Raw genomic sequence first — 144,179 nt, forward strand, 5'->3', positions numbered from 1 at the left:
AGTTCTGTTGTACAGTTGGTCAAGAAAAAAAATACCAACAGCTTTCTTAATGGCAAAACTACACTACAGACAGGCAGATATTTTACCTATTATTTCCTACATCATTTCACTCTTAATGAACAGGTCTCATTTCTTTTTAATACACACTGCAGGACAAATCTGTTTTCAAATAGTTTTTATCAGCATACTCCATTAATACCAAAGCAGTCTATGGAACAGATACTCCCTAACGCATATGGATATAATAGATGGTGTAACAACTCCGTAATAAGGAAAACAGTTTAAATCAAGAGCTATGCATTTCCTCTCTATCACTTTTCAATAAACATCTTGAAAGCAGGTAGCATATAGGCTTCTTGCTCCTCAGAAGCAGATTTAATATTTTTCAATTCAGTTGGCCTTTTTGCATTGTTCATTCCCTTCTTGGCCCCAGCTGAAAAAGCATATTGATTTTCACCTGATCTTATGGCTCTTGCTGTAGCATCAATGTGGCATGACAGAAGCAGCGCAGGCTGAACATCCAAGTGTTGCTATGGCTGGATAACACTACCTAATTGGTACTAACTACTGCTGTCCCTAGCACCTTTTCCTATTTTATGTAATTCTAGCGGTGTGAATTATATGTATCAACATATTGAAGCAAAACAGTATTCTGCACAAGACGATGCAGAGGAAAGTCTTTCAGTTTCAGGGCTGGGGAAGTGCTGTCACTAATCTTTCAACTAGGGGAGAAAAAAAAAACCAAATAATTCACATTGCTGCATACAAAACTGTCTCAAGCAGCCTTTTCTGTGTATCAATTCTGAATTGCTTTTTTATTTGGCAAGACTGGCCTGATTTTGTGATCTCTTTTCACAATTCAGTGATAAGAGGCAGAAACCAGCAATGCTGAATTGTTCCTGGACTAACAAACTTTCACTATATTTACTTAACTGGTAGATACACAATCTGATTGCCATGGTGGACATAGTGCATTTGTTCATACATTGTCAATATGCACTTTCCTGCATACGGTAGAGAAAGTACTTTGCCTTGGGTTTGTTCTTATTTAGAGATGACGTCAAGTTGTTGCCTTTTATTTTAGCAAAAATTAGTCAAAGCAACTAATCTAGTAAGATTCCATATGTGATTTCAGCAGCCTGTTTTCAAAGCAGATTAATATATAACATTCATCAGCACTGTTTTTGAGCTGGTTAAGCTGATCACTATCAAATAGCTTATGAGCCAGAAGATCAAGACAGTAACTGTACTTAAAACTGATGGTTATGTCAGGGTAAAATGAGTTTGGGCTTGTCAGGACAGAAAGTTGTAACAGCAAGAGCTGTTGACAAGTCACACCAACAGAAAAACATTTTCATTCAATTTTACATGCCATTTTGATGAAGGATGAAGTTAAGGCCTAAGGAAAATAGTGCTTATCTCAGTTCATTTCATTTGTACCCACAAATAAATAGAGAAATAAAAGTGAAAAACAAGAACATGTAGGCTAACAGAGGCCATGACAGATCAATCTGATGACTCCATAAAAATGGAGTTTCATTTATGTTTAGTGAAGTGTCCTCATGTAAGAATTAAGACACAGACCATGCACAAAGGTTAAAAAAAAAAACATAAGGCAATTAAAACAGTAAGATTAAAAAAGTCACAATACTTATGCTGGATTGCAGTCAATTTATATTTAATATGCTCATTAACAACAGATTTAAGTTGTTCAAAGTTATCAACTTTTCACAGAATCACAGAATGGTAGGGGTTGGAAGGGACCTCTGGGGGTCATCTAGTCCAACTCCCCTGCCGAAGCATGGTCACCTACAGCAGGCTGCACAGGACCTTGTCCAGGCGGGTCTTGAATATCTCCAGAGAAGGAGACTCCACAACCTCCCTGGGCAGCCTGTTCCAGTGCTCCGTCACCCTCAGAGGGAAGAAGTTCTTCCTCATGCTCAGATGGAACTTCCTGTGCTTCAGTTTGTGCCCATTGCCCCTTGTCCTGTCTCTGGGCACCACTGAAAAGAGTTTGGCCCCATCCACTTGACACCCACCCTTAAGATATTTATAGGCATTTATAAGGTCCCCTCTCAGCCTTCTCTTCTTCAGGCTAAACAAGTACAGCTCCCTCAGCCTTTCCTCGTAGGAGAGATGCTCCAGTCCCCTCATCATCCTCGTAGTCCTCCACTAGACTCCCTCTAGCAGTTCCTCAGTTCCTTTTCTGCCATAAAAAATTGAGATCATCAAAACAGAGAAGCAGCAGACTGACTCTCACACAAAAATAGACCAAGATGTAGTACATGATGCAAAGTCATATACTTCAATAGAAATGATAAGTTTTATTACAAAGTAGCATGTATAAACTATGACAGAAGGATCCAAATGTGGTTAAAAGCAGTAACCATGAGACATCCAATATAGTAACAGCTAATAAAAAGGTAAGACTGAAGAAAACAAAACCAAGATCACGAACCTGACAGACACAACCACTGTAGCTGTTACGTCTTGCCACCTTAAGTGGGCAGAAGGCACTACCTGGCATATGTGAGCATCTGGCCTTTATGTCTCTGGCTCCATCAGTTGTGAAAGGGCACAGGCACTGCCACCTCAGGAGCAGCCATTTAAAAAATACATTCTTCCACCAGTAGACATAGACATGCAGTTGCAAACTTCATGATTTTAATCACAGCATCGCCAATGATTATTTCTGTGGTCTTGAACAAGTTAGCTCTTTGCTACAGTTTTTTGCCGGTGTAAAGGGTGAAGATAATACCTGCCAACCCTACAAAAGTGTTGCTAGATTTACATTTCAGTGGCAGTTTGAAAATGAATACTGCTGTATAAACCTTGCATTTGACTGCAGGGCTGAATGCAAACTAGGGACTAGCATTCCAGTTGCCATCTTCTACACCTACTTTTTTTTTTTAAACACATGCAAACAAATTCCCTCAAAGTTAATAGGAACAACACATGCTTGCTGAAGGGAGAACAAACTTGTACCTCTTTCTCCAACCTAGAAATGTCCATTCAGTAACATTCAGCTTAGTCTATAGCCATGGTATTAGTACCAGAAGATTCTTTTTATGTTTTCATTATATCAATATATTGTGATATTTTTAGTGACATAGAAATTATGCTACTGTAAGGAGAAAAACTTGGTTTTCAACATTCCTCAAAAAGGCAAACACATTGAGAGAGTCCTGCTACTCGAAGCCTCCGTACCAAACTCAGTGTCAGCCCCCTTGAACTAACCTGAAGCCATAGGTAATTATACCAAGTCTTGGTGGAAAACCAAGATGTTCCTAGCAGCAGTCCCGACAAATAGCATCTGTATCAGCAACAGGAATTTGAGAGAAAGCCTTCCCATGTCTACTGGTACAGGATCTTTGTGCTCTTGACTTTCCAAAGGGGAAGCTCCTCAGTTAAAGAGTTTTGCTCTTAAGTTTGTGCTGAAGAGGAAGGAGCCTGGTGTTAGGGTTCCCTCCAATGAAGAAAAGTTTATGATTAGGCCGTACCAGAAACAAACAGCAGTGTAAAACTAAAGAACAACGTTCTACTGCTGTAAGGCAGAAGGAAAATTGCAGTGAATTTATCCTCTGCTTTGCAGACTTCCTAAACTGGGGGAGAGATCAAGCTCAGCAGCACTAAAGCAGTCTATATTAAAGCCTGCCAAAAATGTTGATGCTCTGGCCCCTCACACTGAGACAGCAAGCTTCAGGAAGTCTTCAGCACCCAGAGCCCACTTGTTGTGGTGCCTTCAGAGGCTATGAGGATTTCTTAGGCAGATCCTTAACAGAGACAGCTGAAGCTAAAACTGAGCCTGCTTACACTGGAACATCAGCTGGGAAGGAAGGCCTCACTGCGTATTTTGCACAGAAATGGAGTGAGACTTGTATTGCCAGCATAGCTTCTTCAAGCACACAACAGACTAGAAAGATCAATGAATCACACGCAACGTCTAGTTTTATGCCTGTGGAAATGAAAATTTTACCAGTCAGATTAAAACAATACCAGGGAAAGGATCACTTTTGATTAGTTACCCTGAAAGGGACTGAAGTATACTTCAACCTCTACTTTGTCATTTGTCCTCACACATGTGTCACCCAAGCAGGCAGAAGTCCCCACTCCAATCACCTGATGTTCACAGTCACCCAAAGTACAGACAAACATGAAGAAAACAGCCACATACAAAGCCCTGTGAGACATCCAATACCCAGGTTTCTTGGACAGTGCTTAGACTACCTAATTTTCATGTAGTAGATAAATAATCCTGAGAAGACTACTGTTTAATCAGCATTTTCATTAGAATAAGTAAACAACCTAATTCAGATTGCACGTCCAGGAGACTCACAAGAAGTGCTAACTTCTTCTAAGAAACTTAAACCATTCATTAAGTCAGTCGGGATCTGACCTACATTATATTTAACACACTCTGGTAAATAAGTCCCAGTTGCTGAAGCCAGCAACACTTTTCATTTCAGAAGCTGTTTCCTAATCTTTAATTTCTAAGGGTGATAAATGTAGTTTCTATTTTAAATCTGTAATGTTGTCATTCTAAAGGTATTTTTTCGGGCGGGGAAAGAAGAAGAAAGGATAAAGAAATTATCTGAAAGTACTGTAGAATAAACACTTCACGATGCTCACTAGTTCTATTAGTTCAGTCAATCATATTCTCCCACCAACATACTCCTTATCAGAATAATAACAGTACTTACAATTTAGAAGAAACCAGAAGGCAGCCTCTGATGATAGTGTTAGAAAATAAATTTATTTTAAAATACCATACACCAGTGCTGCTTTGCTACTCGTCTTTCATTCCCTGGCTTTGCTTGACACATCAGACTGACATTTGAAATTAAAAGTACCTCAATGGCAGGAGACTCTACCATCCCTGTCACTAAGTAACATTAGTATTTTCACATCATGACCGTTACTTGTCCTGTTCCTGCTCAAAATCTTTAGAATTGCTTCAGTGCGAGATCTGTGTTTACAAATAAACTTAATTGGTATTGATCACACCCACAAAGCTTATTTATGCATTGAGCATAAACGTAGTCAGAGTGTAAATTTGGTTTCTATGTGTGCAGAAAAAAAGGAAGAAGCAATAAAATATACATGAACACAGATGATGAGGGTCCCTGCAGACAATTTAGAGAGTGGTACATTTGGACATACATTTGGACTTACAAATTATTTTGATTTGTGTACACTCTGAAAAGCTTGAAAAAACTATGGGAAAGACAGAAAAAGACGATTACTTTCAAGAAGAGCTACATAATCTTAGGGGGGGGAAAAAAAAGACAGTATCAAACCTTAGGGGCTAGAGTGATAGTGACAGAGGTGACAGAGAAGGCCCCTTAGATTTTGGCTATATCCCACACCACTCTTGTTTTTCTCTCCCAGAACTTACACTGATCCTCAAGTTTTATCATTCATTTTGTGTCCTCACACTTTTCAATCAAGAAATCAAGAATCAAGACAACTTATGCAAGAGCTAGGCAGATTTCTGCTCATCTGAACCAGAGTTCTGACATGGACAGCTGCAGACATTACAGCATTAAGGAGTTCCACGGGGTCCGCTGGCTTTTGAGACAGGCTTCAGTGGCAGCTGATCAGGTGTCCTGAAAATGTAAATTTCATGTTTAAGCAGTTCCTAAAAAAAAAAAAAAAGGCAATTAGACCCTCACACCAGATCTATCACAGACTAACTAAAAAGCTAGAATTACTAGAACACAATGGCAACGTGCAAAACCACATGGCTGCTCTCATATACTGAAATACGAAGTTAAGGGCTTACCAGAAGAGATACCAAGGCTCACACATCTGTGTACTGCAGAGGTTCAAGGCTCAACAGTTCATGCAAGCAACAACAGAAAACAGCAATCCCTCACTTTGATGACCTTATTTCCATTTAGCTAATGTCTTACATAAACTCCTATTTTTAGTTTAGGGATTCTCAAATGTTTATTTCAGACATATTAACATTTTCCAGCGGAATGATACAACCACAGTGAGCAAATATAGACCTACTGCTAGTAGGTCTAGTTTTTAAATTACTTTTTGTGGATTCCTCAGAAGGTACCCACAAACCTCAGGTTGAAAGCCATTAATTTACTGCTTCTGACCTTGCAAAGACCTCTGCTCACCTCAAAACTTTATGCCACAAGTTTTATATGGGTCTTCAAAAACCTACTTTATTTTTAAAAGCCACTACATATAGAGTAAGCTGAAAAATATCCCTGCACATTTACTGGTAAGCAGGTTTTACTTAATTTTTACCAATGCTAGCAGTTCACTGGATTGTATTACAGTGATTCTTCCAGGACTACACAGCAATTCGCAGGAAAAACATCAGTCTGACATTTCAACCGAAGCCTCCAACAGAAACCACAACATCATACAAAGAAAATCAGTAGAAGTCCCACCTGAACAAATAACCCAAATCCAAAGAACTACTGAATGGATAAAAGGCCTGTATTCATTTGCCAAGTGATGAAACGTAATAAAAATGTGAAATTAAGTACTTAAAACTACTAAATAGTCAGAACTGTTGTAGACCGAGGCTATTTTTCAGTCTAAATACCATACGGGTGGATGTGTTTTTCTTTCATTTACTGGAAACAAAAGTCATGCTATGTCAACATACAGACTGCTAAATAAATCAAGAAGGTTAGTTAAATACATGTTAAAATGTTAGAGAGAAAAAGGACATTCCTTAACATATTTAGTCTTCCTGCAAAGTTGCTGAAAAAAGGGCAGGATTTTTTCAGTTTACAGAAAAAAAAAATAAAGGAAATGAGAAGATCTGATGCCTTTCTGAAGTCAAGCAGTCAAATTGTAAAAAGACAACATGAAAAATATAAGCAAACACTGAAATAAGAGGGAGAATTCAGAAAAAGAATTAAGGAAAAAAATGGTAACTATCCATGTATAATTCTCCCTCACTAAAGCATACAAGGATGAACAGAAAGACTATTATACAAAGGAAAATACTGAAAATATTAGTTCTGCAGCTATCTCAGGGGTGATTTTTAAGTTAAACACAGATGCCGCACTGTCTTATCAAGAACTCAAGAAGCTTTCTAGAAGAAACATATGTTATTTCTGAAAAACAACTTGGGACTACATTGTAAAACTAGAGAAGTGCAAACTTGGCAAATATAAAAGTAACTCAAACTGGAATGTACTGGCTTTAAATCTGATGTTTAATTCAGCATGAATTTGAAGGATTCATGTCCTTTCTTGAATAAATGCTTTAGTATTTGTGAACGATCATGAAAAGTGAAACTACAGAAGTATGAGGTGATCTATCAATAATTAGTGTTCACTCAAATGTAATGGTATCAGACACAAACCCATTTCTGAGTGAATGCTCATCACAGCCCATTCTTAGCATGGATGCTCCTATCCAATGAGAAATACGCGTCACTGATGTGCAAGTTTGTCAAATGGCTTTTGAAATAGTTCATGCTGCCACACTTGGGCTGTAAGACTCCCTTCCTTTCCTCTCATAGTTCAAAATATAAAAGATAAACAAAATGCTACCTCTACTTACTTCCCCTGTGGATCTTAGAACAGTATTACAGTTGTAATATTTTTTAAAGAACACACACATGAGAAAAGCAAAGCTCAAGTCCTTCTTCAAAAATTTATGCAGAATTCAGGAGACCTCTGTTACCTCCCGAGCTGTGTGCGTCATTGACGGTGAAAGACTTTCCCAAAGTCTGAACTTCAGAACTTATTTTCCACAGACCATACTCATTCAACTGGCTTCTGAAATGCAGTACTTTATTTTAAACTTGATTCTGTACCTTGCTACCTGGCTACAACTCAAGAGTCAGACATAAACAGCAGCTCAGAGACAGAGGATTAACTTCCCTGTGGCAATATTAGATTAAGTGGCAGCATATAATCACACTCCAGAGGGTAAGAACTCCAATACACCAAATAACACCAAAATGCCTAAAGCTCACAAAATATGTGCACATTTCACAGTCAAATCCAGACAAGCTTAGCTAACATGCTGTGTAGCTGTAGTGACTGTGCAGTACATGGAGTAACCTGCGTATCAGATGGCTCTCTTGTAACCATAGCCCTCTCCTCCCTAAAAAGCCAATTTTTGCAAAATAGAAAACTACAGAATTAGAATTGTAGCACTTGGATGTTGCATTGGTACAACTGATCTTGCATCACAGAGCCTGTGGACACATGATGTGTCTCAATGCAAAAAAAAAAAAAAAGAAAGAAAAAATCTGAAAGCCTGACTCCTGGAGAACTCCAACCTGTATTATTTTCAAACACAGCAAATTCTACAATATATCAGGAAAGCATTACTCATTCAGCAATGTAGCCACTTTTTTTCTAAGATCTGGCAGGGCAAGGAAGGAATAAAACAAGTAAATCCCAAAAGGCAAGTGATTCTACTAGAAGATGTAAACATAGATAAACTATAGGTATTTCTGTATATCTGAATTACTTTGGTATTGAACAGCATGCGTGGCTTGAAGGTTTCCTTCTTTTGGCTTCAGATCTACACTATAATTTGATTAAGCCAGTTCTCTAAGGCTTTCCTGGTTTTCAGAAGAAAGAAATCTGTACTCTGAAGTAGTATTATCAATGAAATCACAATCCATTACCCCAGCAATTGGAAGTGTATCAACATAATCATCCACACAGTGATAACTGACATCACCATTACGTATTTAATCTCGTAAACTAGCACATGAACATAGCAAGTGATAGAAAAATTGAAGACAAGATGAGAAGAAAACGCTTTCCCAGCCCCCTGTGTAAAATAGAGAAATTTGCTTTCCATTTCACACTTCAGCTATGGAAACAGGAAATACAGCACATTTCCTTACGTAATATGGAATTCCAAACCTTCAGACCACTGTCTCAGTGCACACCCCCAAAAATAAATGGCCAGAGCAAGAAACAGCCCTCTGCTTTACTTTAAAAGCATTCATAAATCTCTTCTTGCCTTGAGGACAGCACTCCATGCTCCTAAAGCTCAGGGCATCACATCATTAATTCTCTCTCACCCTCCTCAATGAATATTTCTGGAGCGACTGGTCGTAACTAAGAAGTACAGGCCCTAAAGCCTTTAGCACAGGCAGAATTGAGAAATTCAGTTTTACCTTTTAACCAGCAAATGATAATGCAATAGACAAATATATAGCCAAACACAGCAGAAAAAGTAAACGTCCGCTTCATTCCCTGCAAACCAACTTTAGTGAAAGTAGGCAGTAGCAACTTGAGTCAAAGCCCTGCACTGCAGATGAGTCGCAATTCACTTGATCAAAATCTTTTGTCTCCTCCTTTATAATCGTTCCGCGAAGGACTTGGCTCAGTTAGCTAATTTCCCCTTTGTATGGTCTTTTTCCAATAGAAATAATTTCAGATTTCCTTTGTCTGAGGTTCCAGTTCTATAGCCTTGGGATCTTAAATTAAATTCAGCCATTTTAGATAAGCCACTGTAGCCCTGTCCTGCCACTGTGTAATAATAATAACACTTATATCATGGTATAAAGAGTTCAGTGTAGTTTTACAAGATGCACTGTGTAACACTGCAGTGAAAGGCTGTAGAAGACTGCTTACCAGAAATCAGTGTTCTTCAATACAGTCTCCACGTTTACAGCTGTGCCTTGCCACGCAAGGCTGAAACCACCTCTCCTCTGCAGACTCCAGAGCGGATACATTTGCCCCTTTCTTCTCCTGCTTTGTATACGTTATCAGGATATCATTCTGCTCCTCTATTTCAAACCCTCAGTGTAGATTTCTATTTTAAATTCTCCTTCCTCCTCCCCTTCCACCAAAAATAAAAAGCACAGGTGTAACTGTTGACTCCACTTCCTAAACAACATCTAACTGCTCTTCCAGTCAGATACTATACTCCAGAAAAAGTGCTTTCCCAATGCCCAGTAAAATCTCACAGGCTTTGTATTTACCCGAAATTGCAGGGTCTCAGCACTTCTCTCGGCCTGAGCTAATTTTAGTTGTGTCTCTAGACTGCCTAGAAGTCAGGTGACAATTCCTGCCTGTTTCAGCTTTGTTCTATGGGTATCATATATGCAAAGGTCTGACAAACTTACATAGTCACTTCTTAACAAACAATCTGTATGTTAACTGGGGCCAGGAGAGCCTAACCATGCACTTTGACTAATTGTTTATGGTTGAAAACAGTAAAACTTCACCTGGGAACCAAAAGAAAGACCAAGTAAGCAGACTGTTACAAAATGGAAAAGTGCTGTAACCACATCAGAAAACGAAAATGTCACAGCAGTGACAATACCCCACTGCAAACCCATACCAGCAAAAAGAAAGGGAGAACGTGCTTCCCTTCCAAGGATAACCCATGCAGCGACGCCATGAGTTTCTGAGATCTCATCAGATGGCATAGAAAAGTAGACGGGAAAAGAAGCCTGACTGAAAACCTCCCTTCCCATCTCACTGTAAGTTAAATGAGGTCTAATCAGATTCCAGACCAACTAGCTCTGGATCACAGATCACATAACAAGCTAAATAAAAACACATGAACATAATGAAGGGATGCACTTGTGTTAATGAATAAGCAACTTGTTATATTTGCTCGTTGTGTCATAGTCAACTTTTAAAAGTACACATTCAAGGCTGAGGTGTAAAACACTGGTATCATCACCATACTCAATCTGCATCAGTTTGATGAATGCAGCATTATGTCTAGTTGGCACACATAATGAAGACATTTGGGAACCATGACTCATTTGAGGAGCCACTTGCACACCACTTCCAACACCAATAACAAATGCTATGGGCTCAGAAAGAATGCACATATTAAGTTCAACAATTTTAGCATTTTAACTTATACATATATTCGCCTTAACAGTAGCGAACTGTGTCTTATCACATTTTCCATATTAAAGTTTTCCGCTTTTCTAAATCTTTCTCATAATTTTTACTAGCTAAATTAAGCCATTTAACTACACCTTTCACTAACCTTTGTGTGCTTTCAGATAACCAGTGCACTTGAGTTATTTTAGTGAAAATATATCTCCATATCCTGGGGCTCTATTCACATTAATCTTATCTTTAGCAGGTGAGGTCAAAGCCAAAAATTTCAGTACAAAAACAAATAAGATGTTTAGGATTCTGTCTCTGGTGTACTTTCCAAGCTTTTTGTTCCACGTCCTCTAGAATGTTTCAAATCATAGGCCCACACAGTGTCTATTCCCTCTCCAGCAGTATGATCTGGGATCCAGCAGGGGAAAGGAAAACGACAGGCAATGATTCTGGCATTACATTCAAGTTCTTCTTCCAGCTTCTTCTCCAACTGTGGCATCTGTTGAGCAACAATAAAAAGCATTCAGAAGCAGCAAAAACCAGAAGCGTTCTCTTTAGAACCTAATTCAAGTGTTCAAGATAAGTCCAAGGTTTGAGTAATTTTTGGAAAACAAAATTAGGAAAGTGTTCGTGACATATGGTTTGGCTATGATGCATTGGTCAAAGAGTATCTAAAACTAGAAAATTGTTACTGTGCCTTGATTGGTGAGATCAAGAAAACTGTAACTCTAAGTTCTAAAAATTAATTCAAAAACCATAGATAATCCCTTAGATAAAAAACTTCATCAACTAAGAAGAGACTTCACATGTTCCAATTCATGATTCTCTTCAGTGAGATTCTTCTCTGTAGAGACTGAAAGTTCAGCCCCCTGAATTTACGCTAGTTATGACACTCGAAGTCACATGAACAATTATGTGATATTCAAAAGCCAACACCTTTCATAAATTCCAGTCTAACGCCAAGACACATCCTGGGACACTCAAAACATCATACAGGCAACAACCCAAAGCAAACATTCTGCTGTCACTGTATGGTAAAGTATTGGTATGTTAAGTACTATTGAAATTGAGGTTTGTTGGCTCCAGCCTTTTAACATATGCATGTCAGTCCCTGCAGCAGTACGGTATGAAACAGTACATAGAATCATAGAACAGTTTGGGTTGCAAGGGACCTTTCAAGGTCATCTAGTCCAACCCCCCTGCAATAAGCAGGGACATCTTCTCCTAGATCAGGCTGCTCAGAGCCCCATCCAGCCTAACCTTGAATGTTTCCAGGGATGGGGCATCCACCACCTCTCTGGGCAACCTGTGCCAGTGTTTCACTACCCTCACTGTAAAAAGCCTCTTGCTTATATCCAGGCTAAATCTACTCTCTTTTAGTTTAAAGCCATTACTCCTTGTCCTGTCACAGCAGGCCTTGCTAAAAAGATTGTCCCTGTCTTTCCTATAGGCCCCCTTAATGTACTGAAATGCTGCAATAAGGTCTTCTCAGAGCTTTCTCTTCTCCAAGCTGAACAGCCCCAACTCTCTCAGCCTTTCTTCAAATGAGAGGTGTTGCAGCCCTCTTGATCATTTTTGTGCCCCTCCTCTGGACCCGCTCCAACAGGTCCATGTCTTTCCTGTGCTAAGCGCTCCAGAACTGGATGCAGGACTCCTGGTGGGGTCTCACCAGAGTGGAGCAGAGGGGAAGAATCCCCTCCCTTGACCTGCTCGCCACGCTGCTTTTGATGCAGCCCAGGATATGGTTGGCTTTCTGGACTGCGAGCACACATTGTCAATTCATGTCCAGCTTTTCATCCACCAGTACCCCCAAGTCCTTCTTGGCAGGGCTGCTCTCAATCCCTTCATCCCCCAGCCTGTGTTGATACTGGGGGTTGCCCCACCCCAGATGCAGGACCCTGCACTTGGCCTTGTTGAACCTCATGAAGTTCACACAGGCCCAATCCTCAAACTTGTCCAGGTCTCTCTCAGCATCTCACCCCGCAGGCGTGTCAACCGCATCACTCAGCTTGCTGTCATCTGGAAATTTGCTGAGGGTGCACTTAATCCCACTATGCCACTGATGAAGATATTAAACAGTACTGGTCACAACATGGACTCCTGAGGGACAGCGCTTGTCACCGATCTCCATCTGGACATTGAGCCATTGACCACTACTCTCTGGATACAACCATCTAGCCAGTTCCTCACCCACTGAACAGTCCGCCCATCAAATCCACATGTCTCCAGTTTAGAGAGAAAGGTGTTGTGGGGGACCATGTCAAATATCACTATGCAACTCTCCTTGGTGAAGGCCTACAGTCTAGCTTTCCTCCATTTGCAAAAAATTGAGCAGATATGAAAGTCAAGAGAAATATCGCTACTCTTCCAGAACAGAGCAACACCTTGCCCAGTCAGATACTCAATCTCCAATAAGTACTTCGTAAATTCTGCTGTGGATTAAGTGAGAAATTAATTAAGGCATCTAGACTTCAAAGAAATTTCTTTCCTATGCCAGGTAGTGATTATATTCTGAAAAAAATGAAACTGGATAGATTTAGCCATTTTTGTCCTTTGGAAAAGTTTGATGTTATGCTTAAGCAGATCAGTGCACATCCATTTGGAATTCCTTTTATTCTTACATACTGTATCTATCTCAGGGAGTAACTGTTAACAGCAAGCTCCAGAGGTTACTTCTATTGCATGTAAAAATCTATTTACTTTGATATCATGACGTAACATTTAGATATTAAAAGGTTAAAAGGACAGGAATTGTTTACAAATACAGCTCAATTTCAGTCACAAAGGACATAAAATATATAAAAAATTCACAGAAAAAAGAAAAAAAACAACAGATTATCAGAAAACAAGACTGACTGAAGAAAATTTATTTCCAAAGGCTGCAGATACTTCCGCTATCACACACACGCAGGGTGTGCCTTCAATGTAACATCCTATTATAGCCACATTTAAGCTTACAACAGACTATTTTAGGAAAATTATAGTCATAGATCTAATACATCAAAGAGTTACCTCTGAATTTTTTTAAGCATGCTGTGCTTTGATTTCATCCACACAGCAAATGCTTTTAAATATCTTTTGCTACCGCTCCTTAAATAAAGTAGAAAAATAAGCCCACTTTGATACCTGAAACTGAACCGAGATACCAGAAAAGGAAGGACTAAGTTGTTACAGAAATTACATATCTAGAGATAGCCTTATTTTCAATGAGTAATGACGAAAATTAGTGACATCTCATGTATATATTAGCTCAAATTCAAAAACTTCATTGTTTCGCAAAAAAGAATTGTATCCTTGAACCAAACAGTTAAACTAGTTTTTAAGCTAAATCTCTCAGTAACATTAGGTGTCATAATCATATTATATTTTATATCAAGGCAGGGTTAGGGGTTTTTTTGTATGTCTACATAGTTACGCAATTCAGTAAACCTTTTGTACAGTATATAATCAGTTAAAATACACAGAAGCTGTGAACATGAACACCTGCAAAGAATGCTGTCATCCCACCCTGAGCAAATAAAAGTCTCTCTGCAGTGACTCATAGATAAACACACCTTCCCCCAGATGCCTGCAAGAACAGTGGCGCTTGTAGTCTTCCCTGAAGATCAATAAATCCAAGTTCTGTAACCTAACCTTGGATGTGAAATACAAGCACTGTGTGACAGCATCAGATCAGACCAGTATTATTAAAAAAGCTAAGGAGATCTATTGACCTCAGTAAAAAAGAGAAAATGCACAAAAATTTCCAGAAAATCAATTTAGTCATTCAGGAGGCTAAGCATTCACAACTTCCAAAGTAAATTTAAAGAGGATCGTGAGCAAAAGAATGCTCAGGAAACACAGTAGTTCATATGTTTAGGTGCTACATTTATGACAGTATATTTTTGGAAGAACTTAGCCTAGTATTTCCTGAATTTACTGAAGTTATTCTGAGCCCTATAGCTACTCTTTATCATAGCTGTCACTGATTTATCCCATTTTATGCTATTAAAGTTAAGCCAGTATTTATGCTAGATTTACTCACATTTTCCTAGGGCATTTGTTTATTCTTAGTTTAATGAGGTATCTTTCTTCACCTGCACTTTTCCCCTCAGTGCAATTGCGGAATTACTGACTGCGAATTCTAATATTTATGCTGCCCTCTCCCGGAACTCAAGCTAGAGAGCACCTAACATCCAAACCTGGCAACATCTGTAGCACAAGTAACATCATGTTTCTCAGTAATATGACACCCACAAAAGTGTGTGGGCTGGGGGGAAATGCATTTTTACTTCAGTTTCCAACATGAGTTACAATCTGACTCCAACGTAGGTATTTAATTCCCATGCTGTTAAAGAAAAAGCAGAGAATAGGGAAGCTTTATTACGCTTCTTGTTGCATCTTCCTATTACTACTACAGAAATACTATCAGTGTATGTTGCATGGTATAGCATCACATAAACATCTTCACTCATTTCATCCCACACCTGCCTTAGCAGAAGAAGCAGCAGTATAGAAGCATTTATTGGATATTTCTGTTTCACTCCTCCATACGCATTCAATCTATATAGCAGATTCTAATAATAAATCAAAATACCAAGAATATTTAAATATTTAAGATATTTTTTCTCTTTTCTAGTAAAAAGAGAAAAAGTAAAGTAGATCAAGCCAGAAGTCAAAGTGGATGTAAAGTCTGATTGAATTTATCTAATATATCCCTAAAGCAGCCACTATGCAACTCAATTTCCACACCTATTTTGAAGAACGCGTTTTCCCCAGTGACACGATGAAGACAGGCTATAAAGCCTTCCTAAAAGGTAAAGAATTTGTGGGCCTGTAGTCTAGCAATTATACTTGAAGTATGTGTCTCCCTTCCTAAACCCTCACAGTCTAACACGGGCAAGGGATTATTTCAATATACCTGCTGCCAGCCTATTTGAGGTGATTCGATATTTTAAGAACATAAGCAAAGTTCAATACTCGCCTCTAACAAGGTTCTCAATAACCTTGGCTGTACCCAATTTCCTACTCCATTAACTCCCTGCAAACTCCTCATTTTTTCAGTATGAAAACTTGAAATTTTCAAGCACCGATCCCTAAGCAACTCGACCACAGCAGTTTTCATTTTGGTTCTGAACTAATGAACAGAAAATACTTCTCAAAAAAAATCTCAAAAAAAAAAAGTGTATTTTCACAGCTCCAGTCTGCATGTGGTCACAAGTTTTACCAGGTTTTATCGTGGACATTAAGAAGCAACAATGAAATATCAAAATATTAGTACTAACTACTTTTGACATTCTGCAGGTTGGTTCATTTTGTAGGTGAATGTACTAACACTGAATGTCTTGGTACTAAAATAATTAAACAACGCAAACAACAGTAAACTTACCATTTGAGGTACCCCAAAAACAACAACATTCGTATAACGAGAAAAAGAAACCTAAAATAAAAATTTGAGAACAAGTCTTAATGAAAATGGCATTTCTATCCGGAGAAGTTCTCACCATTCCTTTCCTGTAATCCCTCTAGCTGCACTCCTCTCAACAGGGATTTAGATCAAAAATAATAAAGGAGATCCCACACCAGCTCTTGGTCACACAAATTTCCACATGAAGACAACTTCATATGCTGAACAGCAAAAAACTTCTACTGCCTGGTCAAGAATATGGCACCAATTCTAGCAGCACAGGAAAAATTAATTTAGAAAACATCTACATGATTCTACTCATGGCTAAGTTTCGCCACAACTCCTATATATATTAAAATGACGTTTCAAGTTTGCCCCCACTTTTGTTAAATGTTAGCTAGCTATAAAAACCTGCAGGCATTCCAGTGCTTGTCTTCTTCCAGTCAGTGCCATGAAGTTTTCCTAAGCTCCTCTCCGAACAAAGACAACAACAGCACATTCAGGCTCTTCCCATTACAAAATGCCATTCTTAAAAAAGAAACAAAACAACCAACAAAAAAATAAAAAAACAAAAACTAACAAAAACCCCACAATTGACAGGAATATCAGAGAAGAGACCCACATAAATATGACCCAATAAAGCATGCCTCATTAAACAAGCTATTGACCCAAATGCCTGAAAATTGTGAAAAAAATCTCAGTCACATATAAATTACCTTAAAGCAACACTCAAAACCAGGAAACACATTGCACAGCTAGAAAAGAACATGCCTAATGACACGTCAGATAAGCCTGTGATCTCGCACATTAGGTGAATAAGAGTCTTGTTACTGACTCCACAGAATCAGCTCTCAGCAAAGCCTGACTTTACAGCACCCTGCATCGTTCATCGGGCACAAGCATGACATAGTACACTCGAGGAGCCTGCACTGAAAAAGGACAGCACTTCATCGAAGCACAAAACCAGCAGAGCAGCGTTTTGTGCTGTGAGTCTAGTTTCTGTGGACTCAAGTACTTTTCTCAAAGCCCAGTACAGCACCTTGTGGCCAGTCAGCATTCTGGTTCTTTCAAGAAAGTACTTCCAAATTACAGAAATCTCTCAGACATCCCAGATTTCATTCTCACATACTTCATCATCTACCTTCCATAAGTCTGAAATATAGAATTTGGTGTTCTGATGTACGCCATCTCTCCAGGCACGGTATCTGGAGTACCAGACTAGCCAGGGATTTAATTCATAACCAACAGCTTCGAATCCCCTTTTTGCAGCTGCTATCACCTACAAGAAAGAAAATAAATCTTCACTTAGAAACGGAGAAAGCATACTTATCTAAACAAGAGCACATAATTTTATTTGCAATATAAATCAAAGGAATGCACTTTTGTAAATCGCTCAGGTTTTAATCCTCAAAAGAACAGCAGTATAATGAATAAAAACTCAAACTACATTTTATAACTAGTCCCACTGAAATTAATAGGTCCATTCAGACGAACAAAATGAACCACTTCAACATTCACAGGGTTGTAGTGTGTCTATGATTTACATAAAAGTTTAATTTGACATATTCATGACACTACCTTGGCGTCAGAGAGTATGAAAATTGACCATGGAGAGAACAGTGAAATGCACGAGCAGAAATGCTCAAAATTAGAGCACCTAACTTATCTGACAAGCAGTGATGGGTAGGCATTTGAGAAAGCCCTGAATCAGGGCCAAAATGACCTATCAACAGAAAAAGTATGAAAGTAATCTGTTGACCTACATTTAAAAAAAACAAAAATTTTAGGTCAAAAATTTAAACGTAGCTTAAAAAAAATGAATATCCCCCCCACCCCAAATCTCACAGTATAGCTTTCATCCAGTGCTGTTTCATATATCATTTAAAAAGGGAAAAGGTAATTCAGATAACAAACAGATTTTCAAAGACATTCCTCTAAATTAGACCCTAAGATTTAGAATTGTTAACCTGTATTGCAAGTGTCTCGAAACAACATCAAAGCCTAACGATTTATTAGACAAAAAATTAAGGTAAACACAAAAAGGCACCAGTTTCTAGAATTAAGGTTTAAGTCATAATTTAAAAGGTTACTGCCAAGTTTTAATCAGGAAAAGCCTGATGAACCATGACACATTTCTTAATAAAACTTCTCAAACAGCATTACCTGGACAGTGTGTTTCACATTATTAAAATAATGCAACTTGCATCATGCACATGGCATTTGCATACTAGAAGAATCTGACACTTTTACCATGCTTGGAAACTAAAATATGGTCATGTTTATCCACCGATTACACCTCAGAATGCTAAATATTTAAAAGCATCTCAACAGAAGCTCAACTTTTTTCAGGACAGACGCATTAAGGCAACACCAAGCATTCACTTTCAGGCACCTGGCTCCATTTAGGCACATACATATACACAAATTGAGAATTCAACACACAGCACCTAGTCAAGTTAAATGCCTCAGATGAGGGTCAACAGCCACAGTGCTGAGCAGAGAGGGCATCGGAAACTGCAGTTCTCTCATCCCCACATGCTTTTCTCCATTTCCTGCTTGGGTGGAATTGCTTCTAAGTCACCTTCACAGATTTGGATTTCCAAATTCAATTTTTTATTGTGGACTCATTCACATGAAGCACGGACAAAGGTAGCATTCTAGACTTCACTTGCCATCCTGTTGCTAAAACTAACTTGAAGCAGATGGTTATGAAATGGTACATAAAACATCACAACAACAGAAAAACCCACGCCATTCTCCACTACACCCTCACCACCACGTTTCACAAACTGGGGTTCAGACAATGTCCTGAAAGCACAGTCTCTCTCTGGCTTTGGTGATTCTCACCATTTCTCTTGGTAATTATTCTAGTTTCACCACATTGATTTTGAAGCAGGGCAGCCAGCACTGCACAAAGGTGTGAAGACTACAGTTCTAACAATACAGGGATTTTTATTTTTGTAATCCATTGCTCATTTCTCATTCTGTTCCGTTCTTCTGTCACCTCTATACAATGAACACAGAGCTGCAGCTCCAAAAGCACAGCGCTGTTCAATCTCACAGACTCACGCGCTGCAGCTATACACCAACATGGATCACAGCTCTTCAGCAATCACAACACCAATAATTTGACCGCATCTTTTCACGTGAATGCAGTGCCCTTCCCTCCAGACAACAGGATGAGGTTATCATTTCGTACACTACCTTGGTCAAGCTGCAGGTAAGGCTGGAGCAAAAAACCGTTAATTACTCACCTAAATTGAACACAAACCTTTCTCAGCATCGAGCCTTCTCATAAGACTCAAAGAAAAACACTGGATGTCAAAGACAAGGCATTTGTAGCTACGAGCAAACAACAGCAGCCACGGCTAGGGCATTTGGCACTTTTTTGAGAGATGTTATAAAAGGAAGGCGACGTCCACCACTTACAATGCGGCCATCCCCGCTACCAATGTCAACCAGGGAGCCGCTTCTGTTCTCTAACATTTTGAGCACATTCTGGATCTGAGCAGGGGTAGCAGGAACGAAGGGCAGGCACACTCTCCTCAGAGCCGGGGTGATGAAGGGGGTGGCCACAGAGTAGAGGGCCACCACGGCCCCGCCGACGCCCACCGTGACCCACAGCCCCCAGCTCGTCCTCCTGCAGCCGCCCTTGCTGTCCTTCTGTGGGCCCACCGTGCAGCTCTCGCTGGCTAGCGCTTTGGACATCACACCTACAGACAGATGTTAAAGAGCGTTTTCTCAAATAGCTTTATTATGTGCTCACTTAAAGCAGTATGTTCTACCAAAGAGATAGGACATCAGGAAAAAAAATAAACTCACAACTTATAGTCCTTTATCACAGAACGTTAGGGGTCCAACCCCCCTGACAAAGCAGGGTCACCTACAGCAGGCTGCACAGGACCTTGTCCAGGCGGGTCTTGAATATCTCTAGAGAAGGAGACTCCACAACCTCCCTGGGCAGCCTGTTCCAGTGCTCCATCACCCTCAGAGGGAAGAAGTTCTTCCTCATGTTCAGATGGAACTTCCTATGCTTCAGTTTGTGCCCATTGCCCCTTGTCTTGTCACTGGGCTCCACTGAAAAGGGTCTGGCCCTGTTCTCTTGGCACCCACCCTTAAGATACTCATAGGCATTTATAAGGTCCCCTCTCAGCCTGCTCTTCTTCAGGCTGAACAAGCCCAGCTCCCTCAGCCTCTCCTCATAGGAGACATGTTCCAGTCCCCTCATCATCAACCGTGTCCTGGGCTGCATGAGGAGAAGTGTGGCCAGCAGGTCGAGAGAGGTGATTCTGCCCCTCTACTCTGCTCTGGTGAGACCTCACCTGGAGTACTGTGTTCAGCTCTGGAGCCCTCAGCACAAGAAGGACATGGAACTGTTGGAGCAGGTCCAAAGGAGGACTACAAAAATGATCCGAGGGCTGGAGCACCTCTCCTATGAGGACAGGCTGAGAGAGTTGGGGCTATTCAGCCTGGAGAAGAGAAGGCTGCGGGGAGACCTGATAGCAGCATTTCAGTACTTAAAGGGAGCCTATAGGAAAGATGGGGACAATCTTTTTAGTAGAGACAGCAGTGACAGGACGAGGGGTAATGGTTTTAAACTAAAACAGGGTAGGTTTGGGCTAGATATAAGAAAGAAATTCTTTACAATGGGGGTGGTGAAACACTGGAACAGGTTGCCCACAGAGGTAGTGGAGGCCCCATCCCTGGAAACATTCAAGACCAGGTTGGACAGGGCTCTGAGCAATCTGATCTAGTTAGCGGTGTCCCTGCTCGCTGCAGGGGGGTTGGACTAGATGACCTCTAGGGGTCCCTTCCGACCCAGAACTTTCTATGATTCTATGATCATCCTCGTAGCCCTCCGCTGGACTCTCTTCAACCTTTAGCTGATTCATAGACCCTAAGGAAGCGTTACTAGCACTGCTTCCGAGGAGCTGAAGCGCTAGGTTAGTTTTCCAGGGCAGAAGAGCAGCCTCCACTGGAGGCCGCAGCTCCTCCCCACGCAGCCGGGTAGCGGCGCGCCCTGAAACAGCTCCCGGGCGGCGCAGGCAGAGCCCTCCCGGCCGCGGAACGTCCCCGAGCCGTCACCGCCCTTCCCTTCGGGAGGAGCTGCTCTCCAGAGCGCCCGGCCCAGCTGCAAGGCTGCTGCTCGCCCTCCCAACCACCAACTCCGCCAGGGAGCTCCCCCCGAACCCACGGGCCAGACACCTCAGCTGGCAGTATTTATAAGGGAGGGCAATACCACTTCGCTATGGGGGAGGGGGGCGGGCACACCGAAACCTTTCTGAAAGCGCTTCGTGGGGGAGCGGCGCACTCCTTCCCGCTATACGTGTCCGTCCCTACTCCTCCGCCTTCACGTCCCCCGGTGCAGGCCGCTACTGCCACGCCTACCTCCCGTATTCTACCCAATGCTGTATCCTTCCGCCTCCCACCCCCCCGCAACTGGGGGACGGGCCCGGGAGCGCCGCGCGGCTCTCACCGCGCCGGATACTTCCAGAAAAGTCCTCTGGGGGCGCCAGATAGGTCACGCCCGTGAAATGTGTCGCGCGGCTGCCGTCCGCGCAGGCGCGGAGCTGCGCGCGGGCGGTGTGCAGCGTCACGGCGCGGCGGGCGCGGTTGCATCCGGCTCGTGCGCGCCCGGGCTAGGGGAGTGGCGGCAGCAGCAGCCATGTCGGCCGTGGGGACTCTGGCGTTTGACGAGTATGGGCGCCCCTTCCTCATCCTCAAGGACCAGGAGCGCAAGACGCGCCTCATGGGGCTCGAGGCACTCAAGGTGAGCGGGCAGCCGCCGAACCGGCCGGGGGCCCTCGCGGGCCGGGCCAGGCCGCGCCATGCTGCCGGTCGGGGCGGGGAGGGGGCGCCGTTAGGCCTCGGCGGGAGGACAGAGCCTGAGGTGACGAGGTGGCCCCGCGCTCGGCTGCTGTCCCGTGTCAGGCGCAGGGCGCCTGAAGGCTGTTCTAGGCTCGGAGGGGGGGGAGGAGGCATCGCCCCCGGGGCTGGGAATCCTCCCGCGGCACAGGGTCTGCGGGGTCCCCGTAGCGTGGGTCCGGTCCCGAGTGTGCGTGGCTGCGGGGCCGTCTCCACTGTGGGGGCGGCTCCCCGCAGCCCCCTCCCCGCCGCCTAAAGCTCGGTCGTTGTTCCCGAGGAAGGCCGCAGGTGAGCGAGTAGGCAGTCTTGCGTGAGTCCCTGTGGTTTACAGACTGGTGGAAGAGCAGAGCAAAATTATGCTGGCTTCTCCTTTTAGGCTTGCTTGCTTCCGTTGCTTCCTTGCTTTAAGCCTCGGGGCTGTCATATTAGCTGCTCTGCTTTTGCATGCTTTAGCAGTGCAAGTGCAAGCTGTGCAAGAAAAGGCACGGGAAATATTTTTGGCATTAAAACTATATGCATTTATAGATTTTTTTTTTCTAGTCATAACTGGCTGTTGCCAGTTAAATTATGCCATTTATGTTAGCGTTTTCCCCCCATGTTCTGCTTAATGTTACGATTTTGGGATGCATGATAACGATTTAACTTATTTCTCCTTTGTTTTATAGTCTCACATAATGGCAGCAAAAGCTGTAGCAAGTACTCTGAGAACATCCCTGGGGCCCAATGGTAATAATGAAATTATTTTACCGGTTCTTTCTCAGTAATTGCTTTTTGGGGACTTTCTAGATTTTCCTTCATGCTTTGAATGTGTTTTTTTAGGCTTGGATAAAATGATGGTGGACAAAGATGGTGAGGTGACTGTGACAAATGATGGTGCTACCATCTTGAATATGATGGATGTGGATCACCAGATAGCCAAACTTATGGTGGAGCTGTCTAAATCTCAAGATGATGAGATTGGGGATGGAACTACTGGAGTCGTTGGTAAAAAAACATTTTAAATTTGTCTTGGCTTTTCCAGCTTTAAAATGCAGCTGCTTCAGCTATTTTAAGATTTATTTTTTTTTTAATGAAGTAACAGTAGCTTTCCTGTAGCACATTTTTAGAATATTTACTGGTTCAGTGTTTTTGTCAGTTCTTGTATTAGAAGTCTTTTATCAGAAAGAAGCTTTAGTGTCTTTTCGAAGTATGGTTACATTTTAAGTTAGTGTTGAGAGTCCTCTTTGTACTTTCAGAATTTTTATGCATAATTTTCTTCCATATTCTGCTACCTGTTTCGCCTTGGCATCCATGCTTCTTTTTGGTGTAATGTAATGCAGTTTTCTTTTTAAGCATAGCAAGTAGGGCGTTGTGTAGGCTTACTTTGTCATTTAAGAAACCTTGAACTGTTAAAATATTACAGAAAAAAAACAGAGGGCATACTTTTTAGTCTTTGATAATGTATTAGAAATTATGCATCAATCTGTAGAAGAGTAAACATTATTTTTAAATTTTGTTTTATAGTTTTGGCTGGAGCGTTATTGGAACAGGCTGAGCAATTGCTAGATCGTGGTATTCACCCTATCAGAATAGCAGACGGTTATGAGCAAGCAGCCCGCATTGCTGTTGAGCATCTAGACAAAATCAGTGACAGCTTTCCAGTTGATCCACAGAACATTGAACCTCTGATCCAGACAGCAAAGACAACGCTAGGCTCTAAAGTGTAAGTCACAAAAAATTCAGAAGAATATTGAAGTTACCCTGAAAACACTTTGAGCTAAAAGGAGAAATCCTGGTGTTTTGATGGATTATTAAATTGTGTTATTGGAGTGGCTGCTGAAGGCTCTTTTGTGTTTGATTTTTGGCTGATTTCTCAATGGACTCAAGTCTCAGGACAAGAAATTGTGACTTCTTTAAAGGGTCAGTTCCATGAGGTTACACAGCTGCAAAATCAATTTCATTCTAACCTGTTAGTTCCAGATTTCTGCATCATAGCAAATTGCAAGAGTAATGCAAACCTTTTGAAAATAGTTATGTGTTATATTTCAAAGGTTGGTTTTGGGGTTGATTTTTTCCCCCCAAAAAATATTTGTAAGTTAGTTCCATAAGTGCATTTTTCATTATAGGTTCTATGTGTAGTATATAAGTAAAGACATAGTAAGGGCTTCCTTTGCAGAGCTGACATAACAGTGGTTTCTGTGACCTGAATGTTTCTTAGTAGTTAATTCTCCTCACTTGCTTCAAATCTGTATCTTGATGATGATGTCCAGGAAGACTACTCAGACAAACAACATTGCATGTTCTGTTTTCTGCCATATTTAGCATCTCTTATTTCTGTGAACAAACAAGCAGGACCCCTTCTTTTAATGTAGTGTACAAAAGTTGTTAGCTATAGTGATACTTATTTCTGTTCAAGATTGATAGAATCACTTTTTTCTTCCAAATTGTGGAAATGTAATGCAACTTCATTGTGTTTTTTTTAAACCTAGAGTTAACCGTTGCCACAGACAAATGGCAGAAATTGCTGTGAACGCTGTACTGACAGTAGCAGATATGGAGCGTAAAGATGTGGATTTTGAGCTGATCAAAGTACAAGGCAAAGAGGGAGGTAGATTGGAAGATACACAGTTGGTTAAAGGAGTGATTGTGGATAAAGATTTCAGTCATCCACAGATGCCTAAAGTAAGTGATGTCCCTGTGTGTGTGTGTCTTGTCTGTAACTACTTGAATAAGGTTGTCTAGCCCACTTCAGATGCTGTCCTAGCATTTCTTAAGTATTTTAACAGTGTTGTGGTTTTGCTTGGTTTGTCACCCATGTATCAACAGAGAAACAGGAGAAGAGCACTAGATTTTTCCTGTTGGAAGAGACCAGGTTAGAATTTACAACAGTCTTGAGAAATGATTGGAGGAGGGGGAATTACTGTACAGCTAAGTGAGAGGACAGGTGCAAGGTTCTATGTTGAAGCAGAAATAATCAGCCATATTGTGTAATATGATTAAGATGCTCAATGCAACTCAGTATCAAGAAATGCTTCTTAAGCTTTATGAGTTGCCATGTTGTCTGTTTGGAACAACCCAGAAGCTTTCCCTTTATTACATTTGGTGTAGGTAAGGTCTCCAAGTCTTTGTGCAGCATACTTCAAGAAAGATGGAAGCAATTTAAAATTTCTGTTGTTCTAAAATATTTTTCTAGTAGGTGACACCGTTTATCCTATAAAAAGGAAGACTGATGGAAAGTACCGGTCATGTAGTACATAAAAGGTGGCTGTATGAGATGAGTATGTTGTATTCTCAATGGCCAAGATGGATAGGGCAAATAATGGTTTCACTGAAGGTTTTTTCTGTTTTTTTAAACATTAAACTGTAAAAAGAAATCACTGATACAGATTGTTAAGGGCTTAAACAGCGTTTTGAAGCTGTGGAATTTGTTCTAAGTGGGTTAGACTACTGATGGACTTATTTGAGTATAGTTAGTTTATTTATTATTTATTTATTATTTGGAATAATAAATAAATAGGTTTATTGTTATTTATTTATTACTTATTTGAGTATAGTTTCACTTTAGAACAAGTCAGGTGTTTCTTCCTGTCTGTGTTTTTAGGGATATGTCTGTATGTTTTGCAGATATAAGGAAAAGATACTACTGAAGTCAAAACTTCACTTTTTTTTTTTTTTTAATCATACAGGTGCTGAAAGATGCTAAAATTGCAATCCTTACTTGTCCGTTTGAGCCACCTAAGCCTAAAACCAAGCATAAGCTTGATGTCACATCTGTGGAAGATTACAAGGCACTGCAGAAATATGAAAAGGAGAAATTTGAAGAGATGGTGAAACAGGTAGTCTTTAAGACGATTTCTCCATTTTCTGCGTTTTTCATGGACTTTACACAAAATAGCGTAGTGCATTGATTTATTTCTGGAAATGAAGTAATAATCCTGATAGGAGGCAACATACAAGTAATTGTAAGGCTATGAATGAAAGTAAAGTTTATATAAGAAAGGTATCAGTCTGGTTTGAAGTTTGCTTTGATCTCTATATGTATGCCAGATGGTTCTTTTTCAAACTTGCATGCAGAGAAAATTAGGAGAATTAAAACTGAAGAAATTGTTTTTCATTCCTGTGTTAGTTCTGATGAGAAGGCTGATGTTGTGTGTTGCTTTCAGATAAAAGACACTGGTGCAAACCTTGCTATTTGCCAGTGGGGTTTTGATGATGAGGCAAACCACTTGCTGCTCCAGAATGAGCTGCCTGCTGTTCGTTGGGTTGGTGGACCTGAAATAGAAGTAAGTAAAAAGTAAAATCTTGTAAAATTGGACTTTGTACCATTTCTCAAATACTTGTTAAGAAACATGCTGTACCAGTTAAAAGTTCAGGCTTGCTAGGTAGAACTGCATAATCATGTGTATGGATCGGTACTGGAGAAGAATCATTGGGGATCTGTGGGAAGAACCTACAGTGAATGGGACTATGGTTTATAACTGGAGTGTGTGCGTATTACTTGTTAAATGTTTTATGTGGCTAGGATTGTTTCTGCTTTAGTCTTGCTGTTTGCAGAATGAAGGCATCGCCTGAAATACTTTGAAGTGAGAGGAAGATACCCTTTGGGAGTAGGCATTTGACAGATTCTCTTCCACTAGTTTTAAAAACATAATGGAAAAGTCTTCTCAAAATAACAGATGGTTGTTTAACTTCAGTTAATCGCCATTGCAACTGGAGGACGCATTGTTCCTCGCTTCTGTGAACTCACGGCAGAGAAGCTGGGTTTTGCGGGGATTGTCCGAGAAGTCTCCTTTGGAACAACGAAGGACAGAATGCTTGTCATTGAACAGTGTCAGAATTCCAGAGCTGTGACCATTTTCATCAGAGGAGGAAATAAAATGGTGAGATGCTTAATTTGTTGCAGATGTTTGATATGTAAGTTGCAGAATGTGGTATTTCTTTCAAAAGCACATTAACTCTTCTGGTTTTGTCTGAATTCTCCTTGCAGTGTGCAAAAATAATCGGGGGGGGGGGGGGGGGGGTGTGCACTTGTGACCACATGTTAGAAGTCACTTGTTAGATTCACAGCCTGTAGTTTTGAATGAAAACTGTTTTCTCACTGTTCGACTACATAGTTCATAAATATAGAAATAATTTTACCTGTGGAAGTTCTAATTTGTTCTTTTCTCAGGGGAGGGTCACTTTCATGAGTAAAGACATACTACTATTTTCAAAAGATTTGGTTTTATTATGGACCCTAGGTATGTCACTTCTGATTTAGTCCAGTGGAAAAAAAAAGAGTCAAAACAAATACACACTCCCAAAATTGAGACCGTTTTAAATGCTCATGTACTTCACCTGGTTCTTGGCTGTACCGTTCGTGAGTGTTAAATTATATTTAGTATAGGTCAAGTCCGACTTTGAGTGAAAAACTTTAGGAATAAAAGAACATAACTCCTATTCTGAGGAGTTCTATAAGAAAACGAAAATACTGCTTTAAAGGTTAGCATAACTTGTTAAATCCTTCTACGTCTGAAGTTGGGAGTTGGCACAGACTGAAGTCTGCAAATAATTTTGGCATTTAAATGGAAGTGTTTTGTGTCTTGGAAATATGCAAGATTGAAAACATTATGTAAGTTTTTTGTGGTTTCAATGTATAGATTTAACAAATAACGTTGAAAAGGCATGTATTTTTTTATTCCTTCTCTGCCACTGGATGTCTTAATAATTTGTGTTTTGAAATAGTGTAACTTAGTAGCAGTAGAGCTGCTTTAGAGCCATGAAAAGATCCTACAGTTTATTTGCAGTTTCCATTTCTGTATTAGGAAATATGTCTTCATAGCCTTCAGTTGTGTTTGTTGTAAAATACATGCTATTTTATAATTCCAGATTATTGAAGAAGCAAAGCGTTCTCTCCATGATGCATTGTGTGTAATCCGGAATCTTGTTCGTGATAATCGTATTGTATATGGTGGTGGTGCAGCTGAAATTTCTTGTGCCTTGGCAGTCAGTGAAGCAGCAGATAAGGTAAGAGATGAACAGTTACAACTTTCATTAATTTATAAAGGGAGAATAAAGATTAAGTCCATCTTACAAGATTCTGAAAAAGCTTCAGAGAGCTTCCAGAAAGTCCGTATTATGGAACTTCCTGACATTCACTGATAACCAGTGTTAAAATTCCTGCTCCTCTCTGTAAAAAGTTGTTACCAGTACCATTTTTCTCCTCTGATAAGAGCATTTTAAAAAAAATTTTTTTTTATTTGCAAGTAGTTATCATCCAGAGGTATTAATTTGGTTATTGAGATGCATATTCCCAAGAAAGTCTGCGTATCATTTATATATTTTATATGTGAAAATCTGCTTTTGCTGACATTGGGGTTAATAGCTGTATGAATCTAAATTTCTTGTCCCCTAGTGCCCATCTTTGGAGCAGTATGCAATGAGAGCTTTTGCAGATGCCCTGGAGGTAATTCCCATGGCACTTTCGGAGAACAGTGGTATGAATCCAATACAGACGATGACCGAAGTGCGGGCTAGGCAAGTGAAAGAAAATAATCCTGCCCTCGGCATTGATTGTCTGCAGAAAGGAACAAATGGTAAGAACTGCAGGCTGGAGAAGGAGGAGCATAACAGGGTTTTCTTTCTCAGAAGATCAAAACTCTATTTTGTCTGCCTTTTTTTTTTTTTTTTTGACTTGTGCATTACTTCTGTTGCAGACTCTTGCCCCATGTTGTAATAAATGGGAATGCAGGTGGAGAGGTAACATGCATGTCTGCCAGGCAGAAAATGTGTCATTGTTTGAAAGCCTTCATTTGGTGGCAACGTTAAAGGTGTTGGTTGACCTTGTGGTGCAGGAATAAAAGCCATCCAGTGTGAGGCAAGAGCAGGCTTTGTTTTAAATACTGCAGTTTTAGTGATCTGGTTTACAGTGCAGCCTTACAAAGAGTTGTTGTGATAAACAGCATGTGAAGAAGTAAACAAAATGTTGGAACTGTCTCTAGGTAGTGTTGTTCACACCAGTACGTATGCATATATAGACCTGTAACAAACATGTGAAGGCTAAGAAACCAATGTATTGAAACTTATTTTTATCTGGACATACACTTTTCCCACTCCTGTTGCTTTTTTCAGAAAAGAAGGTGGCAAATGGGACACAATGTAAGACATTGTGTATGGGTAAATCCATAACCCATCTTCAATTAGGTGCTTCTGCTTTACAGCATTTGAACTTTCATTTCTGTGGTGGTTGCTCAGCCCTTAGGATGCCTCTAATGTTTGTATATGGAAACTGTAATCTTCAAAAACAGTAATGCAGGAAGGTTTAAAGCTGCAATTGGGGAAGACTTAGTTGGGAAAAGAGTTTGGATCGTAATGTTCCAAGATCTTTTGGTAAGAACCCAGGCATAAAACTCTAGTTTGTACAAATTGTTCGTCAACTGTGGTGACCAAAAGTAATCATTTTAAAATTTTCTTTAAAATTACATGGAAATTACTATCGGGTTAAATGTTAAATCTGTGTTTGAGGAGGATATCTAATTCTTCTGCTTCTTTTTGGCAGATATGAAGCAGCAGCACGTTATAGAAACCTTGATTGGTAAAAAACAGCAGATTTCTCTGGCAACTCAGGTTGTTAGAATGATTCTGAAGATTGATGATATCCGTAGGCCTGGAGAATCTGAAGAGTAAAGGTTGAAAACCAAGAAACATGAAGGGGGCCACAGCAGTAGCGAAGACGGTAGTATTCTGATGCTTCATCTTCGGCTGTTTTTTTTGGACGCTTTTTGTTTCGGGTATTGTAATGGCTAATTATTGGAAATAAAACCCAATTTAGCACTGGTGGTTTCAAAACCTGTTTCAGAAGTGTTGCATTTTTTCTTTCTTAGGTGTGAATATTCATAGAAGACACTTCTTGAATATATAGGGAAAAACATCAGTCCTAGATACCACAGTAATAAAATTCCGTGGGTCGGTTTCCATGGCCTGGGCTGTCACCTGGCTGAGTTCAGGTCACCCACTGGGCTGTGCCGTCTCCCAACCACCTGCACGCGGGGGGACGGGGACCGAGCGAGAAGCAGGGGTAGCCTTGATGCTGTGCGAGCACTGTTCACCAACAGCCAGAACATCAGGCTGTTTCCATTGTTGTTCTGGTCACAAATCCAAAGCGCAGCACTGAACCAGCTACTATGAGAAAATTAACTCGATCCCCGCTGGAGCCGGTACACCTGTCCTGTCCACACCGGTCAATCGCATTACCAAGTTGCTGCGAAGCTTTGCCTACCAACTCTGCTTCGCTTGCATTTTCTTCTGGCATGGATTAGAAGCCGTGACTCGTTTCAAACATGAGATGTGGAGAGGGAATGGGCAGGACTGCACACTGCTTCTACTGGTCTGCTCTTGGGTGCCCTGGTCAGGAGACGCAGAGGAGGCAGGGGAGGGAGGGCTCTGTGCGGGCGGCACTGCGACTGGAGGGAAGCAGAGCTGTGGTTGTGCTCGGCAGGTTGCGCGTGGGGCTGGTGCACAGCAGCGTGGAACTCAGTCAGTAACGTCGGACAGATCTGTAGCGTGACGTGCTGGTAGTTCCCAAGGGGATGTGAGCTGAGACCCCATCAAGTTAGGGGGCAGTGTGTTGCTTTGGGGTTTTTTATTTTTCCAAGGGCAGGTTTTGACTGTAAACTGCTACCTAATGCAGAAATCACTAGGGACAATTTATTTTAAAAATTGCAAAATGGTGGTTTGGCTAATCTGGCTTACGGAAATAAAGGTTTTGTGCTCTGTATATAAATATTTTTTAATGTTCAGCCAGACCGTAGTATGGAAAGTCTGAAGCTTGGTAATGCAACTTGGATAGACTTGTAAGAAAAGGAAGACTTTTTATTAGAGGCTCTTCAACAGAACAAACGTATATCGTTAGCATTGTCAATAATGGTTTCATAGAGGCAGCTGGAGGACAAACAACGTTCATCACAGCATGCATCACCCAACTGACAGTATTAAACCAAATTAATGAAACCAGTGCAGCTCAAACTGGCGCACTTTCACAGCAGGAGTAATGGCATTTGTGCTTTGACAGAACAGTGGGGATACCAGCGCTGTGATTTTGTGCTGTGCTCTGCCTCTGGGCAAATAAAACAGAGCAAACACATCAATACTGAGAAGGTTGTGGGAGACAAAAACAATTAACTCAAGTTAATTGTGGTGTGCTTGTAACCATCAGGAAATGAAAGCCTTGCCTGGTGGTATATTTGGGGCTGAGGTCCCACGTCCCCTGCAAGTACTACTTGGTTACTCGAGGGGGAACGTGCGGTTCGCCGCTGGAGGGCAAGGCAGGCGTGCAGCAGCCGGCGTCGGTGGCATCCCGCTTGTTGGAAAGCGAGATGGCACAGCCTGGCATTGCTGACACGGCACGCCTACGTCGTCAGCAAGACCCGAATCCTCCCTGCTTCCTCTCAAGGGCTCAGTTACTTGAGCTGGTTCCATGACTGGCCCCACGGGCTCTCTTAAATCCAAGTTTTCGCATCCTGCTAGGACCCTAACCCCGGCCCTACCTCTCTGTCCCGCCAGTTCTCGCTCCACTGCTACCAGTGATACCTGTAAATGTAAAATTTCCACTTACCAGAGTGACTGTAATTAAACTAAACTAGATCCTTGCTGTTTTGAGAAGACAGGAAAGCTTTAAGATAAAGAGTCTCCTCAATAACACTACTTAGACAAACTTGACTTGCTGTTTGAGAAGACAGGAAAGCTCTAAGATAGAGACGCTCCTAAATAATTCTACCCCAGACAGCTCAGCCTTGGGAGGGCAGATGTACCAAGCTACAGAGATAAAGAGGCATCAAGAGGGCAACAAGACCGGAGCAAAACAACCTGGAAGGACACGGTATACGTAATCTTAGAACTGAGTCTGCGCAGAAACAAAGGTCAACCAGCGGACACTGTGATGAGGAGTATAAGCCTTCATCTTGAGATCCCCAAAGACCACCCGAGGACACTAACAGACATGCGTGAAAGATATTAACATATGCTAATTAGTTCTTGGAAAAGTCATGAATATGATAAGCATTTCTTGGAGATATAATGAATATGTATATTGCAATTGTATTTAACCTGAAATGACAGGGTATTTGGCACACACATTTGGAGGAGCGATCCCCCGTGTGCCCGGTGCCGTAATAAAGAATACCTGCTTAATAGCCCTCTGACTATTGAGTCTTCAGCTCCGGCTTTTCACGGCATCACCAGCCAGCTTTGCCCTGGCCTCCTTTCTCCGTCTCCCCTGCTGTGTTCCTGGGGCCTGGGCTCCTTCCTTCTCCACCCTCTCGCATCTCCACGCTGATGCAACGCTCGTCTCCACAGGAGCACAAGGCAGGGCTGCCAGGGGCACGGCACGCAAGTTCCCCTCCGTCCCTCCCACTCGCGCCCAGCCCGGAGCAGCTGCGGGGTGCCGCACACCCAGGGCTGCCGTGCACCCGGCGCTGGGCTTCTGGCTTCAGGTGTGCCGCAGAGATTCAGAGAAATGAGGTCAGGATTTTTTCAGGAGCAGGGTTAAGCAGAGCTTCGAAGGAACATTCTTGTTTCCCTACAAACTGACTCTTTTTAATACAAACATATTTTTCCTTTGCTTAGCAAAAAACCCTGTAGTTTGATCATTTCTGTCTCTGTTCTGGATGGGGAAAGATGCTTCATAATGTCAGCAGTTCCTGTCCAAATGATCTGATCTGACAAGCTTACAGGCAACCACAGATAGGGTTTTCAGTGAAGCACGTCAAGCAGTCTTGCTAACATGTGGGGTCTGCTAGCTCCCTCTGTGGTACTGAGACACCTGGACATGAGGGTACCTAGACCCAGACCTACCTAAACTGCGCAGAGTGGCTCCAGAACCTGCCCTGGCTGTACGTCTTTATGCTAAGGCTGTACAGAAAGGAGGGCACCGTGGCAGAATGGCATGACCATCCCTTGCACTGTTAAAAATTACTGTTATATTGACTGTGGGGATGGTTATTACACCCCCGGGCTCTTACCATCGTCCAGGGAGGGTGATTCAGTGGTGAGGTTTGGGTCTGGGAGACGAGCCTTGCTTGTCCTTCCTGCATAGAAGTACCTCTCCATTTCACGTCTTGGAGGGTTTCCCAGGAACTCTCTCCCAGGGAACATTTCTCCATGTTAAAGAGCCAATTAAGTGGACTGACAGTGTTTGCTTTGTAAACAACTCATCTCTGCGATATAAGAAAGACAGTTTGCTAAACTCGGATGACCGAGGGGTAAAGCTTTAGTATGTTCTCTGTAAGACGTGGACCCTGCGATACCTGCCTGGTGTACCCACATCCTCGTGAGATTCTCCCCTTCCCCCCAAGCTATTTGGGACCAGCGATTGTCTTCTGGTGAGGCTCCTGCTCCTACTGAACGGCAGCAGCGCGGGCACCAAGAGAACCAGGTCTCTGCCAGCTGTCTGGTGCCTGGGTACTCACTGAAGATGGGACGTTGCTGTCAGGGCCCTGAGTGTGCTCTGCCCCAGCAGTATGGCTGCCTGGGCTCAAGGCCAGCTCTGGCATGGCACACCTGCATCGCCTTGAATCGGACTGCAGGGGAAAATGCTGGGGATGAGGAAGGGTTGGGAGAAGCCCTTGCACTGCTGCTCCAAAGCTGCGTTTAAGCTTCAGGCCCATGCCCCTGCTCCTTGCCTGAGCTAGGTTTCAGCTACGCCTTGCTGATGATGATGCTGGTTTGACTTCCTGGCTTGTCCTCAGCCTTGCCTTGTCAAGTTGGACTTGCCTGGTGATCTTGACTCTTCACTGGCCCTGGTCACCATGGCTGGACCTGGTCTGCTTTGCTTGCTTAGGTACAGTGATGTCAAGGAGTTCTAGAGGAGAACAGCGGCCAGAAGTTGTCCGGAATGAGCACCTCAGAAGGCCGTTGAAGGAGCCCTCACTCTTCAGGATGGGCAGTAGGAAGACAGCACCCATATATAGGGAAGACAGTGTACAACCAAGAAGGGCTGTGCAAGCAAAGGTGGAGTGAGCAAAGGAAAGCTGGGGAATCCCAAGGAAATCCGCACAATCTGATCACTTGCTTACAGTGAATGGTGGGCACTTAGGACTTTAGTCCAGGAAAGAAGAATGAAACATTAGAATTAGGAAAATGGATGTTAGTGTGAGTAATTTTATCAAGGACTGCTGAAGGCATCAAGCTCTGTGGGATGGGGTACTATCGTAAGCCCTCTCTCCCTGTCAGAAAAGTCAAGCAACTGAGTAACACAGGATAATAAATGCTTGGTGTGGATTTTAACTTATTTGCTGTTTGCAGTAGGGCCTGTAATGGGACACAGTGCTTTCTGCCAACAGGAAAAGATCACGACTGCATCAGCTTCATCTTCAAAGTATCCCAATGCAGTGGCTAAAGAGAGAGCAGCAACTAGGAACTTCAAAACACTACGAGTGAATTGAGATGCTGGACTTGGTTACTCGTCTGTACTGTGGTCATATCTCAGGGATTCCCTGTCTACCTGGCTGGAGCTTCTCTTCTTCTCTGCCTCTGTCAAAATCATGGGAGCTTGCTTTCTTCCTTCTCTGCACCAACTGGCTGTGCTACCAAGGGCTATATGGTCCCTTCCCTGACCTCCAATGTGTAGTTTGGTTCTCACATCCACGAGGAAGAAAAACTATCAAGGACCATTAAATTTAAAGTTTCCATCTATCTGCAGGATCCTCTTAAGTCAAAATCTTCTGAAAGTTGGAACACATCTTTGAGGAATTTTCACCATATACTTGCCCTGTTCTTTTTATAAGAGGCAGGATATTGGATTATATTAGACCTTTGGTCTGATGTGGTACAGGCGTGCTTATTATCTAAGTACAACTATGTTTAGGCAAGCTTTTCTATCTTTGTGTTATAGATAAAACTAGCTGATTTAAAGAATGGGGAATAACTGGCTAACACAGGTGAACTGGAAAATTGTTTCTGATTCTCCTAAGGCAATTGTCAAAATTATGTAGCTGCCGAAGACTTTTAAAGAGGCCTTTAAATGTACCTCTTTTCCTGGAACATAGTCCAAAGTTACAGGAAGAGTACATTCTTTCCATACCCTAATTTCTGGCAGAAAACAATTAAAATTGTTTTGTGTTTGGGTCAATATTGTACCACTTCAATAAGAAAAATGCTTTAACTCCTTAAAATTTACAGAGATGCCACTGAAGCAGCATTGCTTTCCCTCTTTAAATCTTTTTAGTTGGATATTAAATGAACAGTCTGAAAAGATTTTCTTGCATTCACATTTAATTTGAAATGGTTTGTTTTTAAAAGAAAAATAAATAGAACCCAAATATTTAAAAGGCTGATTTGAATGTAAAGATTTTGTGATTTCTGATACAGTATGCTGCCTTTTTACACCGAGCAAAGAAAACCATCTGTTTCTCTAAGACTCATAAGCAACAAAGTTGATTCCTCAACGATGTCATTTATTTTTTCACTCCAGATCAGGAGGGGGTGGTTTCCCTGCTGGCACAAACAGAGCCCACGTACACAGGGGACTATCTAGTGTCACCTCAGCTACTCTTGATCTCAGGGCATCAGGGCCTCAGACTATCTCAGTTTTAAGAAGCTGCTGTGATTTATGTGCTTAACACACCTAGTTCTCAGAGCATCATAAAAAACATTATCCAACATTAACATTGCTGAGTTCCCACTCTCTAACTGGACTGTCTCGTGGTGAACTTCTCTGCTAGCTGCTTATACTCATCACTCGCTGGCCGTTCCCATCACCCAGCTCGCAAGTGAAAAGCCCTCTGCAACCTCCTGACCTTTCGCCCATGCGTACACCACTGACTCCTCTGCTGCCTGCTGCCAGGTATGTGTTCCCATAACCCACAGGCAGGAGCTGATGGCCCTCATGCTCAGGGTTTTCCAATGAACATAATGCTCCTCCAAGGATCCTCAGTCCACCTCTTGATCTGCTCACCCCAGGTGGTCATCGATTCTCCCTGCTCTCTGCTGCTGTTTGCGTTTGAGTCTTGGTCTGAGCTGACATTAGCTGGTTTCCTGTTTTTCATGTCCAGCTACTGTGCTGGCTGGCATTTTGCAAGTGCCTTGACTAGACACTTAGATATGAAATCTTCTCATTAACACGTCTCTTGTAATTGGAGGAAGGCCAAAGGCTAGGAAAGGCAAGTTTCCAGCACTGCATTTGATTTAAGGGCAGCACTAATAGTTGAGGTTAACTGAGTGCAAGTGTTAGTGACTGGGAATGAGCTCAGAGGGACAGAAGGTGATGTGTGGTGAGTTCTGGAGAAGCAGGAGTGACTAAAATGACTGAAAACCCACTTAGGAAAGATCCTTTGCTGAGTAACATCGGCACAAGGTTGCAATGTCACGTGCTCTTCATACTTGTCGCACTGCTGTGCTTTCCAGCTATGTTGACGCACTCCCTAAGAAAAACTACTGCTACAAATCCCATGGGACCTCCGTTTCTACTCCTCAGGATCTGAATCAGGCTCTCTCTCTTGCTCCTTTGTGCTGGGACCATGTGAGTGCCCAGGAGGTGGACAGATCAGCACAGCCTTGTCTTCTTTTCCTTGACAAAGAAAGTTTGCAGCAATTTCTTCTCTTTTCTTTTACAAAAAGCATGTACCCTCCAGCTCCTGCTGGTTTAGGAAGAGCAGAGAACATAAGCAGAGATGTGCCTTTTTCAAAACTGAGCACTGAGTATTATTGCTTTTGAGCAGAAGTGCAGAAGCTAACAGGGCCAACAAAATTCAGTGGATGATTAGCAGTGATTTCGTTTCTTGGCTGAAACTAAGCATGGGAGAAGATGAAACTCAGTTCTGGAAGGAGCAGTTCAGAGCTGGTGGAAAACAGGTCATGTTACTAAGTCCCAGGCAAATCTGGGTTCCTGAGGCAGGGGCTAGCAGGTACGGGTGCTTGAATCCTTGGCGCGCTCCCAGCACTGGAAGCTTCAGCTATGGCAAGGCAGCAGTGCGAGCATCCGAGGGACTGAGACGTGGTAATGAGAATCCCTGTAGTGAAACAGTCCTGTTAAGGTATTGCAGAAACCAGATCTCACTTCGCTCCAAGGAACTGCTCTGTGGATGAAGCAGAATGGGGACAGGACCTTTGCACACCAGGGGTAGTGCAGTGTGGGATTATAATTCTCACCTCCAAGCCTGAGCTGTAGGCTCTGCTCCAGATCATTAAAGGAAGAGGAGCTAGCTACTGTGAGGGATTAAGCAGTGCCACAGATGAGACAGCAGAGGTCTTGTCGAGCACACAGAGAAGGTAATTCAGTGGCTGTGGTGTCCTGATTGACCAAATCAGACACCTGGTCCTTTTGGCTTCTGGTCTATGTGCCGGGATTCCTGCGGAATACAGGACCTGAGTGAGCAGCAGCAGTGCACGCCCAAGCTGCACTCTGTCGTGGAGCAGGGACACAGAAAGAGTGTGAAGGAAATCGTTTACACGTATCCCAGTCTGCGTGCTGTTGAAGTTTACCAGCCCCTAATCCAGGCATGTTGAATTTATCTTGTGTTCAGTTTATTCACTGACTGAATATGTGTACATTTAACCTTTCTGCATGCTAACATAACTGAATCTCATGGCGAAGTTGAAAGCCTGGAAAAGTGGGTTTGAGAAGGCTGAAAAGCCCTTTCTCGGGAACTATTAAGAGTTATTCCCTAATCATTAGCCTACTCAACAGCACTATCAGGAAAGCAAATGTGGGGACATGAAGACAATCCAATTGATTTCTCAGCTCTGAGGCTGAGAAACCTGTCTCAAGACATGTATTCGCTCTTTTTCTGTCCTTAAATGCTTCTTTTCAGACCCAGGACACAGGCAAGAGTTTATCTTTGGTGAGTGCCCAGACATCGCTGGTGTGTTAGTGCTTGCCTGACAAGCTATACCAAAGGGTGAGTTTTAGTTGCTTAATCTAAGCAATGTGCATCTGCCTAAGCACTTCCCTTGCCTGCAGACGGACAGGTAGCAGCCTCTGGTTCCTAATGATCTATCAGAAGATCCTAACAAAATGATCTGGCAATGAAACAGTGAGCAGATTTATCACTGAAGTAAATATATGTTTGAATCACAAAGACAATAAAGTTAAGGCTAATGAGAGAGACTTGTGAAGCAACGGCTTTGTGAGTGAGCATGGAGATTTCCCATGAGACCCTGGAACAAAGGGAAGGGCCAGAAAAGGGAGCTGAACACTACCCATCCTACAGTGAGCCTGCCTTGCAAATGGTCTGGTTTTGCTTTTGGTAAGGAAAGGTTCTGCACCTCTAGCAAAGAGTTTCCCATTTCTCTAATGTCTTTGAATGAGACCAACTTAAACTTTCATGTCATTCTTTCTGTCGTGATTTGGTCTGTGGCAAGACATATGGAAATTAAGTCACAATTCTGAAACTCAGGTTTGTGCTAGAGTTATAACTGTGGGGTAGGTGGGTGGCAGGGCTCTGTCTGTATCAACATCCAGCATACTTAAACCATTAATTCCCCTGGTGGTCCAGGAACTCCCTGGCTATTCAGCTGCATAGATGAGGCAATGGACTGATCTGAGACAGTGGACCACCTTGAGACCAAGCAATCAACTGAACCCCTAGTTATCTTCACAATTAAGTGTTTGAATTACTGCTGAGGAGACTCAAGATGGGAATTTTGGACTTCCCTGGAGATCTTGCCAGGTAGCTCCTGCTGTGCCCAGACCAACTGATGAAGTTTCAGTGTCTAGATTAACATCCTGGGTGGCAAATATGGCCATCCCAGAGACTTGCAGGGGTCTTCTGATATAGCATTGATCAAACTGTATAGAAGTCCTACTTATGGGCTAAAGATATTGTCTTGCAGAGCTGTAAGACTCATTACAGCCCTCTATGGGAAAAGACTAATGCAAGGTCTCTTGTGGTAGAGCTCTGAAGAGGGCTGCAGTCTGCTGTTGGACTGAGGCAGCGAAACACAAAAAGCACTACTGAAGTTCCTCATATGCTGGCTGAAATCATATAGCAGTGAGAACAACAAGAAATACTGGTTCTGGCCTCTGGAGGCAGTGGAGTGTTGGGACACACAACAGGAAAGTGATGACGACCACAATGCAGGCAGAGCAAGGAGTCCAGTGAATTAAGGCAGAAGAAAGCCAAGGCTTTTTCCTTCAAAGAATACAATCCCAAGCTGAAGTCCAAGGGGCGGGAACTAATGGTAAGAAGTGAAGGGGTGGAAAGGAAAATGAGAACTCAAGGTCAGGACTTTTGATTCCTTGCCTAAACTCTAGGAGAGCAGTGATATGTCTGCTGGTTAAGGAGACCTGAAGTCAGAATTACTGAATACTGTTCCCAGGTCCTGCCTGCTGGGTGACCTGAGTTACAGCTCAGAACTTTTCTCTGTGTCCAAATTTCTCATCAGCAAGGTTTCCACTCATTGAAGCAAAATGATCCTTGGTGGTGGGAAGCCAGTTATCTTCCCTTCTTGAGGTCCCATCATTCCTTCGGCCACTGCTACCTGGCAGCCCTCATGTACCACATGCCATAAACTCATCTCTCTCCCACACTGACAGAAGGAAAGGAAAGGACAGGGCATCCTGTTACAGCCAGGTCTCTGACAACCCTATCCAATTCCTGACACGCCCTTGTGTATCTGGGAACCAGTGGGCAGAATCGCTGCCTATCACGGCTCCCACTTAATCCCCAGATTTTCATTATGGAGCAGTACAGAAGAGACCAACCAGTTCAGCAGTTCCTGGAGTAACCCAGCAACAGTAAACTCAAACAGAGTTTGGCAATGGCTACCTTCAAAGACGTGCAGAGAATCACCAGGAGGTCCAGCTTCCCTTTGCCCTAACACCCTCCAGTGCTGGCAATAGAAGCTACCCAATCTGCCCACTGAAGTCCGCTCCTACGCTGCTACCAGCAGTACCCAGCCAGCAGTTGCTCTTCATTTAAGTGTTTTCTTATGTTTCTAGCTGAATGATAAATAGTCCAGGTGGCATAAAGGTGCTGCAGCCTTCTCTGAAGTACCATGAGCAGTATGGGTATGAGGGAGGGGAACCTGAGGACAGAAGTGCATGCCTCTTCTTGCTACAGCTCCCCAGATCAGTGGTGCAAGGAAATCAACTCATTCAAATGAGTCATGAGTGAAAGGGAGTAGCACCTCTCCCAGCCGGGTGAAAGCAGTCATGGAGTCGTACACTGAGCACCCTGTATTGCTTCTTGACAGCGTAAAGTCTTCCAGGGTTTTGTATCAAGGGATCTTACTTTTGCAGCAGGATGACCCCCATGAATGTGAAATAGTGGATGGGCAAGTGATACAGAAACGGGGCTGGAGGAGCGAGAAAGATGGAGCAAAGAGCAAGAATGGGAGAGAAAAGGAACAGTACCACGCAAGGAAGATCCCTGAAAGCTCCTCAGGAGCTGAAGGAAGAAAGAAGTCTCTGGTAAGTGCCTTTCTTCAGCGTGAGGGATGTTAGTCCATAGCAGTATGAGCACTGTAATATTACAAAAGCCTCATATACATGGAGCAGGTCTCACTACCCGGCTGGGGTAATCTATATCCTTGAGAACAGCAGAGCTATGACTGCCATGCCTGCATGATACACATGTGGCTGTATGCAATAACACTACGAGTCCTGGGCTAGGACAGTCTTGTGTCTGTCTGAGGTCAGATCCCTCATATAAATCTGATGTCGAGCGGGATTCCTGTGCTCAGTCTGTATTGACCAGTCCAAAGGTATGGAGGTTTACCATCTGCTCATCTTCCTCAGTTTCAGGGATTTGGGCATGTAGACACACCCATACCCATGAGCCTGGAGGAGCTGACCTGTAGATGACACAGGGCTTAGCACATCATAAAGGTACAAGCAATTAAATGTGTTTTGGTTCCTACCAAGAGGGCTGAGCAGCCAGGAGTTATCCAGCAGCTTGGGAGAGGGTTGCAAGGTGAAGCAGAGACAGGCTCTGCAGAGGAATTGTCAGGAGTTAAGTCTGCCCATGATGCCCCTGGGGAAGACAATTATGAGTTATCTCTGCATTTGGCAATTTCTGCAAGATTTACTGCCCTGAAGAGGAAGATTAAATTATTTCTCAAGGCAGAGTGTTAGCTGCAACAACTGTTAATGGCAGAACAAGGGGATGTGAAATCTGCTGCTTTTTCCCTGCCTGGCTTTGCAGAGACCGGCTTCGGCAGCTGTCAGCCAACATCTGCACATTGTTGTGCTTGCTCTGCTTCCATCTCCTACTCAGCCAGTGGAAGGGAACATAACCAGCTGAGGCAGGCTCAGGGTGGCACTGGGGACAAGGGCAGGCGACTCAGAGCTGCCTGCTCTCTTTGCAGACTTCTCAGCAGCCTCTAATCATCGTAAAGGGTCTGCTTTGCCTGAAGCCAGCTCAATATATCTAGATACCAGATACAAACTAAAAACCAGACTGTTTTATCACTTAAGACAAATTTTCTCTTAAGCACCTCTCTTACTTAAATAAATCTGTTCAGTCACAGATTGTCTTTCTCACCAGCACTGTCGTAGTTTAACCCTGCAGCTGGCAGCCAGGACCAGACAGCCGCTCGCTCAGCCCCCCTCTTCCCTGCCAGCGGGGCGGGGAGAAGACATGGACAAAAGGGGAAACTCGTGGGCTGAGATAAAGACAGTTTAATAAGACAATAAAGGTAATACTAATAACAATGATAATAATAATGGCAGTAATTAATATGCAAAACAAACTGTATACAATACAATTTTTCTCACCATGCAACAACTGATTCACAGGCAGTCCCCGAGCAGCAATTGCAGAACACCAAACTCGTGAATTTTCGCAAAACTCCTGGACAAGCAAGGATTCAAACTCACGGAAACGAGAAGAGCAGAGAGCTTCCTCACCAAGCCCCCACCATGGCTGCAGAAGACCCAGGGCAGAGCCCGTTGGCACAACAGCTTCTTACACCAGTGTCCCAGCCACTTCTGCAAGCATCCATGATTTGGGAGAGGTTCAACAACCACATGATCTCCGATTTTATGTGTTGTTACCTGAACAAATGCTGAATTCAGGAAGATTTTTAATCCACCCACAGTTAAAATCTGGGCTTGTCAAACAATTCCCCTGGGCAGGACCAGCTCCTTTCTCAACTAGCCAGCTCAGCATTTGTCCGACAGTGCCCAGAAGCACAGCTCCCTTCGAGCAGAAAGCAGCGACCCCAGCTAACGTTGCCGAGATGCTTAGGACTAGTTAGGATTACAGTGTCAGGAATTTGTCCCTCCTTACCTGCCACAAGAGCTACTGGACAAACCTGATGGCAAATCTCCATTGCTTTCCACCTCAAGGGCACTGGGAGAAAAGGGGGATTTTTAAGGGCAAAATCGTTCTCGTTTGTATGAAAGTCAGCACGCCCTCAGACCCGCAAGGCCGATCTTGTTGTCCAGATGGAAGCACTGCTTTTTTATAATCCCTGCAAGGCGCCATGATCCCGTGAAAAGAGGAAAGCCCGTCCCTTGCCACCAAGTCGAACAGAAAAGCGAATCAGTGTGGAGGCGGCCGCCAATGTCTCCAGCTGCCTTTCTCACCCCGGGAGCGCTCCAGCAGGGAGGAAATCAATTGCGATGTTAAAAACCACCACGATGGCGTGTTTTCTTCCCGCGTGTATCCACCACTAGAGGTCATCGCGCATCTCTGACGCTCTCACAGACACGAGGAACGATGCGCGCATCTCCCACAGCTTTCTTAATTTCTGTGAAATCTCCTCCTCTGGAGGAAGTTGCCCTCGGTTAAACCCCGGTGGCTGAACACAACAAAAATTTACATATTATTAAATCAAGCTCTCTGCTTGAGGAGTTCCAGCCTGAATGACTGACAAGCGATGGCTGGCAGAAACTTTAAGCTGTCAATTTTTGCTTTCCTAGCATCCAGCTCTCAGCCTGAGGGCTTTAGGTTTGATACACAGACAGGATTCCTTCACCAATCTCGCTTAGGTTTCTTGTCCAATTTACATCTTCTGGCACCATTTCAAAACAAAGCCAGGCTTTTTTTTTTTCTTTACATCAATCCATTGCGTTCAAGTGATGTCAGAGGATTCTGGTTTGCCTGTGTGCTTACACAGGTACACCCAACCTCCAAAGCACACACACAGTCTTCTGCCTGCCATGCAGGTAAAGCAACATGTTTTCCCAGATGTTTTTGGTTAGTTTTACACGGAGTTTTGAAGTCCCGATTTTGATCCTGATGCAGCTGGCTGTGAAGTTCATCTGAATGCTTTCCATGTGCATGGTTCATAGCATGAGGAAAGGCTGTGAATGGGAGTTTGTACATAATATAATTATTCTCTTTCCCCCTCCACCTCGAATGCAGCTTTGCTGGATTTTTTGGGATCACTGAAGCCAGTTTGTCATTTTGATATCCCCAGACATATTAGGGGTGAAGGGAAGGGTAGAAGGCAAGAGCTTGTTGAGCACAACTCCACTCCCCAGCCCTTATCCTAGCAAAAGGAAAGGGTAAGACAGAACATCTCTGGAAACATAAAGCACCTGAGTCCTTCTCCAGTTGCAAGGAAGATACTGCAAACATTGGGTTTGAGATCACCAACATCTGAGACTTCTGAACCATCACCTAATAAGTTTGGGGTGTGTGCTGCTGCTCTGCTATGCTCTAAGCCCAATTACTTGTGGCTTTGTCACACTATGATTTTAGGAAAGATTGCATCTTAATTCGGCTACTCCAAACGACAGAGAATTCACCATATTGCCCAGACAAGTTGTTCCAAGAGCTAAATACATTCCTGGTTACGAACTGTGTCTGGTTTCTAGTCTGGACATGCAGCGTGGGTGTGCAACTGCGTGGTTTTTGCATAATGCTTCATGAGAAATGGTCTTTTCCACTCGTAACTAGCCATTATTAAGCCTGTTGGGTGGTGCATGCCCAGGGTTTGGCATCTGTGGGCTAAATTTCTCCAGACTATGTCACTGGAACAAATCAAAGTGTAAAATCCTCCCTGTGCAGTGACTTATGGTCTTCAAGTGTGACCAGTAAGGACTCCACTGATGCTGAGTATACAATCATCCAGCCTACAGCACCCAAAGTTTCGCACTGCTCCAGAACTAAAGCTCCGACTTGGTGTGCTCAGATGTTTCAAAGCCACCCCCCTGATTGAAGCAGCAAAGGAGCTATGCTCTGGCCATCAAAGCTGGCCGGGCCCAGCAGCAGCTGTGCTGCCCTCACACTGCATCCTCTACAGCCACCCCACACACAGCCACAAGCCCAAAAGCTTGCAGGAACATCTCCCATGCTTCCTGTGGGGGACAAATCAGGGTAAAAGCGGGGTTCATCAAACCCATATGGGCTTTATTAGTTATGAAGAGCTGTGGTACGTGCCAGGGAAGGAAAAGTTCAGCCTGCATGCATGCTGCTTGGGTGTAAGAGCCATGGGTGTCCCCATGCTGCAGAGTAGAAAAGCCATTCACCTTGTGGAAGTGCACTGCTCTTTGGAGAGGGCTCGCCAACACCAACAGCTCTGCTTTGTACATGCCCTTCACCATCTGAGAGTTATCTGCACACCTCCAGGAGCTTTCCGACTTTACCTCTGTCCAATTTCGTACTCCCCAGTGTTCAAAGAGTGTAGCAAACCTACCATAGCAAAGACAGATTCACCTTCAGAGGGGGGAAGCATTACACCACCACCTCCCCTTGAGGCTGCCTGACCCACAAGCAGCCCCAACTCACCGCTCCCATCTCCACCCGAGTGCACCGTCGGTTCCCCTAGGTCACACACGCATCACCCTCGTGTGTCCAGACAAGGCTCCGGACTCCAACAGAGGGGATTATCATCTCCAATTCCCTGGTAATAGCCTTTAGAATATTACAGATGGATAAACAGACACCACCTTTTAAGACCGTTGCACATTTGTTGTCTTTCTAACAAGAGATCATTAACCTTGTTTTAAAAATACACAGGTTGGAGGGCAGTAGCTTGAGCATTGTATTCGTGTTTGGCTACACGCACTGCCCTTGGTGCCAGTAGTTTACATCCTGTCAAGGATCTCAGCTCTGCTGGGATTATGGCAAGGTTTTCGTGATGGCTGAAAGCAAGGGTCACTCCGAGTAATTACTGTGGCTGCCCCCAAGGACACAAGCAGCAGAAATGATTTATCACCATTGGCACCATGGCTCCCTGAGGTGCCAGGGAACAAGAAAGACTGAAGTGATGATAATAGGATACTTGCAGTATTTCTCGGCGTCCTGCTCTCAGCAGTTAAAGCCCTCATAGCAGGGCTCCCTGCGAAGCATCAGGCTGGGAGGAAGGCACAGAGAAAGGGGAAGTGAAAAAAAGTGATTTTGCAATACTCTGTTTCCATCACTGCTCTTGCAAGCCACGTTTTGGAGGTGGAGGGGAGAAGCTTGCTAGGTGACAACAGGATGAAGATGTATTAGATCTTGCTGAGGGTATTTAGAGGCACAGGAGAAAGGCTTCCATACCTGTAAAATATCTGTACTGAGACGGCCAGGCCACAGCAGCAGCACACACAAAGAAGCTCCAGTAAAGTTTCCAAAAATGTTTCCAAGGTAAAAATATTCTCTTCATCGTGTTATTTCAGAAGCAGTAAATGGACTCCCAAGTTTTAAGCCAAACCCACAGGAGCTTCTCCCGTTGGTTTCTGTAGAAAATACTCATATTTTCACCTGGAAGTCTGAGAAGAGTCCAGTTTTAAAAGTGAAGATGAACTGCAATCCTATTAACTTCCAAGGGCTGGGAAGGCCGAGAAATCTCCAATTCCCATAACCTATCTCAAACAGACAACCAATGCCCCATTTGTCTGCCTCGTTAGGTCTTCCCTAAACCCATCCACAGGGAAAAATAAAATCTTACGGGTCATGGTCCATCATTTTTAGGTGAGCCTGAAGCACCTGAAAGTTCAAAAATAAAAGGTCTTTCTCCCTTTTTATTGAGATCACTCTAGTTTCCTCTGCAAAGTTTTTACCGGGGGCTTCTCGCCGTGCCCATGCAGACATTACGAGGGCAGAGAGGACACCAGCACTCACAGGAGAAGCAAACCTGCTCCGACCTGGAACAGCAACGTGACGGAGGGAAAAAGGCAGCTCTAATTCTGTCTCTACTTTGGGAAATAACCTTATTCAACGACAAATATGCTTCATGATGAATTACCCACCGAAATAGGTCTCGGGGCGCCGGAGCTTCCCGCGGTTGTTTTGCAGGCAGTACAAAAAACAGAAAGCCCACGATATTTGGGGATTATTTCCCTGCTGTTTAGCTTCTCAAGTTCAGCGGCTCGCCTTACAGCCCGACTCGACAAGCCGGCGTTTGCAGACATTTTTTAGCTACCCCTGAACGTCAGTAGATGGCAGCAAGAACCTGCGCTGGGGCCGCCTCCCCCCGGGGGTCCTCGGCATCCCCCCGGCCGGCCCGGCCCCGGGGGCTGGGAGCCAGCTTCGCCCGGGGGGTCCATCCCTTTCATTGGGGACACCTGCCCCCTGGGGTACAGCTTGCTGCCCGCCCTGGTCCGGCAGCCTCAGGTACCCGACAGTGTCCTTCATCCACACCAAGATCAAAACAGATTGAGCCCAGAACCTCACGAGTTTCACAACGCAGGCAAGTGGTGCCCCTCCACCCAGATGGAGGGCTGTTTCCATTTTCAAACTACTCTTTCTGCCCTTTTTATCTCCCCCCACCTCACATCACTTCTTGCTTTCCCAATGGTGAGTGTTGGAAGAAGGTAGTGAAGAGGGATCTGCTGGAAGAGCCTTCAGCCACCTGCACCTCCAGCCCATTCCAAATCAGGACCTCCAGCAGGTGATATCTCTTCGGAACATCTTTCCACTGTCAGCCCCTGGTTATAGTAGATGCTTTCTCAAGCTGTGTGTAGGAACAGCAGGGGTCATACACACCCAACGTAAGACAGCAGAGTGCTCTGCGGTGCGCTTTCTGCAAATCTTCCGCAGTTACCGGCTGTCTCTGCCTGGCATTGCCTCCCCAACCTTTCCAATTCCTTTCCAAGCCCCTTCAGCCTCCCCTCAGCCCAGCCATGACCCACTTGCTCCATCTCTTCCCCTCCAACGGGGCTGTTTTCTCCCAGTGATAGTTCTGGGCAGCCTTTCAGGGGTGTTCCAACAGACACTTACTTCTCCTTCAGCCCAAAGGCCTCTCTTTCACCTGCCTCTCTTTTACCTTATTTTCTATTAGAGATGCCTCTTTCCCTTTATATACCTATACTGATTTGCATGACAGAATTGCCTCCTGCTCCCCTGGCTCATCCCTCTGTCCCGACATACCTACATGGACACCCTCCTCACCTACCTGGTGGGGTGGAAGGCCAGAGGAGAGAGCGTAACTGGGGTAACCCATTGGTTTTGTTTCACTCCATTTTCTATATTCACTTACAGGCCACGGACACCTTTTGTCACCTGCCCAGCCATGCATTATGCAGCATTTCCCCACAGCTCTCAAGGGGCGGGAGCGTCACCGCAGCACAGCAAGCCTTCCCATACACCCCACCTTTGCCAACGTGTTGGGTGCCTCCTACCCAGGGGTGGAAATAGCAACAAGCAGCAGTTTAAAAACGATGACAGTTGGCTCAAACTCTCCTGCGGCACAAGAACTAGGAACAACGAGGCTGCTCAGAGGTTTGTTTTCCCCAGCTTTATTTCCCACATACAGGCACTCAGCTGTGTAGCCTCTCAAACTATGCACGCTTCACAAGCCTCTTGGAGCAATGACAACTGCTGGCTACCTTGAGACATTATTTTAAAGGCCTTCAAGCGCTGCCTGAGAGAAGCTGAGGAGGTTTTAATGGGGTACGGCATCATCTGTTGCGCTCCGTTTTTAAGCTCGTCTTTTAGGTAAAGAGGACAGACAGGACTGAGGTGACTCCTTGGTCTACAGCAGCACAGTGCATATGTTCGTGCCATACAACTAAAACTCATCTCCTGTATTCACTTCTGCAAGCTGCCTGCCTCGTCCCGAGGGGCCCCAAACCTGCTAGGACCAACCTTGAACCCCCACTGCCCTCAGCCACAGAAAGTAAACAGAAACGCACAAATCAGTTATTGCCCCAGTCTCATATCCATCATACCAACCCTCAAATCTCTTACTGGCAGTAGGCGGGATGACGAACATCTCTCACCCAAGGAGGAAGGGCATCTGATGGACAGCCGAAGCTCAAGTTACAACTCCTCTCTGACATCAGATGTCTTTAGCATCATGTGCACCCAGTCCTCCTTTTCTGTCCTCTCCTCTCTCCGACGCTCCAACTCCTGACACTTCTGCCAGAGCAGCCCATGTCTGAGGAAACCCCACATCTCATCTCCCCTCCGCAGCCTGCTCTGCTGCAGGAACCAGAATCCGCACCAGAAGCCTTCTGCAACCAGGACACTCCTGGGCAGGGATGGGGTGTCAGTGGGGAAGTTCAGCGTCTCTGAGCTAGAGTCCTGATCCCGCGGCAGGGAGTCAGCGTGTGAGAGCTGTCGGTGCTCCCAACAGGCTGAAATATTCAGAGGTCGTTTTACCAGAACTGTACTTTGTACCTTAAAGCTGCACAGACTTGGCCCGCTAACCTGGCTCCCCTCTGCCTTCTCTGCTAATGCTGCCTCCATCCCTTTCTTCACTGCACTGGGTCTTTACAGACTGGGCCAGGGGCAATATACTGAAGTGAAAACAGGGAGTACTTTCATACTGTCTTTGTGTGCTTCTCCCTCCTTGCTCAGGTTGCTTTCCCCCTTCTCTGGTAAAGCTGCTCCTTCAAAACACACACCAAGGCCTTTGCTGTCTCACCCAGCCCCAGCTGGACTGCTGCTGTACCCCCCACTGATATCTTCAGATGCTGCTGTTCAGGCAGAGCCCCGTTTCCCTCAGGGGCTGTGACTTCACCTGTCTGATCTCTTCCTAACATTTAATCCAACCTGCTGCAGCACAAGCCCATTGATATCTGCACTGTATTTGTGGGCAGCAGCCAACCTTCAGCCACACAAAGCTTTTGTACCTGATGCAACAGCAGCCCCAGGGAGCCCTCACGGACAGCAGAAGGGAGTCACTAGCATTTCCAGACCCATCAGAGCCCATGCCATGAAGAAAATTAAGCTTTTGGCAGGGAAAGGGTAAGTCCATTTTCTGGTGCCCACCCAGAGATAAATACATATTAGTTTTCTAAAAGGCAAAGTACTGACCACCTTCATCAGCTCCATTTCGCAGCTGCTGGGGAGGTCAGTCTCCAGCCCTCGCCACGGTGGCTGCTTCTGCAGTTACAGAGCACTGGTCTAAATTTGGCTGTAAAATGGTGCTTGGCTGAAACCTCTGGGTTAGTCCTCTGCTTCATCCCACCGGGAGGGCAGCTGCCTGCCAGAGGGGCAAGAACGGCAGTGATCCCCCATAACCCCACCCCACCGCCTTGGGTCGCGCCTGCAGAACAAGGAACGCAGAGCAAAGAAAAGTCCCCAGAGAGCCCTCCAGTACACAACGGAAAGCCAGGTTATTTCCAAACTTGTAAAGGCTCTGTTCCTGCAAGTAGTAGTGAAAGTTCCCATACAAAGAAGTGTCTGAAGTATTTCAGAGACATCCTTTAACTTCTGTGAAAAGCAATGAACCCAGCTTTGCTCCCACAGAGCCTCACACACCACAGCTGAAGTGCACAGCAGCCCATGTTAAAACCCCTATCTCAGTTAACGGGAAGTTGCATCACCCCAGCAACTTCAAGCATGTTTGGACATGTCAGATGTTACAGCATTTGGAGAATGTAACCTAATTCCACCAGCTGAATTGACTCCTGAAGAATTTGCCAGAGAATTGCCCACTGCAGCACCCATGGACGGGAATGGAGGTTGCACTTGGCCGTGCTGTAAATCAGCATTTAACCATCCCATCACTGCAAAGGGGAGATTGCTGTGACTGAATCCATGCACGGCCAAACCTCACTAGTTTATCCCATTTCTATTCTCACCCTTGCTAAAGGTCAGGGAACAGAGAGCTGGACACCATCCGGCAGCTTGCATGGCCCCATCCCCTCCTGCCCCTCTTGCCAGATGTGGGGAGCTGGCGCTTGGTGAGCCAGAGGCCATGGGGTGCCCCATTAGCCAGGTAGCAAGCCCACGCTATGCTTCAAATCCCTTTGCAGCTCATAGAAGACCCTTGTGCTTGCTGTGGACAGTCTCCAGACATGGCCCAAGTATGGCTAAGTGCATGACCACAGTGGGACTGGGCTTCCAAGAAAGGATGTCCTACCTTCTGGAGCAGGGATGTGGCTCTGTCTGCTGTCTCAGCTTCACCCTTCCTTGATGCAACGCATGAGTGGTTCTGGGAAGCGGGGGAGGAGAACACGGAGGGACAAGGACATTAACACAGCTTCCCATGATCCTTCAAGGATTCACAACAAGGATGCTTAAGCCAGAAGCCTACAAATCTCATGTGGCAGAAGGTGCTCAGTGGCCAGGACCCCACTCTGCAGGATCAGGTCAAGGAAGTTGCACCCACCTGTTGCCTCAATACATGCCTTAAAAATTCCCCAGAAGAGGTTGGAGAAGTGGAAAAAGGTTAGACACCGAAGTCCAATATGTCAGCACAGGGCTCTGTCCCACCTCTGTGCTGAATCCACAAGGCAAAAGGGAAAGGCCCACCCAGCCTGACCTAGGGAGACATCCTGTGTCAGCAGGGCAGAAGGGTCCCCAAATGCCACCCCTCTGGGGGTGGCTATACCCATCTTGTTCCCTGTGGAGCCTGCATGAACACCCATCTCAGCAACACGTGCAGCTCTCCATGGGGTAGGTAACGCGTGCCATGGTGTCCATCATGTGCCAGTCCCTGAGCTACCATTTCGAGAGACCCATCTCTCAGACACTCAATACCCACCCCCAACATCCACAACCACCTCCAACTCCTCCAGGAGCAGAAAGTCTGTCAGTGTGCCCACACCAACTATTTCCCAGCAGAGACTGGGCAACATTCAAGGAAAAAGAGCTAAATCACTTTGTGAAACCAGCTTGCCTCAAGCCTGCACTGGGTTTTTTGGCCTTTGAGTCAGACAATTATTATAGCCTCCTTTTTATTTCCTGGGCCGTATTTCTTCAGTCCACCCACGTAATCCCTCCTTCACAAGCTGATTCCGTGCCCTGATGTAAGAAGGAGTTTCCAGAGCAAGGAGCACAGCCAGCAATCAATACCTCTCACTCCACAGCATTTCTGGCAGCTCTGTCACTTCCCCAGAGCATGACCTGTGATAACACCACGAGGGTGGGTATGATGGAGTAGGAGATGCTTTAGAAGTACAAGACAAATCTCTTTGAGACTCATCACCGTTTCTTTCTTGCTCCCCTTCTCCCTTCCCGTACTTTCTCCTCTGCATGAAGTCACAGGTGAGCAGCCACTGATCCTGCCCTGCTGCTGCTGCTCCTCTCTCACACATCAGACACCCCATGCTCTTCAGAAGCAGAAGTCAGGCAGTGTGTTGTGTTTCACCTCAGGGCTATCTGCATCTGACGCTCAGTATTACTGGCTGATGCCAGAGATGCATCAAATGGTGCCCTTGGCTCTGCTGTGGGCACCACAACACTAAGTGGCAGAATCCTATACCTGATGCACTACTTGGCTTTTCTTTTTCCTCTTTCTTTCCCAGCTTGGGCTTGCACAGCTTTCCCCCACTGCTTTCCCAAAGCACGTGATGCAAGTGAAACACAAAGAATACAGCATGAAACATGGCAAATTGTTTCGAGTTAAACCCTGTTTAAAAATAAATGGTATCTTTCCTTTTAGTACATTAGCACCTATTTTTATAAAACTAATCTCAAGGAGGAAGCTACCATATATACGCTGCTTGATGCCGTCTCCAGGATATAAAGGAGTCTCTCCTCCCTGTCTTGCCAGGCCATGGGAACGCGGCAGCCTAGCAGCAGCCTCACATTGGTGCCAGCTTTACAGGAATCTTTGGAATTGCAAACTCCAGTAACAAGAGGCAGAGGGCACAACTTCAAAGATGGTAGTTTCAAAGAATGAGTCAGGGGGTGGGAAACATGATTTTGCAAAAAGCAAAATAACATCATCTTCCCCCAGCAGAGCAACATCCGTCATAGCCCCAGCACCTCACTGTTCCCAGGCTTCTCCAGGCCTTGGACAATTGCTGTATATTTCAGCCTCGCATATGCTGACAGTGCAATCGTTTCTGGAAAGAAACCAGTCACCTCAGGTGTTCTGAGATCATCATGCGCATATAAATAAATAGCTAGATAATGACAATTATATAAAATGATACTCTGCTTGATTGTATAATGATAACTTGTGACTAATGGTGTTTATAATAACTCCTCCATTACCGAGCCGTAAGCAGTCCTGGCTGCCCCTGGTGCTAATCCTTCCCGTGTGACACACAGCAGCTACAGACACAGCCTGACCCCAAACCCCGGGTCTGACAGGGACTCGCCTTCCCACAGGAGTAGAAGCAGGAGGGGTGTCACAGAATATTTTGCTGCTAGCATGTAAATCAGCACGGGGTGCAGAGGCGAGCGACGGCCACACCTCCCTTCCAGGGGACGTGCCCCGGTGTCTGTTCTGGGGGCAGGGACACATACCTTATGGGCCACCACCACAGCCTGTGCTGGCGAAACCCCTGGGGACACTTGCTGCTGTACCACTCCCAGCCTGCACAGCCTCCACAGTCTGCTGGAGTTACTCAGGAGTGAAGCAAAACAGTCCTTAGTTATTTATTTTTTTATTTAGCCTTTCCTTGATGTTTAACAGGAGGGGTGGGTCTGGTCATGCATCAGTAGCATCCAAAACACATAAGTGCAGGACCAGGAGGAGACACGAGGTCCTTGGGAAGGGAGGGGGGCATCACCACCACCCCCTCAGGTGGCATCAGCAGCAGACGAGGCTGCTGGAGGGAGACAGGCAGGCAACCCGGCAGCCTCCCTGCCACCGCCGTGCAGGTCTCTTCTCCTGCAGAGCTGCCTTCCCACAAAAGCTTACACACTGGCACAAACTTGGCCCAGACCAGGCTGGCTGCAGTGGGACACACACGAACATAGAACACTGAGCACAACCACAGACCCAGGCCTGGGGCCATCCAAAGCCAAGCCGCAGTGGGGAAGAATGACCAACATGCTCAGAGTGATTATGAGCCACCAGAAGTTTAGAATTAGGATTTTGCTTTTCATTAACACATGCTCAGTTCTTGTTAAGTTACCCCCTGTTGTTTAAATGCATGCTCTCTTCTTTGAATTATTTTTATTGATCGCATATGCTTCAGCTCTGGCAGCTGAACTGAGTCATCTTATCAAAATTAACAGAAAAATAACGTAGTCTCACACATTGCTCCTGTGAATTTTTTTTCTTACACATGCATTTGCCTTTCCCTACTTTGAATTTGTTTTTCTTTCTTCCCTTCTCTACAGTTATTTCTGCAGCATTCGTCTCTCTAGGGGTCTCAGGGCTCAGAGAACGGGCCTTGCCCACCAGGAGCTGCTGGGAAGCAGTTCTGAACAGAGCCATGGAAGGCTGGAGAGACACTGGGGCAGCAGTAGCCAGGCTTCCCTCTTGGCCCCTGGACCTCCCTCCTCTTCCAGCCCCCACAAGGACCCGCTCCTTGTGAAGTACCTTCCATATGCCTTATTCAGGTCCCCAGCTGAAGCCCAGGACACTGAGAAAAGCTGCTACAACCACGCTCACACCGCTTACGTTCAAGCGTCTTCCCAAGCACCTTCGCAGCCTCAGACCCTTGCCCTCCACCTCTGCCTTCAGCAGCATCACCTCTCCCAGCCGTCCCCAGCCCAGTGCGCCCGGGGAAACGTGCCCAGGAGCGGTGCAGCTGGCATCAACACCAGGCAAGCCAGCAGCAAGGAGCTGGCTGTCCAGTAATCGCTCCTTGCAGATGCCATGGCACCTCGGAGGTTGGGCACAGCACCCTGCCAAAGCATCAGTGCACGAGCATCAGCACGTACATCCAACACGAGCGTCGGGCTGGGTCACCTGCGAAGCCTCCATCCCGGCGGGTAGGGAGCCGGTCCTCAGTTTCTCTCTAAACTGGTCTCATTTTAAGCACACCAATACTTCTAATGACTCACCTGGATGGGGTTAGGTCTTTGTTGAAAGAAATTGCTCTTACATGGAAGGCAAAAGTGAAAGGAACAAATTCACAGTGGCATGTTCACCGCCTCTTGCGGTGCTCAGGCTGAGTGGTCCTCTGCCCCCAACCGGCCTCCCCACCATGCTGGAGGACGCAGCCACACATGCGCAGCTCAGGGACAGCTTAGGTGACGGCCAGAGGGGCTCGCTTCTCTATCTCCACAGGACTAAGGTGCTGGACTGCAACATTAAACTTCATCTCTGTGGCTGGCACAAGCGTTCCCGATCTGCAAACTGAGCAGGTTGTTCCTGGCAGGCACAAACCAGAGCACCCCAGCCACTCCTGCCAGGGCTGCACAACAGAAAACCTGCTCCTCAAAAGCAGAGATGAGCGTTAAAGCCGACATGGGAGCACAGGAAAAACAGACAAGTTGGAATCGTAGGAGAAAAGCCTGGATAAGAGTAAGCGTCGGTGTCACTAGAGGTTGGATGCCGGCTAGACACCTCGATGCCCAGAGCATCACTATCACCACTGCTACACCACCACCCCCGAGGAGCCACAGGGTTGGTCACCTCCACGGTTGTCCCAAAACTTGTGGGAGACACAGGCTGGAGGCCCCAAGGCCTCTCATATTTTAATTGTTCGTATTTGTAGCCTGAGCAAAGCTAGATGTTTCCTTTCCTTTCTGATTACGCTTTCAAAAAGGCACTCTGCCACCCCAGTGCCACTGGCACTGTAACGCTACATACTTCGGTAGCAAACACACTGCAAGTCTTCTCCAGCTGAAAGACCATCAGGAACATCCCTTCCAGGCAACAGCTAAGCAAGCAAAGTATTAGGGCAGCAAAACTGAACACAACACACCAGAAAACAGATTAATTCCCCTCTCCCTGCAGTGTTGAGAGCAGAGTGAGAGAGTTCAGTCAAACCTCAGCCCCACCAAGGAAGCAGATACCGGTGCAAGCATTCCCTTGAACTTTCCCATTGTATATCTCACTGCCCCCTTTGTCTGGGGCTCCCAGTGGGAAAAAAACTCTCCAAATGGGAACAGGTACAGCTAGATGCCCATCTCAGACCCGACCGAGCAATGGTGCTCAGACACACTCACATGGGGAGATCTAGCAGCTCCCAAGGCAGCCTCCCCTCTAGCTGTGGTGTCCAGGGTGAGCAGCTGCTGGAGGCAGCAGAAGCCACTGGTCTCTCACCACAGGCAGAAGCACAGACTGCCACAGGCCTGGGCACTCACCTGGGCTTCAACTCAACTCGTTAGCCAAGACCCAGGGAAACTCAATTACTCACTAATTAGCCAGACCTGGAGGCTTTCTCAAAGTCTGACTTTTTGGGACTGGCACAGATCTCAAGAAGGCAAGAGTGCCAAATTACCAGCTGTGCCTGCTAACTTTGTGTTAGATTGTGCTAGTAAGAGAGCAGCATGAGGAAGGGTTTTTCATTTCTTTACTACATGTAACTACCAAAGAAAAAGACCAGGGGGTCTCTTGCTCGGAGACCTCACTAACCCTTCTGGGGAAACTGTCTGCAGCCTGTTTGAGAAGTCACAGACCCTGCAGTTTTCCCTTTTTGGATAAAACATGGGCACATCTTCGGGCACGTGTGGACGCCGGGCTGTTGCTCACAAGCTTTGCCACCGAGCAGCTATTCCACCATCCCCACTGAACTTTAAAGTGCGCCTATCACTAGGTGCACCACTTGCCAGCCCTGCTCAAGCTCAGGTTAGGGAAAGAAATGACAAAAATATTTTTTTGTTGTTGAATATCGCAGTACAGATTTGCAGCCTTGACTTCGCCTGTCAGGCACCTGTGAGGCTCAGCGTGGCAGTGGCTGGAGACATTGCTCACAGCATGGGTGTTAACAAGCCCCAGGTTCTGGGCTGAGAAGGTCAGCCTGAGCAGTTCCATGCAAGAAGTAACTCATGGTACCAAACGGAAAGCGTTTGCTCTGAAAACTATTATTTTGTGTGTGGTTTGGGGATTTTTTTTGGTTTGTTTTTTTTGTTTTTTTTTTAATCCTTGGTTATTCCTAAAAAGCTCTGTAGAAACACAAGGCTTTTTGCTATCATTTTCAGTGACTTTTGGTTCCCAAAAAATAAAGTGTTTTCAGACTGGAAGGGCTGTTGAGCTTGAAAGAGAAAGGAGCAGCGCCACAGGAACCAGGCTCCAAGGCCACTGGAAAATGTACTTGCAAGGGCAATCCTTCTCAGAAGACATCAACACTGACAGAGGATGAAACATCCCCAGGAGAAGTCACGGGCCCCGCAGAGAAGCGTGAGAGCATGATCACAGGGTGGGCACCATCACCCACAGGGTCACCCTGGAGCAAAAATGTCGACCCGCTCGCTGGGAGACCAGAGGAGATTTTTGACGAGGGTGACGTGGGTGGTGTTTGTCAAACTGGAAGGGTGGGTCAGGCTGAGGGTAGTGTTTGAGGGTAGTGCTGTCTTTCAGGCACCCCCTTTAATGCAGGAGGGGGTGTGGGTGTGGGTGGGCAGATGGCTATCATACATACACAGGTGAAGGAGGTAAACGATGTCTTTTGTAACCCCAAAAAGCATGAGGAGTTTAAAATCCAGGGATTTGGTTGCAAATAACCCTGAAATAAAAGGCTACTGAAGAAAGCTAGCCTTCATCACAAATACGGGACATGCAGGAAAAATTGCAGGTTGAAGCTGGGATCCAATAAAATCTAAGATGTTGACTTCCCTCCCTCCCCCCGAACTGGTCAGAAGATGTTTGGGTTGGCAGGAGCAGTGGTGAGTGCCAGTTCTCCACGTACGTTAAGAGAGTGAACTGAATGCGGTAATCGGTTCCTGTTTCCGCCGAAGAACAAGTGTGTGTGGAAGAAGATGTGACCATACAGGGGCCTCTGGACTTTCCGCTCTGCTGAAAACTGCTCAGACTCATCTGCCCTGGAATTTTAAAAACCGGAGAGAAATTCAGAAACGTCAAATTTTTCTTGGAAAGGATTTGTTGGGGATTTTTTTCACAGTTGCCAGGTGAGGAGCCAGCAGTCAACTCATGTCCCAGGTGGGGAGCCGGGCGGTTTGCCCACCTCCGGCAGCTGGTGGGCTGGCAGGGCACCAGGCACGTTGGCTGCCAGCTGCTGGTGTCCATCACGAGTGACAGAATTGAGACCTTCTGACGGCAAAGCTGCTTCCTTGGAAATCGGCAAGACCTCTGAAGGAAAAGTGCCGTGCTGGAAATGTTTGGTCCGCTGCAGCACGTCACCTGTGTGACTGTGTGGACAGGTATGTTGCCACTGCTTGGCTGCACATTCACTGAACGAGACCAGAGCCTTGGCCGCAATAAAGGTAAATCAATAAAATGACTGTGCTGAAGTGGAATAACACCAGCCCTGAATTTACTCTGAGCAAACTGGTGGGGAAAAGAAAATGTACAGGTGTGACCAAAATTTTGAGCTGTAGGTGACAACGGTGACGTTGCTGTGAAGGTAACGCTGAGGTGAAAACAGCCTTCTAGCCGTTCTCCTCAACCCTCGAAATATGTTCTCAGTGGCAAAACTCTCAAGACCTTTCAGATAACCTATTGAGGTCAAAAGCTCCACAGACAGCACGCTGGGTTTTCAAGGATGTGTCACCCAGGTGGGAAATCCTACCCTCGAATGGCGAGTGCTTGTAGCTAAGCTGGAAATATTCAATAGTAAACATTACCGTAACATGTGATGCTCAAAAACACAGCTGTGATCGTCTCTTGTAAACACTGCAAGGTGTGGGTGTGCGTGAAAACTAAGGAACACGTATATCTGAGATGACACTGCAGGGTGTAGCATTCTATCACCTCCCGCAGAAGCAGAGAGCAGGAGGCCTAATTCTGCTGCAAGCACAGGCAGGGTTGAGGGAGCAAGGGAAGGGACAAGGGGCCCTGAGGCAGTGGGCTTTTTGTCACGCACCCTCCCGCGCATCCCCCACCCGCAGCCTGGGGTGGCTCTGGCTCCTCTGGGTTGCCCCTGGTACCCCCCCATGTCGTGGTCTCCACCAGACTTTGCAAGAGGGCAGATTTAGGGTAACCCTGCACCCCACATACCGAGAGCAAACACCAGCACTGGTGTGGTGTCTGCACGCCACTGCAGCGGCGTGCAGGAGATAATCCAGAGCCTGCCCCACTCTCTTTGAAAGGATTTTAATGTCATTTATTTTTGAGAAAGTAAATAAAAGTCAAAATTCTGATCCCATTTTTTCTATCCTCTGTTATCCTCAAAATCCTCATTAAGTACCCCAGATGTGTTTGAATTCTTCCCATAAATTTTCTATGTTCATCTTTTTAAAGGCAGTTAGGAATTACAATATGAGACAATGTCTTTACACTAATTTTTTAATGTTGCACATACTGCATTTTACACCATTAGAAGAAAAAACAACCCAAAGTAAACCTTAAAGACAGAAAATAAATATCTTTTTTATGAATATATGCAGAAAGAGTGCAAAAAATTGCATCTGTAAAACATTTAAATGCCGAATCATACAACAAAAAATTTACAAAAGCACTTATTTCTTTATACATGTCAGCTTTCCTCTTATAAACACAAAAATATTTTAACAAATCTTACAAAGATCAAACCCTTTTGCCCTTCACCAGGAGAAAAGTGGTGAAGAAAGTGTATTACCTGGAGGAAAAGGGGGGAAAAAAAGCCAAGAACAGATAAACAAAACGTCAGCCTAAACACGTACCAGGGAAAGAAATCTGGACGCTGAGGAGGAATTCACCCCTGTGCGCCGGAGTGCAGGAGACAAGGCCCCCGAGGAAGAACGGCTGTCCCTGTGGAGAGCAATGCGATTCCTCCTGCCGAGACCAAAGTGCTCCTTGCCGTGCCACCCACCCCGCACAGCAATCAAGTGCCCTCTCTCCTGCTCCCCTCTAGCCAAGGCTTTATTTCCAACAAATGCATCCGAAAGCAGCATCAGTCCAGCCGGGAGACCTTAAACCGAGCAGCGGTGGGAGCGCTGCAAATGGCCTGGCTAAACCCTGTGCCTCTGTCTGCAACGTGAAGAGCCGAGTACCCACCTCAGACCGGGCACGACAGGGGTCCGTGACCGCTGCTGGTCCACATCAGCGCTCAGAAATACACCTCACTGTCAGGCACGGACACTTTGAACCACACTTGTATTTAAAATACACACTTTCTTTTCACACTTAAGCAATGCTGGTGCAGTGAGACAGTTCTCAGAAGGTGACCCTCGGCGCCTGTGATGCTAAGGTCCGTGTGGTGTGCAACGTGGCACTTGTGAAGCCGCCCAGATGCACGCCAGCTGGCACCTTCCTGAAGTTTGAGCAACCCGCTGCACACGCGCTGCAGCATCGCACATTCAACCCGCCCGGGATCTCCTGGCACGTGGCCACCAGACGCTGTGGCTTCTGTTCAGACATTCAGAAGGCACAAGCAAATGACTGAAGTCCTTAATTTTCAGCCAAGAAAAGAGAAAGGCTCTTGGGTAGAATGGGAAAGAATGAGGTCATGTCCTCTGAAAAGCTGGTGGACCTTGTCAACCAATGTCATCTCGCACAGCCCAAACTGTGACGGTCAACAAAACTCATTCCTAGGAAACTACCTTTCCCAACATTAGAAGATTGCTTGATTCAAAGAACTATCTTGAGGGATCATAACAAAACTTGTGACATAACTAAAAAAAAGCAGTAAACATTTACTGTGTGCTGCACCAAATCATAGGAATTTGCCTTGCCAGGAACACCATGACCTTCTCCACAGGAAGGAGAAGAGGAAAGGCTGCCAGTACGAATGCAACTAAAATAAATCTATCACATGATAGAAGGCAATGATACTTCAAATTTAATATTTTATAATTACTAATTATAAATTATATATTCATTGTATAAATTATTACAAAAACACATTGGTTCTGAGTAACTTGAGTGCAGTAACACAAAACAGACCTTTGGGCTTCCTGTTCAGCAAAACCATTCAGCTCTCACTTCATTACTACCTAGAGGACAAACGAAAATTAGACCGAAGTTTTCCAGAATGTTAGCAGTAAGTTCACCTTCCAGCAGATCACAAAAGAATCAACTCTCGCTGCTGCAGGAGAGGTAAATTTTCACATCTTTATTGCCAGCCACATAAATTTGGGTCTGATACAACACACTGATATGTGAGAGATGTCTTACAACCATTTTATAACTAGCACACTCTGTTCAACTGTTTTAGCGTATTTTTAAAAATATCTTACTGTACAAGTATACCCTAGAAAGCATCCAGGGTGTTTGAATCCCTAAAATATGAAGACATACAAGAGAAGCTTTTTTGATTTACGTAATAAAAATATGTATATAAGATGCAGATTTCTTTTCCCCAGCACATTTCCAAAAAAAGTCTGCTCGTACATTAGAAGCATCTCTCCTGTGAAGCTCAAAAGCTGTAGGGCTCCTTTACCCCTGAGTTCTAATAAAGTGGTCCTTCTTTAGGTCTTCCAAGACAACTTCTGAAGTCTGAAGGAGTTTTTCTGAACAAGCCAAGTTTGGAATTTCCACCTTTGGTCATTTATCTCAGCATCAAATTTCTCATTAAAACCTGGGAGAAAATCGTTGGAAGGTTTTTATCCTCATACAAAGAAATTTACTAATTTCGCTCCAAGAATCTTTGGCCTGAGACAGAGGATGAAATATATGATCTTAAAAGGAATTAGTCTGAGAAAGATGAGTGTGACTGGGAAAGGAGCTTACAGTGCGAAACAGATTTCCAATTTTTAAAGCGACAAGCACTACAGCACCATCACCTGCTGTGGTACCAGGGAACAGAGCAGCCAAAAGTTGCTTTCCTTGTCCTGTTGTGGAAATGCAGTTGATTTCTGTCCACCTGTATATCTTCAAGCAAATATGAAGGTAATATCCAGTTTCTCTTAGTTCATTCAAGTAAAAATTATGTAAATTTTAAACTTATATTTGGACTTTATGCTATGTTACTGGACAGACAACAGTACATAGCACTTGCCATCATTAAAGCACTGTAGAAACATTAATTACTGTTACCCCTCATGCCCTTCTTTGGGGTAAGTAACCCCAAGCACCATTAATAAATCATCAATTACTGAACAGCAGCATTGACCATCTCCCATAGTTCTAGAATGAATACTGCAGGGAACTATTTATGCTACAGCATGACAATATTTTCTTCTTATTAACAGCTGGTTTGGGGAGGAGGCATCATCCTCATTTTAACACAAGGACATGAGATGCTGAGCAGGTTCCTCAGCTGTATTTGACACAGCTCCAGTGACTGACAACAACATACACGATCATGGAGATTTGTTGACAGTTGCAGTAAAAATCCAGATTTGTAGCACTGGTCTCTAATTTTAGGATCTGACCTTTAAACATCTAGAGCCCAGTCTTCAGCAGGACTGAATACCCCTGGTTGAGAGGCAACAGAGTAGTTGTGACTTTGTTCTCCAAAGGAGATGTCTGTGGACACTATCAACGTAACGTCACCAGCCTAAAAACCCGAAGGTCTGCCTCAGTGGTGAAAGGCCCCAGGGCAAAGTGGTGACGGAGCCAGGGCGGGCGGTGTGCCGAAGACCCCAGCTCCTGCCACAGCCTGGAGCTCTCCCCTGGGTGCTACCCACACACCAGCCACCCGCCACAGGCGCAAGAGAGACGGTAAGAGGGGGGAAGCCTGGTACTAACATGCACCACATCACACTGATGGAGTCCAAGAGGGTGGATTTACAGCTCCATTGATTTAGAAGAGTCGCAAGTAGCCAGAGTCCCATTTTTGTTCCTTTCTCCATTATTTCTGTTAGTATGATTTGTCATGCTTGCAATGAATTTCTTATAAAGTGACTTTCATTTATCATATAAAGTAAAAAAAGAGAAAACAAAACCAAACCAAAAAGCAACACTGTAAAAAGGTTCTTGCTCAGATGGTTCTCTGGAAATTCTGCGAGCAGTGACCAGCTGGTGCAAAACAGCAACCTTCTGGAAAACACGGCAACACAGCCCGACTGCTCCCAGCACTTTGCACTGGTACAGCGCTGCTCGGCAGAGTGAGTCCTCGTGAGCTGGCTGGGTCAGGGTCTGCTTAACGCACCTGCCCAAGTATCGCCACACAACGAAAAGCCAGGGTACATGGTGCACTGGACGCAGCCTTTTAAAGAAAAGAATCTTGTTTAAGACTTCTGTTTTAAGCTCTGAAGTATTTCTAGAGCTTCTTTCTTGGTCAGTTTGTTGCATCTGCATGGCCAAAGGAAAGTGTGCCTGTAGCTCCTGCTCTCCTTGTCCAGCTTTTCTGTAAAGGTCCCCAGCCAAAGCCTGGGCCACTGCTACCGATCAACATACAGGCTATTTGTTGCAGGGACTGGCATTCTGATTGTCAGGTTGTGCTAACACCTGCACACTGAAATTCTACTGCTTTTGGTACCCCCACCAGGCACCTAAACTGGCACTGGCAATAAAATGTGCACACGGAAAAGGCTCACCTTCCTTCTGCTCCACAGGCATTAGCCTCTGAGGGAAGTTACCCTGCACTCTAACTGAGGAGTCGCAAATAAACTCAGTAGTGTTGTTTTCCCAGACTTTACGTCTATGCACATGTGCAATGCTTTTATAAAATATTATCCTTTAAGCCATTTAAACAAATTCTCACTCTATGGAGAGATGTGCATTAACTTTAGACAACATTGAAATAACCGAAAAAGGTCAAATTTCAATTACAACACAAATGGTGACCTTGTGTCCATTTAGTGCATTCTGGGCAAGACAACTGCCTTCAGTTGCATTTATTTAACAGATGGAAGAACTTGGCAGTTTCATTAACACAGCAGTATTAATGAAAAAAACATGAGACGCCTTCATTCCATTAGGCATGTCAGCAAAAACAGGCCAAGGGAGAGAGGGAGAGGACAAGGAAAGAAACCAGACTAGCAGAGGGTGCATTGGACATACGTAAGACCACATAACATGAAAAACCCCTGAATTTTAACATGCAAAGGATATTGGTACATTGCAATGCCAGTTATGGCTAAAGACACTGTACAGCTCCTATATCTCTGTCCTTGAGGCTTCGTTAAAGTAAGACTCTCCACTGCAAGTTCATAAATAAAATGGAAATGACTGTAGTGTCATAAACATACAGATAGAAAAATAGTGCAAAGCCAAGGGCTGGACACTTCAATCTGTCACAAGTACCCCTAGGCACTACCATTACTGCTCTCAATGAAAACACATACAGAACACATTCTTTATTTATTATAAATGGCAGTTGCCTGCATTGCACTCCATCTTTGAATGTACTGACTGCCTTTCTGCTTCCCTTCAGAGCTCTGGATGGAGAACAAATACAGCCTTTCACACTGTGGTGAGCGCTGCCTGCCCTCCAGTCACGACTGGGAGCAAAGTCAGACAGTATTTATAAAAGAAATCAATTAAAAAGTAAAACAGATGCTATCATTTAAGGCCTTTGTCCCTGCTAGTCTGCTCAACAGACTACACTTTCTTAAAATAAGAACATCTACCACTTCTGTTACAGTAACCAGAGAGCGAAGTTAAACAAAATCAAGGTCACATTTACGGCTGCCAAGAAGGCAAAGTTCCTGAGGCTCGGCCAAACGCAACAGCAAAGCTGCTCTTCGCAGCACCCCTCGAGTGGCCGGCACTGCGGGCACAGATGAGGGCAGACCGGCGGCAGGCGAGACCAACGCGGCGCTCAGGCCGGGCACCTGACTCGAACCCCGCAGCCCTTATCAGAACAGGTTTGGAATTACAACAGATCATACAGTGCAAACTCGTATCAGTTCCCACAGATCTAAAATGCACAGACGGGAGTCCAGAACCAAAGCCACCGCCGGCCAGGGCTGTGAGGAGCACCAGCCATTAAGGAAATAAACTCCAAGGAGCAGAGTCTGATCTCGGCTACTCCTGAGTGAGCCTGGAGTAACTCCAGCTCTGCAATGAGGCTTCAGTGAACTTATACAGACAGTTGTAACGGATACTGGGGTCTGAATCAGTTTGGTGGTGAGGCACCAAACTAAAATGAAGGGTTTATTACACGACAGCCTTTCAGATCTAGAGTAACTAAAAATTATCGGTAACAGAGTTTGTTAACCTTGAGTGGGACAGCAGAAATACCCACCAATGGACAGAGCTTACACTGACACAGCATTTCCGAAGTATTCACTTCAGCAGGTCCGTAAGGTTTAAAGGAGGGTTTGGCTTAGCCTGGTCTGAGTCAGTTTTTACCAGGGTTCTTGCTGCCACCCCATGTAAACTGTTGAAAAAATATACTGACTGCCTAGAAAATAAACTGTGCACTATACACCCACATGTGGCCACTCTACATACACGCAACCAAGATCCCAATACTGTGCTGTATCATGGCTTTTCTTAAAACATTAGCTTTGTGGTGAGTCTACTACACCCACATTACTGAAAAAAAGGCATGCCCAATGACAGGGAAACCTTCATACTCCTAATATTTCAAGGTCGATACATCATGTTCGATCTGAAAAAATAACAGCTTTCTCAAGGTAGTCCAGTCTTACAGAAGAGAGCCCTAGCTGGTTAGAAAGAATTTCATTGATTTTTACTTCTGTAATTGAGATCAATAGTATAAATCAGATTTATTTCAATGCTGAAAGAAATGCCAGTTGACAGGAAACTGTCATATGTATTTTCTTAACAGTTTGTTACCTTTAACGGGACACAAGCTATCAGGCAGAAGAACTTAATAAGGCTCTTCCCTCTCACTCTTTAAAAAAAATCCCAAACTTTCTGAGAAATCTGAGTGTCACCAAAAGCCGACAGAAAGCAGGACATAAACGACTGGGTCTGCAAAGGCAGAGTAATACTGCAAGATCAAGTCACGTGTGGCTGACAGAAGACGGTAAAGTTCTAGCAGTCTCAAAAGGTGGCTCATATTTAAGGGTATGAACTACTGAATAGTGTCCTATTTTCCTTTTATAAAACAAAAACTTATACCATATGTACTGCACAATTATCTAGGCTTTTCCCACACTGGGACTTGTTAGTGACAGAGTAGCCTGTAAAGAATAGGCACTTATCCCAAGAACTGGCAAAAAAGGGAGTATTATTTGGCAGGTGTGGCACCAAAATACAACCATTGTGCTTTCTCACATACATAAGCTGTACACATGGAGGCTCAAACAGACACTGAGTTTTAGGTTGTTGGCGGGCTGTGTTTTTTCTTTTTGTTTCGGCAAGATTTGCAAATGCAGCAGATGATGCACGGAGATGCCACGAGCAGCAAGGGAGAGGTCACCAACGCTATGATACCTAGTCCAACGAGGATCCCCACAACCTGAAAGACGTGGTGGGGAAAAATACATGTTTAGCTAATGTGGAAAATAAAATAAGCATGGGACAGGTCACAAAAAAAAATAGAGGCAAACATGTAAATAGTCATCTAGGTCTTTCACTGAAGGGTAAAGTCTCTCTCCTTCATGCATACGTGAGAGCTCTGCTCAGTTGACTAGGAACCCACCTGCGTTCTGTTCCACATCACTGAAGCACGTGAGTGGCCCAGCTTGTTTCTGCAAGGGCCTCTGTCGTAATGTCTTAAGAAGATATCATTCTGAAAAACAAAGAGAAGCTGTAAGAGCAGGTTACACTTCTGTGGGGAGAGGTTCAAGCCTGGACTGGAAATACAACTTTCCTGACACTGCTGTAAAATTACCAGCTGCTGGCAGACAAGTTCACTTGTCTTCCAAATAATTACCTAGAGAAACTTCCTGCAGTTTCAAAAAGCGTGATGTGTTTGGGATCTGAGCTGCTGTATAGCGTCTTTCCCCACACACTTTTAAAAAGCATAAGCATATGCATTGCTCCTACTGCACAGGTACCTAGTCTGTAATGTGGTGATGATAAAGAGGCCTGTAAACAACAGATACTTCTGAAAGCTAGCAGTCTGAGGGATCATCTTCCTCCTATAATTCTACCTTCTGTTCTCTTGCTGTCCCTGCACTTTAGAGTCATTTTATTCCTAGACTTAACAGGAAAATTTAAAAAGTAGGAAATCCTTGTTGCTGTCATGCAACCTATGGGAGCTTTTTCTTTTCTCTTTTCCCAGTAATACTTATGAAATTATCCATTTTATCTGCCGAAGGTGACCTGCACTACCCTTCCCTAGCTGGCTGCACTGTAACCCAACGCTGCTTCCTCCTTCATTTGTCAGCGTTACTCTTTGGCTCTGCAGGTATTACCTTCATCTACACCTGGAGCTCCTGTAACTCTGCGCATTTAGAAAAAAAAGCATTTGAATCACACAGCTAGAGTTTCTTTTTTCTTTCTCCTTTGAACTGACGAAAACTTGGTAAGGGCATGTCTGTGGAGTCTGCGAGAACCTGACAGTCTTCCAGTTCAGCATGATGTTAAGCAATCGTTGTGTACTGTCTGTACTCTGAGGCAAGCCGTGAGGCTCATGTGGAAAAAGCATGCTCACACACACAGAAATGGGACATAACACTAAGCAAAACCTGTTTAGCATGCTGAGAAAAGGGAGGATGAAGAATGAGGAAGTCGCATTGTTTGCTGGCTGTGGAGCACAAAAAAGAAGGAAAGAAAAGCCATGCAGCATCTAATGTTTTATTTCAAGCACTGGTAAAGTCCTTTTCACACTCCCACAGTTGTTACTGATGAGTGTGCCAAAGAAGGAAGCTGTCATACACACAAGCACATTACTTCCTGTACTCTTCATAGTGCTAGCAAACCTGAAGTCTATAAAAACTGAGACTTGTAGGAACCACCTGACAAATAATTAGCAACCTGCAGTTCATCATCCATGTTCATAATCCAACATTTTTATCCTCAAGTCTACTAACCAATCATTCTCTTCAGCAAACATGGCACTAGAGATGGACTGGTAAAGGAGACCTAGTTCATATAAGCTCTTAATGCACCCGCTTGTGAAACAGCCCAGTACCATACCGTTTTTTGGACAGGCTGTGACCCTTGCAGTTGGAGCAGGTGGAAGATACTTATTTCCCTGGCTCTCAACCAAACTATTTTTAGCTACTGCACTGGAGAAGGGAATCAGAGAAAGGCAGTGCTGGAATGGACCTCCAGAAAGCAATCAGTCTGTCCCATTTCCCTCAAAGAACGAAGATGAGACACAGGGATATGGCTATGATCCTTTATCAAAAAAGGATGTTAATATCAATAAAAGCACTGGATGAATGAGAAGAAAGAAAGAAAGTTAGAAGCTGAATTGAGCCATTCACCAGGGTATCAACGAGTTGCTGGAGAGATTATATAGGGTCTCCGACTAACCCCAACACCACTGCCCTTTAACTAGGGTGTTTTTTTCTCAGCACTTACATCCAAGTTCTGTAGACAGTACCAGCAAAACGTGTGCTTGCAGTTCTTGCACATCATCTGAGCACAGCCCTCATTTCGCTCAATGTAGATCCGACAAACTGGGCACTGCTTAATTGGTGCCTCTATCTCTGTTCCAATAAGTGATCTAGAAGAGAAAGAAAATCTTGAAGTGAAATGCGAATGCAATTACTGTTGACATTCAGCTCCACTGCCTAATGTGTACTGTGCTTATCTTAGAGACCATCTAATGTTCTTTTCTTAAGGCACTTCACATATGAAGCTTGTTATATTCAGTACAATACACTGAAGTATACTCACTACTAGGTGTAAGATCATGTAGAAGTGAAACTCCATTCATTCCCTTGGTCTTTTAAGGCTACATAAAACGAACACTGACTATACGCACAAATGTATCACATACAGCATTAAAAATCACACTTTGTAGAACAGCTTGCACCATTCATTTAATAGGACTGGATTATGCAGTTTATAGCACTGTCCCTGCCTTAGCAAAATAGCCTTAAACTCCACCAAAGCCAAAGATAAAACCTGGAGAAGAAAAATTGTGGCAAGAGCTCTTTGGCAACTCCTATTTGATGAAGTCTCCAGCAAGCAGAATGCTTAGATTTCAAGCAAGTCTGCACAATTCTTGCAAAAAACCATACAAAACTTTGAACACACATGACTGAACTTAATCTGGTTCTGAAAACGGAGATGGATGACCACAGACATCATATAATTTAAACACAAAAGTGTTTTCTTTCTGTAGATTAATGCCTTATGTAACCTTATCTGTAGGTTCTTTACATCTATGCAAAATCAGCATAAATCAGATTTCTCACACCAAATGGCACATTTTACACCCACTCTGTGTAAGAGTTAAGATTTGGCTATGCAGAGATCCTATAAATATTAAGCAGGGGTGATTTCTTAATCATAAAATAAGCAAAGTTTGGATCCTGGAATATCAGCGTACTGGATTTTTTGTAAGGGGACAAGTCCTAATTCTAGCAGGCAAACAAAGCCTTTAGACAGATTCAAAGCCCTGGAGGGCTTCACCTTACAGAAGTGTCAGTGGCATAACAAGCTTGATAAGTACCCAAATAACACTAAAAGTAAGTATTAAAAAATAAAATATATCATTTAAACTAATATTTAGACTGGAATTACATTTAGGAAACACCAGGAGAGATGGAAAGTCGCAGAGATGCACCTGAGGTGCAGAGCTAGCACCCCGTGCCAAAAGGAACTGAGCGACTGTGTTGCCTCTGTGGGTTCCCCTCTTACCCCTGCTCAGTTGGTACTTGAGTAGTTTGGTTTTCCTGGCACAGGCGCTGAGGGTGCCATGCCTCCTTGCAAGAGGAGCAGAACGTCAGGTGGCAAGCTGGGCACTCCACAGGCACCGGCACTCCGGACTCGCTCGGTGCAATATGGCACACAGTTTGGCAGTCAGCTGCAGGGCACCATGCTCGCTGGGGGTCCAAGTGGACTTCTGAAATGTAACAGAGAGAGAAACAAAATTGTTTATAGAGTCCCCTTCTCATTCCAGCAACGTATGCCTAGGTATGCAAGATGCAGTTCTGCGCATGGGTGGGAAGGCTGAAGCCTTCTGCACCAGTGACCATGTGAATTCAGGGCTACTCCTCTTCTTTAGGCAGGTCTGCAATCGCACTCTCCAAAGGCAGCTGCATTGGAAGCATCACAAGAATGGCAATACACGATGTGGGACATATTATTTGCCTTTATAGGGAGGTACAAAAGACAAACATAAGTGCTGCTTGATGGGAAGCATACGTATTGTGACATTAGGCCATTCCATGTGTTTCACGTGTGCAAGCCATGCAGTATCTTTCATGTAAACAGCAGAAGGACTGTCATTAAATTAACATCAAGTCACTTTCCATATATCCTCCCTTGCATCTAAAAACTCCGATTAATATCCACTTTATTATATGATCATGATTTGTCAAGTATCAGATTACAACAACAATCAAGACGAGATTCGGGGTGGAGACATTGAGTTACAGACATCACGGCACGACAGTGAATGATAAATGTTGATTCTTCCCCTCGCTCCCCAACCTTTGCCCACGGAATCTGGCCTTGCAACGGAAACCCAGCTGAAACATGTTCACTGTCAGGGGTGCCCACTGTGTGCATGCTTTATACTGGCTCAAGGCCACGAGGTGCAGCCAAACACTCCCATCCTGCACAGCCTCCTCAGAAAAGGGCTGTTGTGCCTGCAGGAGCTACCTGCCTCTCCTCCTTCCTGGGACCTCTCTGGCACCACCGCTGAAAATAAATAGACGGAGGGGATGTCTCAGCAACAGGTGAAAATCTCTGACTGGGAGATGCCAAAAGCCATTACAATGTTCTTCTGTCCTTCCAGCAGATAAATTATTGCTCCACTTGAAACAAAAAGCTGCATGAGGGCCCCTGACATATGTTCTCCGGCAAATTTTGCTGAAACAGTTGAAGGCACTTCCTCCTATGCAGACCCTGCTGCCTGCACTGCTCCTCTGCAGGAGGTTGCTGGTAGCCCACAGTGAAGGGGGGTGGTGGATGGATATCTAGCAGATGCTCCAGTCAGCATGAAAAACAGTGATATCAGTTCAGTGTCCAGATACCCAGAAACTAGAAACTGTACAACTAGAAATGTGTTCAAAGAAGTAACTCTCTTCCCCAGGCTCTCAAGCATTAAGATATCCATGCATGAACACCCAGGGAGTGTTCTGCCTCCAGCCACTTCATGAACCTAGTTCTCTTCTTTCCTCTTATTCTCTTACAGGTGCTTCCTTTGCCCCTCAAAACAAACAAACATTTTGCTTTCCACTGAATGAAAGCCAGAAAAGAATAGTTTGCAGCTTCATTTCTGGCGAGAAGACAGTGACATGCATGGGCAATACGAGATATTTTACATTTGTATGTACTTTTTAAAAGTAGTGTCCTGACTGAGAAATCATTATTTCTGCAGCTTCCCTCCGTGCCTCTTTCTTTTAAGAGGCTCAGTGTCTCTTGATAGAAACTCTGAACTGGTTAAGACCATGGCCTAGTAGTGGTTATTGCATCTGAGTCTTCACACAGAAGGTTCTATATGATTTCTGTTGCTAACACCAGTTAAAATGAGATAAAGTGCAGTTCCTGCAGATAGCTGCTTAACATACTGAACTTTGGAAACCTAAATTCTCTTATCCTGGTTTTGGATGAAAGACAGGATGTCTGGTGTTGACACCACTGAGAGGAGGGGAGTTGGGTTGTGAATCTTACTGATTTTCACAAATTTGTTGCAGCAAGATGTAATCCATGAGATGAAATTCCCTCCTCTCCCACTTCCTCCATTTTACAAAGAACCTACAGAGAGTGTTTTGCAATCCATGGTTTACCACGGAGTACAAGTGAAATCAGAAAAAAACTGAAAGGAGCAGCCAAAAAAAGGAAAGAGCCTACCATATTGCTCTGACGAGATCCTCCAACTTTTGTTTCAGGCCATTTCTCTCCTCAGCCTTTCCCCTGCTGCCCCACAGCCAGTTTGGCCACACTTGCTCCGCTCTCAGGAGGAAAGCCTTCCCAAACAGTGCCAGAACCGCGCAGGGATCCAGCCAGCATTCACATAATGCACAAGCAAGCAGGTGAGATGTGGGAGACAGACAGGGGAAACACAGCACCCTGAAGAAAGGAGAAATTCTGCCTCAGAACAGGTACTCACTGAAAGGATGAGCCTAGGCCTTTTGCAGTATATTAGGAAAAGCTCCTCTTAAAACGGACTACTTTTCGGTCAGGAATAAAATGGAGGTTCTCATCATCTACCACTTGGCCTATCAGCCTCTTGTCACAGAAATAGAAATATAATGCATATGTCCTAACCACATCCTACCCCTCTATTTCGTTACTTCTGATGACCACATCAACCCCATCCTAAATAGACACAGAGCAATTCCTGTTTCTTCTACTAAAACACGCTGCACAGAAGCTCTGTGGCTAGGTCCTGACTGGATGCAGGGATGTTACAGATATGTAAGAAAGCTTGCTTTTAAGCCTGAAAACATTTGTATTCTAAGAACACAAAAACCACAAGAGGACAGAATATTTTCAGTGCATTCCTTATTAAACTAAGCAAGTGTCTATAGATACATAACTGTATGCCAACTACTTTTCATTACTTTTTCGCCCAATATTATTTGTCAATTTTTTTAAAAAACAAGGAAACGTAGTGGAAATCTATTCTGTCAAAATAGCTAGCACAGAGTGGGAGTGGGGAAAATAGCTTTTGGATGTGTAAATCCTTCTTCAGGTCTTCAAAATTTTTCTCAAAACTCATCTCGTGATGGAAAATGGCTGGAAGGGTGAGAAGCATTGGCTTCACCCATCACCTGAAGACTGGTAAGCAAAGACTACAGAGCAAAAGCAAGTCTTTTGACTTACCCAAGAAGCTGGTTATTTATTTCCAGCATTTCTAGTACAGCAAAGGGGGTGCTGAAACAAAGAGCCCCTATCTCAACAGAATAAAGCTGAGAGAAGAAGGGTCTAAATAAATGAAGCTGAAGGGTTTGAATAAAGGGCTTTGTTAATCAGAGCGAAAGTCATGAAGGACACCTTAGTACCCATCTATTTTAAGAATCAGAATTTGGCCTATTGCATTTGCAAGCACAAACAAGATGGTACAGCAACATCCGGAAAACTTATCGCTCTCTATTTATTTCCCTTACCATGCTGACTCCTCCTTCCCAGCAACAAAAAACCCTAGCAAGCCCAAGTTAGCTCTTCCGCAGTGCCTGGTCTGAAGAACAAAACTGAAAACTAAGACGAAAAAGGAGCTTAAAATACGTCATGTGTGAAGGTTTTCTTAATTTTTAAATGAATCATGAAAGGTTGATAAGAGCAATGCTACTACTATGCCGTATTTTAATTCTTCAAAATGCTCTCTGTCATTAAGTAAACCAAACGAATTCATGGCCCTCAGAAGATGTCCTTGGCTCAGCTTCGGGCTGATACCAGCCCTGCCCACCGGGCTCCATCCTGACTGGAGCTCACATGTTTTCAGGGAAAGGCCCACGGTTCAACACAAAGATCAATGGATTGCCTTTGCCGCTGGGCCAAGGAGCCACAGCTAAGTTTGGCTGAGGGCCAGGGTCAGACTGGATCGCAAGGCACTGAGCGTTCATGGCTGGCGAGGGCCCGCAAGAGAGGACAGAGCTGAGCAGCAGCAGCATCGGCTGTGCATAGCGCTAGGCTTGAAAAGGGCTGGGTTGCACCATGGCTGACACGGACAGGTGGCACACATTAGATCCCACCCACTGGGAGACCCTGGACAGATTCTGGGTTGGAATTCGCCCCCAGCAGGTGCCATCAGGCAGGTTTATTGCTCGTTTCAGAAGACGACCGTAAGGCCAGCGTTGGCATTGGCCAGGGCAGGCAGGCATTGCCAGGCTAGGGTCAGGTCTGAGAACAGAGCTCCAGGCCAGCAGAAGCTAATAAGCCAGGTCCAGTTTACAAGTTTTAAAAGGTCAGCCTTGGGGGTGGCGCTCAACCCAGGACAGGCAAAAGGTTTTCGCCAACGCTGGGATTAGTGTTGGTGTCCAGGTCAGAGCTTGTGTCAGCAGGAAACGTTCCGGAGCATCATTAAGCCGGATTTACTGCTGGGGCCAACAGGTAAGGCAAAAAGGCTAGGGTGTAAGCCTGCTGCTTGGATGCCAGTTTTACTCATCATCAGGGAGAAAGGACAGATCTTAGAAACATCATGAAGAGAAGTAACAGGGGTGGAGGAGGATTTGTCAGACTTAGGAAAGAAAGAAAAGGGAAGGAGGATTTAAAAAATAGACAACTTTCAGGCTTCTGTGTGTGGGAGGCAGTAAAAAAAATAAAGATGTAACAGGGAGCTGGACAAAAGATCATGAGTTCAGCTTTGGCTAGATATAGAGGATCAGATACCAGGAAATCATTAGTTTCACAGTCTTCAGTATAAAAAAGGTTTTACATAAAACAAATTAATGTACTGCAAGAATGTCTCTCTTTCTTAACCCTCTAATACAGTGATTTAACAAGCTCTGATTTCCACTGTCTAGGGCTGTAAACAAGCCGCCACTTGGCTTATGAACTGGAGGGACTTCCTAAGGAATTAAGAGTAAATGAGAAGACAGTAAAATAAGAGAGAGAAATAAAAAATGAAAGCAGGGTTTGGGATTTTTTCGTTTTGGCCTGTGTGCCTGCAAATCCTAGCTACAATCTGCATCTGCCCATGTACTCTGGGGCATACTTGGGTACACTTTCAGTTTTTGTACTTCATGGTCATTCACCGTGACTCATGCCAGATGTGATTCTGAAAAAAAAACATACATACTTTTATCTGACCATTTTTTCAAGTGCGTTACTGTGCCTTTTATGAACCTCTGCATTTTCATACACATTCTCAATCCATCTGCATCTAAGCATGCATGCAAAACAAAACCACAAATACAGTCTTTCAAGGAAAGTTTGAAAACAGGCAGAGTCAGGGCAGACCAGTCCCAGATACGCTACCCTGCAAGCCACCACAGAGTGAGTTCTTCTAAAAATGCTGCAACTTCCAGCTGAGACTTTCAAGCTGCTGTCAGTCTTTAAAACCAGCATGGGACCTCATCTTTCTGACTAGCAAGTTCCTTCTTTAGCCTTGGCAAGGCACCATCTCCTGAAGCAGAAGGCTGACCTCTGGCATAGGAAAGTTTGGCTCTAGCAAAACCTTCAGTCTCAAACTTCTTTACTAATAGGCCTCACTCAGAAATGAGGGGTCCAGTTATCCCTCAGGAAAAAATAAAATATACCAGATGTAAACACATGAGGCTTCTATATAAGCAAAGCTCTCTTGCAGGGATGTTAGCAAAAATCCCCACCACACTGCAGGGTCTGTCCCTCCCAGAAGTTCTGAAGATCTCTATGGATGTATGAAAGGACTATGTGCACCCTGTACCAACCACTAGCACCTTGTGTAGTTCTACCAGTACAACCACCACCTCAATGACCCAGGATGAGTATGCTCTGGGAAGAACGATGCAGCCTCAGGCATGCAATCCGAGAGTGTTGTCCACAAGCTTGAGTGAAAGCATGGTATCTCAGTAAGATGCCCCTCTGTTGATTCTGCTCCACTGAAAGAATTTCAAATTTGTCTGTGGAGCAGTCAGAACTAGTGATTGCTCTTAAACTATTTCATAACAAAGTCATCTCCTCTGTCTCTTCCTTAACTCACCCAACAGGCTTTGTCTTTGCAGTATGTAATACTGCTGCCTCCACTGACACTTTAAAAAGGAAGGTAATAGAAACCAAAAGGTTCGCACCTCGTTCAAACTTCAGCCTCTTGTATAACTGAAACTGGTCAACAGGCACCAAACAGGCAATCTGAAACGAGAAACAAACACACAGAACAGGCATTAGAAACACAGACTTCAAAAAAATTAATAAGCATCCTATTCTACACACCTGCTCTCCTTAGCTGGCTCTCAAATCCACTTTCTTTTCCTGCTTGCTTTCACAACCACATTCCTCTGTACCTTGAATTCCTTCTCCAAAATGTAAAGCAGTTCTTGACCTCTCCTGTTTCAGCCACAAAGCCCAGTAGTTCAGCCCACATCTTTCTTACCATGCAAAGCAAAGCCTTCTCTGTGGATTCTGTATTTACTTCAGGCTTCTCAGTTTTATTTCATGTTGGTTTAATGTAACGAAGGGTGACAGCTTGCCAGCTTTGGAGACTGCAGCGTGTTGTTCACGCACAAGAATACAGCTCAGATGAACGGTTCCTCATTTGTGTCTCCCAGTTTTAATGGCAGGGGTCACTTAGCTCTCAGCAACTTAAAAGCTAGTCTGGTATCCATTTCTTATTCACTTTATGGCTTTTGGGCTGAGACAGTTAACGCCACTGTTGTTGGAATCTGCCTTAGACACGCACCAGCCCACTGAAAATTGGACTGAATTTAACAAATTTAGCTGGCATAGACAAATGGGCCTTGCTGACACATTTTACACATTACCAGAATTAAACTAGCAGCCTAAAAGGCTAACTGCTCTAATCTCCAATAAACAGTCTATGTAAGAAAACCAAGTACCCTATGTAAAATTAATAAGCAAGCCTCCATACAGGGTAAAGAGGTCTTCAAAAGAAACTTCACACACACTTCAGGAGCCACGTTTGTTGGACTCAGAATCTGAGATCATTCTCTTTCTTTGATCCATTCGTAATATTGTACCAGCACTGAAAATGTCTTTCTTTTTAACTGAAAATAAACCTAGACTAATACTAACACAAGACCGGATCATCTGAAGCACTGCGAGACAGTGTAGAACTCACAGCTTCAAAGTGAAAGGCTCTCAACCTTCGCATCCAGTATCCCACCACAGTCCTTCAGATTACCGTAAAAGGCAAAATTTTGCCCTCAGTGAAGTGGACACTGGCCCTTGCTATTCTCCTGGGTTTTGTGACACAGAACACGTGAGAAAAAATACAAAGACAAGAAAATTCAATATATATTCAGTATCATGCTGTGAATACACTCACTTTTGTAGATGGAAAAAAGAAAGTAATATATCCATTTGTATACGATAAAATATGAAATTGCTTTATTAAGATCTCAAATAAATTGGAATTAAAATTGCATTTGAAGCAGAAGTTTGGATCATTTATTTGACCTAAACCAATGTCATACAAGAAACAATCCCACTGACGTCAAGATTCAGGTGTTCAAAGATGCTTAGAAGGCTTACAGTTGAAGAAATCAGAAGATTTAACATCAAAATAGGAACCACCAACAAACCTTTACAAAGCATACTCTTAGTCTAGTAAGTCAGCCCTGGGTCAGAGTACTGTCCTCATTCAGCTTCTGAATTCAGGGTGTAAACTATTTCTAATATGAAAGTATTTGCATAGCTAAACAATATTACATTAATATGATTGTAAGACACAGAGAGCTTCCGGGGAAATTATTCACCTGTTCATCAGAAATCAACTGAAACACTCCTGGAAAACAAGTAATAACTTCATCAAACAGGTAAAAAAGGAGTGAAGTTCAGCAGCTTCAGCAAAGAATGAAGCCAACCAACAAAGCTACCTAAAACCCATAAGACATATTGTTTCGGTATTGCCCCCTCATCCCCAGGGCAGTTGCAAATCTAAACAGAGTTTGGAAAACAAAAAGAGTCATCTGCTTTTCTCCAGCTGGGCATTGGCAACTACTTTAAATTTTCCCTTCATTACAACCAAATTGAAACAGCAAGTCTCGATGCTGTAAGAGCCACTTGAGTGAATTGTTTAGTTGTCTGGGGTCTTTCTGTGCTTGCCCGTGCTTCTAACAGTTTTTCAAGAGCAGTTCTATTGAGCCTAGAATTTCCCATGTATTAAACACCGGCCTTTTTGATTACAGTGGGAGCAGAGTTGGGAGCTTTATTGCAGATTTCACGAGGAAGCAGAGTCAGCGCTGAAAGCTTCCCCATCTCCTGTTGAACATCCGATCTCACCATGCCAGCCTTCCCCAACGGTTTCACCCAGCCTCACTTTTTTTCCTATGCAGACTCTTCACAGCTCAGCTCCCCTGTTCCCGTGTGCAGCTCCAGGCACCGACACACACAGCCCGTCACCTCTGCCACTGACACCCCCAGGCTTTGAAAGACCAGCCCCCGAAAGCACCCACATGGACGTCAGCCTGAGAGCCCCTCACAGATTTAGTATCTTTAATCATGAGGAAAGGAATGCACAAGCTGCTGCTGCCTGAATTCAGTGCCACATCAAAGCTGTACGTACAAACTCAATTGAAAAAAAAATGAAACACAAGTATCAGGTCCCCCAAAAACCAGTAAATCCCTTCCTTAGTGAACTTTTAACCTCATTTACGCTTAAACGAGAAGGACAGCCATAAGCGCGGTAAGGGGATTAGGTTTTTATGTCCTCCTACTTGGCATCAGAGACTAAATGTTCATTTTCGTACAACTTCTCCAGCCCCACTCAGGATTCCATCCTCTCCTGCACAACCACAGACATTCCTGGGCTGGACAGAGGATGGAGATCTGGAGAGGAGGCAAATCAGCAACCACGCAGATGGCAAAGTGCCAAAAGAGAAAGACTATGAGCACATCACAAAGCAGACGTTTCTTATTCGCGGCTATGAAATTATTCAATGCAGCAAGAAGTGCTAAAGGACAAATTTTTGGGCTTTTTTTACGTTTAATACTGGGTTAAGGTTAGAATAAAAACCCAAGGAGAAAGTGAGAGTCAAGGACTCTCCTCTCCTGAGAAGATGTTGATTTGAGACTGATCAGATTGTTTGGAGTTGAAATAAGTTTTGTGGCTTTCTATACCCTGCAAGCAATGTCTGCAGTTAAAATACTCTTGTTATAGAGCACAAGAACATGTAAGAGCTCTCGCTAAGAACATCAGTTTTCACCTGAAGTAAAAATATCCACGGGAAAAAAGCAAAATTTTGAAGGTTCACTACCACAAAAGGCTCCAGCTGGACCCTTTTGAGTGTCCAGAAAGGTTGCTCAACGTGGTATGATAACCTGGGGTGCTATTACTACACGAGACAAAAGAGCAAAGGAAGGAAAATGAAAGGGTAAGAAATAACTGGGTTCAGTTTACCCAGGGGCAGACTGTGCCTTGTAACCTGGGCAGTGCAGTAACCAGGAGCCAAGGAAGAACAACTCCCCTGTTTTTAAACACTGGCTACCACAGTGGAAAGTGAAAATCACTACTCCACCTATTCTCCGGCTTTCAAGGGAGATGCAAGGAGGCAATCAAGAAAACTGAATAGATCTTACTTCCTTTCACACCCATATGAATCAAACCTTGATAATGCCGAGGGAGGAGTGCTTCTCCCTTTCTTGCTGTAGCAGATACGCAGGAAGGGCAGATCCTTCACTGGCAGCAGCAGCAACTGCTACTTGCAAAGAGTTGCATTGCCCACCTCTGCGAAAGTTCCACTTGCAGAGGCATCGCCTAGTTTTGCAAGGAGTGCAAAATAGTTTTAATTTGGGCTGTGGTTTGCTTTTGAAAGGGGTATGGGGATTCAATCTCTTTATTGTTAGAAACTACACCCACACCTTTCTTCATCAGCTACCATGCTCACTAGAGTCATCATGAAATACTGAAATACTCATTTTCTCCTTTAAGGAGCTCTTCTCTTATCCAGTGACAAATAAAAGCAAAATTAAGACTCTCTCACTTGCTTCCCTTGGATGTATCAAAAATGAGTAAATAAGAAGAAAAAAATTGTAATTTTGACCCTGAAAAAGATAGGTTGGCCTGCAACATTTTCTTACCTTCCTCCTCATTCTACCATTTCAATCACCCCCAGCAAAATGTAAACCAATTTTCAAATTAAAAATAAAACCGGTATTTTAAACTGACTCCCGATGGAATTTTTGTTTCAGCTATGTATGGAACACAACACAATTAAGAATTCTAAGATCTGGGTCACTGTCCCATTTCAGCACCACTTCACAAAGCGCTGACAACCCTCTGTCAGGTTAGCACTGATGTAGCTCATGTATTTACACAGATGGAGGGACAATAAGCAGAATCTGCACTGCATCTAAGGGGTAATTCTCCTTGTTGAACTTGGGAGGTAAAAGGAGAGCCCAAATCACTATCTCCTTTACTGCCTGCTGCACTGTTTTAATCCCAATCAGATGTATAAATGGATCATTGGCATCAATGCTACAAACTTCAAAACAATACAGGAATCGGAAATAGCAAAGCACAATCCCCTATACATTATCCAAGTGAGTACTGCGTTAGAAACCCCTGTATGCAGCTGAGACTTACCCTGATTCAGATCTTACACTGGTGATTGGATTTGCACCAATTTGCATTTCAAACCATCATAAATTACCCCTTATTTAGACTAGGGATATTAACTGGTCCAATTAAATCAATGGAGCAAATTTGCAAGAGAGACAGGAACATTCTGGAAGAAGTCTGCACGGTTAAAGAGAACTGCATTAACATAAGATGTTCCTTCTACCTTCTGCTTCCAGGAACGAATCCAAATCATCTTTGTTTATTGTACCATTAGAGCTTGAAAGGACAAACATCTTGTTTAACAAGATTGCTTTTAAACTTTTCTCTTTTTTTGTAACCAGCTATTTGAAACAGAGTCTGTAGCCAGAACCATTGCCTTTCCACCACCAACACCCATTTATTTCTACTTAAAACCAGCTATACTGCAAGCAGCTGCTGTCTTGATGTAACAGCTCAAGATATGACCTAGGATTGCCCTTGATTTCAAGCACTGCAGTGGAACAATTCCTTCTGTTCGAATGCTCTATTTGTCAAAACAAAGAAACTGCCGGGGAACGTACCAGTTTCAACTAGATTTTGTTAAAGTAAAAATAAAAAACAACCAAACACAGGGGTTGCAGAAAACACATTTTCAAAGTAATGGAAAGTACCGTTTTCTAGTTGAAATTACTTTTCAATTTGAGTTTTTTAAGAATAAAAACCTGGAACGCTTTCTTCTGAGGTCCAGTGAGACACAGTGTTCTAGCTCACCAAAAGCAATGCCTTAACTCCCAACATTTCCCATACCCAACGAATAATAAGCAGCTTACTCCCCAGACACTGATGAAATACTCAACTGTTTTAGAGTGAGATGTTCCTACTATTCATACTTGCTCATTTCTTCATGAGACATACAAGAACAAATTCTAGTCCCTATTTAAAATGTTCACCAGAGTTTTTTCCCCCCTCCACCTCCCAAAAGCAACACAAGCAGCATGTGTCTCAGAATCAAGGCAAGAGCTGTGAAAAGGCTCTCATAATTCAGTACCAAACAAGATAAAATCTGAAGAATTCTACTGAGAAGATAAAACAGACTTAATTCACAATAAAGACAAATAGAGCACCGGAAAGTACTGCAGGATATTACACACCTTGAATAAGGACCTTGAGAGAGAGAAGTAGAGGAACTTTCATAGCCACAATGTGTTATAAATTGCTTATAAGCTTCGTTATTAATTGTTCTGTTTCTTTATTGAAGAGAACTCAATCCAAAATGCACTGAAGTCAATGGAAAGACTTTCCTTCACTTCAAATGATGCCTAAGTTCGCCTTACCTCGCTTGTTCAGGCTAGGGAAAAAGGCATTTTAAAAGCAAACAAAACAACTGCGTTAGCTAACATAATTAGACACAATTTAGCCCAAAGTATAGGAACAAATTTAACACCACGTCGATGACAAAGACAGTTTGAACTGCTATTTTTTCTCCAAACTGTAACGGTACCTGGTAAACGTCAGTCATAGCAGAGTCTGGAATGGACATGACATAGAAAAAATGCACTTTTTCAAAACCCCAATGCTAACACAGGGGAGGAAAAAACGACGAATTTCTTTTTAACTCCAAGTACAGGCAACATGTCATTCCTCATGGCACTGTCCTGGTGAGGAACCTGTTCCTCCCAGAAGCCAGAGACCAAACAGCCAAACACTTCAAAGGTAAGAAGGCTCGTACTTTTACACTAGGAGTTTCAGAGTGTGCAATGAATAAACTGTAATTCTAAATAGCACTTCCAAGCCAGACAACAGCCGTATTTAAGCATATTGTCCACCATCTGAATTAGGTTCTGTATTTTAAATAATACCTTTTAAAGCCCACATTTTCACATGGAAAAGCCTTTGTAAAGAAGAAAAAAGAATATAGAGTGTTTATACGTAATCTGTAGTTGACATACTAATCTTTCAGATTATTAACAGAGACAATCTATTCTTTCTGTTGTTCCTGGGGTTTTTTGTTGGTTTTTTTTCTTAAACAAATAGGTATTTGATAAAATACATAAGCAGTTCATTTTAAAGAGGTTGGGGGCCTGTTTGCTTTTTAAGCCGAAGGTCTGTGTTTCAAGCGCGTTGTCAAAAGGGAGCGTCAGAACGTTCATTCATCCACGGGACACTAATGCACATTTGGGCTGTTTAGTCATTCTGCCTTCAGCCCAAAAAACACCCAAGGATTAAGCTAATGATACATTAATACATGCCCTGGAGTGTCCTCCTGCTTTACCAAGGGAAAATATAACTCTAATTCCTATAGCATCATAACCCTAGCTTGACAGAGCAGAATTCTTCCTACCATTTGTAAATTTTCTTTAAAAAACACATTTTCAGCAAAAGCTAGTTGCCTCCAATCTCGTGCGATGGGTGGGAGGGACATCACTATGCCCTCTCCATATCTATTCAGAAGAAAGGAGGAAGGGAAATAGCTGGCTGCTTTCCACAATAGCTGGATTCAGCCAAAGCAAAGCTCCACCATACGCCTGCACACCGCAACAAACTTAGCTGCAACTCCCAGGCCTTGATTCAGCTAAGGACGGCGTTTCAAATGCCTGCTGGAGCGGAGATCCTGCATTTTTCTGGAGAAAAAGGCATTTTTGGTATTGGGAATTGCATTGCCATCGATTTCATTTGAATAAGATTAAATACTTCTACCACAGTTATGTCATCTGTATACACAGGGCTCAAGGGAACCCAGAAAATCAGCTGCTTTTCTTCACTTCAGGGATGGAGACCTGATTCTCCTTGGTTATGTCCCTGCAAACAAACGCAGAGAGAATGCACAAAACCAGCCAACATCCCTTCGCCACCTTTTTCTCCTGGTTTGTGTTTTTTTCCTGCTTGTATTCCCAGGCCCAGCAGGCGCCTACCTGGCTCACAAAGCAAACAAGCAAGAACAGCCGCAGGGCGACATGAGACTTACCCGCAGTTTTCCATGGCCTTCTAGATGCACAGAACAGCTGGCACGCATGAGGGTTCCAGCCACGCTGCCAGCAGCTCCTCCCCATGTCATGGGTTTGGCGCTAAGCCAAATTCAGGAACTTTACGCCAGCCCTAAGTCAGGCAGGAGGCTGCCTGAGCATTGCTGGGAGACCATCAGGCAGCCTGGTAGGGGCCATCTACAGCCCGTAACGCCCTATTGTCCCAGGCGATGCAAGAAGGTCTGAGGAGCACATTTTCCCTCCAGTTTCTCCACCGCCAGCTTTCAAACTGAACCTTCCAGCTGCTCATGGAAGATGGTGCACATCCCTGATGGGCAAACAGCTCTGCCTAAACCTCATTCAGCTTCTGAGCTCTCAACCTCTGCCTTGGGAATGAACACACTTCTCAAATATTTTAAGACCTACTTCCACTAGTGCCGTGCAAATACCTTTGTTTCCATATAACTCTACAGAGTCTTGCATGTTTGTACTGGGCTGCAAATTGGTTGTTGCAGCCCAATATAAACATGCATGAAGAAACTCTGACCTTGTGTACCATCAGTTTGAGTCCTTACTCTTGAGTTAAGAGAGGCACAAGGATTTCAGCGTTTGCAGTCAAATCAAATCTGATTTAACTGACAGTACTAATGGAGGCTCAGCAATTCTGGAATACAGGGTATTCTGGTTAAGGCACCCGCACAGGTAATTCAGAGGTTGTCCAGATGCCAAGTAAGCCTTTCCTCAAGGCACAGAGGGAAAGAAAAAGGAGCAAAACTCTTGAAAAACACCTGTTTGTTTCTAGTTCTTCTTGTCAGTCAGGCTTCTGGCCAAAACCTCACTAAAGGTAATCAAAGGGAAGAAAAAGTGTATGATCATATTTATTATGTAGATAAGGAAGTCTGGGGGGTTTATGGTAAAAAAAAAGAGAAAGACAAAAAAGTGTTGATACCTCTGCTTCTTGTAGGGTCCCATGGTTCAAGCATGCCATGTCTGGACACGTGATAGGAGAACCACAACCTTCTTGAATTGCCAGCTGCATGTACTGTTTTAGGCACTAGAAACAAGTAGAGAAAAGAAAAAAAAAAGTTATAGCCCTCATGTTAGTAACACACAGATATTAGAGATGCTGCACAGCTACCACCTCCACTGCCTTAATTGGTTGTCCTAAAGCTCCTGCGCACAGAAAACATCAATTATTATGAGCATGAATGCTACAAGTCATTACATTGGAAAGAATGCAACAAAGAACAATTAATTATGCATGACTTCATCTGCCAAGCATTGCGTTTACCCAAGTCAGCAAGTCGGACTTCTCAGTGCTAACAACCCGTACGCTCCGCTAAACTGGGATTGGAGGATTTGGGGGGGGGGGGGGTGTATCTTTCACGCTAATTAAATAGGCTTCGCTCTTTTGTCTTTCCTCCTGTTTTCTTATTTCAGACTCTCAGCCAGCAGTCTCCATTGTAGGAGATCTCATTTACAAGAAAGAGACTACTGTTCTCAGAGGCATAAAAAGGGAAGGGGGTGTATTAACCAGGTTAGGAGGTTACAATCTGCCCTAGAAGATGTGCAGCTATCAGTTCTTTCCCTTCTGCCCTAACCACCCCACAGAGATCAGGTAATTTCCATTGTTTACCATGATTTATCAGCAGCCTCTAGTCTACACCTAGAGCTGGAGTTCAAAGTACACTTCCAGTATGGAGGCCACCTTACGAATGTTTCCAAATTGTTTCATTACACAAAAACAACAGGCCTCTCACAGAACCACAGAATGGTAGGGGTTGGAAGGGACCTATGTGGGTAATCTAGTCCAACGCCCTGCCAAAGCAGGGTCACCTACAGCAGGCTGCACAGGACCTTGTCCAGGCGGGTCTTGAATATCTCCAGAGAAGGAGACTCCACAACCTCCCTGGGCAGCCTGTTCCAGTGCTCTGTCACCCTCAGAGGGAAGAAGTTCTTCCTCATGTTCAGACGGAATTTCCTCTGCTTCAGTTTGTGCCCATTGCCCCTTGTCCTGTCACTGGGCACCACTGAAGAGAGTTTGGCCCCATTCTCCTGACACTCACCCTTAAGATATTTATAAGCATTTATAAGGTCCCCTCTCAGCCTTCTCTTCTTCAGGTCGAACAAGCCCAGCTCCCTAAGCCTTTCCTCATATGAGAGATGCTCCAGTCCCCTCATCATCCTCGTAGCCCTCCTCTGGACTCTCTCCAGTAGCTCCTCATCTTTCTTGAACCGGGGAGCCCAGAACTGGACACAGTACTCCAGATGGGGCCTCACCAGGACAGAGTAGAGGGGGAGGAGAACCTCCCTCGACCTGCTGGCCACACTCCTCTTGATGCACCCCAGGATCCCATTGGCCTTCTTGGCAACCAGGGCACACTGCTGGCTCATGATCAACTTGTCGTCCACCAGGACAGCCAGGTCTCTCTCCACAGAACTGCCCTCCAGCAGGTCCACCCCTGTACTGGTGCATGGGGTTGTTCCTCCCCAGGTGCAGGACCCTGCATTTGCCCTTATTGAACTTCATCAGGTTCCTCTCTGCCCAACTTTCCAGCCTGTTCAGGTCTTGCTGAATGGCAGCACAGCCTTCCGGTGTATCCACCACTCCTCCCAGTTTAGTGTCATCAGCAAACTTGCTGAGGGTGCACTCTCTAACTCTTCATCCAGATCTTTGATGAAGAAGTTAAACAAGACTGGGCCCAGTACTGACCCCTGGGGGACACCACTAGTTACAGGCCTCCAACTAGACTCGGCGCTGCTGATGACAACCCTCACAGCTCTGCCATTCAGCCAGGTTTCAATCCACCTCACCGACCACTCATCCAGGCCACGCTTGCTGAGCTTCCCTAGGAGGATGTTATGGAAGACAGTGTCAAAAGCCTTGCTGAAGTCGAGGTAGACTACATCCACTGCTCTCCCCTCATCTAGCCAGCCAGTTACACCATCGTAGAAAGCTATCAGATTGGTCAAGCATGATTTCCCCTTGGTGAATCCATGCTGAATACTCCTGATAACCTTCTTTTCCTCCACTTGCTTCATGAAGACCTCTAGAATGAGTTGCTCCATCGTCTTTCCCGGGATGGAGGTGAGGCTGACCAGCCTATAGTTTCCTGGGTCCTCCTTCTTGCCCTTTTTGAAGATTCCCCTTCAAGGAAAAAAAGCCTTCTGTTCTCCCCACATTTTATTTGGCATGCCAGTTTCAAATATATTCACAGTACGGATTTTGCAATCAGTTTTGATATGCAGTATCTAAATCATTAGGGGTACCAAGCCAGGAGGACAGAGATTTCTCAGGATTGCTAAAGCATCTGGATTGTCCTTCTCTTATAGCTCACTGTTTCGTTGTAGGTGAGGGTAAGTGAGCAACCAGAGCCTTCTGCGACACTTTTAGAGGGTGCTGTGCTTTCAAAGGGTGCCTTGGAGAGATTTTATAAGTCCATGCAGTGCCCTAGATCGTCAAATATTTCACAGAAAACCTTCCCGTTAAACAGTTTTGTAGATATTAAATCTTTTTCCTTGATTTTCTGCGCTTGCAGGTGATGTGGGTGCAATTCGAGAAGCTGATGGAAGGACTTAAAGGTGCCAGGAAACTCAAAGGAAGTATTTAACATTTACCACTGAAGGATTAAGCTTTCTACCTAAGTCTGTGCATAAATGAAGATATGAAGTTCTTGTTCCCTCTTTCAAAAGTCAGCCGCAAAGAAGAGACAGTGGAAAATCACTAAAATTTTAAAATATGCCTTCACTTTAACAGTAAGACTGTTTTTAGAGCAGTTTTGCTATTATTTACAGCTCAGCTACTAATTCAGCTACTTACATGAAAAGTGGCAAAGAAAAGCATCTGAAAGGATGTACAAGCTGCAAATGTGATGAACAGAGGATTCAATGTCTATATAATGAATCATGACTGACCTTCTCAGCAGTAAGTCCTCCCACTCTATGAAGAACACATTATGCACACACAAAATGGTAAGACTTTTCGTGCATTTTGTCTACAAAAATCAGCAGTATCTCAGGAAAACTGCCCACATTACATACGCTACTTAATTACTCTACAAAATAAAAGTAAGATCAAGACAGTCAGCCTTCTGTGGTATTAAAGTTCCTTGAAAGGATCTTAATCTTGACAGCCAAGAAATAGAAATCTCCAGGTCTCAACAACCTCGGGCTTACACTCGCCCACCAACTCCCTGCAGTGCAGTGATTTACAAGCATGGAGAGCAGTCAGGGGCTGGAGAGGCTGCACCACAGGACCTGTGGGTTACAGTGACAGCCATCACCTTGCTCTCCAGGGCCACAGCAAGTCATCAGCAGTGACCTTCCTACCAGCACAGCGAGGTTTCCACAAATGTGTCACGTCGTCAAGGCAGAATGGTTGAGGCAACAGACTAAAAAACTGCTGAGGTCTTGCTGAACAGGTTTGAATCCTGCTGATGACAAATGAAATTGGAGGTTTGGCTCCATTATGTTCAGCCCTCAAATAAATAGCAGACAGCAACCCAAAGAATTTTACCTTCCATACCTGCAAGTGTACCCTAATCAGTTATGTTCAGTTTACTCAGATTTTCCCCACTAAGCAACTATACCATGTACGTATCTACATTCTGGGATACATAACAAAATCCTGATGCAATCAAGAAAGAGGGATCAATTCAAATGTGATAATGTAATTCCACCAGTAAAATTCAGCACACTAAACAGAAGGTTTTGGTGCTAATCTAACTTTGCCAGGCATGCTTTGCTTCTGCTGGACTACTCCCAACTTCAGTGGAAAGAGTGCTACAAGTATTTTTTTCTCTACCTGAGACTCACAATATATAATGGGACCTTTTTCAAACAATTTGCTGTCTAAGCAGCATTTTGAGGCAATAAGTTTTTTCCCTCTTCTTCTGTTTTTGTCTTTCAGGCCATCACCTTCCTCTATTTAACAAAATAAGGTCACTATCCATTTACCTACTGCACAAAATGCTGCTCATGGGTATCTAGTAAGTTAAGGCCTGTAAAGTACCTGGATCAACTACCATAGTACATGCAACACATGTGCATTTATTTTTATCTTGCGGGACTTGTAAGAAAGATTACGATTTAGGCAAATACTTCTATATGCCCCAAGTACACATTCCTCTCCTGGATCTAAGGCTTTGTTGACAGCATATGTTGTAACACGAGGGAATAATCTTTTAAAAAGCACCGAAAAGCCCACTCCAGCAATGCAAAAACCAATAACATAAAAAATTCCTATTCCTTCTTTAGTAATGAACACTTCCTCTATTCTTCAAAAGTGTTTGCTACGGTCAGCTGTGAGCCCCAGAATAGTAAATAGTTTAGGCTATTCTTAGATTCTTTATTTTAACAATTCTCCTGCATGCTGCTCTAGCTTCAACGTTTTTTTCCCCCCAAAGCATATTGTATGCAGGGGAATTTTAATGTAGTGACCTAAAAAAATAGAAAAAAAGTCTGTTTAGAAATGTATTTAATCTGCAAAGGGACCATAACAGTTCTGCATTTTAACATGAGTTCAAAGTATAATTTCAGCATTATGTTGCTAGGTAATTATGTGACAAAGGCACTATATCCCTCTCACTGTGAAATCTTATGTTTCTATTCAAAGCCATTTTCAGATAATCTCTGTACCAGAGACAAAATGGATCTCAATCATTCCTACATATTCCTTTTTCAAGCACCTTGACACGTTCCATTGCCTTGCCCATCTCCCATCTGCATGCAGCTCTTCAGCTCCCTAAATGCAGCCTGACTGGTTGGGACGTGAATGCATAAAAGGAAACCATATATGTGACGTGACAAAATTGAGCAGGCAGTCTTATGAAGAAAGATGGAGGAATGGCTAGGAAAAAGAAAGAAATGGAAAGGGCTGGCCTGTTACCCTGTGAAATGTTACAGATACTGCTGCTAACCACTGTGCAGCAGTTGATACAGAGTAAGTAAGAATGAGTCTTTAACTGAATTGCAGAAAGGGAATAAAAACAGATCTACAGTATTTCTTAGCCACTACTAGGGCATGATCTACATTAAATATGAAAAGGCAAGATACGATTGAAGGCATCCTACCAAAAGAAGGTGGTCTCTCCTACTACCATATAACTTGAAGACAATTTCAATTTCAGAAAAAATAAAAATCCCTCAGCTTTCCATCTTAAAATCTGCAAGACTGATTTAAGATGTTAAATCTCTCTTCCAGATTTGTCCTCAAAACTGTATTGGTTTGGGTTTTTTTTAGCCTTAGCATTTTTACAAACTCAAAATTTAGGAGGGTGAAAAAAAGAGGCTGTAAATGGAGAGAAAACATAGCTTTTAAGGTGGCATTCAGAGTGTCTTATGATTTAGAACAGATCAACAGATAGACATTCAGTTTTCATTTCAGTTCCGGGCAGTGTTTTTGTACTTTTTATTCAATAAGATGTAACTTTCATTTCTTGCTTATCATTTACAACTGTTACCTGTTCTTCAGTGCATACACAAGACAATGCAGTAGTCATGCAGTTCTAAATAGAATATGTAATACGTAGACTTTGATGAGATAGTTCATGTCAGAACTCTAAATTTAACCACCTGATCCACTCAGCATTTAATCATTTGTGAACTCAATTAAATATAGCCTCCTCAAAACCAAAATACAAATCAGTAATGTCCCAGTTTTAGCTAGGATAGAGTTAATAATGTTTACGACAGATCTATATAATGTTTAGCAGTATGTTCATCATTGTTATGACATCTGCACTTCTGCATATTCAATCTCTAAAGTAGGCCATTCTCTTTCAATGCGTAGTAATCAAACTCCTGGAACCTCTCCAGTATTTCTCAACAGGTCTTGAAACTAGATGAATCACGTCTACTGCAATTAGCTTGGAGGCATCTGCACTTCACTTGGAAAAAAAAGTGAGGCTTTTCCAATTAAGAAAGTTTTTTAAAAGTACACCACAGAAACAGCTATTTATGAATTTGTTAGAGACAAACTTAAGGCGTGGTTTACAGTGAAAAATAAAAGTCCAATGAAACATGCAGTTGTATTGCCCAATCTGTATTTTAACTGCTAGGGACCAGATGCAGTGACAAAAATTGCCTTCAAATGCATAGAAGATCAGGCCACAGAAGAGCCTTATTGAGAAAGATGCTTGAAAGAAAGTGAAAAAATGTCCCGTTAGCCTCGAATTACATATGGTCATCTCACGGCTCAGTAGAAGGGGAGGAATAACATCACTGACAAGCATTTTATTTTGTCATGAAGAACTGAAAATACCAAGCAAATATGACAATGGGCCAGAATATAATGGCCTCCTGCTCCTCCACAAGCCATTTTTTGGGAAATCTTTCAAGTATATCTGAGAAATATATTGTCATCAGCTTTGTCTCAAAAGATCTACCTCCAGCGGTGCTAGATTCTGCTCAGATACACAGTCTAAAACCAACTTACACATGGCCTGCCACATCCTGGCAGTCTTTCATAAAAGTCAGCATAGGTTCCTGGTAATTGTTGCCACGAAGTGGTACCACTAAATGGAAAAGGACCAGAGAACAAGACCAGAGAAACCTACGCTTCCCAAAAGAAAACCAGTTGTGATGCCATTTCTCTTGCAAACAAATCTGTGTCAGGCCAAACCTGGCCTGACCAACAGCTACAAAACAGACATGACCATGAGGCTTATGTCACAGGCTGGCTCAGTTACCGTGGCACTCCGAGGCATTGACAACTTATTTCACAGCTATTTCCTCTTTTGTTAAACAGAGATAACACCAACATCACTAATGTGATGCTGTCACTAAACATGTTAGTTCCCTCTTCCTCACCTGTCTTCCCTTGCCCACCATCTAGATGCTGACACCTCTATTGACTTCAGACACATGTAGCCCCTCTTCCTGAATAGCAGCATCCATCAAAAAGGCAATGGGTACATTTGTGCTCCTTCAGTACCCCTAACTCTGCCTTTGGTGTGACTCTGCACAGAAATGCATGCAAGAAGTTCTTAAACCGTCTATATTACTATAAAAGTGCTATGTGTTCAGTGCCAATATTAGCAGGTGTGGGAATTTTCTTTTTTATATCTTTAAAACAAAGCTACTCTGAAACATTTCAAATGTCAAGCTGGGAAAAAAGAATCCAAAGCATCAAAACTTGACAGCTTGCTACCTGTGGGTGGAAGTGGAAAACAACCTGAGGTGAGCTTTATATAAAGTAAATGGGGCATTGCTGCAAAAGGTCTACTTAGGAAGAGGAGAAGGCAGTGTTCTGGTGCAGCCGTGAGCACATGCAGGTGTCTCCTAGAATGGGGAGAAAAGGAGGAAGAAGAGGGGACCAAACCCCTTCTTGAAAATTAGCACAAAGGAGCAGGAGAGATACTGAAACCCAGTGTTGGCTAGATGAAGGCAAATCCAAATTTTCCCTTAGTCATAAGTTTTAGTAAGTAGCCTTTCACTGGAGTGTTCGTGTACATTTCCTCCACTCAGCAGGCATCCCACGCTCTTCGTCATCTGCCTCCTTTTTGTCTTTGATCTACTCAGTCTCCTCTGCTCTCAGGCTTTTCTGCCCATGCTTTTTGCTGATGATGCTGAACCTTCACAACAGTTTGTCTCCAGTGCTCCCCTGCACAGGCAATCTGAGGCTTCACAGCACTACGGACAAAATGTCAATATCTAGCCACCTGAAGGAGGCAGGGCAACACACAGCTGCTCTTCAAAAGATTAAGGAAAGCAGAGGAGCCTTAGAGTGTCCTGCTTGTTAAGCACAACAGAGAAATTCTATTTCTGGAAGGGTTTCCCATTCCCCTCCAGCAAAAGTAGCTGGCAGCATCATGCAAGCCCCTCTCTCGGAGGCTGCAGCCTCCCAAGGCCCCGACTCGCCAGGCAGGCAGCTGCCCAGGGCGCCAGGCTGCCAACTGCAGCAAAAGAGCCTTTTATGCCCATGTCTAGCCCTGGCCTTGGCGTCACACATGGCTACGGCAGAAAATCTTGTTCTCCCAAGTGTCTTCACATCACCTTCTACATGTAGAATAGCCAAGACAGCACAGAAGCTACATGTGCTTCTATTCAACATTGCACACTGACATCTCCTTTTAACGTTTCATGAAGGTTAATCTCATTTAGACCGCATTGTGTGCACCAAAATAACAAACAGATGGAGCATCATGATTATTTGTTTTGCACGTTTTGTACTCAGTTACCTCACATGCTTCTCAGAAGTACAAGACTCAACAAAGAATTTGCTTGGAAAAAGAGAGTGAATCATTCTAGTTCTGCATAAAAATGTGCTGACAATACAGAAGCAAATACATGAAAGTATCTTCTGTTTTCAGAGTTTGCCACGTGTTGTATTAGGTATCTCAAACCCTCTTCCAGTGAATAACACACGAGGTAGATATAAGCTGCTGCTTGACATAAATAGCAGCAATGCCATTTATTGCTCACCTGGCTCCCATCAGGACTCTGAAATGCTTAGGAGGAGGAGGAAAGCAAGGAGAGACAAAACCAAACAGAACTGGTGTGCAGGGAAGAAGCGGACACCGGCTTTTTTACTGTCCCTCAAAACCACATTTTTCACAACAGCGCTGCACTGGTTCCCTTCTGTCTTCATTGCCAGCAGGGCCATCTTACCACACCTGGTAAAACCTCACCCCCATGACTGCTTGCAGCCTACAGACTCGCACCCAGTCTTCCACACGGCCCTTAGCATATCCAGTACTACTGCTAGTCCTGCACGCCTCACCACTGCTTCTGAAGGGCTGCTCATGCCGTGCCAGCTACCAGGGCTCACGAGAGGAGGTGAGGTGCATGCAATCACACTGCTCATTGTCTCTCCCAGCTGTTTTCCCAGATGCAGCCAGGTTTTGAGCAGGCGGGGTCTGCAATATGTATACTTTCCAGCCAGTCTGACAGGCGCCAAAGCCTGGGCCAACACCCAGTGCCCCCTGCAAAGCCAAAGCAGGGAGGTCAGCCCGTCCGTTTCTGGCACTACCCCGCCACAGCACTCCTGAGTCTTGCCTGAGTGAGGCATTGCTGGAGCTCTCTGGAGAAGGAAGGAGAAGAGCAAAGGATACAAACATGTAGGAAAATTGACTAGAAATAAGTGTAATATTCAAAATATAATTTTATAAGTGTGTCAATCAGGATGTAATTAATATTAATTTGCTTTGGACCCAGACATAAGTGCACTAAAATACTTTGTAACACTGATGGCGTAGCCAGACAGTGTGTAATTATTTTACATATGTATGTGAGTGATGTAACAACCACAGGGGCAAAGACCTGTGTAGCTGTACATGGACGCATCCAAGGAAGAAAAAGTTGCAAGACAACAAGGACTGCAGATAGGAAGAACATCCCACCAAATATATAAGAAGGATGATTGGCAAGACAAAAACCAAGACAAGCAGTATCAGGAACAGATGAGATCCCCTCCCCTTTAAGGAACAGCGCAAGTACAATAAAACCGTGCATCTTAATCAACACATATATTGCTGAATGAATATACACACATGTGAGAGTGCGCACCACAACATGGCACTCCACAAAGGTTTGATATGTGCAGGAAATGACCTGAATAATATAAAGCGCAGTCATCTAAAACTTTTGCAGGTAAAATATACCTAACATCTCTGCCCCACCCTCTTCAGAGATCTGTCTTTCATTCGAAACTACTGTTGTCCAAACACAATGAAACCAAGCCATCAGGTACACTACAGCTGTTTCCAAATTCTTGGGATGTGTAAATGCGTGCTTTATCTCACATTTCAGTGGAGTCTTACACCAAGTGCAACACATGTTGAGAAATACAACAGACCTGACAGGGATACCAAGTAAGATGGCAAATGTGTTCTGCAAGCCAACTGCTTTTTCTTCTCTGAACAGAGAGGGTAAAATTGTTTATAGTTATTTGAGAAACTCCCCTCTTACTAGCAACATTCCAACAAAATGCAAACACACACCTTCTTAAACACAGTTTACTTACTTTGGCTAGAAGACAGCTTTTATGAGGTACAATGTTTATTACAACAGTTTCTAAGCTGAAAAAAATAGCTGTACACAATTTAACTTATTTAAATTCCTTGGGTTTACAGGCTACAAGTGAAAAGGGGATAAAGCTCGCCCCTGCAGATGCCTAAATAGTAACAATTTCCAATTATTTCCACAGCCAAAAATGCTATAGTGAAAAACAATCATAGATGCGGAATCACCATTACAGTTAGCAAAAAAAAAAGACCTTACAAGAGTAATAGAACAAAAAATTAACAAAAATAATGGTTTCACCATAGTAGAGCAGAACCTATTATGTCCATGTCAAGCCCTTCTGTATTTCAAACTTAATACTACTCTTGGATCTATACAATTAACCTTAGTGACGGAAAACAAGAATAAGCTATACAAGCTGAAAGCATTGCTAGCTGAAAAACTGACATGGGCTCAATCCCATAGCACACTGCTGCCATTCTTAGCCCAATATCTGTCTTACAGGCAGTATGCAGGTATCTAGAAGCCCTGCCATGGGTGGGAGGAAATTTTGGGCATTGCGTACCAGCGCAGCTACCACAGTCTGTGCCCTAAGCAATCCCCCAAGCAAGCTGCAGCACCAAGGCACTCTGTCGGCAAAGTGATGGTGATGCTGCTCTTTGGAGGCTGCCCAAAGGTGCAACTCATATGACTTCCCAGAAACCGCTCTGGATTGAAGGCAGAAAGCCATATAGGCAGGTTAAAAGTTTCCAGAGCCCCCTTTGTTATAGGATGCAAGATCGATGTGTCTGTGTTGCACCAGCCCAGACACGTCCATCAGGAGGATGTTCAGACACGGGCAACAACAGCCAGACAAAGGGCAGACATGGAGCATCAGCACAATGGAGACATATTACACCCACTGAAATAAATGGAGCACGTCTAAAGGCTTCTCCCAGCTGCACTCGGCACTCACTGACAAGCAGGCTCTTGGTTTAGACACAGTCAGTGAAGTCTGCACAGATGCCAAACAACTGTGACCGCACTTTTCACTTCACTGTCATGGCACTGGCGAGCCAAGCTCAGAGCAGATGCTCCTCCTGCCACCGGTCAGGTAAGGTGTGTGCGTACAGGCTGGCAGCTGCGGCACCAACGGGGTACACGTGGAGACACCAACATCCCCAGCCATCACTCACCTCTCCCTTTGGCCAATGCCTTGGAGGAGCGGAGAGCCCAGCTCTGCCTGGCACAGTCCTCAGCAGTCCTCCATTCCACAGGGGTGAAAGGGTTACTCTGCCCAGCTAACACTGAGGTTAATGTGCCATTAATAATACTAAATCAGAGACACTGAATTCCTGGAGAAGAGTGGGACCACTGTAAAGGTATCAGCTTCTCCAACTTTTTTTTAATTTAAAGCGGTATCTTGATACCAAACTGTTAGGTATGTTCTCTTCAAACTTCTGTTACAAACTAAAACATGGAAACGTTTTGTGGAAGTTGGTATGGAAAACAAATTTCATGAAGTTCAAGCTGAAAACTCATATTAATTGATCTTATCCTAGTTGCTTGAAACACACAGCTAGACTCTTATCCTGTTTAAGCTATCCTGAATTCAGAGTAAGTGAAGATACAAGTTGGCTTCACAAATATCAAGCTTCTTCCATGAGTTCGAGCAATCAAGGGCAAAACTTAAAGGTACTTGCTTGATGCTTATCCACAATTTGTTGTTAAAAAATAAAACCAAGTACATTTATTCTGGAGTTAAAAAAAACAACACCCCTCCAGTGGCTTTTGACCTATTTTCAAAATCCATTAGTCAGGTACATCACAGTCACTATCACCAAAGAAACTAGGTCCATTTTCCCATGCTGACAAAGAGACCAGAAGAGTACTAATATCTGTGGGGCTTTTATCAGCTCACTCATCCTCTGCCTTTATCACTTCCACCAGCTTTATTTGATGTGAATTTGCAGGACAGAAAGTCCTCACTGACAACTATAGGCAATGCATGACCTTGGCAACATCTCTGCAGCGTAGACTGAAGATGCAAAGGTTCAATAGGCCAAGGTTCATTTTTGTTTAGGTTTTCTGATTGCCTTTAAAAATTACATACAAGGCTTAAAAGGACTCTGAGTACTCAGAAAATGATAACGGGGAAAGAAAATCTCACAGTTAGCCTACGATGTTTCAAGATTTTGCTTCAGAAAAAAATAAATACTGAGACTGCATACAGACTGTGTATGTTCTCTGACAGTCTTAAAAAGCATCTTTTTTTCCCATTTTCTACTGGGATTTATTATTATTTGCTATGAGAACTTTGTTAGAGCTACGAATTATCAAAAGCAAAATGACAGAGAAGTCTTAAAAATGGCAAGACAGACTAACACCAAATGCTCTTTAGGAAAGCATCCTCTATCAGCATGAATAACCCACACTTCTTGTACGGGACAAGCAACCCCATCCCACAGTTCGATCTATCTCTCATTACCCTGCTTCTGTACCGTAAAGGCACTGTTAGATCTTACCGATGTGCAAAAGATGCAGCTGCATTCCTGAAGAGTGGTCATCTTATCCAGGGAATATTCAGAGAGACATAGCTTGCAAGTGAGCAAGGGCGCCAGAGCTAACTCTCCAGCTTCTGATTCATCAGCTGTCATGGTGTGAGGACAAGCCTTCCCAGCAGAGCCCATTCACTCATTAATGGTCCACTCAGCCTGAAAAGATAAATCAACAGCTGAAATATCCCACGAGCCACGCATTCACTTCTCATTGACCTGAGTATTTACATCTCAGATCCATAAAAGCACATCAAATGTACTACTTTGGCATCTAGGTGCCAGTCTCACACTCCAGGCCATTCAAAATTTACAGAGAAGATGCCTGAGATCCCACCTCCCCAAAAGGCTGGGTTGGGTTCTCAGAGAACATTCACCTTGCTGGCACAAAGCACCTCAGTTGGGCTGCTTATCATCAAATTAAAAAAAAAACAAACCCAAACCAATACTCAAAGAGATGAGACATTACCTATGTAACAGTATAGTGGTCAGAGCCCTCACCAAAGTCCTAGGAGCAGGGATCTGACTTGGGACAATAAATTGTTAGCTAAGAAAATAAACTGCATTCATATGTACATATGTATATATCACTCTGCCTTTTCAGTTTCAGAGTCGTACCCCTCCCATCCCTGTGGGATCCTTCAGTCTCCATTGCACCTGCACAGTTTCAGTGGATGTCTCCACACCCACTTTCCATTCTGGCTGGTGGCTCAGGAGCTCTCCTGGGTAGTGCAAGGCGACAGCAAGCACAGATTCCCACTTCTTAGGCAAGCACTTCAAACATTTAGCCTGTAACTTAGGTGGTGGGTACTATGAATTCCACCTTCTTCATGAGTTGTCACTGAGACAGCAAGCTGGCAATACATTGCACTAGGGCTGGTGAAGGCATCTAAACCCAGGAAAGGGTTTCCGATTGCATGTCCTATTTCCTACAGGCCTGGGGCTTAAATCCAAGTGAGTAAGAGTATTTCATGCGCAGTCCTCTTTTCTTGATTGCCTTGACTATGCTGGAGAGCTGCTTGCTCAGGTCTGTAGCTTTTGTGCATCCCACTCCCTAGCATCCAGCTCTTCTCTCTGTTTCATAGGGCTCTGTCGTGGTTTAGCCTGGCTGGACATCAGGTGGTCATAAAAGCTGCTCTATCACTCCCCCTCCTCAGCTGGAAAGGGGAGAGAAAATACGACAAAAGGCTTGTGGGTAGAGATAAGCACAGGGAGATCACTCAGCAATTACCATCACGGGCAAAACAGATTGAACTTGGAGAAATTAGAATAATTTATCACCAATCAAATCAGAGTAGGATAACGAGAAATAAAACCAAACCTTAAAAACACCTTCCTCCCACCCTTCCCTTCTTCTCGGGCTTAACTTTACTCCCAAAATCTCTACCTCTTCCCCCCGAGCGGCACAGGCGGACAGGGAATGGGGTTTGTGGTCAGTTCATCATACATCGTCTCTGCCGCTCCTTCGTCCTCACGCTGCCCCTGCTCCAGCGTGAGGTCCCTCCCATGGCAGACAGTTCTCCACAAACTTCTCCAACATGAGTCCATGCCATGGGCTGCAGTTCTTCACCAACTGCTCCAGCGTGGGAACTTCCCACGGGCTGCAGTCCTTCACGAATAGGCTGCTCCAGCGTGGGTCCCCCACAGGGTCACAAGCCCTGCCAGCAAACCTGCTCTGGCGTGGGCTCCTTTCCCCACAGGGCCACAGGTCCTGCCAGGAGCCTGCTCCAGCGTGGGCTCTCCATGGGGTCACAGCCTCCTTTGGGCATTCACTTGCTCCAGCATGAGGTCCTCCGTGGGATGCACGTGGATATCTGCTCTACTGTGGACATCCATGGACTGCAGGGGGCAACCTGCCTCACCATGGTCTTCCCCATGGGCTGCAGGGCAAAAATCTCTGCTCCAGCACCTGGAGCACCTCCTCCCCCTCCTTCTTCACTGACCTTGGTGCCTGCAGAGTTGTTTCTCTCACATATTCTCACTCTCTCCTGCTGCAAAATGCCATCACACAGAGGGTTTTGTTCCTTGTTAAATATGCTATCCCAGAGGTGCTACCACCATCACTGATGGGCTCAGCCTTGTCCAGTGGTGGGTCTGTCTTGGAGCTGGCTGGCACTGGCTCTGTTGGACACAGGGGAGCCCCCCCGCTACCAAAACCTTGCCACACAAACACAGTACAGGCTCTTAGGTATCTAGCTGAGGTTTGTCAACCATGAACTGACAGGCAGATGCTCAGAATAGCCACATTTCCACCACACATTACATCACAGCAGTGCTTGGGGAAGAAATTTCTATCCTTTGAGAAGCAACAAATGGAAATATCATGCTCACATGTAATGTTTTCTGACCTAAGCATTTGAAAACAGTGCACCGTAACCATAAAAAAGACCCTCATTCTTACACAGTAATATTGAAAGAGAAATTAAAGAGAATTATCCTCATGTTTAAGCTGAAACAACTGAAAGCAAATCTGCAGATTTTATTCACCTCAAAATAGACAGTGGGGTTCGGTGCAGCATTTAAGGCATAGGAAAATTTATTCCCATCTCCAAGAAACTCAGCCCAGCTTCCACAGATCTGCTTCTGAATACACTCAGCTGATGGCAAGATGACCATCATGCGCATTTCTTACAAGCAGAGACCTGGTGGCCAGCTGTGCACAGCTGCTTGCAGCAGCGCCAAGCCAGAGTGCAGCTCTACTAAATCCAAACAGCTGCATCACAAATGGAGGCTGAATGAATATGAAAACAGTCAAGGTCCATGCGTGTGCTCATCAAATCTGACATCTCACGAGGCAAACAGGAGACTCGAGCCCTTTGGTCCACTTCGGCTTGCCTCCCCTGCAGTCCAGGGCATCCTTGCGGCAGAGCTGTCAGGTTGCATTTGGCAGCACATCACTGCTGCCGTCCGGTGTGCAGTACCCACTGAATTGCTCCCCAGAGGAAGAAATGATGGTTCTCACAGAGCTCGAGGGGTCTGCGCGCGTGAAACCTCGCCCCAGAGCTCCCACCTCACCACCTGACGCGCAGCCAAGGCCCATCCCCAGGCCAGCCCCATGAGCCTCATGCCCTGTGTTCCCACGGGGCTGTAGGGAGACGCTTTCTCTTCGAAAGCCATGAAACCAAAACAAATCTGCATGTGAGCACACTTACCCCTTTTTAATTTTTACACTCTGCAGTTTCCTCGCCTAGCCACCAGATGTGTCCTTTGGGATGTCTTTCCTGTAAGCACCCAGTTTTAGAGACGCAAGAGTCATAGCCAAGATTCTGGCAACCAAATTCCTGGCCACGAATCCAAAGCAAACTCTCTCTTTAATGGCTTGCTATCACTAGTTCAAAACATACGCCGTGCCTGCATCATTCTTGGCACAGTCCCTACCCGCTATGACGACGATGATCCCCCTGCAGCTTGCTCCACAGGGCTGCAGAGCTGGGGCTCCAGCGTGGCCAGGAGCCCTGGAAGGAAACCTCCCTCTGAATCAGGAACTGCAACGCTCTTCTGTAATTACTGCAGCGGGGTGGCGGGGGGAGGAACAGCAGTGAGTCACTGGAAACGCTACGGCTGATCAAGAACTGCCTGTTATTTAAAACTATGTGCTAGACTTTATGTCAGTATTCAGGAAAATTGTAACACGTTTACTCAGGTACGCTTTTCAACAGCAGCTGCATCTGTACATGTAAGCTACTCACTCCCACACTGCACAGATTTCTTCATTTACACGGTAAAAGGTAGTCTTGTTAAGAGGAGGGATGTGAAAAAGAATAGGTAGGAATATTTCAGGATGTGGGAACAGACGTTAAACGGATACGGCTGTTTATAAAGTCAGTGTTCTTTTTATAACCAAAAGGGTTATGACCCTGCATGCTTTTATTAAGGCAGCAGTATAAAGATTCAGGTGTATGACTGAGGCTTAGGGGCTAATTTTAGATGGCCTACATTTGCCACTCGGTGTGATAGCAAGAGAACCTGCCACAGGGACAAGCAGGCTCCTGATACACTGCTCTGCCCTGTAGCGAGCAGATGCCCCAGTGAGATGGCGGTGGGGACTCGTTCTGATATCCCAGTCACCCTTGTCACTGAAGACTGTTTGTAGGCTAAATTCAGTTTTGCTCCCTGTCCGCCCTGCACTCCTCCTTCCCTCTCACCAGGGTGCCAGAGCAGGGCCGAGGTTCTCCCTAAAACAAGCAGAGCACCCTGTGGAAATCTCCAGCAGACAGCACGCAGCCTAGGCTGGCTCCTCACCTTATTAACCCTGGCGGGGTTCAGCAAACAAAGCGAACAGGATCAGAGCCACAGGGACAGCCGAGCGGCCTGCCTGCACAGCCCTCGGAGGAGGGACTACAGCTACCAACAGCAGCACTCCCTCCATGCTCCCTAAGGGGCCAGCTGGTCCTTCAGTGGTCCTCCAGGTCAGGCTGGTGCAGGCCAAGCCATCCTGTTAGTCGCAGACAACCTGCCCGTCAAAGAGAGAGTGGATGCACGGCCTACTTGGCCTGCTCCTTTTCCCAGACACCCCAACCAGGTGGTCTCTGCTTCTGCCCACCAGAACTGTGACCTCTGCTACTGCCGCCAAGGGAAGCATGGAAGTGCTAGAGTTAATGGTTATGGAGAAGTGTAGCCCCATCCAACAGCAACTGGGCTCTGAAGAGAAATCAGGCCTTTGGAGAAGGTTCATTCCCATGACTGGATCAGATGGTGAAAACGATGGGAAGAGAAAGACACGTCTTCCTCCTGTGCTCACGCTCCACTCCTTCTCCTATTCTTTCCCAAGACTTCGAGACTCATTGTCCTCTCCCAGGCTCTCAAACCATCTCCCCCACCTTAATACCCTCACTTTTCCAGAACTGACTTTTCCACGTGCTGGAGAAGCCATGAAGCTCCGCCTCAGTTGCTCCAAATTTTTATGGCTTTCACTTTGCTAGGCTTAGTCCCACAAACTGTCATTAGTTAATTATACAGCCATTAGTTCTCTTTACAGTGAATTAAAATTCCTACTGTAATCACAAGTGAGTTGCCAACAGTTTAAGTTGAAAACAAAACACCTTGTATGTATGTGTTCTGCCGGGAAAGAACAAGTCACTGAAGGATGAGTTGCAGACGAAGAGGAAAAGACCATTGCATATTTGGTTATATTAATAAAAGTGACCTGAAATAGAAGTAAATGGAAAACCTCATATAAATAAAATACATTTCTAAGCACAAGATCTTCCCTTTTATGCTCACAAACACTAATGACCCATTTAGGATAGAATCCCAAATAAAGCAAGAAATGTATCACTAAAACTGGAATACAGCACCTAACAAAATCCTCCACTGAACAGCAACACAGGCTCCATGAGATGCTGTGGAATAAGGATAAACACATCTCAGGGACACACTAACCTGGAAGAACATACTAGACTAAATTCTGCACCAGCGTAAATCAGTGGCAAGGAAGTGTCAGACTGGTGCCAGTGTGTGTAACACTCATGAACTGTAAAGATCCAAGGTTTTTCACATACTTCTATCAGCCACATACATGCACACACATAGATCCTACTCCTCTCACATTGCACAGAATTTCCAGGAAATGGGACGTATTTCCTCAAATTGTACTCTGCCCAGCTTATAAGGAAGAAGAACTGTTGCGAAGACCCATCCTTCCCTGGCTCTGACACTAATGGTGTTGATGCCACAGGATAAAGCAGGACCAGAAAGTCTGAATGAATGTGAGCAAGCTATACGGGGTCAATTCTAGGAAGGCGTAAACTGCACAGTCTCCAGGACCGCCTGCTCACCTGCCTGAAGACACTTTTGCTTTGCCTCTGGGAGGTGACAAAGCTTTGTGCTTTCACGTAGTACTGAAATGTCTTGGCACTATCCATCAGCAAGAAAACACTAGAGCATGCTCAAAGCAGAAAGAAAAGGACTCAGAGAGTGGGAAGGATAAGTATAAGCAGAAACACTAACACGAAAGCAGTGGAGATTTTGAGCAAAATATGCAAAATACAACAAAAGCACTAGAGGAAGGAGTAGAGAAGTTGTCTGTCTTCAGGGCCTCCTGACACCATGGTGTCCAGCTTTGAAAACAACTTCCTAACAGCAAATACCTGCTGTGCCTGCTTCTAGACAGGTACCCGTTGCAAATCTTGATATTGGTCTCCTGAAGTGGAAACTATTAACTCCCTGCAGCAGGAGTGAGAGAGCAGCTGGGTGGGTGTCTGGCAGCCAGCCACAGTCAAGCCACCACAGCTCTGCAGAGATGGTAAAAATTGATGCCACCTAGGGCTGAAACATGCCCTGTGAGCATGCATTGTGAGGTAACATCCTTGTAACAATCATACAAAGGCTGACTTGAGTCTGCCCAGGTGCCTCAAACCAAGATTGCTAGGCTCAAAGAACAAAAGTTGCTCTGTGTACGTGACAGAGCAAACAAGCCAGGCAGTCTCCTGAGCTGCAACATCAGAGGGACGTTGTCTGTGTGCCTGCAATCAAGTCACTGTACTTAGCTAAAAAAATGTGTCTGAATGTGACTTTCACCACTTAGAAACTTCACATAAAATCATGAAAGCCTTCTGCACTGAAGCTGGAGCAGAGTGAATGGATTATATTCAGCACCATAAGTCATCCTTTCATTTTTCACATGCTGCATCCAACAGCAACAACAAAGTTCTTGGAGAAGCTACTTCAAGCCTTGTGTTCACAAACAATTCTGCTGAAGTTAGTAGACCTGTATGCTTTTAGCTGAATTTGGAGTTTAAAGGAAGTCAAGAAATGTACAAACACGAGACACATTGCTCCAGGAAACACTAATGGAATAAAAAGGGTTCTTTCTGTGTTCTTCTCTGCCGGCTGGCATGTGCCTGAGCCTACGCTGTGGGGCAGGGTGAGCCCTGACAGCCCCCTCCATCCCAGCACCCACCCAGGCTTGCCAAAAACCAGCACCCAGGCATGGACTTGAATACACACAGTGGGACGGTGAAGAGGCTGGGGTTAGGTTTAAGGTCATGTGTGGGTCTAACACATAACATAGCACTTCCCCATTTTACAAAAACCATTTTAGTACCAAAACGAAAGTACTCACAGCACCTGTGCTAAGCTCCTATTTAGTATACCAGGTATTCACTGAACTTCCTTGAAGAAATATTTGCAAGCACTGTAATTGTTTCTCATGCCCTAGAGATTTTTTTAAGTGCTCCACCCATTACGAAATTACTTCAATGCCATATAAAAACCTCGTTGGGCATCGTTCAGCTCAGGCTTCTGTTGTTTCCTGTAACTAAGGTTTACCCCTTAAAAAATAAAATAGAAAAAGAAAAGTACCAAAAATACAAGTGTTCAATGCCAAAAATCAGGCCCTCGGAGAAAAAGAATATGCATGGAAAGATTTTTAAAAATATCACAGAATGGTATTAAGATAACAGGGTCAGATCATGGAAGACATAAACTGAGCTATGAACTTAGGACATGTGAAGGCAGCTGTCAGAAACCCACATTTCTATCAACTTCAGTGAAACCCCATCATTACCAGTTTTGGTTACAAGTCCTTAGCTGCACCAACACTCTCAAGACAATGTTATTCGAAACTCACTCCTAAGGCAGTTTTTTTAAACTCAACAGCTCTGCACAAAGAATTAGTCTGAATGAAGCACAGTAGTACTTCTGTGGTCCGACAGACTGACCACTAAACCACAACGCACTAATTTCTCCCTCTTTGACATGCACTGCCTACACAGAGCTACCTATCTAGTCCATACAGCATTACTTATCAAGCAGTGATTCAGTAAGGCTGTAAAAGACATGATTAAAGCTCCAATTCAGGAAAGCCTTCATCTTCAAGAAGAACATTTAATCATATGTTTAAGTGCTCCTGTATATCAAAGCTTGAATATTTTGCTTTATTGCAATGAGATTATTAACAAGTTAAACAAGTACTTAGATTTTCTGAAAGTGTGGTGTTAAAAAAAGCAACCAGATCCACAAATAGAAGGTCTAAATTTAAATACATTTTTAATATATTCAGAATTACTGTATTATATCTCTGCCTTAATACAGCAAGAAAGCCAATGACTTGATTACATGCATTTACAAGGAAAACCCATTTCTGGATTACCATAATATGCTACCAAGCTGAAGTATTAGAGAGAATAAAAGTGTTTCAATATCTGTTCTCCTTGAGCAGGGCTTAAGAAATGTCAGATGGATAATATTACATGACAGCTATCTGCACTATAAAATTTTTATTTTAAGAAAATTCATTTAAAGAACTAGCAGCTTAAGTACACATTCTGCCTGGTACATGAGAACACACCGAGGGCAATTTCTCTCACTTGTTTTCATTGGAATGCCTGGAAAAAAAAAAAAAAAGAGCCCTTGAGCTGCTGTTCAAGAAGCACTGGCTGTACGGAGTATTTTCATATCATGCTAGAAACCAAAAAATAAGTGTGTCAAATACTTTGAAAGGAATGTAATGAGTGAGAAGCCTCTTGCACAAAAAACCAATGTAAGGGACAGACTGCACTAATTACGAATAGCATCCAGCTTCCTGCCAGGCATTTTCACACCAGCACTTCTGGATACCTAAACCACACACTGAACAGCTTCCCAAATCTCACATGCACCCAATAATCTCAAATCATTCTAATACACCAAAACCTCATTAGGGCACACGTAAATCAGTCTCTTTGAGACTACACTTGTCCGATAACATTGCTACTGTACTGTAATACTGTGAGGTACGAATAACTTTCAGACTTTCGAACACCAGTTCTTGCCAGTGACAGTAACTTCAAGCAACCCTACATCAATATGTCCTTGGGGAGTTTTTTTGCAAGAGGATCATGGATATCAACTGAATACAACAAACTCCTCTTTTTTATTTTTCCAAAACAGATGTGACTCTCTGCAGTTATGGGAATCCTTTATATGTTTCCTTGCACTACTGCTTTAGAATAAGTGAGGGGTAAAAAAGTGGGCTTTCCCCTCTTCCATTCCTAAAAAGTTGAGGAGTCCAAGAAAAGAGAATCTAATAGCTAATGGCAAAAATAATGCTGCTACTCCCAGCTGACAGGTAGCTAAGAAAAGCACTTTCTGATCACTTAAAGATAAAAACATAAAGACTGAAAAAGAAATAATGCAGCCTGTGACTAAACTGAAACACATAATAAAAATATGGTCTTTGTCCCTTTTTGATACTGACAGGAGCCACACAACGGCAATATTCGTTGAATCCACAAGGATGGGAGTCCTTCCACGTGGAAGGAGGTCAGACCATCATACTGCAGAACTCACCGCCTTCAGCCAGTTCTGCTGGAACTGTGTTTGAACTAGGGCATATCAAAGTTCAGGATACAGCTCTGTCAACACTGGCAGGCTGGAAAGCCATAGCTCCCTGCACCAGACCTACTGGACATGGGCCCTGGGCAGGCCTGTGGACATTGAGTTTGGAGATGACCCAGATGTATCACACTTACTATGCCTGAGCAGGGTGACGGTGCTGGCCACGGGCAGCAGGCTACGGCGATATGTCTGGTCGCGCAGGCGGTCAGTAGCAGGAGTCCCCTAAAGTTTTATGTTCACCCTGGCAGTCACAGAGCTAAAGAAAGTCGATCGGTGCAAAATGCAGTGAAAAAGGCAAACTGCAGCTAGACAACAAAACTTGTGTATTTTGGCATCAAACATTTCCAAATATTTCCAAAACACATTGAAACAACAAAATTATACCAAGTGGAATTCCAAGTATTGGTTACCAGGGTAAGATTAGACTTGAAAGTTTATCTAAATAACAGCTCCTATTCTTAATGACACTACGCAACATCTGTTAATGCTAAGCTACAAGGAATTTCCACCCAAACTAGTTTGGTGCACTTTATGTTCCTGTTGACAAGATGTAATATACCACCATTAAACAAAAACACATTCTTCATGACATTAACGACAAAAGCAAATGATAGGTCTTCCTTTCTGACCACAATGGAGGCTTTTGGTAACTGTAGCATTTACTAAGTAAAAAGGAATTGACCTTCTGGGAGGTCAAACGGTTGATAACTTGGCTAGATGTCTCAGCTGCAACAGGAATAGGAAGTCAGATGCAACAATTTGCCTTTGACACAGAAAAAAATGTTTATTTTTGTTAATCAGATAACAAAACCTTGGGATATGTTAACTCCTTGAGCTGGAATGTTTACAGGTTAGACAGGGCGTGTTCAGCAGATCTTTGTGACATTGGCCTGTTCTAACATCAAGGATTTTTAGAAGGTATTTGTAAACACGCATTGTTAAAGTGAAAGCAATGGAACATTATTTGACAGAGAGATCAACTTTATCTGTTTGTTCATAGTATGTACTCTTCTTCTAAGCAGAAACTAACTGGGCTGTCGGGCTCCCCTGGCTGGAGATGGCTCCTTTTTCAGAGCAGCCAACGCTGTGTGTTTGGAGCAAGCAGCGCCCTGACTGCAAGGCAAGCAAGTCAAGGCAAGTGGAGACGTGACACAAAGCCAGGCCTCAAAAGTGACAGCAAGAAACTTCTTAGAGCCAAGGGAAGCATGCAGAGTTTGCCAGAAACCAAAGAACAATGCAGCAGACCCAAACAACGAAACTGATCCTCCATCGAATTCTGTAAAAACACCATATACTAAAAAAATCTATTGAACACCATCTATTGAAAAAAATTAACACTATTTAGGTATTTATTTTTAGAAGGGATGATCTGAGGAATGTATTTTTCAGTGCTTACAATCAGATGATACCTTTAACTTCTCTGTCATTTCATTTTGTCAGGCCAAGAAAATTGCACACTTGCAAGATTATGGTCAGCCTTTGTTCACTACAAACATCAAAAAGCGCTTTCACACAATTTTAGACTTACATCAACAGGAATCGAAGAATAAGTTCATTTTCCTTTTATAACAATTTTTGTGTGACTGCTCAGTGAATAAAACTAGTAAGTATATGTTTTGATTTGCCCCTATCTAATCTTACAGTCAAATATGCTGCCCATTATTATAGAAGAAACACGCTGTTCAAGGCAACCGAGATAAAACAACATTGAAAGCTGCCCTTGATCCAAATACGTCTCAATGACTTAGAAAGCTGGGGACACACACTACTGCGTGGTAACTTTCAAGTCTTAGCTACACAACACTCAGCGAATCAACGACTGGGAGCCAAATCTGAAGATCAGACCTTGGTAAAGTCACTATCACTAATGTAAGCATTTTCCGTTAAGAAAACAGCATGAATAGCTACTGACTATACTGGAGCTTGGCTAGAAACAATACAGTCATTAAGAATCAATAGCAGAGATTTGGACCTGGACATGAGCAGGTTGTTTTGACACTAAACACATGCATTTACTGAAGTAACTACTACTGCTTCTCACAACCGGTTATTAAACTAATCAGAGTGTATCCCTAAACCACTCCTCTGCCAGTTCCTCAACAAGCCCTACCAGTGTCAGCTGCAACCAGAGATGAGGACAGGACAGAGCACTGAACGGCTCCCAGCTCTGGCCAGATCTGCAGAAGCGAAAACGAAAAGTAAACTCCAGTAACAATCCCCTGACTGAGCTCCTGTCTGCTTGTCCTCTCAATACCCATGTTTGCTCTCCCTCTTTTCCAGCCCACCCACGGGAAGAGCAATGAGCCCAGCACCCTGGTCGACAGCTCCTGGGACAAGTTCTGCTGCAGGTGATTCCTTCCACACTGCCTGCTGCCCCAGCGCAGAGGAGCCCCATGGTGCCCTTCTCATCAATCAGGATGTGAATATGGGGCATCTCTAACCTCTGATAGGCCTCACATACATGCTACTGAACAGAAATTGCAAACTATGCTGGAACAACAATAATATCTTCAACTACATTTAGTGTTACACTCTTGACTAACAGCTATGTATTTTTAAATCACCTATATATTCCCACTTCTATAAACAAACATTTTTAACAGAGTATAATCTGTTTTGCTCTGCATCTTATTAACTAGGTAAGACAAATATGACATTTTCTTAAATTTGAGTCAAAAACCTTCGCAGCAGCTCGGCTGGTGACACTGTCTACCATGCGACGCAATACTGTCGCATTGCTGCCCTGCCCTCTCCCACTTGACTTTCTGCATCCACCTTCTGCCTCTGTGTTTCAGGATCTAAGCGCTCACAAGAAGGTTTTTGTCTGTACAGTGTCAAGCACAGGGAACACAGTTAGTTTCTCAGGGGTTTGATGCAATTACTCAGAAATCCAGATGCTACTACAAGACATATAATAAAGCAGAAGTGTATATCAAATGAAGTTAGAGGTTTGCATTCATCATTCCCTCACTTCAATTCCAAATTTAAACCTTCATTACAGAAATAATTTCAAAGAAGAACAGCAACCTGTAAATACACAAGATTTCACTCTCAGGAGCCTTAGTATCTGTTAACAGCCGGCTAGTCTCTCCATGATCTTAGCCATGAAATCAAAGCCCTGCCAATGGGAGTAATCCCAATGGCTCCAATGGACTTGCTTACGTGTGCAAAGATAAGCAACTAGGAACAGTTGAAAGAAGCTGCCCCACCTCCCAAACATGCAGAAAAAATAGCATCTGGAGTACAGCACTGAAGGAACTCATACACTTGCTATACTATCGTAGGGTGACATACATACATAGGGTGACAACCTTACAGAAACCTTCCTAAAGATAATCTGTCTGCCAGCTGGTCTTTTAATTATGACCATGACAACTAATGCCCCTCAAACAGGCATTTTGTTGTCGTTAAGGAATTATGAAAAGGAGCTATGGCAAGAATTGTCCACTCCTTCTCTACTCCTCTCCCCACAACTGCATGTTTCCTTCATTTGTTGGCCCATTCTCCCAAAATTGGGAAGCTAAGTCAACAAGGGGGCTGAAACTGGTCAAGCCATGTACACTGCTTGGGTATTTGCAGTAAAAACATTGACCAATTCAAAAAACACATGTCCTTAAAGTAGCATCGGCTAAATTATATATAAATACGTGTGGCTTTTACTCCACTGCAGGCAAAGGGCATGATTGCCTTTCCCACAAATCCTCCCCGGAGACTGTCATAGAAATTCCCCACCACTGAGCCCACCAGTGCAACTGTGAAGAGGTCAGGAGAGTGCAAGACTATATCCTCGCAGTAGCGCAAAACTTCAACAAGCAAGTTACTGCTGGCCTCACAGATGTTATGTTAGCCCTACAATGGGTAAAACCCATTGGGAAAGGTTCCAGGATCAGTAGTTAGCTGAGGGTCCACTGCTGCAAGAAAGCTTCAACCGAGCGCAATGGCAAATAGCCCGCACAATCAGCTAGTTCTCCCCACTGACTGCATCTTTGTAACCTTCTTTTTTTGAAGGGGGGATGATCAGCTTGTTTTCCTTCATCACCTCCCCACATCCACCCAACAGAATGCTTCCAAAATTAAGCACAGCCAGAACACGTGAACTTTCCCATCTACTGCTCAGACATAACCAGTGTCAGCCTGCATGTCACAGCTTCTACTTAATCCTGGAATTTTCTTTGCATGCAGATGATTAGCCTATACACTAACTGACACGAAAAGTGTTTTTCCTTCTATGCACATAGGGGTTTAGAGCAGGCAATTTTGAATGATTTGTGGCTCTATATACATTAGTAAGGAATTCACCCCTAAGCCACAATATATAGTACATAAAAGCGTTAAGTACAGGTAGCCTTGAAGGACCCGTTTCAGCCCCTGAACACAGAGATACAGCTCTTCTGTTGCAATGGCTTTTCCTTTTTGCAAACCTAGATAGAGCACATAAAAGTTTTCAGTTCTACACATTTACTCCTCGGCAGTCTGAAGATACAACAGTTTGTACTGCTACCAAACACGAATATCAAAGCTTCTGTCAGACCCACAGACGGCGTCCACTCCCTGAGTAATGACTCACACCTTATACTTTCCCTCCACTCCTCGTTATTACAGCAAAATGAAAGGCAGAAAAGCTTGCAACAGACACAAATACTGACATTCTCAATTAGAGGGGAGAAACAGGAGCATGACAGTAAAATGGTATTTTTTTCCTTCCAGTAAAAAGTAATTCTGTACTCTGTCTCCTAATCAGCATCTCTTGCATCTCCTTCATGCAAAAAACACGTAGAACAACTCCCTGTGACGGTTGTGTCTACAACAAGCTCTAGCACACGGGAAGAAGCTCCATGGCTCCATGCAGGGGATGTGTTCTAGCGCACAGGAACTCACACTTACAAGCTGGACTTTTCTGCAGTAACATGCTGGCTATAGTTTTCATGCACAGCACATCTTGACTTCACCATCTTCACTGATAACAGCTCCAGGCCAACACCAAAAAATACAGCTTATCATGTCCCAATTCTGGAGCCACACAATAGTCCCACTCTGACTCACCCAATGGCCCTTATTTATGGTCTTTGAAGTCTGTCAGACAGGTAGAGGATTTCTCATTAGGTTTCATATAAACATAATTTAAACAAACAGTCCCTTAACTAGAGCACGTCTGGGACTGCCTTACTTCAGGGAGGTTAACCATTCTGTAGCAGGAGCCAGATTCACATATCTCAGATCGCTGTGCCCGGTGCTGGTGGGCTTTGGGACTCCAGAGATATTGACTTACTCAGAAACATGCAGCACAAGGATGTTCATAGGTCCTGCAGTCAAGTAGCCCAAACTTCACCAAAGTCAAAATTGTATTTGCAGGCATCACGGACATTCAAAGAATCAGGTAAACTGATGGCATTTCTATTACTGATTATGGATTTTCCCTTGGAGGCTGAGCAGATTCCCCTAGAAATACAGGAAAAAAAAATCCAGGTCTTAGGCAACCCACAATATTTTTTCTTCATTAAAATAGAATAAGAGGAACCGGAAATGGGGAACACATATCATTGTGTGCAAGTACCAACACATACAAAGAGATCTAGGAAACTGCATCAGCAAAATGAGTTTTATATAGCTATATCTTTTATTTGAAAGTGTGTTTGCAATGCAGTTAACCTTCTCGTGCTCTCAAGCCTAGAGATTTCCACTCAGCACCTTTGCTCCTTCCTGGAAGACTAGGAGTTGGAAAAGTCCCACATCAGAAGGAAGTAAAGGATGAGGTCCTTTGTAATTTGAGATACTATCTCTTTTTTTTATGAGTGTTTTAGTATCTGCTAGCAATGATCTACTTTATGAATGTAATGCCCACTCAGTTCCCACTGAGCTGTAACCATTTACGAGACACACACAGAGAGATTACTGAACACTATTTTCTTACTGATCAGCACAAAGTTATTTGGCACAAGCATCTCCGTAAATATTTGTCCAAGACTGGGTAAATTTGCAGTGTACGATGGCCCTGAGACCTGTACTTCTCTCTGTCAAGCGAGAAGGCCTACAGTCCAGCACTGGAGCTCAGCTGTGCTTCAGCAGAAATACAAAATGCTAGAGGCTGAGCTTAGTATCATTGCTGTCTTTCCCTTTGGATCTGTTCTTTTTCTTTTTGTTCAATGTTCCCTTCCACAGACAAAAAGAATATTAATTTTGAGGTGGAATGAGTGTAAGGCTATTCTGGCTGTTGGGTAACAAAGAGAGTTTGTGAAGTGCATTACATAGGGCTGGGCTTCGGCACGGGGAAGCTGGAGGAAGAGGAGGGACTGCATCCACCTCCCAGGGAATACGCAGAGCAAGAGGACAGACCCAGAATCGTTTTCAGCCTCGTGAAGCTGAAGGCAATGTCTGCTTTGGTATGGGCAAGGAGGTCTGATGGACTCAGTTCACAGCGACACTGGCAGCCTGCCACAATATTTTGTTAACGTGTGCTTGTGACATCCATGGGCCCAGAGCTGTAATTATGGTCTCAGATGTCACAGTACTCCTAGCTCAGGAGATATTTATGGATCTGATACGTACAATCTATAGGCACTGTGTAGTTTCAGACACATTCAAGAAAACTCCCTACTCAAGAAGAAGGACAGCAAGTCTACAGCAGTTTTTTTGAGCTACACGTCAAAGCAATACGCTCCACTGGGTTTCACCACTAAAAGTCACTGAAAAGTCTGGACAGGGTGGATTGCAGGCACAGAGCTCAGACTCATACCACAGATATTATCAGAGGCATACCAGTGAACTGGGAACCAGGTTAAGTATTAGCGCTGCTTGTTTTCCTGTAAAGTGACTTGCTGCTTTTCACAGTTGCATTTTAAACTTCAGATGATTATAAGGACAAGTACATACTTTCCTCCTCCACCAGAAGGGAAAGGCCAGATAACCACTTCCACACTGTTTATTTATTTCTGCAAAGCTTATGAAGCATTTAGAGAATAGAGTGTAATCTATGAACCTAGCTAGAGAGAAGCAACTCCATATTGTTTGCTATTTATATTACCAACTTTTGCTCCAAAGCATACCACCACACAATCACCAAAATGTCACCATCTGTGGGAAAGAAGACCATGACTGTCAGCAAGACGTACGCAGGATATAGTTCAGGACGGGGAACAGAAACTATACCAGGTTGCCAAATGCTATTCCTACATGAGAAGTGTAGGGAGGTTTCTGTGTCCGTGTATGAGCAGCCAGCGCTTTGTGTTCAATTCCCCCATCGGACAGTAAGAGGACTGGGAGAAAAGGAGTCGGATTCTCATCTTACTAGCTTGGCTCCTGAACAGCTCTCGTTTATTTTGAAGCAATGCCTCCCACTTTACCACAGCTTTAGACACTCTGCAAACACACACTTCTCAAGCCATGATCTAAAGCATTACTTTCAGAAGCATAACTGCAGCCATCCCCTTATCAATGTGTGCTGTCTTTTTGCAACATAGCTTATGTTCACTGAGAGAAGGGTTTTGGCCACTTTCATGCTATGACAACAACCCATACAGCCACTCACATTCAGGCATAGACAAGTCTTTAACAGGACAAGAATCAGGTTAATAGATTTGTTTTGGAAAATATTTAAGGATAGGATTTTGAAACTTCTGTTGCCAGAAATATTGGTATCCCAAGCCCAGTGCTTGCCCTTAACAGAGACCACTTGTCCTTCAGGCTGAGGGCAGCCAAACACAGCGTGTTGCTGTGCCTGCTCACAGTCAGCTAGAAAGCTGCATGGGGGTATTTCACTCACGGCCTGCACCTCTGCTAAAATTAATTTCTTACAAGCATTCAGTGTCTATTTACCAAGATGATGGGAAGTCACCCTGCAATGCTTCCTTAACTGTAGTCATGCTAAATATTTTACTGCTTACAGTGCTCTCTGAAGGAAGGTATTTTATATTGCCGTATGCAGTTAGGAAGCAGAGTGCCTCTGTATGACAGAAAGTACACAGCTTTATAACTAGACTCAAACATCTTCATTACCAAAGCAGCTTTTTACTGAGAAAACCCTATGCTGAGAAAGCAGTGCAAACATACCAGTAAACGCAATTTTCTGTTCTTAGTGTAAAAAAATTTAAAAATGCAAACTGGAAAACGAATTTATTGTATATTTAGCATGTGCTTACATAAACCACATAACCCTAAACCCTGAACAGATTAGAAGTGTCCATTAACACTTATAATACAGATCAATTTATTTTTCCTTCCCAATACCAGCTGTACAAGATCATGGCAGAAGAAATGCCTTTAAACCAGGATGAAATCTCTGCATTTTAAACTCGGGCTCCCTCCAGCTTAATCAGATGTGTTTTCAGTATGAAGGGAATTCTTGTATTTAAACCAAAACAGATATATGACTGCAGAATGCCATGTTAGCAACTGCTTTCGACACAGATATGTCCTAATCCTGCAGCCTTTTCAAACACTTCACACTGATATTTCTTTAAAAGTTACACTTACAAGAGTAATTTCACCCTTTTGGGAAGTACTGAGTGTCTATTTAATTTTCTGTGCCTTTAATAGTTGGGACTCCAAGATTTCCTTCTGCCTCCGCAATAAGCCCTGCACAGTTCTATTTTAGCCAAACCACAAATAACATTTATTTTAGCTCTTCAATCGTTGTCATTGCTGCCTTTCCTTTTTCCACTAAGCCTTTTCTACCTTATTCCTTTAGAAGCAAATGCTGGTTTCTTGCTATTTTCAGCGCATCCTTTGCTTTTAAGGAAAAAAACCAGACAGAAAGCTGTATTCCAACATACCTTGAAAGGGGGGTAGCGTTCACTGCCAGCTGCGTGACTTTCCAGTAGCTGCACTCGGACTCCGGCGCTCCCAAGAACCATGATGTCACAAACCTCTGAAGCTCACAATCAGGAGCGGCGGCAGATTGCTCTTGCACGCCCTTCCTCTCCTCCCAGTATCTGACAGCCGTACACTTTTTAGGACTGCAGCAGGACTTGTCTCCCAGCCCGTGTGCAGCTCTGATAAATCACCCCCTCCCTGCTATTAAGAGCATGCTGCCATTATATCTTAAAAGCACGTCACAGCTTGTATGCAGTAGCTGTGGGAAAGCTGCATTTATTTATACAGGAAGCTTGAGCACAGCACTTCCTACTTCCCAGCCGAGTCTCAATTCAACTGCAGGTGATTACTTCAACCCTGGCAGCTTCCAGCCAATGCATACCCTACGTTCTCATTTGGATATCTGTGCTGCTTTTAATTACAACTCCCATCTGAGCCCTGACACAGTAAAACTGAAAGAGACCAGGCATTAGACGCGACACTCACAAAAACCCTCCCAATTGCCATTTAACCTGTTTAAGGATAGCAGTTTGTATACCAGCTGCCCTGCCAGCAGATGATGTCTGAAACATTGCTGGCTTCTCCTTCTCTCCATATGTGAAAAATGTCATCTAAAAGCAAAGCGCCTTGTTCACGTTAGAGGGGAAAGAAACAAAAATCTAAACTCACAAGTAAAGTATCAGTGTAATTTAAAATCTGAGTGCTTAATGATGATGGTGCTCAGCTTATTCTGCCAATACTAAATTTTGACTCTTTAAAGCTGGGCTTATGTGCAAGAGGGGTTGGAAACTCTGCAGTTCTGTGCTCCAAACCTACGGGTGTGATTCACACCAGCCAAGCAGCAGGAGAAGGTATTATTCTGCCACTTGACCCCAAACCCTCAAGAACTTTCCCTGCTGCAGGAAATGTACCACACCCACAGATAAGAAGCACAGATACATCAGAGTGCATGGGGTGCAGAAAGACAGAGGGAGAAACAAATATAGATGCTAATCTATAATTTAATTTTTATGATGAAATGTTTACTTTGTACTTGAAGCAATGATTGCTGGTGTTTTGCCTTCAGGACTTTGTTGTGAAGACTGATGTATAGGCATTTCTTGCAGGGCATACAGAAACTCACAGCTGAGTGTTTAGTTATTTTCAGACAATTCTATTGCATCAGATTAATTTACGGAAAAGGCAGAAAGATCATGCAATTTTAATTCACTCTCCTTGCACCTATGCATTACAGCTTTGCTTGAATTATCATCACTTACCCTTTTCCTCTCAGAACAAGTACAAATTTTATCAACCTACTTGATATTGGGTGTTACAAATAATTTTACATCCGGGGAGGGAGGGAATAGTCACCAGAAAAAATACAGCCATTCCAGCATGTGGAATCATGTTGATCCCTACAGTACTCTTCAATAGGATTACAGCAGGATCAGGTAACCTAGAGCCATGTCATAGACATGGCCACTCGAGCTAGTAGAGCACTTCCCAGCAGTAGCAGACTTTCATCCTCAGCAGTGACCAATCCTAGACAGTACTCAGGAAACACCTGGGGCTCAAAGCTATTTCTTAGGCTGCAGAGCAGTAGTGAAAATGTGGAATTCTGTGTCAAACTTCACAGTTAGAAAAGGAGTCTCCTTCAGTGGTTAGATCTTTATCCTCCATCTTCTGCTTAAGCCTGAAATATGAAATAGCTTAAGCCTGTATCACTTTCTTTTCACTACCTCCCCTCCCTCCTCCCTCCTCCCTCCTCCCTCCCTCTGTTCCAGCTCCTGTAGTTTCTTCCTGCAGCTGCTACCTTTGCTACTTTGCCTCCATCAGACAGGCACTTGTTCAGCTATAGATGAAGCGCAGCAAGGAAATCTCCCTGCTCTCAGCTCCCATGCTCAGCACCACAGCACTTGAACAGCAAAAGGCAATTATCCCAAGGAGGAGAGTGGTGAGAGAGGGAGGATGAAGGAAATCAGGCATTCATGCAGGTGTAGGGAAAATGGCAGGGCAGTCAGTCCAGAAGTAGAGCAGGGCATCTGCCAGTAGCAAAGTAGCAAAAGTAGCATCTGGTTTGGTACTTACTCCCTGCTGGCACAATAAAACAAAAACAAGCTTCACTGCAATAGCCTCCACCAGTCAAGCGAAACAATGGTAAATAAAGGCTAATCATCTTTCCTTCAGATAAATGATGAGGCCAGCTTGTATCTACGGGGGCTGTTCTTTTGAATTAAGAAAACTAGATTAGTCCATTAAAATGCAGATAAATACTGGAAACTTCAGATGCAAACATCACATGATATTTTTATCCAGTTTCCTACTGTGTATCTCTATGGACGGAAGTTATAACATTATTGCACAAACATGCAAAACAGCTTACAGCAAAATTATTTTCGCTTAAACATCATAAAATTGGTGAGAAACACCGTGAATGTTTCTGCAGACATTTAATTTTATGGAAAATGTTCAGATGTCCTCATCCAAAGCACTCCACTTCTAGAGTATCAAATCCTAAACTGTGGTCCCCGTATTTACATGCAGGACAATCACTTACCGATGCTCTGTGGACAGCTGGCTATTCCCCTGCTTCCGTCTTCACTCCTGTATTTGCCCCGACTTCTGTGCTTATCAAGGATCTCCACAGCAAAAAAAAAGCTGAAGGTGACGTGGCACTGTGCAAGAGCTCAGGCTATAAGGACTTAAGATGATCAATACTGACGATTCTTTCCATTGCCATCACCAAAAGGCGTGAGCTGGACTGTTATGAGCTCTTCTGTCAAAATGATTTCTCTTCCAGCTATACCTCAAGCCCAGGTACTTCACATTTCACAGAAGCACATCTTCTTGGCAAGCTAATTTTGTGAAGTGTTATGAGTCACACTAAAATTGCTACCCAGCTCAAATCCCTGAATCTCTTAACCCAGATTGATTGATTTCCTTTTTCAGCCAACAAATAAATAAAAAATACAAGTTCAGAATGTCACACAATGCCAGTCAAGGCACAAGCTAAGCTCTCCCCATTTTCTTTCTTCTTTGACAACAGTGATATAAAGCATAAAACTAAGCGACTCCAATTAACTTTTTGGACACTCTAAACTGACACTTTTATAACTCCAGTCCTGGGGGAATAGCTGAGCCTCTGAGATGATAAATGCCAAAATGCAACATCACTGTGAATTTTTAGCTGAGTTACTAGCCAGAACAAGAATAAAGGTTGGCATAGTTAATTACTAATGTTGCTGTGTCATCCTTGCAGCTACTTGAAATGTTTACAAAATTACTAAGCCACTCTGGCATTAACTAAAATTACTAATTAATTTATGATGTAGGTGGATAAAAAAGTAACAGCATGACCACTGAAAAGATCTCTCACATCCCACAAAGAGAATACCTTTAGCAGGAAGTGAAAACACTGAGTTAGTGTATAACTAACAGTTTCATTATAATTCTACATAAATAACTAGGATTAGCTTGTGAGGAAAAAAAAAGAAATTTTCACTACCCTGATTCACAGTTTTCGCATAATAAAAAACAAATATCCTGAAACATAATTGCTATTCATAGGTTTAAAATAACAACAGGTTTTGTAACAAGCTTTCTAAAACCAGAGCCTACCTAAGAAAAATGTGTCTTTATCCACTTACTGCACAAACAAATTATCCATTTTCCTACGCGAAAAAAAAAGTGTTTGTATATGCAAGAGAGACAGTTTCACAAGAAAAACCGATACTAATGCGTAACACAACCAAGGTTGAAAACAAAAAACGAACAGTTTCGTACAGTGAGTATACATATATTATCTGAAGTTGCAAGTATGATGGCCCTGATGTCATGGGCTAAGAATAGTTTTCCTCAACGGGAACTATTTTAAAGGGGAATTACACCATCAAAAGTAATTTGCGACACCTTCATAAACCTTATCTTTTAAAAAAGGAATCTCTATTCAATATACGTATTTATATAATCACACCACATGACAAATCTTATGTCAGTGCAAAAATACAGAGCTATATAATATTTTGCATACAGACAAGCTTTACTCAGAACAGCTACAAGAAAATAAAGGTCATATCTTCTCCTGTTTAAATAACCCTATTGTTCTACAATTCTGACTTGGTATGCAAGTCACTCAGTGACAAACCAGGCACGAAATCTTCATTATTCCCTTTAGCTAAAACATAGTAAAACTTTTATAATAAGGTGTTTCGTGTTGGAGTGAAATAAATCCAGCTAAATTATTTTGAAAGAACAGTAGGTACAAATCTAAAGAGCTTTTTATTTTACAGTAAAAAAGTGAGTGGGACGGCACACTGTCTACTGAACGTTTAAAATCATTATGATCTCAAAATGCATGGATTTGTCTCAGACACAAAGAAGAATGGTAGGTGACTTTCACTCATCTTGCTCTACGAACAAGATAAAATGCAATATTCATTAAAATTTGTTGGCACAGCAGACCATCTTGAAACAAAAGATGATCATATAGCTTCCATAAAGCTCTGTATTTCTTCTCTACAGTTATTTTTTCCTGTGTTTGTAATTTCCAGTACTTTCTGACATACTGGAAACTAGCTTTTGGTATTTGACCCATACAGAACAGTGCTAGAGGAAAAAAACACACAGCCTCACCAGAAAACAGTGAGGAGATAGCCTGCTACCCCACGGGGGCAGCTGGGTTTGGGGTGCTTAGAAACCTCACCTTACAGATCAAGGCCGACGGCTTTGACAGCGCATTACTGGAGTTCCAGTGCAACTTGTCTTCCCGGGACCTGGAAGCATTAAGGGGGAGTATGTTTGCCCCCACTGGAAACCCAGCTGGTGCAGAGCTCTACTGGCAATGTCGCCAGGAGCGGGCACTTTTCCACCAGCAACTGAACAGCTCTGCAGCAGCTCCACGCAAATTTTTAACTTCTGCTAACTCCTGCCTCTTCTCTAAGTGTGCAAGGAACCAGGCCGCAAAAAGAAAACAAGCCAAGTTGATATGAGTCTGCCATCAATAATGAGCTGATGAACTGCCACTGAACAGCAGGCGTCCGGCCCAGGGGCAGCCAGCACAACGCCCTCGGCCTAGGGCCCGTCCTCGGCCACCTCTCTGCACCGAGACGCAGGGAAGGGGCAGGTTACTGTCACCCGTCCTCTCGACCTTCTCCCGTGACAGGAGATGTGGCAGCGATCGGTTCGCAAAGCAGCGGCGTCCCTCCCCGCATGCACCATGAACGCGGACACGAGCGCTCTGGATGGCCAGGGGAGCTGGCACGTCAATGGCGTGATGGCACTACCCGGAGTGACGCGGTGGCAGACGACGCCGGACACATCCCAGGCTCAGAGTCCACCCTGTGCAAGCGGGTCCAGCTCCTCAACCGGACAGCACATGTGGCTTCCCCTAAACCAGTGCCACCCCATGCACTGCCGGAAAAAAAATAAAACCGAACGGCTTGCCTTGCCGTTGCATGCCTGTGTAACACATACAGATACAAAGCGCGTCAGCTCTTCTGAGGACCAGGTAACAGGTGAGAATTGCTAGCCGCGAAGAGAGTCGTTTGTAAAGCAGCATTGAGGGGACAATATTACCTGCACACAAAGGAGAAAACACTGAAGTTGTCCTCTCCTCCTCCTCTCTTAAAGTAAGCAGACATTCTAACAAGAGTACAAAAAGACTGCATGGGAAAAACTTGTGGCTTGGTTAAATTAACTTATTTTCTATTAACTACGCTCACAGCTCACTTCAGAGCATGGCACAGACTTTCAATTATGCACAGGGGCTTTTTTTCTTTTTGACTGTGTGCCCAAAGTGACACAATCTGTTGACTTTTAACCAAGTGTTTTGGTAACGTATCTAGAACTGCAGTGATTCCAGACGTCAGAATCACGATGGGTTTAAAAACTGAGAGGGAAAAACCATCCTGGCAGCCAACACAGGAAGCTTTCTCTGCAACAGAGGAGGTCACCAACCTGTCCTTGTCATGAGAAAAAAATGTGCACGCTGTTTTCACTTCTCCGTTTCTACTGCTTCTTCTGTCCTGCCTCAAGCTCTTAACTGCCCTTTTTTGGAAATATTAAGAGACAGTTTTATTCCTTCCAACCCAAGCCAGTCTCCTAGCTGATGGCTTTTCCTTAGCCTGGTGAGGTGCAATCTAAAGGCTCAGAAGAGAGCTAGAATGGAGGCACTTCATAATATATTTCAGCCTGGATCTCATTGTTTTAACCGTACCTTCCAGAGCTGAGGACGATCAGGTCAGAGATGAGACAGAGCTGAGGCACCTACTTCTAATGGCTGTTAAAGTCAATGACGGGGCTTCCACAGACATCCAACAGGCAGGGCCAAGGAGTGGAGCTAAAGCATAGCTTTGATTCACCCCTTTTCTCTAGTATTTAGGTATGACACAGACTTATCTTTTGATAATCTAGGGCAAAAAATGTTTTCCAAGTTGAGAGGGGTTACTCCAGTGGCCTGGCTATGCAGAGAAATGCCGGCACTGAAACACACCCATATAGGAAAACCAAGAACTTCTCCCTCTTTCCCAGCAGCCTTCCCCTTGCTCGGCTTTGTCAACAGGCTTCCAGAGAGGGTTCCCTGTGCCGTTGCCCTAATGTTCATAGTCTCCTTTCTCTATCCTAGTTTACTTCTCACCCGTTTATGGTGAGACCAGATGTGATAAGGTTTGTCCCGATCCACTGTTCTCCCTATGGCATTTAACTATGTGGTTAGATAATCTCAGCCAACAGATTTTTTAAGGATATCAGCCTCTCGGTGCGCCACAGTGAGGCCTGCCTTCTCCCTGCTGTCTTGGTCTGGCCACCTTTGCAATGGCAGCATCCAACAAGGACACAGTACCACTTCCCAGGCGAGAAGCAGCAGCTTCTGAAAATGCACACAATTGTTTTCTGGCAGTCATCACATCACAGCTGTAGTAATAAAATACAGGATTGCTCCACATCCGGGTCCCTTGTTAGGATAGTGATAAAACTTTCTTCCTCTTTTCTGCTCACAACAGAGAAGAGAGCAATTACAATAATCTCCTTGAAAGGACATCGTTAGCACAAACCACGTAGCAAGCAGTCGTTAAATTCAACAATTCCAAAATTAGCATACTGGGAACTCAAAACCAAGCAGACTGCTTACTTGCTGCAAGTGACATAAGGATTTATTCAGTTGCACCAAAATAATTTGGGGGGTTTTAACTTCATGTTGTTTATTTTTGTGTCTGTTACCATTCATGTGCCAAGTAAGTTTATTAAAAATACATGCTTTTTACCTAGTAATTTTTTAAAAGTCTGTTATAAAACAACATGCATCCATTTGAGCAGAGAAAATCTCTAGGAAAAGAAACATGAGTTTTACAAGACTGAGCAGGGGCAGAAGGGCAAGAGGCATACCAAAACCTTTGCTTTTCCAAACACTGCTAAAATCCGAGCAAATAGTGTTTTCTGCTTCACTACTATCTGCGGTCATTGAAGAAATGACAAGTGAACTCATGTTTTTTAAGCATGATTTCATCTGTGAAAATCCACTGGCTCTGCTTAACTCCCCTACGCTTCTCAGGAAGAAATTCAAATAGATTTAGGTATATCCTCCAACTTTTTGTTTTATACATACATGTGTATTTCCTGGGATATGACAAAAACAAACTAGTCAGGGGCAAAATTTATCAATAAAGTTGTTCACACAAAGAATCACTTTTCATTGTATGATATAAGCAAAGCTTTGAAGCGTGAACTCCAAATCTGTATAGACTCGTCGAGTTCTATCTTTCTGCGACCAGAGTATATGAGTTCAAGATGAAGAAAACATGCTCAGTGAACTCTGTGTACTAGTAAATAACCAAATTTCTCCTTAAATTATCCTTAGCACAACTGCCTACATGACTGCAACTTGCAAAACTGGGGAAAAGGCACAGGGAGTGGAGATGCTGCACTGTGGAAGAAGAAAAAGAGGCTTTAGACAAGAGTAGAAACAACTGGCCTACTTGCATGTAAAAAGTCCTGACACCTCTCTCACTTCCCATATGACAAAGTTAGTCAGGTCAGCTCCCATTTGTAGGATGCAAACAGTAAGAAATTTCCAGGATCTTGAAGTCTGCCACGGAGGTATGAGAGAACATGCAGTTTAAGGACAAACAGGGGCCAAAGGCAGGGAAACTGTTTGACTCTGGAATATGAAATGAACGGCATGAAGAGACTGAGCATTGACACTCTCCTGTCTCTCTCTCTCTGCTTTTGGTTCACGCATAGAGTACACTTGCTATACAGCAAAAATAGCAAGCGAAAGGGAGGGAAAATCATACACTTGCAGAATATTTCTAACACTGCATGAAAAACATACCAAAAAAAAAAAAGCTATTGCAATTGAACATATTTTGCTAATTGTTTTTTGTCCTTTCTAAGACCAGGTCTCAAAATAACATTTTGGCCTTCTGTAACTTCATGGCTTTTTAAACACAACCCAAGAGCTGAAAAACAGCATTTCCCAGTAGCCTCGCAGAGAGCAAACTCAGCGGCAGTCTCCAGACAAGGAGCATCTCCAGCATCCCTGCTGGTGATCCCAAACGCCTCACCAGTCTCTGGGTGCCCCAGGGAGCAAGCTGCCAGAGGCGTCAGCTGGGAAAGCAGCAGGAAGCACCTCTCTGGGCTGACGGAACAGGAAAAAACATGCTGCTTCCTACTGAGCAAACCTCCGAGAAATCATCCAGCACGACTGGTAAGAACCAACAAGTTCCACCTGAGATCCTTTTGAAATATGGCGAACATCAGAATACGCCACAGAAACAGGGTTTACAGTAACAGCTCCTTGTCTTTGGGTGAAAAAAAGTATCAGAACATCATGTGATACGTAGCACCCAAACTCTGTACATGACAGCAGAATCTGGACAGCAGCAGAAGATAACTTCTTTCCACTATGGTTATATTCCTGATCATATTGGTCTAAGGATTTGAAGAGTTTCTGGAAGTTCTGTCTAGGTGTTTTTTTAAGAATAGTCATTTCTTTCCCCCCAAGCAAAATGACAGGAAGCATGAATCAAGACTGTTTAAAAACTAAAATAACAACTTCCTTTGTCCTTATTGATAACATTTTTGTTTTTGTGACCTGAGTGAATATTTGTGTGTGCGTGTTGACTGTGGGAAATCTCTTTCCAGTGACTCATTACTTTGATGCAATATTTTACATAAAGCCAACAGTTAATCTTTTGTGTCATTTCTTCTGTTGTCAATGGGATTAGGAGGGAGAAGAGGGAACTGAAAAACATGTAGGAAGAACAAATAACATTAGTGTTTTACAGGAAATTAGATGGATGTTCTGCTGCAGTTAATTTCCACTAAACACAGTAGAATATGGCATGAATGGAGATAGTGACAGTGAAGGAAAAAGTCCAAGAATCAGCTTTAGCTCTTTGATTGTCTCTCCAGGAAACACAGAAGTTATTTTAGCTTCCTCCAATTGGCAACAAGTGCACAATAAATCTTTTGTCATTTAGTGATAACCTGAATGTGCAACACTCCACGTACAGTGGTGTTTTGAGTTTGGATGCTACCTGGGCCAAGAGGCACATCCATCACTCTCTCCAGACCACCCAAAGCGTGTTACTGGCATTGTATCAAGGTTTAAGATTTCCTCACTTTAGAGTGTCCCCAAACTGATGACCAAGATCTCTGTTGTCTCTGTAGCATCAATTGCCAAATAATTTTATTTTTTCAGTTGAAAATTCTATGGGAAGATTACAAAATTATGATGAATTTAAAATAATGAAGGGTTTGATTGTTACAAAAGTATTTCCAGGGATGTTGCTGAAAAAAACTCAGTAAGAAAATTACTTTCCTCATTCAGAAGGCATTGCAAACTATTATTTTCCTCAGGAACGCAGGTATATTAATTAGGTAGATTTTATGCTCCAAACCTGCACGTGAACAAATGGGTGACCAGCAAAGCTAGGAAACCCTGGTTTTGTGTGCCTTAACACTACCAAAACAATAACCCCCAGCTCCCTGATATTGCTTACAATGCACCCCTGGACCAGAGGCAATGCAACTTACGACTTGCATTGACCCATACGCATGCTGACTAGCAAGCCTCATATACAATGCTGGTTTTCTGACCAGATGCTACCAGAAAACATACAACAGTAGAGTGCTGACTGCCTTTTAACAACAATGATTCAAAAAGTTGTCAAGTGTACCAGCAGACAAATAGTGTAATCTGCATAAACTCTATCGCTGTAGGAAATTAGATTAAGCAGAAGACCTAACTCACCACAAACCTTTAAGGATTAGACTGATGATTTCACAGAGAAGTAGGAAAAGTCAGTGCACTCTACAGGGTACTCTTCAGACTTCTGACTACGTACAATGCTTATGTTTTGTGGTTACTCTTCTGTTTCATTATACACAATAAGAAGTAAAGAGGAAAAGTTTTCTTTTGACAATCTGGTTTTGACCAAGGTAAGCCAACTTCAGGACTTCTGCAATAGGCTTTCCACCTTCTTAACAAAAAAAGACCTGCAGCACAGACACAAGATTTAGATTTTTATTCTAGGCTTTGCCATAAACATCCTCTGACCTTGGAAAAGTCACCTAGCTCAACATGCATTAATTTTATCATCTGTAACACCACAAAGAAACTCCTTGCTTACTTGTGCCTCAGGTGTCTTGTACACTTTGCTACAGATTGTAAAGTGCCTGGCACTTCCAGGCTAGATGGATTCAAGTGCAAAGCAGAGAAACATAAATGTTCAACAGGGAAATCTGAAGTGAATTAATAGAATGAAAAGTCAGTCACAACAAATAAAGTTTCTTTAGTGATTCGATGAACTGGATTATATTTGTTATGAAGATAGTATAAATGATCATTGAAACAATACAAAGTGTCTACCTGTGGCATGTTTCAATCTTCCCTTAGCTAGGTAAACAGATAAATACTACACACACTCTTAACTGCTTGAATACTAAATGCTAATACAACATGAATATTTAATGCCTGCAGAGGAGCCATGGGATCACAGGGGGCCACTGATACCTTTTATTTGTGAATCATTCCCTGAGTTCTTCCTTCCAACTTCCCACCACCTCCCCTTCGACTCTTCAAATGTATGCCATGTGTGTCTTGTGATCTCGGCCACACAAAGACTTTGGCAGGCAGTTCCTAAAACCCCCTGCGCTACCTGTCTGAAAGCTGGCTAAATCTGCCTTAAAATAAATCTGTTCACCTTTTCTTCAGAATAGTTATTTCACACGGTCATCAAAAGCCCAGATATGCCACTGTGAATGTGGCAGTAGTTTATGATTTTTTGTATCTGTAGAACTATATAACGCACTCTAGTGCATTTGATCTTGGTTTTGCCTTAAAGGCTTTCTTTGTGAAATGTGTCGAACCTACAGTTTTTCTGTTAGCATACACATCTGAGTTCCTGTTTTACTGGGAATGTAATATGCATGACCATCTTCTTTTTATGCTTGTCATTAATGTGCGCATAGGATTATCAGAAGGTAACTCTTTTAGGTAACTCCTATTTGACAATTCCTAACTGCTAAGATCGCCACTAATAAAATGCGATAAGAGGCTGTAGTTTGTGAGATTATGAGCTAAATTAATTAAGTAGCCTGGTATTGTTACATTTTATCTTACAGATTTTCTGTACCCTACTCCAAACTCCAGTCCCCCTGCAAGGTATCAGCCAAAGGGGCAGGAAGCTGCGCTGTCTGAAAGAGCTCATGGCCTGAGCTGCAATCACAGGCAACAAGGAAGAGCTGTGAAACAGCAAGACAACAAAAGTGAGGCAGGAAAAGTGTGACTGGGAGATGATACAAGCTACCTTTGTACACGATTTAATGATTCAGAACATTTGACATTTCTTCTACAGCTTCCTTTCCTCCTCATCAAGAAAATAAATAACTGCAATTCTTGGCCATTATTAACTAGTCATCACTGTTGGCTAGCCTCAGGTAGAAGTCACAGAGGAAGCGAAGAAGCTGAAAGAAGAGCAGATGTTTCCCTGATGAATAATAAGGCAAGGTGCTGTTTTTTTTACAGCAGGGGCCACATAAAAGATCATAACAACATGAACAAGGCTGACATCATTGGCAGAAGACAAGGGAGAAGTGATGAGTTGTGGAGGACCTGAAAAGCAGAGAGGAGAAGGAGCAGTCCTCCCTGGTGGAGGGTTATGCAACAGAGGGCACTCGGCAGGAGCTTACAGGACAGCATAGGAACCCAACAGCCACAGCTGCACAGCCGCAGCCACCACCACAGCATGGCTGATGGTGACACCTAATGCCTGAGAAACACTAACAACCAAAAACCACACATTTCCTTTCACTGTTTCCAGAATTGTTCATTCTGTCACTAAAAAAAAAAAAAAAGGCTTCTGAAGTACTTTTTATGAATGGGGCAGAATGCTTTTGGGGGGCCAAGAGCCACATGAAACACTTCAGCACCATCTGATCTCAAACATTTTTCAGTGACCTGATTTCATCACAAAGCTGACAGCTTGCTCCTGCACAGCATTAACTGAAACGTAATTATTGGGAGATTCCCTCCCCCACTTTTCACCTTTTCTCAGTTCAGCCACCAACCCCTTCCCCACTTGCCCTCTTCCCCCTCAAAAATCCTCACTGTTTCAGACAGTTCTGTGAAAAATCTGTTTTAGTAATCAGTAGGGTGCCCCAATTGCTTAATCATGACACAGATATCACCAGCACCACACTGCGGGGGTGTTTCTGGCAGGGTTTGGATTTTGCCATGTAGCCTTCCTCCACAGTGTGAGCCCCCTTAGCAAAATAAGCCATTTGGCTGACACTAACAACTGAGAGGAACTTTTCCTGGCATTTTTAATTGGAGCTTCAGTAACCAGCTGCCCTGAAAAATGATATGAAGAAATTATTCTCGGAGGGATTAGCTCTTGGTTAGGAGCTACCAACAAAGCAGAGCATTTAAATGCCATGAAATCAAGTGGTGCTTCACAGACCATCCTGGAAGAATAGCTCTGTGTGGATCAGCTTCTGGAAACACAGACATAGAAGGATGCAGTGACCAGGCTCTAGAAAGCTTCTGTCTGTCTGTCTGTCGCTAGGGCTGACAGCGGCCCAACAGACGGGTTACTGACCCCCTCAGTCAGCCCCCCTTGCAGAGTCACGCAAAGCTCCACCTTTCCTCAGATACAGTCCCAAACCCTGGTAACACAGTCAGCAAGGGATCAGCTACCCCAGTCTTTGGCTAGATGTGTTTCTCCTTCTCAAAGTCCATTTGAGCCATTTAATCTCCATGAACACCGCCTTTATGAAGCCTGCCTTCAGTCAGGTGGCAGACTCTCAATGCCACCTGGCAGAGGATCCGAAACCTAACACGTGCAGAAGGGTACTCTGCTCCCCCGAAGCTCAGATCTCCTCTTCAGCGTTGCCTCACCATGTTTTTAGACTCTGGGAAAGCTTTTTGCCTTTGAGAAGTGTCACAGGCTCCAAAACTCCTCCTCCATTTCCACCTCCTCATTCCAAGTGAGAACAATTTAGCTTTTTCCCATCCAGAGCCAACTGAACAAGCTCTCCTCTTTTTTCTTATCTTTTTTTTTTTCAGTCCCTTCCACCATACTGACACCCGCTAGGAGAACACTGGATCAGTCCATTTATACTCCTTGAAGCTCTTCAGCCTTTGCTGGGCTGTGCTACATTTGTAGACTTTGTCTCAGGAAAACTGCCCCATGTTGGATAAAACTACAATAAAAATACCAACAGCTGGCAGCAGCTTCTAGCCTGAAAGGCAAAAGGCTCACACAGCACATTATCAACATTTGGAGTGTTAAATCACCTTTAGTCAAATAGATATGCTATATATTTGTATGTGATCATACAATCGCATTATTTGTCTTAATATCATGTGCAAAACAAATCTGACGGTTGCTAATGAGCTTTTCAGCTTCTGTAAAGGCAAAATCACTAATGCGCACTAGCACTGTGTGGGCATTTCCAATAGGCTTTCCAAGGGGAAAAAAAAAGTGATACTCTACTCCTGTACCCCATCTCCTTTGAAGGGCTGATGGGCAAAGTGCTAAACGAACATGCTACAGTCACCTGAAAACCAGCTCTGACCAGTTATTCAGTGGCTCTTCAAGAACAAAATAAATACTGAATACTTTAAAACACTGTTCATATTTAATATTTACCCTAACTTAAAAGGGGAATAGTCAATAAAATAGGAGACTATCTAGTCAAAGCTACCCCAATGAAGAACCAGAAAACCTTAAAGAGTGAGTGCAAATAAAGAGCTGTCGTGATAACTGGATAGTGTGCGGCATCAGCAGACTGATGCAGAACACGCTGCTGTGTAAAAGGGGTATAATATCTGAAGAGACGTGCAGTCAGGACCAGCTATCACAGGGTTTAACACATACATTATTTCTTCAGACTCCACCAGACAGGTTCATGAGGCTCTCTGTTTACTGAAATCAGACAGATGCTGCTGGAGGAGGAAGTCACTGGTGCTCCCAACCTCTCACTCGCAGGACAGATGAGACCCAGAGCACCAAACTGTGGACTGAACTACTACTTACCTTTTTTTTTGCCAGACTGATTGTAGCTTGCTCACTAAGCCTCATCCACCCCTCCTTCTGCCTTCCTTTTATTTTGCTTCCTCTCTTCCCCTATATTACAATGTGCAGTATAACATTGTTAAACAACTACCTTTGTGAATGTTGGAAAAAACTATCCTTTTGAATTCATTTGGCAGGAACCAGCAGAGGAGTTGCATACAAGGAGCAAAGATGATTCTCTCCATCCTCTCTAAAACTGCAGCTTTTCACAGGTGCATACCAGGCTTGATTTTCAAATTCCCTTTTGATGCAACTACACACCAGTCTTGATTTTAACGTTCGTGCCTTCTTTTAAACTATTGTGAAGAAATATGAACACAGAAAGCTATATATCAATATTCTATAGGCACATAAAAGAGAATCTAGCTTTGCCCTCATGATTTATACTGTCAATAGAAAGCTTTAACTAAGTTACAGTAATAATATTCAGTTGAAATTAGTTTGTTGTATAGCAAACATATGTGAGCTATAAATCTCCAGAAACAAAAAAATCTACTTAGCTGTAGGCACTTTTATATCACCAGTGGGCTTAAGTATGCTTTCAGCATTTTGTCTGTTCAATGCTAATGCCAATGGATTAGGCAGATTAGATATACCTACCCATGCAGCCCCCCGATAAATTACAGGCTTTCTATCTACAGCAGGCCCTCAATAATTCCATTTTCTGTGGAAATGAAAATGTATCTTTGGAACAAAGGAAAGCACTCAGTCATTGAGCCGTTCACTGAAAGTTTTGTTAGCATTTTAAGAATACAACCACACGTCGAAGCATGCCTACCATTCCGTAAGTCACCCTGGGAGCAGCAGGACTAATGGAGCCTGGTTTCCTATGGAATTACATCCTACATTCAGCACCCACACTGTAATGCAGCCCCCGAGCCCTCCAGTGCAACACAGCTGCATTCCCTAAGCTCCCTCACAGCAGTCATTACTCACACAATACCTGAACTTCTCCATCACACATACAGCTCGCTCCCTCCAAGCGTCGTCCCACAGCATTCCTCCACCACCTCCTCTCCACATCTTCCCCCTTCCTAGAGTCATCACCCTCATCCTCCCTCTTCCAGCTCCTGCCAGCCTAGTGCTACGTCTGCACAGATGGATGACCAGCGGCAGCTCAACACAATGAATCTGACCTGAGCTCTGTCTCCTCCAGCCTGGCAGAAACCACTGTAAGTCGGGCAGGGAGTCCCAACATCATTAGAGGGAAGACAGACGGAAAAAGGGATAGGTTGGTTGCACACGTTGTTTCTTCTTCGGAACCTAAAAGTGTAGTCTCTTCCAAAGGCTATTGGGATGTTGCTTGGCGCTCCTTTTCAGGAAACACATCAGTCTGACTGAGTTATCAGAAAATTAGTCTTTCACAAATGTCCTGGTATAATTATTTTTCATTGTGCAACTTACGCTTTTGGAAGCTTATTTACACAATTAACTCAAAAGAGAGAAAATAGCCAGTAAGTGTGTTGCTGAGTTTTATGCATTTTACTGAAACTTTTAAGCAGCCATCTAAATATATTAGCACTGCTGCCTCAGACCAAGGTCCTCAGCCCTGTCTCTCTCCGACAGAAAGGCCTTGGCATGACAGACCAGGAGGCACTATGCAATTCCTCAAAAAACGATGGGCTTGGGGCAAGTTTTTTGGTTTCCTCTAGCTATGAGAGATCAGGGTGATATCAGTGAGAGACGGAACATGGTTTTGGCTCCTGCATTATACACGAGATCTCAATAGCAGTCAAATGCTTTTCGCATAGAATCACAGAATCACAGAATCACAGAATAGTAGGGGTTGGAAGGGACCTCTGTGGGTCATCTAGTCCAACCCCCCTGCCGAAGCAGGGTCACCTACAGTAGGCTGCACAGGATCTTGTCCAGGCGGGTCTTGAATATCTCCAGAGAAGGAGACTCCACAACCTCCCTGGGCAGCCTGTTCCAGTGCTCCGTCACCCTCAGAGGGGTGTTTTTAAACTGTGTCATGGAGCCTAAAGCAAAATTTGCTCTGTGGAGGAAACACACAATCCAAAAAAGCACGGACTCTCAGCAAAACCAACATGGATAGTTGAGGACAAGCCTACAGGATCCAGCCTGCCTTTGGGAATCTTTGGACAGGCTGTCCCTTGAAAATTAAATAAAAGGCAGGAGTGGAAAAATGGGGACACGGTCATGAATATGCTGGGTTTAGAGAGTGTGCCTGTATGCTTTGCATTGGACTAAAGCTTATTTTTTGCCACCACCCACATAAAATTTCCCACTTCCAGGTTAACTACTGAGCTGAAAACTGAAAGCCATCTACTTCAGATAATAGATAGAGAGAAACGTATCCATGTATCTATCACAGAAAAGTATTTAAGCTGTGATTATAGTGGCAAACACCCGCTTTCTTAGATTGTCAATAAACTGCATTTCTATGAAAAGGGAGTAGCACTAATTACTGAGTTCATATGGCTTAGTATAGATATCTGTGAATTTCATAAACTTCAAACCACATAATCACAGATCTCTTCAGCACTTCCACCCCTACTGGGATACAAAGCAACGGGAATTTGTTTTGGACCATTCCCACCAGTTTCTCCTGGCAAAAGTCAGGGCCTAACATGAACATGCTGCCTGCAGCATGCTTTTCTCCCTTCTTTTTCTTTCATCCTCTCTCTACAGTCCAGCAACACATTGTCTTTTCCTCTAGAAAAAGCCACGCCTTTGAAGGACAATATCAATTATCTTGTTCTAAAAGAAAAGAGGCATTAAGGTAAATCACACTCTACATGAAAGAGGATTCCCCAAATTTGTTAAGATCCTCAATTGAATGTCTTTCATCAGAAAGACAGAATTCCGAATGTGCTTTTAATTTGTGGTTTGTTATTGATGATTAAGCTTGGTGGTTTTTTTTTATTTACAAAATGTCAAAATGATAGTTAATTATTTTTTCAAAATGTTTTTAACACTAATGTACTCAAATGTTCCTTGTCTACAACCAGTTTTGTTTCAGAATTTATGTAATGCAGAACAAAAACACTCCACTTCAAAGAGTTCTATATCAATCTTAATGACAACTAATGGTAGTTGTTTATATTTTATCCTCAGACAAGTTAGCATTTTAGAATTACTTGACTCTTCTAAACATAAGCCTTTACCTTCTACTAATATGAAATACATTAATCTTTCCTGACTCTATTTGGCACAATTTAGCTTCCTCCTGAAACCTTGCAATTCTCGGCAATTATTTCAATCTTGCTCTGAAACCTAGAATTGCAAAAGCTAAAAATATAAATACACACTATTTCAAGTAGGAAGTATATATATTTTAATTCACACTAGCAAGAACTGAGTAGACTTAACAAATGAGCTCAAGCTTTCCAAAATCACAATATTTTGTATTCTGTTTTGTAGTCAGACAAAGCCTAGTCAAATAGAACTAACCATGACACAGAAGGTGGAAATGATTTTTAAATATATTATGTTCTTTTCACAGAGCATTCAGTCTGCTCATCTTAGTGCTAACATAGGCTCTCCTTAAATCCTAGACTGCACTCATGGGATAAACTGCTGATCACACCAAAGGAACCTTCTCCTTAGCAAAGTATTTGATACCTGGCTGGCATTTTCACTAGCCAAGTGTGTTTCACAAGCTTTATGAACTGTGCTGCAGCCTATGCTATTTTGGTTCTATGATAGCTAGAAGCAGCTCATGAGACAGATCCAAGCCTGTCATTTTCTAATCTAAGTTACTACATGCATCATGCTTCATCAGTGATGAAAAGTAGAAATATAGCAGCCGGACTTGTCTTTGGCCAAATAGTGTCTTTGGCCATATAGTGTCCAGAAGACATTTTAATGAAGTCTAATGTCCGTAGCTCTAATTAATTTTGTGTGTAGCAAACTGAACTACACATACACACTCAACACAGACTGTGCATTCATCCTCAAAGAAAACTGAAATTATTCCGAGTCTGGTAATTGTCAGGTATAACATCAGCAGTGTTTAGGGAAAGAGCGCCATGCTGTCCTCTATGGAATCACTTCAAAGCTCCTCAGCAAGACAGGCAAAACTAAATGTTACTGCCCTGAGGATGAGAAGAAATTAAGTAATTTTGTCCTCATCCCTGGGCCAGCAATATGTAATTTGGGAACAGCAGCAGAGCAGGGGTATAGGCAGGGTGGAGGTGCTAGGAGGGGGGTTATGGTAGGTGGTAAAGTTACCGGACTGCAGGGGAGTAAGGGTGAGGACCTGAAAGAGGTCTGGAGGGATTCCCAAATAACCCCAGGGAGTTGGTACCAGCACAGAGTTACAGGGTTTCGAGTAGTTTCGTGAGTAGGTTTAGAAGCAGTCAGGGATGATTTGAGCCCATAGCAGGTTTTCTCCTCCCCCTCGCCCCTGAACCTCCCATCCTCATCCTCCCAAACTGACCTCAGTACAGCGGAGCCCTCTGCCTACTGCTTTTCAACACTGTACCCTCTTTCCCTATCTCTCTCCCCAGCAGGCAAAGCACCCTAATTCCCCTCCCATCACCCTCAGATACCTTTCTCCATACATTCATTTTCCCCACTTCCCTCAGGAGCTTCTGACATGTAAGAACAATAATGTGAGCTTAATGGGACTTGGAGGAGAGAGAATTATAAAATGGACCAACAATGTTCTTTCCCTGCTCTTTTTGCAGGCTGTTCTGGTCAGTTAACACTTCGCTCACCATCAGACAGTATTTTCCCTGATGGGTTTAATTCTCCTGTGTAAATTCATAGCCTCCTTTTAGATAATGGATATTTTGAGTCCCCAAGTCTCAGGAATCTGAAAGAAAAGCCAAATGGAAATGTCTCTCTTCAATCTTGAAACAGTTCAGATAGATCTCCTACTCTTACACCCTCTACACCATTACATTTCTTTACTTCCAAGAATTTCACTTGGAAGCTGAATGTTTTGTACAGAACCACCACACCAAGGACTAAAAATAAGTTGCATATACCTGTGACTGGAAACAGTATCGCAGGGCCAGGAAAATACAAGAAAATGGGGAGTGTTTGACAGCCAAAGAAAGTCTGTCTAGTCAAATTACTCTGCTGTTGCCAATATTATTTAACACAGAAAAATCTCCACTGGTTTCTAGGACATTGGTCCCATGAACCAATTATCTCTCAACCTATCTTTCAAGTCTCATTTGCTTCTTCAACAATTGACTTGCCATAGGGAAAAAAATGCCCTTCGTTTCTCTAAACAGGCAACCTATGCATTGGTCTCCACAAACCCTTCTCGAAACGAGTGTGTATGTTTGTGTGTATGTAAAAGCTTCGAATTTCAAAGCACAGCTGTATTAATTTTGGTGCATAATTTCAGGCTTCCCTCTGACAATATAAAATTATGCTGCCTAGAGTGATGTAAATTTGGTACCATAATAACTAATTCAATTTGTAATGTCTCTCCTTTTCTCTAATATCAGTTATCTTCTTCAACACCACAGTGTCATTGAAAAACACTAGAACAAATTATGCACAAGAACCACTTTACAAGGAAAAATTCAAGAGGATGTATGAAGAAAACAATAAAATCTGATTACAAAGACTGTGTAAACAGAGACGAGATCACTGTTCCCCTACAGCTTAGAGTGGTCCTATTTTACGATTTTTCCCATCAACACAGGGCGTATTTTGCAGCTCCCCCCCCCCACCCGCCCCCGCTCCAAATGATATCAGTTAACACTGGAATAAACACACTGGGTCGGAATTTCAGTCAGTGTAAGATGACAAAGCCTTTCCAGGCTGCGCTAGAAATTCACACCAGATAAGAATCATTCTTGACATCCACAAAATGCATAATGTTTGACCTTTTTTTGAAAAGCAAGTATAAAGTGATTGAAAACCACTTACAAACAAGCATAGCTACATTTTACATTCATCTGTGCATACAGTGATCATGTATAGTACAGTGTAATGAAGATCTGGGCTTCATAATACAACGGCTACTATAAATTAACTACCATGTGAGGAAAGAAATTTAAAGGTGGACAGACAGGCAGAAATAAATACAAACCATGGAGTTATCTTAAAATAAACAATGTGGAATTGGAACACAAAAAAAAACTTGACTGCTAATCAGGCAAACGTATAAAAATTTAAACCAGTTAGATTACTACATATAAAGGCCCTACTTCTCAAAAGCTCAAATACTTGCTACATAACAACAGGCAATACCGCTCTTACTTCAAAGGCACTGATTTACTTTTTCTTGAAAAGGGAAGTCTTACACTATTCTAATGAAAACAGTGGTTTTGAGTATTTAATTCAAGATAACAAAATGCCTCAGACTGGTCTTCAGTTATAAACACGACATCATATTATTTTGCATTAGTCTAAAGAGCCCTCTAGTGTTCACCTACCACAGGCATAATAAATTATTTCAAATGACTAAGAAACTTCCTTGCAAATCTCTACCCGTTAGCTCTACTAAAGACCTCTAGCTAGCAGAAAAAAAGCAAATTTTAGGCACTGGTTGTTACATCTGCATGTAGAAAATAATTCAAATTTCATAGTTAAAACTGTTTAGCAGGAGAATATTTCTATATTACTTTCTGTATGATTTTAAAGAACTCATGTTTACACAACATTTCAGCCAACCATTAATAACAGTCATTGATATAAATATTTATTTATATATAGAAAAAGAGCCTTCAGTCCTCAAAATGAACTAGCGCTCTCGTTCAGCCACCACTACTGAAAGTCTGTGACTAATTGGTCATGCTGCAACTATCTCCAAAGAGGTATTTTTCTACAGAGGTTCTGTTCAGTTCATTTCTTGAAGGACCACCCCGTTCCAGTTTAAGCAATGTATTGCAAAAACTTTCAGACCATTTTGTGGAAAAAAAGGCAATATTAGCTTAAGATTTCTTACTCACTCATATGCCCCACTCCCTCATCTGTGTCTAAGTTGTGAACCACACTACGACATGTCCCAGTGCTGCATAGGCTGTAGAAAAAGCACACAGAGACTATGCGTCTGAGTTCCATATCCACCACCGGAGAAAAGATTTTAACCCATTCCTCCACTGAAAAGAGCTGCAAGACAGAGATGTGTGCAATCCGTAAAGGAGTACAAAATATTCTTACATTTCATCCAGAGTCTACTGATAGACATGTGCCCTGTGTACCTGTAGGGTGACATATATTCTGGATCCAAACAAAGAACAATCTCAGATATAGACCTCTTCAGACCAGTGCCTTAAGTTGGGTAATAATAACTGGCATCATTTCTCCTTGTTACATCTCCATGCCAAAGACATACTTCCTGAAGTATGGCGTTGCTGGTCATTCAGACACCCTAAAACACATCAAACTTCCCATATTACCTATTTTCCCCATTACAAGTCTCTCTCTGGTGGGTATTTTGTCTTAGTGACTGAACATCTGCATCCTTCTGCTCTCACCTGCTGCCACAGACACTGTCCACATGGCTAATGAGACCAGGGAATTTTCCTGCTGAAAATTAACCATCTGTCATATCAGGCCCATAGTCTGCCTATCACATGGCCACAAGGGCCAGTACTGGCACAAAGTGGAAGCCAGAACTCATGGGTAAGGAGAAAGGGCATAATCATCTCATTTGATGGCACACTGTCCCATAGGCTTCACCACCAGTGTCCTGATATCTCATCATGGCTCCGAGCTTCATCCGTGTCTCTACATAGCTACCTGCGCCACCCCTGGAAACGTTCAAGGCCAGGTTGGATGGGGCTCTGAGCAACCTGATCTAGTGGAAGGTGTCCCTGTTCATTGCAGGGGGGATTGGACTATATGAACTGTAAAGGTCCCTTGCAACCCAAACTATTCTATGACTTCAAGCCACAAAACAGCATTTAGCTTTAAACACTGCACAGCTCCACCAAGAGAATGAAAGCCTCATTCTCTTCTTTCCTATCGGCTTTGAAATCAAGCTCGAGACCTAGCTGAGAATGCAATTCAGCTGACTTGCAGTGAATACAGGTCAATAAACTCCTAAATGGAGTGTCTTTGAGTCCTCTCACAGCTTCTCCATTGCTTTCTTTACTTTAATAGTCAAGCTTCTACTCCGACTCAGGACTGGGCCTGTAGAAGTTATCACTTTGGAAACAGCTCAACAGAGCTCTAGGATAGGGCTTTTTCCAAAAACGCACATCTGCTGCATACAGTGATCACCTCAGTCATCCCTGGATCTCCTGGAGCAAATAGTATCAACTATTTGAAAGGTTTAGACCAATGAGGAAAAACCAAGTATTTCTGTTGGAAGGAATGGGCCTTCTGGGATGGTACAGATAGTAGCTTGCAGATCATTAATAGTGATTCTCTGAGACATGACCCGATTGCCTCTTTAAGGAGGGTAAACCAGAGGATGAAGAAAGTCAAGAAAGGATAGGACCAGACCAACTGCTTGCAAACACCATAGTCACAGACACCTCTCCCCTGTCTCTTTAGTTCTCTCTGCCCCCGAGCCACGGAACACCCGTCCCAAGGTGCTACGTGTGGAAGAGTTTATGAACGCGGACCTTCAGGGTACCTGGTACCCCACACAAGCAGCAGGAGCTAGGCAGGTTTGTACCGTGTCTTTTTTTGTGAGATGCACACAAAAGCAGCAGCATTTCACCCAAGGGCACTAAGTCGAGGGTATGAACCAGTTTTTCAGAAGCATTCGATCCTCACAGTTTTTTTGAGTGAACTGATGGGTCCAGGGAAACAGCTTATTTAACTGGACACCTAAGAATGAACTGAGTTATCAGAAAATCTTGACCTGAAGCTTCTACCTTTCTGGACAAGTCCTGCCCATTAAGCTCTACATTTACTTTCCTCTCTGGAACGGCCCTGCATCTTGTGAAAGACTGCATCCAGGCCTTGTCTGAGCTAAGCAAGGTACAGTGCCTACCCAAACATGAAACAGTCCACAACGCTACAGAGACATAGTCTCCATAATGCAAATGTAAGACAATTGCCTCTTCACTGCCTTTGGACGGATTAACAATCCTTCCTGTAAATGGGCTCCCAAGAATTAAAGAATAGAGGATGAGTATACCTTTCCATAGATAAAGCAGTCTAATCTGATCCACTCTGTAATCTCCAATATCCTGAGTTCATGTTCCTAAAAACATTTATCAGTACAGTACTTGTTATTGAATCTTCCAGCCCACAACATTAACAAGCACTACAGATTCCCCAGTGAAGGGTGGCTGCCAGCTATCACAGAATAATTACCATTCCCTTTTTTAAGGGGAAACTTGTTCTTATCCAAGCAGCTGTAATATCAGAACAAAGTTAGTACAAAATTGTAACTAACTTCATTTTCTCATCCTAACGTCAGAAAGCTACTGTTGGCTATGCCTTAGAAACTATTTTGTCAACTGTAGTCATGATCCAGACCTGAAAGAAAAATATATTCTCTGCACTTAGCATTTAACAAACTACTTGTGTACTTACACATGCCAGAGAGTTCTTTACACTGTCCGACCAGTATCAATTCCAACCCCCCCCCCCAAAAAAAACAAAACTCCAACACACACACACACACACACACACACACACACACACACAAAGAGTTTATCTGAAGATCTATCTGTCTTGTGTTTACAGAATCACACAGTGAGCCTTTGGCTTTGGCAAAGGGTTGGACATAATACTGCCGCTACTGGAGCCATAAAACTTTCTCAGGAGATGAGCTTACCTCAGCTCTTACATTTCTCCTAGACCCCACTATGCATTCAAAATGGTCCAGGACATAGTACCTCTAACACCTGTGCCAGGAGCATGGAATGTATGTGCCTAGAGGATAATGCGACAGCAAAGATAAAAATTCTATGTTCTTTAAGCCGTAAAAGCATAACTTGTATGGACCAAGTGGTTACACTGATACTTCCACATAAGTTTCTTTGGCTTTGATGGAGCTCTTTAGGATGAATTTAACCAAGATTCTCAGCCATTTTTTCCTGTAGGATACTTGTTCTCAGCAAGAGAGGCAATTCTTCATCTACACCAAAGCTTTTTCTCTGGGACACAATGCAATAAATACCAAAGTATTTTGACGTTTTATCCCTGCTTCTTTCATAATTCATAGTAGCTTTTTATATCCACTGCATCGTTGCAATTGAAAAAGAACAAGAAATGTTCATCAGTGAAATAAAAGCAAATATATTAAATACTTGTATAAGTAACATTAGATTTCTATAACTTCTTCATTTTTAGAAAGCCTGTACAAAAGTTTTGAGAATAAAGTTTGATAGCAAAGACAACCTCTCTGACAAGACTGATATTCATCCTCAAGATGTGCAAGACTCTCATTCCAGAGTCCCTTTAGATTTGCTGTAGTCTAACAATGTATTATGTACAATCAGAAACACTGCTATAATAACGGCATTAGGAAGCATAACATCACCCTTTGAGCTCTATTAAGCAAGTCAGACACATGAAAAGCTATTTAGTAACCACTTGCTCACTCTTTCATTAGGAAGAATACAGAATATGTGACAGTCTTAACTCCCACATGTTTATTTACAGGAGTCTTACTTCAGCGACTTGAAAGGATATTTTTGTGTTGCGGTTGCTGTTAAGGACAAAAAGTGTGATTTATTTTGAATATGGAATGAAAATGTCAACTGACTGACCTCAGTTATAAAATGTTTGTATAAAAGTTTTAGAACTGTTTACAACTTCCTAGCATTAGCACAAGTTGGTTATCTAAATGTAAATGAAATTTATGTTTCCCATCAGCATCAACAAAATTATCAAGGGATAACAAGGAAAAGGAAAATACATAAAATCCTGCAGTGATTTTAAGTCTATTAAGTGACTCTATTGAGGTCATTAACCACAAGGTCAAAGCACATACAATTCCATGAAGAACAACAGTACCAAAGAAGCAAACCTTATTTTCTCAAAGGAAATTCACTGCTAGTTTACTATTATTATATTTTTCCATGTAAATTAGAGTTACATTCTCAGTGTCCTGTTATGATTTCCCTCTTCCTGTAACCTCTATTAGAAAATGAAAAAGCAGCATGAAAGAAAGCAGATTGACACTAGAACAAATTAATTATGATGCTCTGACACAGGGGATTGCATTGTTTTATTATATTAATGATAATAGATTAATTATAAAGAACCCTACTGGTCCTATTTCACAGAGACTACAGATGCCAGATGAATATTTTGTTAAAACAAACAGTAATTTCCAAGGTTAGGAATTAACTAAGCATGCCATTATTTGACAGGAACATTTTCAAATACCTCCCATGACTCAAAATCATGTTTGACAGCTGCTATGAAGTCAGTTGTCACAAACATAAGGTTTCATTTTCACCCTGACATAGCCCAGAACTATCGACTGTCTATCCCCTGAGAAAGACACAACATTATATACCAATTTATTCAATATTCTTTCCTCTCCTCCTTAAAAAAGGGTTAAGGTAAGGAAAAATACATGCATTACAGATCCCGGTTGAGAGCTGACTCTGCAGAGGGCAACTCAAGTAAGAAAGCGTATTTCTCCATCTGAAAACCGTAACAGGAACCTGCATCTTCTGCACATGCTTTACAGAGAACTGTAATTCTGTAGCGACAAACGTTACCAGTACTTCTGCCTTTGTCTTTTAAAAGTGCACTGAAACCATCTGCAAGACGTGACTTTCTACTTTCTATTTCATACACCAAACTTTGATTAATAACCTATTTTTCTTTTCCACTTCTCAAGAGAGATTTCAGAAATCAGCATGTTTTCCTTCCACAATCAAAAAGGTCTATGGATCTCATAAGATCTTACACTGATCTCTTCAAATGTCCCTAAACCTTACACACCAAAAGAGGAGGAGATTTAAATACTTGCCCAAGATTATTCCAGCCCATTTCAGGCGAAATAAGTGTCAGACATTAAAAATTTACATTTTCATGTAAAGTCATGGTTTTTTTATAAGAGCAGGTGTGAACCGAACTCGCGGTCGAAAATGAAACTACTTCAAACTCCGTGCAACGCAGACCAAAGCATGGAGCTGTAATAGTAAACGACCAGAAAACTGGCAGCCAAAACCTCGGCCCTCCAGAGGAGATGAAGCCCACCTCTTGGCAGTGGCTGCTCTCCTGGCCCAGCAGCGCTGCTCTGTGCACACATCCTGGGGCTGCCTGCGGCTGCTCAAAGACTTCAGACACGTGTAGTTTGCATTCCTTGCATTTAGAGCGTTGTCCCGCGTGGCAATACATGACATGATAATAGTATTTGGCACAGAAATCTCTAATCTTTAAATAAAGTTACAAAGCCTGCTTTTATTTGGTTATTAATCAGTCTTGTATCTATACTTGTCCTTCCTACAAAAATACTCCCAAATCTTTATGTTCATGCCTTCAGAGCACACATTTACCAACACTGACATAATAAAAATTTAAAAAATGTGCTAGAACTCAAAGCTCCATACATTAAAAACAACAAGTTTTCTCTTTTAAAATAAACATAAATGGGAGAACAACAGGATTTGGGAACTTTTTAAAAAGTTCTTCATAGCTCTCATGATATACACTTAACATATTGCTCAAAGTTTAATTAAAAAGTAGGGGAAAAAAGCAACTGCTCTGGAAAGTTGTCCAGCTCCACAGTGCTTCACTGTGTACTTTAGTATCTCCAGCTAACATGACATGGGGTTTTCTCTCCTTCTAGCAGTTGCCTTTTCACTGTACCCTGGCTGAGAGCCCTCAGCTTCTGGTAGCAACCATACACTGAGAAAAAATAGCGCTTGTTTCACCTTCAGCACTACAGAAATACCATACTAGAAAGAGGTATAAAAGAAAAGGATATTGGCTCTTTCTACACGGATACTAGTACACAGAATCATAGAATGGTAAGGGTTGGAAGGGAGCTTATAAATCATCTAGTTCCAACCCCCCTGCCATAAGCAGGAACACCTTCCACTAGAAGAGGTTGCTCAAAGCCCCATCCAACCTGGCCTTGGACACCCCCAGGGATGGAGCATCCACAGCTTCTCTGGGGAACATGTTCCAGTGCCTCACACCTTCATAGTAAAGCACTTCTTTCCCATACCTAATCTAAATCTACTCTCTTTTTAAAGTAGATTTAAAACCATTACCCCTCATCCCATCACTACACTCTCTGCCAGAGTCCCTCTCCAGCTCTCTTGTAGGCCCCCCTCTGGTACTGGAAGGCTGCTATAAGGTCTCCATGGAGCCTTCTCTTCTCCAGGCTGAACAGCCCCAACACTCTCAGCCTTTCCTCATAGGAGAGGTGTTCCAGCCCTCAGATCATTTTTGCAGCCCTCCTCTGGACCCACTCCAACAGGCCCATGTCTTTCCTGTGCTGAGCGCTCCAGAGCTGGATGCAGGACTGCAGGTGGGGTCTCACCAGAGTAGAGTAGAGGGGCAGAATCACCTCCCTCGATGTGCTGGCCACTCTGCTTTTGATGCAGCCCAGGATACGGTTGGCCTTCTGGGTGGCAAGAGCACATTGCTGGGTCATGTTGAGCTTCTTGTCAACCAGCACCCCCAAGTCCTTCTCCTCAGGGCTGCTCTCAATCCGTTGTCCAGCCAGCCTGCATCTGTGCTTACTATTGCTGCAAATCCACGTGCAGGACCTTGCACTTCACCTTGTTGAACCTCATGAGGCTTGCACAGGCCCACCTCTCAAGCCTGTCAAGGTCCCTCTAGATGACATCCTTTCCCTCCAGAGTACCAACCACACCACTCAGCTTGGTGCCATCCGCAAACTTGCTGAGAGTGCACTCAAGCACAACTAGTAGTCCTAAACCCAAAACAGTATTAGTGAATAAACAATTCACTGTTTTCTCAGAACACTTTCCCCCTTCCCTAGTTGTTAGTGTTACCAGGCTGTCCGAGTTGAGCTTGAACTAACAGCTTCACACCCCAAATTGTTCTGTCAGAGGGCCAAGAAGAGAGAATGGATAATGAATTGACAAATGACAGATCACTGCTCTGTGGCACTTACACAAGAGATGGACACAGAGAGGTGGGAGCTCAGTAAATCCTCAGACACCAATATTCTGGATGAGGGGGGCCCTCAGGGGCCATACATTCCCTCCTGCCATCCCAAGGGTATCACCACATGCATGCTCTCGGTCACTCTATACATTGTACCAGCCCAGCTTCTCCCTGCAACCTGCACTTTAAATCATTCCTGTGCACCCTCATACACTAGTGGGATCTCCTGAGCTGACGGAAGACAAGAGGACCACCAGAGCTCCCTGAATTCCTAGGCAAGCAACTCGGGACAAAGTAGCACATGCACTTGCCTTCTGAGGACAAGGAACCAGAATACAAACCAAACGAGGGGACTACAAGGTAATGAGTATGTAATCAATGCTGAAAGGCACACTGCACAGTCTATGGCTTTTTTTAACGCCTGCATTTTACAGCTTTTGCAAATTAACCCACTCAGCAGGCTGATGGGAATCTGAGTCATCTATGACATAAAATAAACATATTCAAATGTCAAAACAACTATGTAGAAGTTCCAATTTTTAGAAGACATTTTTAATAGAAAAATAAAATAAATTACAATTCTAGTATGTCCACTTCTACTATGTCAAAATCTAATGTTTTATTCAATAAATAAAATGTAAAACTATTATTCATACTACTTTACATTTGGTTTTTAAACCCACAAAGTCAGCTAATCTCTGTGGATACTGAAAAATCCCATGATTAAGACTGACTTTCTAGACACACACAAAAAGAGAAACATTTCATAAAAGAGCTAAAAACAGACGTATTCAAAGGAATTAAGAGACTCAAACACAGTATTTTGTTTTGTTAAAGTATTTGATTATTACATTTTCCCTTCATGTCAAGAAAACTTGTTGATTCAAAAGCAAGTTATTAGAACTGTGAGGAAAAAAAGAAAAGCACCACTGAACTGAAACTTTACTCATACTGTAATTTATTATTTTAAATATTTAGATGTGATGTAATATAACGTCTCCAGCATCTTCCAGTCTGGTGCAACTGCGGGCTTCCCCTGAAAGAAGAGCTCCTGTTTGCCTCCTTCCCCTCCCCCCTCCCTTCCTTAGTGTCCTCTCCACTAGATCTAGTAACTGTAGCCACAGTAGTAGTGTAGTAGCCACAAAGACAGTCCAGCAAGCTCATCTGATGGAAAACTTAGTCAGTCTTCCTGCATACAAAAAAGAAAAGTTTTCCATCAGATCAGTTTAGTGGACTTCTTTTGCCCCAGGAACAGAGGAAATGCATGAATATGTACAAAAATGAAATAGAAATCCACTTCTTCCTGCGGGAGCCGACTGGTACAGTCTTGTACCAGACAGCATCACGTCCAGCCACACGCTCAAGGCATAGTTCTAAGCTAAAACTCATCTAATTTTATGTTGTCTCCCCCCCAAAAAAAAGATGGTTCTGACTTCTCACTTGTGTCAGAATAGCACTGGTATAGGCAGATGACCTGCACGGTCTGGGAGCTGGCCAGAGCCTTAATCCTACAATGGCAAAAAAACCAATCCCTTTCCAACTGGACCATGTCTATTACCCTGCTAATCATCCCACTAACGAATGCTAGCAGTAGCACAAAAGCAGACGACGACCTGTGGTGGGTGGGCAGGCAGAGGACAGGGACACCCCCTCCAGCAGAAGCAGAGACTTACAGAATTCAGTGCAAAACAAGGACGAGGGCGATTCCTCCAAGGGCCCAGTACGGAGGTGAGAGGGATTGGAGCTCCACCTCATGAGGCCAACAGGCACAGACTGGCACGTTCACTCTCTCTAAACCTTAACCAGTGCCCCACTGTGATGGATGAACACCCAGGCAGATGTGAAACTTTCCTGTGTTTTAGTGGGGTTTATGGTTTCCATACCCTTCCACTCCTGGGAGACCATCTCACATCATTCTTTTTCTTCTGACAGTTTAACAAGTAATACAGCAGATTGGTCCTACTAAGGCAGCACCACTCTTGCAGTAGAGAAATAGGAGTTATCATCCTAGTCCATTACTATTTACTAAATAAA

General features: G+C 43.5%; 3 protein-coding genes across 8 annotated transcripts; 1 reads left to right on the top strand and 2 right to left on the bottom strand.

The window, feature by feature from the left end:
- Positions 1-1,659: 1,659 nt before the first annotated feature.
- Positions 1,660-21,552, bottom strand: ATPSCKMT (ATP synthase c subunit lysine N-methyltransferase). Of its 5 annotated transcripts, none has more exons than XM_075416814.1 (6): positions 21,467-21,552; positions 19,619-19,902; positions 17,331-17,468; positions 16,172-16,222; positions 10,961-11,302; positions 1,660-5,638 (listed from the first exon to the last, which is right to left on the bottom strand). In XM_075416814.1, the coding sequence occupies exons 2-5, from the start codon at positions 19,895-19,897 to the stop codon at positions 11,105-11,107; spliced, it is 666 nt and encodes a 221-aa protein (XP_075272929.1). In that variant the 5' UTR covers positions 19,898-19,902; positions 21,467-21,552; the 3' UTR covers positions 1,660-5,638; positions 10,961-11,104. The 5 variants fall into 5 exon arrangements, with proteins under 5 accessions (XP_075272929.1, XP_075272926.1, XP_075272928.1 ...); XM_075416811.1 differs by having other exon boundaries at positions 17,319-17,468; XM_075416813.1 differs by having other exon boundaries at positions 17,319-17,468; positions 21,461-21,552.
- A 226-nt stretch (positions 21,553-21,778) lies between these two features.
- On the top strand, positions 21,779-29,860 carry CCT5 (chaperonin containing TCP1 subunit 5). Its single transcript, XM_075416810.1, has 11 exons — positions 21,779-21,959; positions 22,720-22,780; positions 22,874-23,038; positions 23,558-23,756; positions 24,523-24,715; positions 25,720-25,869; positions 26,197-26,316; positions 26,728-26,913; positions 27,902-28,039; positions 28,428-28,608; positions 29,571-29,860. The coding sequence occupies exons 1-11, from the start codon at positions 21,855-21,857 to the stop codon at positions 29,696-29,698; spliced, it is 1,626 nt and encodes a 541-aa protein (XP_075272925.1). The 5' UTR covers positions 21,779-21,854; the 3' UTR covers positions 29,699-29,860.
- Positions 29,861-58,365: 28,505 nt separating this feature from the next.
- Positions 58,366-114,047, bottom strand: RNF144B (ring finger protein 144B). 2 transcript variants are annotated; one of them, XM_075416817.1, is made up of 9 exons: positions 113,613-114,046; positions 110,114-110,283; positions 95,497-95,685; positions 82,980-83,084; positions 74,641-74,701; positions 68,621-68,825; positions 67,334-67,478; positions 65,502-65,591; positions 58,366-65,318 (listed from the first exon to the last, which is right to left on the bottom strand). In XM_075416817.1, exons 3-9 carry the CDS (start codon positions 95,659-95,661, stop codon positions 65,178-65,180), a joined length of 912 nt encoding a protein of 303 aa, XP_075272932.1. In that variant the 5' UTR covers positions 95,662-95,685; positions 110,114-110,283; positions 113,613-114,046; the 3' UTR covers positions 58,366-65,177. The 2 variants fall into 2 exon arrangements, with proteins under 2 accessions (XP_075272932.1, XP_009937716.1); XM_009939414.2 differs by lacking the exon at positions 110,114-110,283 and having other exon boundaries at positions 113,613-114,047.
- Positions 114,048-144,179: the final 30,132 nt, after the last annotated feature.

This window comes from Opisthocomus hoazin, chromosome 3 (genome assembly GCF_030867145.1).
Source record: "Opisthocomus hoazin isolate bOpiHoa1 chromosome 3, bOpiHoa1.hap1, whole genome shotgun sequence".
Lineage (NCBI taxonomy): Eukaryota > Metazoa > Chordata > Aves > Opisthocomiformes > Opisthocomidae > Opisthocomus > Opisthocomus hoazin.

Excerpts from the sequence above, each read along its gene's own strand:
- ATPSCKMT (XM_075416811.1), bottom strand. The coding sequence starts at position 19,897 with ATGTCCAAAGCGCTAGCCAGCGAGAGCTGCACGGTGGGCCCACAGAAG. Across the intron at positions 17,469-19,618 it reads GTAGCGGGGATGGCCGCATT|GTGATAGCAGCTGCAAAAAG; the intron begins GTAAGTGGTGGA and ends TCTTTCTTGTAG. Across the intron at positions 11,303-16,171 it reads TTTTTGGGGTACCTCAAATG|ATGCCACAGTTGGAGAAGAA; the intron begins GTAAGTTTACTG and ends GTTGCTCAACAG.
- CCT5 (XM_075416810.1), top strand. The coding sequence starts at position 21,855 with ATGTCGGCCGTGGGGACTCTGGCGTTTGACGAGTATGGGCGCCCCTTC. Across the intron at positions 22,781-22,873 it reads AACATCCCTGGGGCCCAATG|GCTTGGATAAAATGATGGTG; the intron begins GTAATAATGAAA and ends GTGTTTTTTTAG. Across the intron at positions 26,914-27,901 it reads TCAGAGGAGGAAATAAAATG|ATTATTGAAGAAGCAAAGCG; the intron begins GTGAGATGCTTA and ends TTATAATTCCAG.
- RNF144B (XM_009939414.2), bottom strand. The coding sequence starts at position 95,661 with ATGGGCTCTGCTGGGAAGGCTTGTCCTCACACCATGACAGCTGATGAA. Across the intron at positions 67,479-68,620 it reads CAAGTACCAACTGAGCAGGG|ATCACTTATTGGAACAGAGA; the intron begins GTAAGAGGGGAA and ends TTTCTCTTCTAG. Across the intron at positions 65,319-65,501 it reads TGATGTGGAACAGAACGCAG|GTTGTGGGGATCCTCGTTGG; the intron begins GTGGGTTCCTAG and ends CACGTCTTTCAG.